The sequence below is a fragment of the Zalophus californianus genome, chromosome 7 (genome assembly GCF_009762305.2).
Source record: "Zalophus californianus isolate mZalCal1 chromosome 7, mZalCal1.pri.v2, whole genome shotgun sequence".
Lineage (NCBI taxonomy): Eukaryota > Metazoa > Chordata > Mammalia > Carnivora > Otariidae > Zalophus > Zalophus californianus.
Window position 1 is genome coordinate 70,034,443 of NC_045601.1, and position 143,646 is coordinate 70,178,088.

Here is a 143,646-nt window from a genome sequence, read left to right on the forward strand (position 1 = left end):
AGAGCTGGCATGCTCAAGAGGTTTAAAAAAATTTTTTTTTTTTTTTTTTTATGTAACAGTTTTAGCCAAAGCCGCTCTGGGACTCAGCGGAAGCAGAATTTCACAGGAGGACAAACTTGTTGACTAATGGCCAATCACTATGCAGCAGGGAGGGCAAAGCCTTGGTGTTTGTGTCACGCCTGGGGCGGGCGCGCGGGCGGGCAGGGTGCGGTGGGAGGTGGGGTGGGACGAGCACCACTATCAAATATTTAATGGGAAAAATCAGTCCGGCCAGTCATGCTCCTGCAGCCCCTTGGAGAAGCGCCGTCACAAAGCGATAGACTGAATCCATGGTGCAGCCCGGGGGGTCCGCCCCGCTGCAGGTTACTGGAGAGCCGCTGTGGCATCGTAGACGTTCACAGAATGACTTATTTCACAAGACTCATTTTGTTTTTGTTTTGTCTGATGGCTCTTGTGGAGAGCAGAAAGCCCAAGAGGAGGAGATGGACAGGGCAGCTGGAAATGCCCAAGCCAAGGTAAGGGCGTAGGTGGGAGGGGGGGAAGGTCACTGGCGGCCGCGCACAGTGGGACAGTCCCCAGGAAGGCTGAGGTTACATTGTCCCGCTGGAATCTGTTTTCCAGCCAGAGGTAGATGGGGCCACCACCTCGCTGAAAACAGTCTCTCTTGGAGCACAAATATTCTCTAGCGTCACGAGAGAGCAAAGCTAGACTGCGTTGAGCATTTTGTTCTGGTATCTGTGTTCTGTCCAAGCATTTTGATTTGAGGCAGGTGGTTGAAGAGTTCGTGAGTAAAACCTCTTGTACTTCTCGGCTTGTGCTGCTTTGTTCCTCAGGATGACATCCTGTAGGGACCATGGGGGGCTTCTGAGTAATTGCACTCAAGAACTTTGGCGGGGGGGGGGGGGGGGCAGGGGGGGTAGATAAGAATTTAGTTTGAACTATTAAGAAAAAATGTAACCGAGAGTTGTCATCTTTAAATGATTGGACTGGGAACAACTTTATAACGGTATTGGGTTTCACTTCACTGTTGCAATCTGAAAAAGGTATTTGAAATTTGCTAGGTTATCAGAAATTCATGTGTGGGCAACAGGAACTGCCGTTGCACCATGTAATGGAAACATTTCCAAGATACTGGTGAGGCCGGAATTTGCATTAAAAATCATGACATTTCCAAATCGAAGTTCCTTAGTAAGTTTGTTTGAACGGATGTACAAAACCCGATACTCCAGGCCTGATGTAGACATGACCGTTGAGCATGCAGAAAGGAGCAAGCCGCTGAGATGGAGACAGCATGTGTGAGATGTCACACATCTGCTCTCCATTCCACTAAGCATTGTGAGAACTCGTGATTGTGAATATAAACTAATATATGGAGGCACATTTTCCGGGTCACTGGCTTTTATTTGTAATCAGGCACTGCTATTGGTGACAATTTTTGGAAATTGTCCCTCCAATATATTTACTTATAAATTATATACATATACTATTATGCATATGTATATTAAAGTAAAACTTGACTGCTTCCTTATTTTTAGATAAAAACTACCAGTAGCAGTTACAATCTCTACTTTCTGCATCCCAGTGGACCATCTTTAGCACCCCAGGTGTATGCCTGCTTTGGAGACTGCCGCTCTGGGGGAGGTAATGCCCTGCAGGGCCTAAGGCTAGTCACACAGAAAGCAAACAGAGAAAACTTGTCCAGGATGACGGGGAGGAGGCACTGCCCTGCAAGTCTCGTCCTGGTGATATTGCCAGAATCAGAGGCTGTTGACCTGGAAGGGACCTTAGGGGTCACGTGATCCAGCAATTCCTCTGAACTCTAAGTGAAATAGGTGTTGTGTGAAAAAAGGGGTTTTGGGGTCAAAGAAACTTGGGAAACCCTGGCTTAGATCATTTTAAACAGCCATCTTGAGAGTACAGCTTCTAGGACCCTTAGTTTGCAAATAGACATTCTGAATCTTTTTTTTTTTTTTTTTAAAGATTTTTTATTTATTTATTCATGAGAGACAGAGAGAGAGAGAGAGAGAGGCAGAGGGAGAAGCAGGCTCCCAAGGAGCAGGGAGCCCGATGCGGGACTCGATCCCAGGACCCTGGGATCATGACCTGAGCCGAAGGCAGACGCTTAACCATCTGAGCCACCCAGGCGCCCGACATTCTGAATCTTGAAGAGGAAAATAAATTACGCAGTTTTTCAAAAAAAAAAACAACAACCCTGCTTTTTTTGGACTATCTTGCGGGATTCGGGATTCGTATTTTACAGAGGACGTACTGGGAAACACAGTTTCAGTTTTATGGATGTTGAGAAGTCATCTGGCAGGCGTGGGTAATTCACACAGCTGGCTAGTGACCCCACGGGCTGGGACGTAGGTTTCCTGATTTCCTCAGCCTGGAGGAAAAGCCTTGTATAGACTTGTCTATTCCCTGAGACCAGCGCTGGGGTTCAGCACGAGCCCCTCAGGGATCCTCAGGGATCCTCACGGATCCTACTTGGCAGCCTGGGCTGTCACACCCGTGTCCCTCCTCATAAGACCCTCAGTCATTCCCAAACACCTGCATGAGCTTGGGGACAGACTGAATCCGACCCTTACGGGTGAGGAGAGTTTCCTGAAATCCATCCCAGGGGGTGTTAAAGTGGAAGAAAAGATGAACCTACACATTCAACAAATAAAAAATAATTATCGAAGGGAGGCTGGGAGAGAGGATACAGAAAAGGTCACATCAGGAAACATGATTCTAGGCCTTTCTAAATCCACCAGGGCAGGTGCACACTCAGAACATCATCAAGCTATGTCTGTCTGAAAAATTTCAGCCAAGTGACTGACTAAAAACTTTCACCATTGACACATAAGAGTTAAGCTGTACGAATAAACAGAAACAAAATGGTGTGGCTTTTAGAGCACTTCATCTCTGCAGGGTAGCTTCTTTTCTTTGAAGTCCTGCCCCCCTCCCACCTCCCACGGTCTTACAAACACATACCCTACACATACATAGGATTTCACCATCTCTCTCTCTCTCTCTCACACACACACACACACAGAGTTGGGATCTCTTCTAACCTATATACCTTCCACATCGCTCTGTCCAAGGCACCCTCGCAAAACAATTATTCTGCCCAGTAGGTGCTTTTTTCCAAAACTGCTTCCAGTTTTCTCGCCCTTCGTGTCACCCTTCGTGGAACTGCCGCCCCCCGAACCTGTTTTCTCCTACCTATTCCCTTTTCCCTTTGCTCTCTTCTCCCTGCCTCCCAGCCTCCAGCTTCAGTACGGCTCCTCCCTGCGAGCTACCTAAGTTGACCTCCTGACCACGTGACTCTCCCCTCCGCCCCCCCGCCGCCGCCGCCGCCGCCGCAAGAGGGGTCCACGTGACACCCCCCTCCCCCTGCCACCGCCGCCGCAAGAGGGGTCCTTTCTCCTTGGAGATCTGAAAATGAACCTAGGTCTGGGCTCTCCCCGGATAACACTCTCTGGTTCCTCCTGGTCCCAGAGCCTGGAGGCCCCTTCCATATTTCCTCTCCCCTTTGCAGCCCCTGTGGCCAGCCTTCTCTTGGTCTGCGTCGTGGCTCACGTTGTGCTGGGCCCAGGAGCAGCTTTGCTTTCCTGCTGCGCAGTGATCCTCACCCTCCCCAGAGGCCTGGGGAAGGACGGGGCGGGGGGGGGGGGGGAGGTGGGCAGGAAGTCAGGGAAACCAGGTTTGGACCCTGGTTCTGTGGCTCCCCTGGCCATGGCTATGTTTCCTGATCTTTCTGAACCTCGTTTCTCCAACTGAAAAGGGATGGTCGTGAGACCTCCCCCACTGGGATGAGGGGTAACTGCAGCTCAGGGCCTGCACAGAGAGAGGGTGATGCATATGGGCATGGTCGTCATGCCTGCTGTTATGGCTACCAAGGAAACCTCAGCACGGTGGCCCCAGCCCTGCCTCTCAAAGGTGTGGTGAGCACGTTTTTCCTCTCTCTCCACCCGAGGCTGGTCTGAGGGCCCCGTGGAGGTTTTGGCTGCCCCGCATTGGGCTGGGACTTGGGGTACGGCCCCTGGAGTCTGGGGTCTTCAGGCCAAGGCATCTGGGTACTGGAAGGAAGAGTTGAGGGCATCTGGCTCACACAAATAGCCCAAGGCTGGGGATTATTAGTGGCCTGAATTATCAAGTAACTGGTTCCTTTATTTCTTTATTTTTAAAGATTTTATTTATTTATTTGACAGAGAGAGACACAGCGAGAGAGGGAACACAAGCAGGTGGAGTGGGAGAGGGAGAAGCAGGCCTCCCGCTGAGCAGGGAGCCTGATGTGGGGCTCGATCCCAGAACCCCAGGCTCATGACCTGAGCCGAAGGCAGGCGCTTAACGACTGAGCCACCCAGGCGCCCCGTAACTGGTTCCTTTAAAAAACAACAACAACAACAACAAAAACCCACCCAGTTCTGGGCCCTCATTAATGGCATAGGCATTTCAATCTCCTCTGTCCTGCAGGGGGGCTGGAATTCTGGGACTTCCACTCTGTAATCCTCCCCTCTAAATGAAGATGGAAACTGCTGGCCAGCAGGGATTTGCTCCCGGAGAGGCAGAGGGGTAGGGCGCCGGCTGCACTCACAATTTAATGTCTGTGATCTGCTAAGCCCTAAGGCCGAGCTCTTCCTCGGGGTGTCTTTGCTGGGATGTTGAATGCGGCCTGTCACGCAGTTGCTGTGCGGGGAACTGGGTCTGGTCCCCCCTGACTTGTGGAGCCAGGCTTGGGGCAGAACTGTGGAAGACAGCTCCGTGGAGGCGCCCTGACAGTGGCCGCCTTGCTTCAAGGGAACTGGACTTGACTTCCATATGCCAGCTAACTGGGAGGAAGACGTTACACTGGACTTGCCTCCAACAAGGTGTTAAGCAACACTCCAAAGTGTTAAGCAGTTGGAGGAGGGGTCCACGTGACACCCGCCCTCCCCCCCACCACCTTGTCTAAAAGCAGCTCTGATCATGGCTTCTTCCTCCAACTGCTTAACACCTTCAGTGTTTTCCCATCGCCTCTGGGTAAAGGCAGAAGCCTTACCATGATCTCCAAGGCTCTGCCTGGCCTGGTCCCCGTGTGCCCCTGGGCCGCTCCAGCGCCTCTTCCTTCCCTTCCCCTTTCATTGAATGCCCTCTCATCCTGCAGCCTAGACCACAAAGTGAGCGTGTCCCAAACCCAGCTAAAGGTGTGTTGTTTAAATGCCTGTGGGATATCTGTCGGGGGATCATCAGTTAGGCAGCTGGATAAAGGATGTAGAGCAGGGGGTACTCATTTAGGAATCGTCCACATGCTAATGACAACTGAAGCCACAGACGTAGGCTGGCCTGCCAAAGAGGGTGTGGAGGGAGAAGAGGGGGTGGCTGGGACAGGGCCCTGGGGGTATTAGTGTTTAAGGGGGGCGCTGAGGGCAGGCGGGCAGCAATGGAGCTTGAGAATGAACTGTCAGGTGATAGGAGGACAGCCCAGTGCCTGGTCCTGAAAGCCCAGGTTTCTAGCAGAGTCGTGGTCCTCCGTGTGGCCGAGAAGCCAGCACTCAGCTGAGTTCCCGCAGGGCCTCAAGGCCAGCACAAGTGGGGCCGGAAGTGCTTGGGAGTGAGGAGGCAGCTGCAGCCTGTGGCGCACAGCTCTCTGGGAGGATTATGGATTTATTAGGAGGGGGGAGACTTCATTTTTTTTAAAGAAAAAGTTTAAAGACAAATATAACTACCACACCTGTAATGCTACCACTTTTCAATAAATTTTGCTTGAGGAGGATGTGCGGTCTAGACAGACTTTCTGCTTTGTTTGGGTTCAAGGGAGGAGAGACTTGAACCCAGTTTGAAGGCTGACGAGAAGGAGCAGTGGGGAAGGGAGATGCTGAGGAAGCTGGGGTGAGGGCGTTTGAGAGCAGAGGTCAAGGGCTCTGCGGGGAGGGTCAGGCACCTCTGCCAAGCCCCCAGTTACCCGCAAGGCTGAAGGAAGTGAAAATACTACCACTGCTCCTGCTTCTGAGGGAGAATGGTTGGGAGGTCTGGAGCTCCAGGTGGCTGTAAGGGAAGCGCTGTAAGGTGGGAAGCCCAGCTTAGAGGGGAATCTGCTTCTTGTGGGGCGGGGGGGGGGGGGGGGGGGGGGGTGGTTGGAGGGCAGACCAACCTTTAGACCAGCACTGTCTAAGAAAACCTTCTGAGACTGTGGAAACGTTATAGATCTCACTATCCAACATAGTAGCCACCAGCCTCGTGTGGCTATTAAGCACATAAGTAAGGTTGGTATAATTAAATTAAATAAAGTAATTTTATCTTATTAATGGACTTTATTGTATTAATTAATTAAATTTTAATTTAATTTAATTTTAATTGGCTTAAACAATCACATGGACCTAGTGGCTACTTTATTGTCAGCACGGCTTTAGACCTCCCAACAAATTACACCATCTGGGCAGAGCTGACAGAGAATGAAAGTTAAGAAGGACATCATAGAAAGATGTCACAGAGAACAGGACCTCGAGACAGGAAACATGTACTTCCCTCTTACAGAGTTTAAACATGAAATATGCCCCTTTCTCTAAAAAGAAAAAAAAAAGCGTGATAAGAACACTGAGAGTAAAATGGGGATGTATATATAAATAAACAACAAATATTCAACCCCAAATCTCTTCATTTACTAGAGTCTTTAAATGTCCTACACATAACAACATTTACAATAACACTGACTTCTGATAAGGTTGTTTCGTTTCTTCTGTCAAGAATTAGATCTCACATCTTGTCAGACACAAATCAATCCTTCCTCCCTCCCTCCCTCCCTCCCTCTCTCCCTTTCCTTCTCCCTTCTCTTGTCTTTCTTTTTGTTTAGTGATGATCACGTCAGTAGAATATTGTTTTAGAATATTTTGGATTTTATTTTATTTTTTTTTTAAAGATTTTATTTATTTGACAGAGAGAGACAGCGAGAGCAGGAACACAAGCAGGTGGAGTGGAAGAGGGAGAAGCAGGCTTCCCGCTGAGCAGGGAGCCCGATGTGGGACTCGATCCCAGGACCCTGGGATCATGACCTGAGCCGAAGGCAGACGCTTAACGACTGAGCCACCCAGGCGCCCAGAATATTTTGGATTTTACTGCTTTAGAATTATGTGTGGTTGTGGTGAGGGAAAAAAAAATAAAGATTTGGAAAGAGGGGCGCCTGGGTGGCTCAGTCGTTAAGCGTCTGCCTTTGGCTCAGGTCATGATCCCAGGGTCCTGGGATGGAGCCCCGCATCGGGCTCCCTGCTCGGCAGAGAGCCTGCTTCTCCCTTTCCCTCTGCCTGCCGCTCTGCCTACTTGTGCTCTCTCTCTTTCCGTCAAATAAAAAAAAAAAAAAAAACTTAAAAAAAAAAAAGAAGATCTGGAAAGAGTGAGTGTGGATGAGAGAGACTAGAGAATGACCCTTGGTCATCTGGGTTGAGGAAAAAGAGTGAACCCGGTCTGCAGTCCTAGGCTGGCTCCAGCTTCCACCACCCCGCTGAGTGGCCAGAGCAACTCTGTCCCCAACGGGGGCCTTGATCCCTACTGCCTGTGCCCTGTCTGTTCCCCTTGGGGTTGAGGCTTTGCTCTGGGGTGGATTCTGCAGACAGCGGCCAGATGGACTGATGGAAGGAGCATCAGGTCTGGCGAGGCTAAAACCAGCATTTTAAAACTTCCACAGTATTTGTGTCAGAACTGTATTGATTACAAAATCAATATTATAGCAACATAAGAGAAACAGTTAAAAAGAAAAATTATAATCCTCCACCATTCAACCCAACTGCTGTCATCCAATCATAACTTACCTTAGGAAGGCTCTGGAAGGGTCTGGTCCTCAGGCCTTTGAGGGAGGACGTGGGGAGACAGGGTGAGTGGGGAGGGTTGTGTGCGCGCGCACGCATGCGTGCGTGCGTGTGTGTGTGTGTGTGTGTGTGTGTGTGTGTGTGTGTGTGTGTAGCCTTCAGCGGATGGAGAAAATGTGCCTAAAGGGAAGATTCTGCAGGGAATATCCTCCCCAAATGCCTTTGTGGGCCACTGAAAATATGTCTCTTGCTTGTCTTTGCAGTCACCTATATAAGAAGAACCTTGACGTGACCAAAATCCACAAGGGAAAACCTCAGCCACTTCTCAGAGTGGAGGACCACGATTTCTCCATGAGGCCCGCCTTTGGAGGTAGAGCTCGAGTGCTTGCCTTGGCTGGGGTGGGGCCTGGTCCCCGGGGGCTCCCTGCTGATGTTCTATCCTGCTCTCTCAGGCACAGCTCTCCCGTGGGACCCTGATTTTCCCACTCACAGTCACAGAAGCCCAATTGGGCTTCCAGAGTCCCTCATTTTCCCAAGGAGAGAAGAGCTGGAAGGAAGTGAGCAGAGAAGGGGGCCGACGGAAATGTTGCCGTCGGCTAAGCTGTTTACATCCGGAGTGGACCTGCCCTGCGGCTGCCAACTCTCTTTTCCTAAAATATGAGCCAGCCTGGAGAGTCTGGACACAGAATGGCTCCCCTGCTCAGCCAACCCTGTGATTAGCTGGGAATTTTGGGTTTTGAAGGCCACCTGCCTTTCAATGCAGCAACAACAACTGAACCCATTATAAGGCCCCTGGCAGACTCGCTCCCAAGGGCGCGTTGCTGCTTTGGACTCAGGGAGATGTGGTGTGAGGCTGGTGGCTGTCCCTTCCAGGAACTGGAGAAATGCCACAGGCAGGCCAGGAAAGGAGTTCACCATCTGTTCTGACCAGGCAGTAGGGAGTGGGGTGAGAAGAGCAGAATGCATGAGATGTGGGGCCAATGCCCCCCAACTTGTGGATTCGGGAAACTGAGGCCCAGAGCATTTCGGCCAATGGGCCCCGGCCAACGCAGACCTGGGCCAGCTGGCTTCCTTTTCCCTTTATCTCCCTTTCCAGATCTTCTCTTAGGTCCCTGGAGAGGTAGAGGTGATCTGTGGGCAAGTCACAGACCCTCTCTGAGCCTCTGTTTGCTGGTTTGTAAAATGGGGATAGTAATCCCTACATCATCGTTGTCATGGGGCAGGGGTTGTCAGAATTAAAGGAGATAATGTATGTCAAGCCCCTGACACATAAGGGTTGGTGGTCCCCTTAGAAAAACACAGCTGTCAGGCCTTCCTCTGGATGACCGTTAAGGGATTAGACATTCATTTATCCCAGAGGCCTTTGCATTTAAAAGGCCTCAAAGCCTCCCACTCAATCCCCCCACCCCCTCCCCGAGCAGGATAAAAGGAGGAGGCAGACTGTGGCCCTGGGCTTCTTCTTCCCGCCCAGGAATGCTGCTCACCACAGGCTCAGGTCAGGAGGCAGCCGTCTCTCCGGTGGTGCTGGTTCCCCCGGCGGCCATAGTAATGCTGACAGGGAATTTTAGGAAAACAAAATTTTCGTGAATAAGCAGCTCTAAAATAGCTGTATCTGCTCCAGAAGGTCTGAGATGTCCCTGTCAGCGCGAAGCTCCATGTTGCCTTTCTCGTAGAGTGTCAGTTAAGACACAGCGGGTCAGCTAAGCGGCTAGAACAATAACACACAGTAGTATTAATGACACCTAATGCTTTTATAGTGATTTTTTCCATGCCAGGCACCATCCTAATCAAGGCATGTACGTACAGGATCTTATTTTAGTCCTCACAACTGCTCCGTGAGGTGGCTACTATTGTTTTCCCTAGATGGGGAAACTGAGGCCCAAGAGGTGAAGGGGCGGGCTCAGGTCACACTCCTGCTGAGGTTAGGCTCTCCCTCCTGGCTGAGGCTCTTTCTTGTCCCTTCTACCTGTATGTCCCTCAACACAGGGCTGACATAGCCATCAGGCGGAGTAGGCATAGTGTCACATGCTCACAATGATACTCTTAGAAGCCTCTGAAAATATTTTATTTTAAAATAATAAAAAAATGCAATGTTACGTAGAAGAAAATGTTTTAAGATATATCTTATATAATTATATATTCACCTCATACCAATTAAAAAACTTTTTTTAAGATTATTTATTTATTTATTTGACAGAGAGAGAGACACAGAGAGAGAGAGGGAACACAAGCAGGGGGAGTGGGAGAGGGAGAAGCAGGCTTCCCACGGAGCAGGGAGCCCGATGCGGGGCTCGATCCCAGGACCCTGGGATCATGACCTGAGCCGAAGACAGACACTTAACGACTGAACCACCCAGGCACCCCCCAGTTTTAAATAAAATATGCTTTTTTAAAGCTTTTTTTTATGGAGGAAGGATCCCATGAAAGCAAAATTGCCCAGGGCCCTCAAAAGTCATAATGTGGCCCTACCTCAGTACACACTTTTGTGGGGCAGGTGTGTGTGTGTGCGGGTGTGGGTAATATCCCGAAGAACTTGTAGTAACTTTCCACTGGAGGCTGTTGCTGTTGGCGGGAGCCGGAGCAGCCACCTGGTCAGTACCCTCAGTTTACCTGGGGGAAAGAAGAAGAGCTGGGGGTCTGGGGGCTTAGGAGGTGGCTCCAGAACATCCAGGAGCAGAACTTTGGTTTCATCTGGGATACAAGCTGCAGAACTGAAAGCCTCATAAAAAGGCCCCTCCTCCAGGAGAAAGCCAGGAAACCAGGAGCTAGCTCTCGGGAATAGCAGGTGAAGTGTCACCATGTTCCCGGAAAACCTGGCTCGGAGCAGAATCATCCAACAGGCGCAGCCCGAGTCTGGGTGCTCCTTCCTCCAGCCGTATCCCAGTAGCAAATCGGAATTCCTGTGCCCTGGTCTCTGCCACCGCTGGGCCCATGAAAGGGGCCCCGCAGAGTGAAGGGTCAGGACAGTCCCCTGCCCCTGCCTGATTAAGCATAAGCGTCTGAGGCTGGGAAGGCCCTGAGGTTGGGGGAAGCTGCAGGGGAAGGTGGGGTCACCTCTGCCGGGTATGATGAGACCTGAGGCTCCTACACATCAGATCTCAGTGCCCAAAGCCCAGGGTGGGGGCAGTTTCTCCCTCTTTCCACCCCCTCCCCCAGGGCATTTGGTCCTCTGGTCACCTTTTATCCTAGGCAGGGCTTTCCTGGGTGTCCAGACATCACTTGGCTGAAGCGGGGGAAAGGAGCAGATAGCAAGGCGTCGGGCTCCACACTCTCACCCCCCCATAGATAAGACGGCTTGTGACTGCAGGGAGTCCAGGCCAAGCAGGTGGGATGGGGTCATCCCAGGAGTGTGGGGTACCTAGAGATGGTTTAGAGCCAAGAAGCCTTCCCCGCAGGTGCTCCCGAGGGTCCCATTCCAGGCAGCACCTCATCCTTGGGTGGGGGACACTGCCCAGGTGGCCGGCAGGTCTCTGAGCAAGGAGGCTGGTGGACAGCACCTAGGTGACTCTGGGCAAGTAACAGAAGGCACTCCTTCCTTGTGGACAAGCTGTGCCAGGCCCCTGGGGAGAAGCAGAGCCTGAGCCCCTCCTGATTCCCTCCCCCACTTCACACCCATGCACACTAAGCAGGTCATTGGAACAAAGATGTCTGTTGCTAGTTATGGGGGATGTCTTATTCCTGTCTTTTCTATTTTATTTCCTTAAGAGGAGCTTCGTTGTGGATTGATGTTTAAAAGCAGTTGATAGAGAAGAATTTATCTAAGGTTAGATACCCCATGGGTGACCTTTTCAGTCTGGAAAGAGAAAAGATAAAAAATCTAGCAGCTTCCTAATAATCCCAGGGATCAGTTGAAACGAAAATACTTTGCCTAAGCTCCCAGCTGCCTGATTCATTATGTGTCCTGGTTAGAGGAAGCTCCAGAGACCTGGGGGGTCTCCTCCATGTGTTAGGAGATAGGTTACAAGGCTGGTGTGGTTTTTTTTTTTTATTTAAATGTACTTTTAAAAAATTATGGTAAAATAAATTTTTAAAGAACATAGAATTTACCATTTTAACCATTTTTAAGGGTACAGGTCCGTGGCATTCTTCCTCAACCCACCACCACCATCTGTCTCCAGAATTTTTTCATCTTCCCAAACTGAAACTCTGTACCCATTAAACACTTAACTCCCATTCTTTCCTCTTTTCCCAGCCCCTGGCAACCACCATTCTACTTTTTGTCTCTATGAATTTGACTACTCTAGGTACCTCATGTAAGTGGAAGCATCCAGTTTTTGACCGATTTTTGTGACTGGCGTATTTCATTTAGCATGATGTCCTCAAGGCTTACCCATGTTGTAGCATGGGTCAGAATGTCCTTTCTTTTTAAAGCCAAATAATATTCCACTGGATGTATAGATCACATTTTGTTTATCCATTCATCCGTTAGCAGACATTGGGTTGTTTCCACCTTTCGGCTATTGTGAATAATGCTGCCATGAACACAGGTGTGCAGATAGCTGTTTGAGACCCTGCTTTGAATTCTTTGGGGTATATTCTGAAGTGGAATTGCTGGGTCATATGGTAGTTCTGTTTACTTTTTTTTTTTATAATTTATTTAAGATTTCCTTGCTTTTGTTCTTTTTGTTGTTGTTTTGTTTTTTTAAAGATTTTATTTATTTGACAGAGAGAGACACAGCGAGAGAGGGAACACAAGCAGGGGGAGTGGGAGAAGGAGAAGCAGGCCTCCCGCAGAGCAGGGAGCCCGATGCGGGGCTCGATCCCAGGACCCTGGGATCATGACCTGAGCCGAAGGCAGATGCCCAACGACTGAGCCACCCTGGTGCCCGTTCTGTTTACTTTTTTGAGGAGCCTCCCCATTTTCTTCTACAGCAGCTGCGCCTTTTACATTCCCACCTGCACAATGCTGATTTTTAATTCAAATTGTATATAGGGGAGGTCCAGGAGTGATGGAGGGTCATCATGGATTATTTTGAATTATACCCAAGGAGTTTGTAAGGCTGATCAAGAATGGGGGCAACCAAGTAGGTTAGGTTCTCCAACTTCTCCTACTTCTGTTCATAAGACAGAGACATACTTGTTGAGCTGTGGGGAGCCTGGCTGGCTCAGTCGGTAGAGCATGCGACTCTTGATCTCAGGGTCATGAGTTCAAGCCTCATGTTGGGTGTGGAGCTTATTAAAAAAAAAAAAAAGGCCCCATACTTTTTGAGCTGTTAGTATGTGTCAGCAGGGTTTATGGTATCTGGGGACCCAGTGGTGAGCAAGATAGCCACAGTCTTTGGAGTTTTTACGCTCTAGTGAGGAAGACCAGCGCTAATGAGATCCTCACATCAGGATGTCAGATTGTGCCGGGAAGGAAAGCATGGGTCTAGTCGTGGGCACCAGAGCACTGCTGCTCTGAGGAGCCAGGGAGGAAGAACACCAAGGAGCCACCCTTGCCTGGGAAGCAGGTGCTGTTGGAGTCCTTTACATTCAGTGACTTTGCCTGACAAGCTAGATTGTTCTCAAGAAGCTAACAGTCTACTGAGAAAACAGAAATGATGAAGAAATGTAGGACGCTGCTTTTGATGGAGTGGCGGAGACTGAGGGAATGGTCAGTTCTGTTCAGAGAGAGAACCAGAGATGCCTTCACTCAGGAGGTGATGCTTGCCATGAATCTGAAAAGATGCTTAGTGGGTGAGCCGAGTGAGCAGAAAAAGGAGAAGGACAAAGGACAAGCCAGGGAGAAAGGTGCTCTTGGAGAAAGATGACGTGTGTCAGGGGAATATGAGCAGCTCCGCATGGCTGGACTCTGACGTATGTTTGTGTGTGTGTGAGGTGGGCACAGAGCGGTCAGGCGGCTGGGCAGGGGCAGCTCTGGGAAGACGTGTGCTTTAGGAAGCTCACTGCGGGCCTGTGGGAGGATGCTGGAGCAGTTAAAGTGGATGCTGGCCCCTGGCTGGCCACTTCTGGTCCAGAACAGAGCCCGTGAGAGATTAAGCTAAGGCCAGAGAGAGAACGGAGGGGTTTGAGAGATGCTGAGAAGGGAGACAGCCTCTGATGCCATCAGGGAACCGGGGACACCTAAGCGTCTGCCCTGGGGAGACCATTCACTGAGCTGCAGCATCAGGGAAAAACACTTGGGAGAAGACCGAGTAACAGCAGAGGAGGAGACAGATGGCTCAGGAGGAGAGGGGAGAGAGTTTTAATGTCCTTCGAGTGGACCTATTACCAGGCTGAGGCCTGCAGGGTAAGAGGAGACAGCAGTTACTGGAATCTGGAAAAAATCTAGAGCTGTGGGCTCTGGGAGAGGGCTGCAGGCTGTAGGCCTTCAGGGAGTCACCCGGGAGAGAAGCAGTTCCTCTCAGTCTCCTCCTTCGCCTCCTGATACCTACTGGCATCTTCAGCGGATGCACCCAGCCAGAGGGCAGGAGCCAGGGACCCGTTGTTGTCGGCAGCAGCCTTAGGTCCAGGCAACGGGGCCGGCTGTGGCCCTGCTCTGGCCACACACCTGCCTCAGGCTGCGCTCTGCGGGGCCGAGAGGCTGTGCCCACGCAGGGTCTCCCTCCTGGCCACATCTGAGTGCAGGAACTTGGACTTACCTGTCCACACTACCTTGAGCCTGTTTCCGGGAGCCGCACAGGCCTCTTCCCTAGGCAAGCCCCCAGGGGGACTGCATTATCCATGTGTGCACCCCTCCTTCTGAGAGGTGGCTGAGACGTAGCTGTTGGAAGGGGGTGGGATGGAGCTTAGATACGTGGGTGGGGGTGTCCACATGCATGTGCAAGAGGCTCTTCTGCATGCAGGGTGCTGCTGGGGGTAGGGAAAGAAAGGTGGCTCGGGGGCTGAGCCCGTTCTCCCTGCCCCGCCATGTGCCAGCCTGAAACTCTGAGGAGTCTGAGTTCTGAAGTTGGACTTGGCCTTTGCGGTTGTTGTGAAGGTGTATTTGCCAAAGAGGTAGGATAGGCTATATGTCATGTAGCAGTACCTTAGCTTGATTTATAACCTTCTGAAATTCAAGTATATGGCCTATGGGTCTCTGGTTGTACTCTTGCCTATTTTGAGTTTGAGACCCTGCAGGTGGGCCTGCAAATGCTGTTGCTGTCCATAGAGGTACGCTCGCCAGCACTGGGCAGGGAGGAGAGTGAGCCTGGAGGGGCAAACCCCCAGGTCAGCGTTGGGTGGGTTGAGATTGAGTGACTCAGAGAGACTGGGGGACTGAACCCAGCCTGTGACCGGGGGCAGGTTGGGGCACTGGCTTGGCCAATAGCTCACCTTTCCCACATCAGCTTCTAGAACACAGGAGAACACCCTTCCAGTGCTAAATTCACACAGCAAAGGACAGAATTCAGGAAAGAAGGCAGGCAGCATTGGCTCATGTGATAACTGTAAACCCCAACGCTTCCAGCCTTCACTTAGTGAACCTGCCGATTTTCCGTCAGCTCCTTCTCAGGTGACTCAGGCTGGAAGGTGTGGAGCCCTTGCTGAGTTTGCCCTCCTCCCCTTCCCAGTCCACCAGCTGGAATCAATTCATCCATCAAATGGTCACTCAGATCTGCCCCTCCTTCCCCTGCCTCACCCCCTCACACCACACGTTCTAACAAGCTCTTGGGGGGTGAAAAAGACTCACACCTTACAGTGGTTTGTGGCCCTCCAGAGCTCAGTCCTCCCCGACAAAGTCTTTTCTCTCAGTATTTCATTTAAATTTAAATTAATTGATAACCTTAAATTCCATCAGAATGTTCTCTTTAGGGGCAATAAAATAAGTTCAGAAGCACTGCCTATAGCAATCTTCTCCCCACCTCCCAACCCCCCACGGCCAGGTTCACCTTCTGGAAACCTTGCTTCCCTGTGCTGTTCCCTCACAAACTGCAGGCTTCTCATATTCTTCAAGAGGAAATGCAGCCCCTGCTTCTCCCTGTTGGCTCCAGAAACCTCCACAGTCCAGCCCAGCTCACTCCCATCTCCCCCTACACCTAACCATGATCCTTCCCTCCTAAAATGTTCTCAGTCCCTGCACATCCATGCATCTATCTGTCCACGTCGCCCCTGCTCCATGATGTCCTGCTTCATCCAACAGCCTGTCCACGTCTAGAACCCTGTTTAATTCCTGTCCTCTAACACAAGGCATCTCTCAGCTATTTTGAATGCTAGGACTTTCCGCCTTTTTTTTTCTTTAAGATTTTATTTATTTACTTAGAGAGAGAGAGAGAGAGAGAGAACATGCACAAGCACAGGGAGCAGCAGAGGGAGAGGGAGACGCAGGCTCCCCACTGAGCAGGGAGCCCGATGCGGGACTTGATCCCAGGACCCTGGGATCATGACCCATGACCGAAGGCAGATGCTTAACCAACTGAGCCACCCAGGCACTCCAGGACTTTCTGCTTTGAAAGAATTGCAGATTCATTCTTTCACTCACAAGACTGCCCCTCCACTTCAGACACCAAATGCAAGTAGTGGGTTCCCAAGTCACCTGTGCAAGTCTGACTTGGCTACAAAATCAGAGGTTTCCACAAGCCCCTCCGCAGGTTCAGTAATTTGCTCTAATGGTTCATAGAACTCAGGGAAATACTTCACTTGTTATTACTGATTTATTATAAAGCATATTATAAAAGACACAGATGAGCAGCCAGGGGAAGAGGTCTGCAGGGCAAGAACTGAAGAGTCCTGAGCACAAGGACTCTGTCACACAGAGCTGGGGTCTGCCACCTTCCCTGCACGTGGATGTGCTTGCTAACCTGGAAGCTCACCAAACCCTGTTGTTTAGGATTTTATAGAGGTTCCATTACAGAAGCATACTTGATGAAATCATTGGCTATTGGTGATCCCCTCAACCTCCAGTACCCCCTCTCCCCGGAGGTTGGGGAGTGGGGCTGCAGCTGGATTTTCCAACCCTCTAATCACATAGTTGGTTCCCCTGATAAGCAGCCCCCATCCTGAACTATCTCCTCATTAGCATAAACTCAGAAATGTTTGGTGGAAGTCTGTTATGAATAAAAAGCTACTCTTCTGACCCCTATCCCTCAGGAAATTACAAAGGTTTTTAAAGCTCTGTGCCAGGAAGCAGGGAAGAAGACCCAAATCTATATTGCTTGTCATATCTCAGTATCACAATTGCTGCATCACTTAGCAAGGTTACTCCCTAGTTATTTCTCTGGTTGGACTGTCTCTAATGTGATGCCTTCCTAAGGAAGTCTCTAAGGTAATTCTGATGCTTTTCACCTGGGATGATACTTTAGAACCACTCCCATATAAGACGCCCTCTGTGTTTGGGGCACCCAGACCTGTGAGTGCCCCAGGGCTCTCCACGTGCTTTACTCTGTGGCCTCCTCCCTAGCAGGGACTCAACCCTGGACTTCTAAGCTGCAGGAGTCTGGCCACAAAGAGTAACACAACTGTTACTCATCTGACCCTGGTGAGGCCCATGGAGCCAGCTTAAGGCAAGGTCATTGCTCTCTTTGAAGCTGAGGCCTCCTTTGAGTGTTTCTTGGATCTCCCTGGCTCTTCCACCTCCTTTCCCACATGGGGTGGCCTAGCACTTCACTGTTACATTTGAGGTTGGGGAGCTGACTAGGGAGAAACCTGGCTTCTGGGGCTCTTGCAGTCTTTTTCCCCCAGGAGCTATCGCCCTTGGAGGAGACCCCTCTGGTCCTTCCTTAGTGCGCTTGGCCCTTCCCTTCTGGGGCACAAACCCTAACTCGCCACCCATGCTGTGCTCCTCCTCACTCCTTCCCCTGAAATGAACCTTTCCTTTCTGGTCTCCCCCCCCAAACAGCCCCTCCCCTGCAATCCGCCTTGGGGCAATCCGACTCCACCCCTCCCCCGACCCCCCCCCCCCCCCCCGAGAGCCCAGGTGAACAACAGGGTCACTGTGCCCCAGAAGGGACAGGATGCTGGGCCCCACTAACGAGTCTGTCGGGGGTATTAAACTTAAGAAACTGTTCGACGTCCAGTGGAGACCCCTTTTAGTCTTTGACAACAATCAGGCTATTGGAGTCTGGGTCAGAGATGGGGCTGGGGGGCGCGCTAAGAGTTGGTGTGGGCTTTCAGGGGAGAGTGGGTTGTGGGAGGAGCTGTACATCTGCAGGGAAGAGCTTTGTCGCAGGGACCGCAGAGGGAGGGGTTTCAACAAGGAGGCCTGGGCCCCAGGAAGACTCCTGGACTCAGTGAGGGTCCGGAGGGGAGGGCAGGGAGGTGGAGGCAGCTGGTGGAGATGGGGAGCGGAAGAGTTTGACAGCAAGAGGAAAGTGGCCAGGAGGGCATGGGAAACTGTAAAATCTCACTTCAGAAGTCTCCTTAGAGGTCAGCCACCCAGACAGAGGCTCTCACACTTGAGTGTGCGCCGGCATCGCTGCAGTGCTTATGAAAACACAGACTCCCGGGCCCCAGCCCAGAGCCTCTGGCTCGAGAGTCCTGGGGTAAGACTCCAGAATCCTACTGCTCACGTGTGGCTGGTGAGGCTGTTGCGGCTGTTGCTGCCAGCGAAGGTAGAGCCCCCAACCTAGTCCAGCCTAGATCCTAAAGTCCTAACACCAAAAATTCTGCTTTAACAAAATACCATAGACTGGGCAGCTTAAACAACAGAAGTTTATTTCTCACCATCCTGGAGGCTGGAAGTCTGAGATCAGGGTGCCATTGATGTGGCTCCTGGTGAGAATCCTCTCCCTGGTTTGCAGATGGCCACCTTCTCACGGAGTCCTCACAGGGTTAAGGGAGAGAGAAGCAAGCTCTCTTGTATTTTCTTACAAGTCCTATTTGTGGAGGTTCTACCCTCATGAATTACTCACCTCCCGAAGGCCCCAACCCCCTAACCCCATCACATGGGAACTAGGCTTCGACGTATGTATTTGGTGTGTGTTGGGGGGAGGTGAGGGGAGAAACATTCAGTCCACAGCAGGCACCTCCTTCCTTGGGGTCTCTGCCCACCCAGCATCGGCACAGGCCCTACTAACCTTTCTCAGTGATGAGTATCTGAGGGGTTTCCCCCAAACAGTTAAGCATAGAGTCCGTGGAAAAGGGCAAGGCTGCTCACAGGCAAACTCATTTTCACAAAAGACAGGGAATCGAGGCTGTTTCCTCGGTGAGTCAGCGGGGGAACACATACCTTGTACTTACTGAGGTATCCCACGAACACACTCTTCACCTTTTACGCAGGGGCAGAGGCACTGATTCCAGATTCTCCCCCATCCACCCAGGACACTCTGTCTCTAAAAAAAACATTTTCTTGAGGTGAGCACTGTATTAGTGCTCTGTAGGTCTTAGAGACTTAGACCAACACAAATCTCTTATGCTTCTGTTGTTCAGAAGTCCAAAATGGGTCTCACTGGGCTAAACTTACGGTGTCAGTGGGGTTGTGCTCTTTTCTGGAGCTTCCAGACAGAATCTGTTTTCTTGACCTTTCTGGCTTCTAGAGGCTGCCCAGATTCCTTGGCTCCTGGCTTTTTTCCTTTCTTTAAAGCCAGCAGCAGCTGGGTAAGTTCTTCAAACATTGCATCACTCTCAACTCTGTCTCTTTCTTCCACATTTTTAAGGACCCTTGTGATTACATTGGGTCCACCTGGATAATCAAGGCTGCTTTTCCTATTTTAAGGTCAGCTGATTAGCATCCTTAGTTCTATCTGCTGCTTTAATTCCCCTTTGCCATATGGTGCCTAACAAATTCACAGGTTCTGCGGGTTGGGATATAAACATCTTTGTCAGGGGCATTATTCTGCCTACCACAAATGTATATAAGGTGAAGTGCATAAATCTTGTATATAGCTCGAATTTTTACATATGTAAATAGTTATCTTTAAAAACACTACCCAGATCAAAATATAGAACATTTCCAGCTCCTCAAGCAGCCCCCTCATATCCCTTCCTAGTTGATGCCTCCCAAGGGTAACTTATGCTGCTGACTTCTATCACATGAATTATTTTGCTCCTTCTTGAGCTCCATATAAAAGGAATCAAACAGCATATGACACTCTGAAGTAACCTGGTCCCTCTTTGGAACGGTACAACAGAGAGTTTTTTCATCATTTGAGCACCAGTCTGTCTTTCTGAGGGAACCCAAGAACTTTGTGGATGTGGTAGGGAAGGGAGGCTGATGGCTCACTGCCTTGGCATAGCATGGGAGAGGCTGTGTGTGTGTGCGCACGCACACGCACTGCCTTAGTGAGTTGATGCAGAGTGCTGAAGTGACCAGCAGACCAGCACAGGCTTCAGGTCTGGACACACAGGCCACTGGGTGGGAGGGTTTTGCTCCTGGAGACAAAAGGCAGGACCATGGTTTTGCCAAAAGACCGTGTGTCTGTTGCATCTCCGCAGACACCAGACCAGGGGTCAGTCCAGGCCACGTACTTAATGGCAGAGGCCAGCCAGTGCGGATGCGACAGCCCTTTCTCCTCTACGCTGCAAGGTCACCCAAGGTGATAGGAAATCTGAAACACCTTAAAAACCAGACTAGACTGAGCTGCTGTTAATTGGTAGTTGAAAATTGTTCACACTTTGAGGCATGATCTTTTGCAAGAAAGATCAAAGAAGCTGCTTTTTTTTTTCCACATCTGAGAAGTGTGGGTTAATTATCCACCTCACTTCCCTGCACCTCCTGACAATGTTCATACAACCAGAAGTGCCCTTCTTCCCTCCACGACTTGTTAGAAGTAACCACTGCTTTGAAGCCCAGCCCGAACACGGTCCCTATGGTGATTCTTTCTCCAGTGCCCACTGCCAGAATTAATCAAAAGTTGTCTCTTCTGTGAAATTCTCTACAGTGCCTTTGGTTAGAATTAATTGAGCTTTCCTCCTGTAGTATCTCCTAGATGCTTCTATTACCACTTTTGTGATGTGTCCTGAAACAGAGCTCATTGTCCCCCTTAATTTTAGTCACCTAGAGAAAGCAATTGTGTCTTCTTGATCTCCGTACTCCCAACCGCACCCCTCAGGGCATGGTCTGATGGACGTGGGCAATGCAGGTGTGAATGAATGAACAGGCAGTTGGTGAAGGTGTGGTGACACTAGGAAGCGCTGCATACATGGAAGGCCATGTTCAGAGTAAGCTGTGATGCCCATCTATGAAAGATTGTGACACCCAAAACATCAAAGTAGGAAGAGTAATAAAGAATTGTTATTAAGGTCTCGTTTTTTGTTTCAATTCATTTTACTACAAGTCTGAGAAAATTTCATTATAAAAAGAGGCCTTGGAAAGACTTTGAAAAGACAGTATCTTTGAAAAGATACTGCTAGATGACAGAAGACATGAACAGATATTTCTCCAGAGAAGACATACAGATGGCCAACGGATACGTGAAAAGATGCTCAAGATTACTCATCAGCAGGGAAATGCAAATCAAAACTCAATGAGTGTTACCTCACACCTGTCAGAATGGCTAAAATCGACAACACAAGAAACAACAAGTGTTGGTGAGGATGTGGGGAAAAAAGAATCCTCTTGCACTGTTGATAGGAATGCAAACTGTGGAAAACACCATGGAGGTTCTTCAAAAAATTAAAAATAGAATTATCATATGATCCAGTAATTCCACTATTGGGTATTTACCCCAAAAAAATGAAAACACTAATTCAAAAAGATATATGCAACCCTATGCTTATTGCAGCATTATTTACAATAGCCAAATAATGGAAGCAGCCCAAATGTCCACTGATAGATGAATGGATAAAGACGGAATAGAATATTACTAAGCCATAAAAAGAATGCAGTCTTGCCATTTGCAACAACATGGGTGGATCTAGAGAGTATAATGCTAAGTGAAATAAATTAGTCAGAGAAAGACAAATACCATATTATTTTATTCATATGTGGAATTTAAAAAAACAAATGAAGAAAGGAAAAAAAGAGAAAAACCCAAAAAACAGACTCTTAATTATAGAGGACAAACGGATGGTTCCCAGAGGGGATGGATGAAATAGGTGGTGGGGATTAAGGAGGGCACTTATCATGATGAGCACTGGGTGTTGTATGGAAGTGTTGAAACCCTATATTGTACACCTGAAACTAATATAACACTGTAAACTATACAGGAATGTTATTTATTTATTTATTAAAAGATTTTATTTTATTTATTTGAGAGAGAGAGTGAAAGAGAGAGCACAAGAGAGGGTAGGATCAGAGGGAGAAGCAGACTCCCCGCTGAGCAGGGAGCCCGATGCGGGGCTCGATCCCGGGACTCCGGGATCATGACCTGAGCCGAAGGCAGTTGCTTAACCAACTGAGCCACCCAGGTGCCCCATTAGTAACTATACAGGATTTTTAAAATTAATTAATTTTTAAAAAGATACTGCCAGATGAGTCTGATTAATTCGCTGACCACAGCATTTCTTTTGACAAACACTTGAGGTGTTCTCTCACTTGAAAGCAGCAAGTTGTAAGTTCTTAGTAACGGGGAGCATGCACGCTAATAATAGCCAGTCATTCTTCAAGTGTGGCCCACAGAGATTTTTCTGTTGTCAGCCCTCCCATTTCATTCTGTGGCATCGTCTGCTCACACTGCAGGAAGTGAGTGAGGCTGCACTTCCCCTACGGCTTGGGCTGGGTGACAGTCCGGGACCCGAGTCTGGCCGTGAATCCAGGGGCAGTGGGCGGTTATGCTGGTGCGGCGGGCAGAACACCCAGGGCACCTGTGATTTCCTTGGGAAGTCGGATCTTACAGCGCAGCCCCTCAGTGATGACATGCATGCTAAGAGCGTGGTGGTCATTCCTGCCCCCGATGTGTATTAAGCCCTCTTCAGGCCAGGCTCTCTGTTCTGTAAGTGCTGAGGGAAATAGCAATGAATAAGTTTCAGGCTCTACCTTCTAGGTAAGTGAGATAGGCCACAGTAATAATGACAGTGATAATATAACTCTTTATAGAACATCTTATATGCCAAACCCTTACATGGGCTTTGCATGGATTAGCATGTTCAATCCTCATGACAACTATATGAGGTTGGTGTATATATACCTATTTTACAGATAAGGAAACTGAGGCACAGAGAACTTATGTATGCCCAAGGTGACACTGCTAGTAAATGATGGAGCCAAAACTCAGATCCTGGCTATCTAACAGAATGGATTTATTTTTTTTACTTTTTGGAATCAGAGAGTCCTTTGAAATCTGTTTGTTTCCCAGAATAGTGATAATCTCTCTGACACTGACACACACACACACACACACACACACACACACACACACACGCGCGCGCGCGCGCGCGCGCACACACACACACACACTTTTATATGCGATGTCAGGAGGTTCACAGAATCCTTGCACCGGTCCCTAGGTGCTCCATGGAGCTCAGGATAACTACCCCAGCCTGCCTTGCACAGATAATCTCCACCTGAGGACATCAGTAGAGAATAACAAAGCACAGACGTGCGCGAAGCAGTTCGGGGTAGCTGGGAGGTGGCATGAAGGATACCTAGGGAGGGCAAAGGAGGAAATGCAAAGCCAGGTGGGGGACCAGAGGGACAGAGAAATGGCCCACTCTCCTGCTCTGGAGCCTGATCTGTCTTCTGGCCCCCATGAGGGCCAGGTGGCTTTCTTGGGCTTATCTTCTACTTTCTGATCTTATCATTCCTACAGCAGAGGTTTCTCAACCCCCTGATGAACTGGTTGGAGAAGATGGGAGAGGGGAACTCAGGGACCTGCTTCCTTAACCCAAGTTGGTAAATGATCACTTTCTTCTCCACCCGTGGGACCAGAGAGCCTGCAACATCCCCCCCTCCTTGCTCTGCTTCCACACTTTGAGAGGAACCCCGTGCCCTTATCCTCAGGTCTTGCTGGCTACTGATATGCTAACTGCCCCATCCTCCTCTAATGTGTGGGGGTGCCGGTGTTTCAGATGCTTTCTCCAGTGCAGATTTTGTAGGCTGACAAAGCAGAAAGACAACCCTCCTCCCCAGTGGTTGACGGGGAAAGCGGATGAGTGTTCTGGTAGGAAAGGAACAGGACGCTGTGGGTTTTGGCAACCTCAATTAGGGGCTCGGGGAAATCCTCCTAGGAGAAAGGCGGGGTTTAAGCTAAGACTCTGGTCAATTTGACTTGATAGAGTAGTAATATCTTGTGTTTCAAATGGAGTTATGCCTATTTTATATGTCTATTGTTTATTCCCTCTTTTTGTGAAATACTTATTCAAGTCTCTTGCCTATTTTTGTATTGGGTTGTCTGACTTTTTCTTAGTGGGACTCTTAGGAATTATTTATATATTCTGCATATGAGCTCTTTGCCGGTGGTGTTTTTGATAAAGAGGAGGTCTTTATTTCTTCAATGGAAAAATTTTTTAAAGATTTTATTTATTTATTTGACAGAGAGAAAGAGCACGAGTACAAGCAGGGGGAGCAGCAGAGGGAGAGGGAGAAGCAGGCTGTCTGGTGAGCAGGGAGCCAGACTCGGGGCTCGGAGCTCGATCCCAGGACCCTGGAATCATGACCCGAGCTGAAGTCAGACACTTAACGGACTGAGCCACCCAGGCGCCCCTCAGTGAAAAATATTTTATTGAATTGTAACACGTATACAGAAAAAATACACAAATCATAAGTGTACAGCATAGTAAATTCTCAAAAAGTGAACACGTTCATTAATGAGCACCTAGATCAAGAACAGTATTTCCAGAAGTCTCCTCTCCCTGTCATTATCCTTCCATCATGGACAACCATTATCCTGACTTCTAACACCAAATATTGGTTTTGCTAGGTAGTCTTAATTTCAATGTAAATCTATCAGTCTTTTCTTATGGTTAGTGCTTTTTGTGTCCCGATACTGCTCTCCTGAGATAAGAATATATTCCCCTAGGGATGCCCAGGTGGCTCAGTCATTAAGAGTCTGCCTTCGGCTCAGGTCATGATCCCAGGGTCCTAGGATTGAGCCCCACATGAGGCTCCCTGCTCAGCGGGCAGCCTGCTTCTCCCTCTCTCACTTCCCCTGCTTGTGTTCCCTCTCTCGCTATGTCTTTCTCTGTAAAAAAAAAAAAAAAAAAAAAAAAGAATATATTCCTCTCTGTTACCTTCCGGAGCTCATTGTTTTGCTTTTCACATTTGGATCTATAATCCACTTGGAGTTATTCTGCATATAGTGTGATTTGCATATGTATTGCCAATTGTCCCAACATTAGTTATTAAAGATACTATTCCTTCTCCAATGACCTGTGGTGATATCTTTATAGTAAGTCAATGTCCTTAAATATGTGTGTCTGTTTCTGGACTCCCTACTCTGTTCCATTTGTCAATGTGTCCATTTTTATGCCAGTCCATCACTTCTTGTTTACTGTAGTTCTATAATAAATCTTGGTATCTAGTAGAGCACATCTTCCCACCTTGTTTTTCTTCAAGATGGACTGCTTTGAATTTCCTAATAATCATTTTGTCAAGTTCCATAAGAAAACCTAATGAGATCTTGATTAGAACTGCATTGCTCTATAGATCAATATGGGATCATTCATATTTTTATAATATTGAATCTTCCAATACAGAAACATGATCTATTTTCCCATTTATTTAGGTCTTTAATTTCTTTCAATACTATTTCATAGTTTACTTCATAAAGGACATCCAGATATTTTGTTAGATTTATTTCAGGTACTTATTCCTAGGTATTTTTAATGCTATCATTAAAGGCATTTTTTGCAAAAATTTCCTTTTCTTTGATTTTTGTGTATTGACTCTGTATTCAACATCCTTATTAAAATCTCTTATTAATTCTAATAGTTTATCTGCTAATTAAAAAATTATATACCCAATCTTATACAAATAATTGCATTTTTGTTTCTTTTTTTCCAGTTGTCATAACTTTTTCTCATTTCCTTCCTTATTGTACTATATAGTCCTTTCAAAACAATATTGAATAGAAGTGGCATTTATAGGCATTCTCAGTATTAAAGGAAATCTTACAACACTTTACCATTAAATATGATATTTACTTGGGAGCCTGGCTCTCAGTTGGTTAGGTGTCTAACTCTTGATTTTGGCTCAGGTCATGATCTCAAGGTAGTGAGATTGAGCCCTGCGTAGGGCTACACACTCAGCGCAGAGTCTGCTTGTCCCTCTCCCTCTGCTCCTCCCCCTGCTTGTGCTCTTTCTATTTCTCTCTAAAATAAATAAATAAGGGACACCTAGGTGGCTTAGTTAAGTGTCCGCCTTCGGCTCAGGTCACGATCCCAGGGTCCTGAGATTGAGGCCTGCATTGGGCTCCCAGCTCAGTAGGGAGACTGCTTCTCCCTCTGCCTGCCGCTCCCCTGCTTGTGGTGTGCTCTCTCTCTGACAAATAAATAAATAAAATCTTTTAAAAAATAAATAAAATCTTTAAAAATAAATAAATATGATATTTACTGTAGCTATTTTTTGGTAGCTATCACTTTTCAAATTAAGTAAGCTCCCTTCTATTCCTCTATTCCTCAGGGTCCTAAATGGACCTGATTTTAGCAAAGGCTTTTTCTGTTAATATGGAAAATTATATTGATTGATTCTATTTTTAAGATTTATTTTTTTTATGGGGCTCCTGGGTGGCTCAGTTGTTGGGCCTTCGGCTCAGGTCATGCTGGGATCGAGCCCCGCATCGGGCTCCCTGCTCGGCGGGAAGCCTGCTTCTCCCTCTCCCACTCCCCCTGCTTGTGTTCCCCTCTCTCGCTGTGTCTCTCTCTCTCTGTCGAATAAATAAATAAAATCTTAAAAAAAAAAGATTTATTTTTTATTTATTTCAGAGAAAGAGAGTGTGGGGGGCAGAGGCTGAGGGACAGGAAGAGAGAAACCTACACAGACTCTGCTGAGCATGAGCCTCATGTGGAGCTCTATCTCATGACCCCTGAGATCATGACCTGAGGGGAAACCAAGAGTCAGCCACTTAACCGACTGTGCCACCCAGGTGCCTGATTCTATTTTTTTTCAAGATTTATTTATTTATTTATCTATTTGAGAGAGAGAGAGAGAGAAAGCACATGAGATGGGGGAGAGTCAGAGGGAGAAACAGACTCTCTGCTGAGCAGGGAGCCTGACGCGGGACTCGATCCAGGGACTCCAGGATCATGGCCTGAGCCGAAGGCAGTCGCTCAACCAACCTGAGCCACCCAGGTGCCCTCCCCTGATTCTATTTTTATAGTTTACAGTTTTATGCAGAAATTCTCAATCTTAATTTTTTAATCTCTTTGCACTTAGTACATTAAGATATTTTAAAGTTCATGCTATTTCAATATCTAAAGCCCCTTGTTCCTATTCTCTATTTTTTTCTGCTGGTTATTGTGTCTTACTTTCTTGCGTGCCTGGTTATTTTTTTATTATGAACTGTGTATTATATTTACAATATTTCTAATTGAAATAATTGGAGACCTCCGATGGTGCTATCTTCCTCCAGAGAGGACTTCTGTTTATTTCTACCAGGTAACCTGGTAGCACTAATACCCCGGTCTGCCTGAGGCTACTCCACTCCAGAGAACTAACCCACTTGTAGAGACTGTGTGCAGATGAGCTGCACACCCTGCAAGGGCCTATCTACCTTCATTGCTAGGGTTTACTTTTGGGGATCCTAATATAGAGCTAGCCTGTTTGGTGAGCCCTGGTCTCTAATCCCAGCCCTGAAGCTTCCCAAAACTATCAAAAGCTTCCCTTCAGCTTCTCAGTTGCCTTCCTGAGTTAGCACATTCCCCCAGGAGAAGTAGATCCAAATTTTGAACACATCTCCTTGGGCCTCTGTTTCTCTCTCACATCCTAATCCAGGTTTAACTTCAAAGTCTTCAGAAAGAAATTTTTATATTTTGTCTAGCTTTTTAGTTTTCAGTAGAAATATTACTGTGAATTACTTAGCTTGCAATTACTCAACGTGGAAGTCCTTGATTGATTTTTCAATGTGAAAACAACCTTGCAAACCTCCCCCCCGCAAAAAAAAACTTGCATTCCTGGGATAAATCTGATTTAGAAGTGATTTACCTTTTTTAAGAAAATATATTGCTGGAGGGACCCAGCTTAATATTTTGTTTAGGATTGTTGATTCTGTGTTCATGAGTGAGATTGACTTGTAATTTTGCTTTCTTGTACAGTCCTCAGGCTAACTTCATAAAATAACTGGTATCTTTTGACATGTATTTTGATTTTTTTAAATATTCTTTTGATATTCTCTGGAAAAACTTATATAAGACTGGTACTATTTCCTCCTAAACCTTTGCTAGAATTTGCTGGTGAAGGCATCTGGACCTATCATTTTCTTTGTGGGAAAATTTAAGTTAAAGATTTTTTTAAATTAAAATTTTTCTAAATAAAAAAACAATTTTAAAAAAATAGTTATAGAACTTTTCAGGTTTTTGTATTTTTCCTCTTATCAGTGTTGATTGATACGTTGTATATCCCTGGTAATTTGTTCATGTCATCTAAATTTTAAAGGTTATTGGCAAAAAGTTGTTCAGAATAATGTCTTTTAATCCTTTTTTATGTTTGTAGCTTATACAGTGATGCCTTTTTCATTCCTGATAGTGGCTATTTTTGCTTTCCTTTTGGCAAGATCAATCTTGTTAGAGTTTTATCGGTTTTTATCAGTCCTTTGAAAGAACCAATATCTGGCTTTAATTATCCTTTCAGTTGTATGTTTGTTTTCTATTTCAATGCCTTCTCTTCTTACCTCTATTATTTCCTTCTATCTACTTTAATTTGCTGTTCTTTTCCTAACTTTTAAAGATGGATGCTTAGCTCATTGAATTTAAGCTCTTCTTCCTTTCTGAGATGATGGTTAAGGTTATAAATTTCCCTGGAAGAAACACTTGGCCTGCATTCCATGCGTTTTGATGTGTAGTATTTTTTAAATCATTTTGTTAACATTTTCTAATTTTCATTATGATGTCTTCACTGACCCATGAGTTTTTCCAGAAGTATATAGCTGAATTCGCAAATGTATAGAGATTTTTCTAGTTATATTTTTGTTGCTAATTTCTAACGTTCATTGAGTTCACAGTTTATATCAATTCCAGTCCTTCAAAGTTTGTCAAAATTGCTCTTTAGCACTGTATATGGTAAATTTTTTGTAGATGTTCAACGAATGCTTGAAATGAATTTTAATTATATAGTTTTTGCATTCATTGTCCTAAACATGTCTGTTATGTCAAGTTTGTTAATTTGTTTTCATCTTATATGTCCTTACTGGGATTTTTTTGCCTACCTGTTTTATAAATTCTGAGAAAGATGTATTAAAATCTCCCACTATGAATGTAAATTTGTCTGTCTCTCCTTCAATTCTGTCCACTTTTGATTTTTGCATTTTGAGGTTATATCAGTAAATGCACACAAATTTATATTTATATTTTATCGGTGAATTGAGTCATTTATTGCTACAAAATGACCCTCTTTATCTCTCTTGGTCTACTTTATTTGATATAACATAACTACACCCATTTTCTTTCGGTTAGGATTTGCATGTGATATCGTTTGCATCCTTTTGTGTTCAACTTTCCTGTATCTTATATTTTCGGTGTGTCTCTTCAAACAGCATAAAGTTGGATATTGTTTCTTGATTCAGTCTGACAAACTTTTAGCATTGCTGAATTATCAAGTTGGACAATATCTGTTTGTTAAATGGGACATTTGGTCCACTTAGATTTAGGAATACTTTACATGTTGGTTTTAAATCTGTCATCCTACTCTTTTTTATTGTCCAACCAATTCTGTGTTCTTCCTTTTTCTCTTTCCTTACTTGTTTTCTTATGGATTGGTCACTTTTGGTTATTCTTATTTAAGCTTTCCTATTTTAGTTTTGAACACACATACTCTTGCTATTTGTCAGTGGCTCCCCAGAAAACAACAGGAACTCTTGGCTTATCATACTAGTGTGTTAATTAGCTACTTTAACTGTTCTCCAAGGCAACGCAAAGACCTTGAACACTGTCACCTCCATTTATAACCCTCCCTCACTTAAATGTTATTTTGCTTGTATTTCTGTTTAGTTTTTTCATCTCCACAATACATTATTAATATTGTTTTATATAGCCAATGTTTACTTAGAATTATGCATATGTTTGCCATTTTTGTTTTCTTTATTCATTCTCGCATCCCCAGCTTTCCCTCTGGGATCACATTCCTTTGGCTTGAAAAAGATCCTCATTTAGGGCGGGACATATTTTGGCCTATTCTCTGTTTCAGTTTGTCTGAAAATTCTGTTTCACATTCATTCTTGGGGTCAGTGGGGAAGAAATGACATATATCTTAATTTTAAAAATGGGTAAATTCCTAACATGTGCTTTTTTAGGGCCACGTGAGGAGAATAATGGTAGAAAGGCTAAGAACCAAGAAAATCCTTGGCTACACATGTATATCCCTTATGCTGCCTTGAATTTTTCACCTCATTGGTTATACTACTTGAAATCCCACCAGTGACTTCTGTTTGGTTTGATCTGGTTTACCAGATCCCTCTCTCAAAGCAGAAAAACCCACAGCGGTGTGAAGAGACCCAGGCATGAATGCCTACGTAATTTAACTAGACTGTTTTCTTTCTAACACCCTATAGGACCCTGTCCCACTCAAAACATAAAATTGTTCAAGGAAGGAGGAGAATGACCAGTAATTTGGAAGAATTTCTCCCAAAATCAGGTTGGGAAGGGCCACAAAATAGAGAGTTCAGGAGAGCCTGGAAGCATTAGCCCTGGGAAGTGGGGTAGGTCAAGGACAAAAGTCAACTCTATTGCACTCAGACCAAGGAGGACAGGGCATTGGTTCTGTTCAGACTTGAGGTGTGAGTCCCCCAGAATGCAGCTTTAGAGTCTCCTGAACACACAGATTGTTTACCTTCAACAACCCAGGTCTCCTGAGAACTTGACCTGTACTCCCACGTGGGCAGGACCTCCAGAGCGCTGACGCCACCCTCACAGGCGTTATCAGAATTTCTCTTAGAAGGGCAGCTGGAGCTGTGGAGAGCAGGGCAGGCCCTGAGAACAGAAAGACATGGTTTCAGACTCGAAGCAAGCTGATATATTTTGTCTTGAATATGTCCTTTGCCAAAACCAGCTCCTATTCAAACACTGTGCCCATTATCTGAAAACCAGGCCCCTGGGAGGTAAGTCCAAAGAAGGTGATGGCTGTATTGTTTTTTCCCCTTGGCTCTTGGAACAACTGGATGTGGCAGATCACTTGGAACTTTAGAGAAAGGAAGCGAGGGGAAAGGAGAGCGGGTCATGTACAGCACACCTCCATGAGAGGCAGTGCTACCAGAGTTAACAGCTCAGACTCTGGGCCATTTTAACATCTCTGGCTAACAAGGGGTCCAGAGGATGAGGAAATTAACCAGCCCCACTTCCCCGATGGCTGTGCTGGGAGCACGTGGCCCCGCGAGGGGAGCAGGGTCTGGGTACTAGGAGAGAACCCTGGCCAGGCTCCCTGCAGATTCCCTTCATGTTGCAAGCCCCACTGGGGAAGAAAGGCAGACTAGTCAGCCCTAAGGAGGGGGCTTCCTCCCCACCTTCAAAGAATCCCTAGAGCCTGGAATAAGAAGAGAACACAGCTATCAGAGCAGGGACTTCCCATGGGCCCTGACCTAAACCATCAGTTGAAAAACATGGGAAAATAAAAAGAGCAGTTTACACCCTGATTTGAGAAGGAAAAAGTAAAAATAAAAAATAAAGCATTATACTCATTTGCTTACATGTTTAAGAATACAGAAAATATCCATTAAATCCCTCTAGTAATCAATAAAATGCTTCCATTCTATTGAGCTCAAAAAACGAATCTTTAATGGTGAGATTGTAAGTATTAGCAGGTATACAGGGGAGTTTGGGGGGAGTTGGTGAGCCCATCCAATGTCCTGGGCCGCCTCCATGAGGACCGCCCGCCTCCCAGTTTGGGCTGGAACTGAGGATTGAGCCTTCTGGTTCCTACTCCATGTCAGGGTCTCTGATCCTCCTTCCCTGCCCATGACCAAAATCTTGGTGCCTTCCAGATCTTCTCATTCCTAAGACCCAGACTCCCTCGGCCACCCTAAGTTTCTCCCTGCTCAGACCACAGTGGGTCAGCATGGCCTGGTCCTGTACTCCCTGGCTGGGGTTCAGAGGTTCAAGGTGCAGCGGGGCTGGCCTCTAGACAATGCCCTCTCCCCAGGAAACCCAGCACAGCTGCCACCTGACTCTCTCAGAGATATATATATATATTTTTTGTCTATGAGTATAATAGCATTTGTTAATATGCTTGACAAACACAGGTTTTTGGTTTTCCCCATTCATTCTAGGTTTAAAAAATATACTAAAATCTAAAAAATAATCTATGGAAGTATAACATACAGAAAGTATACAATTTGTAAGCGGACAGCCCATTAAGTTATCACAGAGTGAATGTAACCAGCATCCAGCCCAAGAAATAGAACAGGAAGCCACAGCTAAATCCACAGCTAAGGACAGTTTTCAAAGTCTTGCCCCCGGCCAGATGGAATTGAGTGTCAAGCTCTTGTGCATGTACTCTCCTACTCCTCTTCTGACACGTCCTGGAAGGATTTAAAAATCTTGTACAGTATTGCCTTTGGCTGTGATCTAACTGCACAGAGATCGTCTCTCGCACCAGACTGAAGGCTTCTGGGGCAGGATCCCAGTTATCTGTTAGGTACTTGGGAGGTATGGTTTGAGTGACGGAATGAATCCAGCCCCAGGCATGCTGGTGTCCCAGGCCCGGGTCCGAGGCTCTTAGGCCTCATCTGCCCTTTATAGATGTCACAGCAGGCAGAACAGTGGACCAGGGTCCCTACTCAAACACTAGAGCATTATTCTCGCTACCCTACAGAGACAGCGCTGGGACGTAGAAAGTAGTAATCCAGCTCGTTGATTCATGCAACAAACATGGATTAAACATCCACGTTGGTCCAGGAAAGACACATAAAGCAGACACAGTCTCCACCCTCAGGAAAGCTCAGGCACCCATCACGTCAGGAAGAAGCAAGAAAACCCTCATAGAATTTGAATTACTGCTTCACCCGGCTCCAGGCAGGCTATCCCCAGGAGCGGGGGTTGGGTTGCTGACCCAGTGGTAGATAGAATGTGCCTTCCCCAGCTGTCTTTGCTCTTCTGCAGGCCCTGCTATCCCGGTGGGCGTGGACGTGCAGGTGGAGAGCCTGGACAGCATCTCGGAGGTGGACATGGTACGCAGTGCCCTCGGCAGGGCAGCCTTGGGTGCGGGGTTCCGAGGTTAAGGTTCTGTGAGCACCTGTGGCTGCATGGGTGCAGGCCGTGCCTGGGTGAGCAGAGCCAGGGCTGCAGGGGATAAAACTGGGACCCGGAAGTTGGCTCAGGTGCAGTGAAGCATAGAGCAGAGGTTCTCAACTGGATGGGTAAAAGTAACTCGGGGAATTGGTTAAATGCAGATTCCTGGGCCCACCGGAGGCTTCCCGAATCAGTCTCTGGGAGTGAGGCCCAGCCCCTTACATTTTGGACACACCCCTCACATGATGGGACCGGTCAGATGAACCCCACTTGGAGGATCACGGGAGGTGGACATTTTCAGACAGAAATTCTGCCGTTCTCCTGCTCTCCAGTGCCCGACTTGAGCGTGGCTCCCCTATGCAATCCTTGGCAGTGCCCACCAAGATCTGGTAGCAAGGGAAGGCTTTTGAAGAAGCCTTGTTTCACTTGAGACCTGAAGGACAGATAAGGAGACAGCATGGGGAGGACCGGAGCAAGAGCAGGGAAAGGGCCCCGGAGGCAGAAGAAGCCGGAGGTTTACAAACACAAACTAAAACAGTGCAGCACAAAGTGAGGAAGGGGTGGGGGTGGAGGGTTGGGTGGGTAGGGGTGCTCCCCTCCACGGGTGACCCTGCAGGACAGCCAGGAGGGGTACAGGTGTGCTGGTAAAGCAGAAGTCGGCCCTACACTTTGAGACCACCACCACCACCAGGCATCTTTCCACCCTCGCTCCCAGAAGAGGATGTTTGGGGTGCTTACTTGTTCACAATTGTAACTCAGCACTGGTATCCTCTGGCTGTGGCAGAGGTACAAGACTCTTGGTTTAAGGCAGGAGACACTGTTTAACGGAACGAGCTTTCCGGCAGAAGTTACAGTAGATATGTAGCCGTCCATGCCTTCATCCATTCATTGCCCACAGCTCTTTAGTTGTGTTTTTTCCATGTTCATTGTTTTCAAGTGTTTTTTCCATCCTGCAAATGTTTATTGATCACCTACTCTGTGCCTTGCCAGGTACCGAGTTAGGGCCTGGGGATTCAACGGCACGCAGGACACAATTCTGCCTTCAAAGATTCTGCAAAACCCATGATAGAAACTCTCTTAAACAGGACACTTGACTGTGCAGGTTTCTCCCAGTGTCCACTCACCTGAGACTGAATGCTTAGCCAACAGGAAAGGAACCCCGCGTGCACAAGTCTGGGTGAGAGAGAGCAGGTCGTCGGGGGAAATCCACCCCGCTGGCCCCCATGCCAGGCTGTCCGCCTCACAGCTGCAGGTTTCATTCGCGACACCTGCAGGAGGGGCTGCTCACTGTCCAGGGCTCCCACCTCACGATGCACGACAAGGAGCCAACCTCTTTCCTACTGTAGCAGCATGGCGGAGGCGGGCAGCCATCGTCCCGCGGCTGAGCCTCAGGTGTCTGTTGCTTTAGTTGCTGACGGTTTGGTTGTAAGAAAGGAAGCTTTCTAAGCACTTCTGTCTGGTGTCACCTCGGGTTCCCACAGGACTTCACCATGACCCTGTACCTGCGGCATTACTGGAAGGACGAGAGGCTGGCCTTTCCCAGCACCAGCAACAAGAGCATGACCTTCGACGGCCGGCTGGTAAAGAAGATCTGGGTCCCCGACGTCTTCTTTGTTCACTCCAAACGGTCCTTCACCCACGACACCACCACTGACAACATCATGCTGAGGGTGTTTCCAGATGGACACGTGCTCTACAGCATGAGGTAACTATCCACAGCCTCACTGTTTCTTGGTCCAACGCCATTCCAATATGTATAGTCAGTCTCTTTGGCCCTGAAGAGTTTGTCATCGTGGTTGGGCCTGTGGGCTATACAGATGGTATGAGCCTCCTGATGTCTGTTAGAACTCTCTGAAGATGGAATGGTCACCCTGGTAGCCAGCAACTTCCCAGTCATTGGGGAACTTAAGCTCGGGTTAGGAGACTAGGTAGGCCTGAGTGAGTTGAGGGAGTCAATGACCTTCTGTGTACCTTCCACCCCCGAGAGCCTAGGATTCTAGTTCATTGGTAATAAAGATCTAAAAAGACAACAAGAGCTACTGTTTATTGAGTGCTATTGCAGATTGGCTTCTGGGCTAATGAGTGATTACGCAGGCTTATTCCCCATCTTCTTGGCCTGCTTGTACAGTTCACCAGAATTCATTGCTAATAGCCTTGGGGTGGCGGGGCGGCGGGGAGGCCATGACTTCCCAGGCATCTCTGGGGGAGGTGGCCCACTGGCTGAGGGCCATGCGCAGAGGAGGGTGCAAGTGTGTGCCCCTGACAGCCAACACCCTCAGTGCCTGGGGCCCCGCAGAGCACTGATAACATGTGCTGCGGAAGACAGGACTCTAAAAGTTGGGGTCCTGCAATGTAGAGACTGGGGTTTCCAAACTTCTGCAGTAGGTGTGAGAAGGCACTGCTCTTGGTCATGTCGGGGTTCTCCTTACTCCGGGCAGGCGTATGAGCCAAGAACTCACTGCACGAGCCAACATGCTTGTTTGGGTTGCCTAGGATTACGGTCACTGCCATGTGCAACATGGACTTCAGCCACTTTCCCCTGGACTCCCAGACCTGCTCTTTGGAGCTGGAAAGCTGTAAGTATCAATGTTCCTAATGACAAATCTCCACCTCGTTCCCGCTCCAATCTCTGTGCCATTTTAGTAACCATTGAGACTAAGTACTGCCTGCCCGTGGTAAGGCCTGTTTACTCTCGAGGCTCGTGTAGGATTTCCCTGTGGCTTCAGCCACCTCAGAAGCAAAGGAGTCGAATTAACTTATTTTCCTTTCCCCAAAGATGCATATACAGATGAAGATCTGATGCTGTATTGGAAGAATGGGGATGAATCCCTGAAAACCGATGAGAAGATCTCCCTGTCCCAGTTTCTGATTCAGAAATTTCACACCACTTCCAGACTGGCCTTCTACAGCAGCACTGGTAGCTAATGTTTGCCACGGTCTGATCCGAATGTGGAAGAAAATACATTAGAATCCTCCAGCCTTGAACCTTTCCCCTGCCAACGAGAATGAATGTGTATTCCTAAGTAATGCAGAGTTTGCAAAACATAAGCAACACTTGGAAGCAGAAATTTAAAAAGTTGCCGCCCTCTGAAATCTGACGGCCAGAGGCAACCACTCCTAACAATTTAGCACACACCCTTGCAAACATCTTGCTTTAATGATATAATTGTTTTACATGCTATTCTGTAGTCTGATTTGTTTGACTTAATGATATGGATGATAGCTTTCCGAGGAAATGTATCTATTACCTATATTTAGAGCTATAGATTTATTTATTTACTTACTTACTTTAGTAGGGGGAGGGGCAGAGGGGGAGGGAGAATCCCAGGCGGACTCCCCGCTGAGCACGGAGCCCGACTCAGGGCTCCATCTAAGGACCCTGAGATCATGACCTGAGCCGAAATCAAGAGTCGGACGCTTCACCAACTGAGCCACCCAGGCGCCCCTATAGCTTTATTTTTAATGTTTAGTGTAACTCATCCTGGACCCCGGGCCGTGTTTGAGGTTTTGAGAGGGTGCCCCTGTCAGTCCTCTAATCTCACTGTTAGCCCTTGTCATCGTTTCTGAGGGCTGTCATAATAAACACAACCTGGGGGCCTGAAGCTACAGGAATGTATTTGCCCACAGTTCTGGAGGCCAGAGGTCTGCGGCCCATGCTCCCCCCTTAGGCTGTAGGGAGGAACCCTTCCTTATCTCTTACTAGTTTCTGGTGGGTTCTGCATTGCTCTAATGCCTGCCTCGGTCGTCACGTGGCATTCTCCGCGTCCCTCTCTGTGTCTTCCCATGCTGCTGTTTCTATGTATCTGTGTCCACGGAATTTCCGTCCTCTGTAAGGCTACCAGCCATTGGATTATGGCCCACCCTAATCCAACGTGCCCTCAGCTCATCTTGCTTCCATGTGCAAAGACCGTATTTCTAAATAAGGTCACATTCACAGAAATGGGAGGTGGGACTTCAACATATCTTTCTGAGGGACACAGATCACCCCATGACAGCCCTGCAGTAGCTACAGGACCCTAAGGGACTTCTCACTTCTTCCCCCCTTGTCCATGTGCCGAGAAGCCCAGGCCCTTCTGTGCGGAGCTTTCGTGCCACCGGCTGCCCCTGCACGGCCCCCATCTATGTCCCTGTTCCCCTGCCTCCACGCACACCCCTCTGCGCCCAACATCAAACACTGAAAAAGACCAAGCCCCAGTCCCAGTGGTCTTAGATCCGGACCGCCCAAGCCGGCTTCCCTTGTGCCCACAGGGCTCGTCGTCACCCCTTTCTCCCCTTCTCCGCGGGTGTGCGTTGCCACACAACCTTCCTTCCTCACCACTTCTTGGCAAGTTCAAACCCACTCTTTCTAAAACCATTTTTAAGACTGTCTTCTATAACTTTACTATGTGTCACTGTTTTGAGAGCTTTATTTGAATTAACTAATTTCTACCCAACAAACCTATGGTGTAGATATTATTATCCCCAATTTACAGATGAGAAAACTGAGACTCAGAAGCATTAAGTTGCTTACTGAAGTTGCACAGCTAGTAAGCGGCCAATCTGCCTTAGTCCCTATGTGCACTCCTCTGAGATGTTTTCTGTATTCAGATAGAAGCTTGTTTGTTTGTCTTGAGCCATTCTAGAGTCCAGATTAAAATGCATCTGCCTCTCCCATTATTTACTATGTACCAACAAGCAGGTTTATCGTCCCCCCTCCCCCCACAGGGGCTGCGATCTCACCACAGGGTGCTGTTTGGAACACAGAGTATCCATTTTTAAAGCTCTTGGTTCCCTCTTAGTGTTTCCAAGGCAACTCTCCCTGGTTTTCTTAAGAGGAAAGGAGAGTGGAATAGTCCTTCACAGAATGAAGGCAACTCTCAGCCCTTCCAGAAAGACCCTGTGCAAACCTAAGGAACGAACTGATTTGCTTCATGGGTGTCAATTTAAGTAGGGAAAATAAAGCTGACGTGATGGGGCAAAGGTTGTGGGATGAATAAATGATTAGGAGTTTCTGTCATATCCGAAGATGTGTCTATTCACCCCACTAAAAGCACCTAGCTCTCGTTCAGACAACTGAGGAACCTACGTAGTAACCGTGTGTCAAGCTTGTCTGGACCCATCTTATTGTTCCAGCCTTTCCCTGGTGATCCAACCCTCCCCTTACCTGATTCAGCGGTAACTTTCCACACCAGCCAGGTGTTCCCTCAGCAGTGTTTTCCTGGGGGCAGCCTGCGGTCCTCCTGCATCCCAAACCACCAGGGAAGTGTGTCTGACAAGCAGATTTCCGGGCCCCGTTGCAAGCTACTGAGTCAGTATCCCGGGCTGGGCTGAAATGGGAGTGGGGTGGGTGTGTGCACACAGTTGCAAAAGTTCCTTTTGACATTTATACTGCCCTTGACGCCATCGTTGGTCCCAGCAATTGGGTATCGATCTTGTGGATCATTCGACACCTTACCATTTTAGTCCTTGTTTACAACCATCCATCCCATGACATACGTGGAGACTGGCTAAGCTGACCAATCTACAACCGAGGGGACAGTGACAAAAGCCCAGCTCTGCTGGCTCCTGCCTCAGTGGTATTGGCCTCAACAAAACAGAACCAGTCCCACTTCTTAGCCTCCTGAGCAGTGAGTCCTCAGGAAACATGGTTGTGGGTTGCAAATAACAAACACCAAACCAGCAACTAAACCTAGATCTCTCGTTCTACCTTTCCCCAAAATGTCAGGGGAAGAGAAGAGAAGTTAGGTACATTGAATAAAACAGTACATGCATTAGATACTGGCAAGACACTTACTAACAGAGGGCTTAGATTTTAGAAAGGAGATGTATTATAGTAAGTCAACTGTTCATTAACTTTTAAGTTAATGAGAGCAATGGGGGTGGGGGTGGGGGAAGGGCTCCCAGGGAAAGAGTTTGTTCTTACCTCTCGAACGGAACCTCACTGGCTTCTTCCTGTGTCCGCCAGGCTGGTACAACCGTCTGTACATTAACTTCACGCTGCGACGCCACATCTTCTTCTTCTTGCTCCAGACCTACTTCCCTGCCACCCTGATGGTCATGTTGTCCTGGGTGTCCTTCTGGATCGATCGCAGAGCGGTGCCCGCCAGAGTTTCACTGGGTAAAAGCATGTGTTAAGGTGGGGGGGGGCTATATTTTTCAGCAGGTCCGTATAAAGAGAAAAGGTAAAATCATCATTCAGAGTTAACTGATGGGCTGTCAGAGCCCAAAGGAGCAAACTTTCCTCCCGCTCGCAGCCTTCACCATTCTCGCGCTGCTCTCCGTTTCCTAGGCTACTTCACGGAAACCACAGGGAGCTAAAACTACGTCAACTTTGCTCCAATCACTTCAGAAAAAAAAGCCTGTTTGGGGGATAGACTTCCCCCACCGGCAGTCTTAGAGCTCAGTACTTCGATAAATAAGACAATTCTGCAAATGCCAAAAGCTTGTTCTGTAAATACAAAAATTGTGTTTGTTGGCCTTGGTTGGCCAGACTGAGAGTTTGAAGGCAGGGCGGGGATCCGGGGGAGGGAGAGAGCTGTACTCCCCGAAGTTGCGGTTTTAGTCCTCGCAGACCCGAAATTCCAGAGGGAACGTTAACAGCTCATCGTTGTCAATTTGGAGGAAATCAGCTTGGGCTCCAAGAAATGTGAGGGTTTAACCAGCCAGGCACAATGAAGAAGCTAGCGTGACAGGTCTCCAGGAATTTCCACAGTCTTCGGAGACTTAATCAGTGTGGCTCAGATGAGAGGGAATGAGGCCATTTCTTGCGGTGGGGCCAGATTCCTTTAGAGGGGGCCTTCACTCACTGTTTCGAATTCCCCATCCGGACGGGGTCCTTCGCGAAGCGCTGCTGATCCGGTGAGTCACATCGCCCACACCCAGGCCCCCGAGGGGCTGACAGGCAAAGGGGACCAGCAGCAGCGAGCTGGCCCGGGGAGGTGGGGGCGGGGGGGGGGGGAATGCGTGGAGCCGCCGGCTGTTTGCGGAGCAGATCCACGGCGTGGATGTTTCCATGGCCCGGGGGATTTCTCGTTGGGTTTCCGACAGGGAGAATGTAAAACGGTGACTCGGTGACATGTGGGGGGGGCAGTTCCGTACCCTCGTCAGCGGCTGACCTATCGCTGCATGTTGCAGGTATCACCACCGTGCTGACCATGTCCACCATCATCACGGGCGTGAACGCCTCCATGCCCCGCGTCTCCTACATCAAGGCGGTGGACATCTACCTCTGGGTCAGCTTCGTGTTCGTGTTCCTGTCGGTGCTGGAGTACGCAGCCGTCAACTACCTGACCACCGTGCAGGAGCGCAAGGAGCGGAAGCTGCGCGAGAAGGCGAGACGAGTTTCGTTCACCTCCTGGCGGGAGCCCAGGCGCCTGGTTGCACGAGAATGGCGGGGACGGAGGGTGGCATGTAGAGGAGGGCGATGTTTGCGCAAAATGGAGGGGGGTCTATTTTAGAATAGGTTCTAGCTTCTACCACCAAGGATCCCAGAAAGGAGAAAGTCTTTGGACTAAGACTAGGAACAGGGAGACTTGGGGGTCTTAGGTCCAACTCTGCCACTTGGGCTGGGCCTTTGTTTCCTCATCTCTAAGGAAGGTAGAGCGCAATCCTCACCTCGCCTTGGTCCCAGAGTTGTTGTAAGGCTTACGCGAGGTAATGCATGCAAAAGTTGTTTTGAAACTGCGGGGTTCTGGACAGACTTAGTATCGCTATTACTATTGGACTTGTTTAGGGATGGTGCCTCCAGGTCCTTTGACTGAACAAGGGGAGAGTTCTAGAATTAAAAAACTCTTGTATTTATCTGTGCTCTGACCCATAAACTTCAGTCACACACAACTTTAGCCTTTGGCCTCATTGGAAATAACTATGCCATCTACATGGGACTGCACTATCCTATACTAACCTTCGTTGGTTATGAGATAGGATACAAATGGGGAATTCAGGCAATGGGCGTGGGCCTTTGACACAGGGAGGGGAAGTCCATTCCATTCATATTCAGACTCTTATTAATCACAGTAGGAACTAAAATGCCAACTTGTTACCAAATCATTCGTCATCATTGCACTAATCAAAATGGGTGTTCAGCTAGAAGGTATAAAGATCAGGGGATATGAAAATCCCACATTTATGCACATCTAGGTGGCTTAATATAAGGGAGCTTTAAATTTTAGGAAAAGAGGATGTGTTGCCTTTTCAAAAATAGTCTTTCAATGCCCACATTATACCTAAATATATTATATTAAATATATGTATTTTAAAATATATTCTAAACATTCTACATATATTCTAAATATTTCTACACTGTCTCCAAATAGGCTAGATTGTTTAAGAATTTATTTTTAAAAATTCTATTCAAACCTTTTTTACTTTAGCATTTAAGTATCCATTCAAATTTTCAATAATCTGCACATTGGTCATTGTCAAGTGCTTTTGGATTATATTTAAACATTTTTGATTTATAACCCAGTGAACTTTCCTGTATAGAGCTGTTGGAAAAATAGCAAGCCTTCACCTGACAAGTATGGGCCCATGAATTGTTAGCCGGTGCCAACTGGAAGCCCACTCTTTGCTGACTCAAATTGTAGGGAGAAGTGAAACTATTTCCTTCCTTCCAACTTATAATTTCTTATAAACATTTTCATACTTGCAGAAACAGTTGAAAAATAGAATAATGTTCCTCCATAGACTCTGTACCTACACCCAACATTGTTTATGTTTTGCCATTATTGTGTGAGCTCTTTCTCCACATAAATGTACTTTTGTCGGTGCAGTTGAACCATTTAAAAATGCATTGCAGGCACCGTGACCTTTTATGCTTAAATGTAACTCTTTAGCATAAGGATACTCTCCTAACTAATCATCTTTTGATTCATGCACAAAGACGTGGAGACCCACGACTGGAATCAGAATGTATGGGTTTATTATTTTTTTAAATATATTTTTAAAAGACTTTATTTATTTGAGAGAGAGAGCAGGGGGAGGAGCAGAGGGAGAGGAAGAGAGAGAATCTCAAGCAGACTCTGAGCTGAGTGCTGAGCCCGAAGCAGGGTTCAATCCCACGACTCTGAGATCATGACCTGAGCCAAAATCTAGAGCCAGAGGCTTAACTGACTGAACCACCCAGGGGCCCCCAGAATGTGTGCATTTAAAGCCCTGACTGTGACACTAGCTGTGTGATCTCGGGAGAATTGTATAGCCTCACTGGGTCTTAGTTTTTGCCTCTGCAAATGGGGACGTTTAGACTAAATCAGTGATTCTGGACCCTCACTGCATTGTAGAATCACCTAGGGATCTTCAAATTAATTAGGTTTTTTTTTTCATCTTTTTAAAATTTAAATTCAGTTAGTTAACATATAATGTATTTCGGTTTCAGAGGTAGAGGTCAATGATTCATCATATAACACCCAGTGCTCCTTACATCACGTGCCCTCCTCAATGTCCATCACCCAGTTACCTCATCCCTCCCACCCCCCCCCTCCAGCAACCCTCAGTTTGTTTCCTATGATTAAGAGTCTCTTATGGTTTGTCTCCCTCTCTGGTTTTGTCTTGTTTTATTTTTTCCTCTCTTCCCCTATGATCCTATGTTTTGTTTCTTGAATTCCACATATAAATGAGATCATATGATAGTTTCAAATTAATTAGTTGAGAGTGAAGCCTGGATGTGGCCATTTTAAAGAGCTCCCTGGGTGATTCTAATATGCAGAGAGTTCTAATATGTAGAGAATCGTTGGACTGAGTGATCTCTGGAGGTCCTTTTAGTTCTGCCTTTCTGTGGCTCTGAGTAGCCATGGGGCTTTGCTCCAGGTCCAGGCCACCGCTTCTGCCCCTCCACAAGGCCTAAACATGGCTGACACCTTCCTTGTGTTTGCTGCCCGCAGTTCCCGTGCATGTGTGGAATGCTTCACTCAAGAACCATGATGCTGGATGGAAGCTACAGTGAGTCTGAGGCCAACAGCCTGGCCGGGTACCCAAGAAGCCATATTCTGACGGAAGAAGAAAGACAAGACAAAATAGTGGTCCACCTGGCTCTGAGCAGTGAATCCAGCTCCTCTAGGAAGAAAGGGCTTCTGAAGGGCCACATGGGTCTTCGCATCTTCCAGAACACCCACGCCATTGACAAATACTCCAGGTTGATATTTCCTGCCTCTTACATATTTTTCAACTTAATTTATTGGTCAGTGTTTTCCTAGGGGCCCCGAGGCTGTGCCTGGGAAAGGACATAGATATCTATGGGGCCTGGCCAGCCGTCTGCACATGGAAGTGCTGACCATGCTCCCCTCACCAGATGGAGTGGTAGCTCCTAGATCACCATGGCAGCACTCCCTCCCAGAGGGGGCCCTCCAGCTGCCCTTCCCCTGACCTCATGGATTTGCTCCTCGTTAATGCTGTGTTCTGTGTCCTACTTCATACCTCTTTCAGACTTCTTCTGTTCTTGTGTGTAAACAGGTTCACAAGAGCCCCCTCCTATAAAAAATGACTCAAATGCCTCCTAGATAGTCTGAGACCCTAATGAAGCCTAGGATTCAGTTGTGAAGGGACAGGAAAGAATAAAAGGCAAGCTTAGGGGCTTTCTGGATAGGAGATGGGAAATAGGATTCAAAATAGGAATAAAAAAAATCTGTAAACCCATACAACTAGATTAAGTGCCTACCTAGGAAGGAAAAAAATCTCAGATCCCAGATAGGAAACGAGACCTGGGTGAGTCTGGCAACTCTCATGATTTTGCAATCCATTCAACCATTCGTTAAATATTGAGTACCCACCCTGTTCCAGGTCCTGTGGAAATGAACAAATAGAAGTCTCTTTTCTTAGAGAACTTCTCTAAGCCTGCACTCATTCTATGTATGGCAGAGGGTACTTCTGCCCTTCCTCAACCCCCACTGACCCCACAGATCCGTTCTGTTTGCTGGTGCTTTTACTTCTAGGTCTGTCTGGAAAAGCACTTCCAGTCTCCTATGAGACCCTCACGAAGCCAGCTTAATACTACTCTCCTGGAATCTCCATGCAAGACAAGTCTAGTGGTGGGGAGAGGGCCAAGGACTTGAGAATTGGTGATGACAGAACTCGGTCTTGGAGAGGAAGGAGCCATGGGTCTGCTGTGGCAATGTGTTCCATATTCCATCCTACCTCGCTTTCTGGGCTTCTCTCCCAGCAGACAGGTGTCCTTAATAGTCCCTGTGTCCGAGCGCTGCCCCCCCCCCGGAACTCTACCTAACCAGATATGCCCTGCACCCTCGAATGATTTCTCCCTTCCACAAGGTAATGACTTTCCTCTAATGTAGCTAAGCTCAGATTAGGAAAGCAATCTGATTAATTGAATCTGCAGTAAGTCGTGAATGACCATTTCTCTTAACCCTAATTTAGGTGCTTGCTAGTTAACTCAAGTGAACCCCTCATTGGTAGTATTTATAGAAATATAAAGAACATGATTTTGAGAAGGGGACCTTCTCTTTAAATTACAGCACTTGGAATCAGAGGGCTGTTCTGGGATAGAGAAGGAATGCCCAGTTCAGATTTCTTGCTTAATAAAAGAAGTTTTTCTGCTCTTTCCCTCTACCTACTGCCCCTTCCACCTTCCTGCTCAGGGTCTGGGTATCTGGTCTTTTGGTCACGAGTGTACAAATGGTACAGCTAAAGACAGGATAACCCTGCCCTAAGTCAGGTGAGCTCTGGCCTGTGGAGTCTCCTCCACAGCTTCTGCCTTGCAGGGGCAGGGATTTATAGTTCCTGAGGATTAGAGCCAGGTGGGTACCAGAGCCTCCTGAAGTTTCAAGTCAGGGGCCCGTAGATCCCTGATCCTCTCCCCCCCACCCCCCACCCCCGCCACCACAACTGCCACCCAGTTGCGCTATGCATGCCAGCTTTTCCACTCCTTCCACTCGGAAGCCCCCCACCCACTTCCTCTGTTACCATACCTAGTCCTTGTGTGGTCCTGGTCCCAGACACACCCTTGCCACCACTCCATTGCCCATGTGGAGGACCAGACTCCCATCCCTGGCTATCAGCCCTGATATGAACTGGGGCCTGCAGCCCACCAGTCCAGAGGTGGTGTGATCAGGGCAGGGATTTGAGGAGATACACTCTCAACAGGACAGGCTCTAGGCAACAATATGACATAGGTTATCTTGGGCAACTGCAAGTTTGGGAGGTTCCCAAGACCACTCTCAGGTTTAATAATTAGCTAGGAGGACTCCCAGAACACAGAAAAGCCATTATACTCACAGTGATGGTTTAATGTGGCAAAAGGATACAGATTAAAATCAGCAAAGGAAAGCAGCATTTACAGCAGGGTGCAGGAGAAACCAGGCATAGAACTTCCAACTGTTCTCTCGCAGTAGAACTGTGCAGTTAGTGCTTCTTTCTCCCAGCAGTGGTGCGTGACAATATGCACCAAGTATTGTCAACCAGGGAAACATAGCCAAGTCCATCAAGGTGTGCAGAGTTTTTACTAGGGGTCGGCCATGTTCATACAGCTAACTGCTTGCCTGGCTGACCTTAGTTTCTAGCCTTTCCAGAGGTTGAGCTGACAACTCTTAGCCTAAGGCCTCCATCATAAATCACATCGTTAGTATAGACTATCTGGTATGGCCCAAGGCTTCCAGGCAAACAAACACCCTCCTATTAGAGTCTCCTATAAGGGCTTAGAAATGATCTCCCAGGAGCTGAGGCCAAGGCCCAAACCTTTTCTTTTGTCAAGGTTGATCGTTTATTGCACAGCAATCTTTGCCAGTTTATAGTTAATGTTTATAGTTAATGTTGATTGCTGTACTGCTATTATAGATTCATGCAACTAACATTTTAAAGCATCCCTGCACTAGGATGTCCAGATTAAGAATAAGAGATAGTTCCAGCTGTCTGAGAGGGGTGGTAGAGGACAAGGTATACAAATATCTACAAGGTAAAAAGTGTTAAGTGCTACAGTAGTGGTTCAAAGTGTAATGGGAATTCTGAGGAAGGAAAGAATGATTTCCACTGGGAAGACCGAATCTCATGGAGAAAACGGCCCCTGAGGTGCCCCGTGAAGATTGGAGATTTGGGGCAGATGTACATGCTCGATGCCCATGTGGAAAAGTACATGCTATCCGACTCTTCATTTTAGCTCAGGTCATGATCTCAGGGTCGTGAGATGGAGCCCTGCTCAGCGGGGAGTCTGCTTGAGAGTCTTTCTCTCCCTTACCCTCTGCCTCTCCCCCACTCCTCATCCCCCACCCCTGCTCTCTCTCCACACCTCTCTAAAAAAAAAAAAAGAAAGAAAGAAAAGAAAAATACATGCTAGATCTGTGCTGTCCAATGTGGTAGCCACTAGCCATGTATCTTTTTAAATTTAAGTAAAATAAAATTGAAAGTGCAGTTCTTGCCACTGCACTAGCAACATTTCAAGTGCTCTGTTCGATAGCCACATGTGGCTAGTGGCTATTGTATTGGATAGTGCAGACCTGTAGACTATTTCCACAATCACAGAAAGTCCTAATTAGATAGTGCTGTTGTAGATGAAACGGTCAGCCTAGGCAAAGACATGAGAAAGACAGGAAAGTTTGGGGCTGCAGAGAATAGGGTTTGTGGGATAAGTCATCCCCATTTTGACTGGATCCTAGGCCACAGGAAGGGGAGGTGAAAGACTAGCACTTTCTACAACATTAGGGGTCATGGCAGGTTCCCCCACGCCAGTGCCAATGAAGACAGCTTCCTCTCCACGGAGTTGTCTGACCCCAAACTGCTGGATTTCCCAGCCTTGTGGACAGATGAAGAATGAAACTATGTAAACAAGGATTATTGGATGGTACAGGGCATCTGGACTTGTTTAGAAATTTTTACTCTCTATAGACTCTCCCAGGCCACAATGCTGCTCAAAGAATAATTATGTTGTCATTAAATATATTGTATTGCTATAGTTGTCTTATTCAATTTCAACACTACTCTGCTTCCGACTACATTGTCTTCATAAACTGAGGCTTATGTAATATGGTGGCCCGTTCACACTTAAAAAAAATAAAGATGTATTTTAACTAGTTTATACAATTAACTGGAGTTAATTGTATAGAAAACATATTCAGGATTGTAAACAGCATTTTATCACGTGGGACCATGATGCAGTGACACCACTGTATTTAGCACTATCTTATTGCAGTGTAAAATAGTCTGACTCTACTTGAGAAGAGGAGAAAATTAAAGGAGGTAAAGAAGAGACAACAGTAGGAGTAGAAAACAGGAACTAAGGAAATATTGAGAACATGGAATGATTCACCCTAGAGGCAGGAAGACAGGAGTAAACATAACTATTAGCAGGAAGCCTCGAATGATACTTTATTTCACTGAATCTAAGGTACCATCTGTGTAAGATGCACCCATATTTTGTGTACCACTAAGAAAAAATGCTACTAAGTAAATTATAGCATGCCAGTGATTATAAGATGAATTCTGATTTCACCAATGTTAAATTGTGAAAGATTATGCATGTTAGAATAAAAGAAATAGGTATTATACAAAAGTTGGTGATTGGACATACTTCTTAGACACCATGGAACCAACAGTTACTAGGCTCTTGTCTTTGGGGTCTTGTGCCTGGGCCAGGGATGGGGTGATGGCAGATAAAGAAATAAATGGGAGGGGCACCTGGGTGGCTCAGTCGGTTAAGCGTCTGCCTTTGGCTCAGGTCATGATCTCGGGGTCCTGGGATCGAGCCCCGTGTCAGTCCCCCTGCTCACTGGGGAACCTGCTTCTCCCTCTCCTCTGCTCCTCCCCCTATCTGTGCTCTCTCGATCTTAAATAAATAAATAAAATCCAAAAAAAAAAAAGAAAGAAATGGGAAACACCATTCAATGATTAAGAAGGTTACATTGCAGTGAGTGTGTTTCAAAAGAGGAAGAGATCATAGGATTTGAGGAATAGATGCTATTTGTGGTCAATTTTGAGCAATGGATAGATATAATTTCAACTAGTGGAAAAGGTGGGGAGGGGATGGTAACATGGAAGAAGAAAGGCTGAGGTGTATTCAGGAGACAGTGGGCAGATACCCTACCAAATGTACAAAAGTCTCAGGTTCTCATCTTCCTAGTTCCATGACCCTGGTATCAATGGTTCTTTTAGGTTCATTCCACTTAGAATAAACCTCAGGAAGATGGGGTGCCTGGGTGATGAAGTTGGTTGAGCGTCCAACTCTTGGTTTCAGCTCAGGTTGTGATCTCGGGGTTGTGGGATTGAGCCCTGCTTTAGGCTCTGTGCTCAGCGCGGTGTCGGCTTGAGATTCTTTCCCTCTCTCCCTGCCCCCCTCTTTTAAATAAATCTTAAAAAAAAAAAAAAAAAAAAAAAGAATAAACCCAGGGAAGAAATTTGTCTGGTCCGGTCTGGGCCACACATGTTGAAGATGATGAGAGCTCTGTGTTATGTGTAAGTTTAGAAAGTTAAAACTAACTTGGAACTCCTGGGTGGCTCAGTCGGTTAAGGGTCTGCCTTTGGCTCAGGTCATGATCCCAGATAGCTGGGATCAAGCCCTGCATCAGGCTCCCTGCTCAGTGGGGAGCCTGCTTCTTCCTCTGCTTCGGCCTGCTGCTCCCCCTGCTTGTGCTCTCTCTCTGACAAATAAATAAATAAAATCTTTAAAAAAGTTAGAACTTTTCAAAGACATTTGATTTTGGTTCCATCTCTTTGTAAACATCTGCAGAAGGGAGAACCAGGAATTCAAAAAAATGGAAAGCTGCATAGTTTAAGGAAACCAATGAGACAGAAAAGAATGGTAATAACCGTGGAGAAGGTTCAAGTCAGGTTCAGTTATGTGTGAGAGCCACGGCCCATGTGCTGACATAACAGAGACTGGGGAGCCAGGGGAAAGAGCTGTTCTATGAGGAGGGTGAGGAGTTTGGGCCTTGCAGACAAGTGGAGATGTGAATGAAAGTTATAGATGTTGGTCTGGGGCTGAAGGGAGGTAAGAATTTGGGACTGCCTTCCTAGATGTGCTCAACAAAGCTATCCAAGTGGATGGAACTCCAGGAGCAAAGCAGAAGAGAGGAGGTCCGCAGACAAAAGCTTAGGAGTATATGGTTAGGTGGGGAGAGAGGGACTGATCAGAGAAGTAGAAGGAGAAACAGAAGACCGTTGTGTCATGGAAACTGGAAGAAGGGTGACTCTCAAATGGGGGAGGGTACAGCTGGGGGCAATAATAACCATAACAATTGAGAAGGGTAAAGATTGTGAACAGACATGGCAAGATGGAGGCCAGAAGCTCAGTGCGATCAAGCACACAGGTAGATATTAAAGAAGAGGGACACTTATTCTTAACTGTAAGTGATTTCAGTAGGTAGAAGGGAACACACTCCGAGGATTACTACTATTTATTATGGAAAGAATATTTTAGACTTGTTTTCTTGAAGGATTTAAAAATAACATGGTGATTGGATGAGGGTTGTGGTCTCAGTGGTTGGTTCCCCAAACTATTCTATTGGAATTTAGGGGACTGGTCTGAAAACAGTGTTTATGACCTGGTCGCCAGGTCTGTGGACAAGCAACAGTACTGAGGACTTGTGCCATCCTCTGTCCCCACATGCATGGGGTGGGCACCACCAGGAGATAGCGCGGCCACTGCCTCTATCACAAAAGATAGAGCAGATGTTAAAGCAACCTCGTTGTATAAAGGACCAAGTATTGAGTGCATTCTCTGTGCTTGACACCATGGTGAGGATGGGATATATGGTTCCCAACTCGATTCTCATGTAAACCCTGCTGAGGTGGGAAGGATTGCCCCTACTACATACCCACTAAAGTGTGCCTTCCATAACTGTATTCAACACATCTAGGTTGGTGGACTTCATGTGAAACAATTATTTCCCATAGTATTTTCAGGAAAAAGACAATTTATTCCCTTACTTAGATGGACAGAGATGGGGTTGGAAAGAGTAGGAAAAAAACCCAAATCGGTCTGGGTTGTGCTGAAACATGTGGGCATGGAGTCATCCCTACATCCAGGTAGAAACTGGGAGTCAACTAGGACACGCGGCTAGCTCTTGAGGCTGGAGGCTGGCCCATGAGACACGCAGCTATTCAGGGCGGCCAGGACAAAGCATTATAGGTTTCCACCACCTGTGCTGTTGTAGGGAAGGAAAAAGTTTTCCTCGACCCTCTTAGAGTTCTGGCTGAGTCTGAAAATGAAACTGAAGAAGACAGATTAACAGGAGGAATGTATACATATTTATCTAATACAAGTTTCATGTGACACCGAACTTTGTAAAGACGTGAAGACCCAAAGAAATGGTTAGACCTGAGTGTTTTTATGCTGGACTTGATGATGAGTGAAGAGTCATGGAAAGATGTCATAGGACCAAGGGTATGAGGTAAGTGTAGTAAGTTGGGGGGTGTGGGGGAGTTAACAAGGACTGTTTCTTCAGATTCCTCTCTGTGTCCCTTCATCTTTGGAGATAAGGGTGCTCCTTTCCTCTGGGTGTGGAGAAGGTACCTATCTCATAAAGGTTATGACCTGCTTCAGGCGATGGTGGAAAGTCCTTCCCGCACAAACTGTTTCTCAAATTCCTTAATCTTGAAATAGTCAATAGGCTATACTTGGGGTGTTGTGTGTCCTGTTTAAAAGGTACAGACCAGCAGGATTCATATCCCCACCACCACTCTTGGAGACTTCTTCCCCCTTTCCTTTCATTGCAAAAGAGCAGACAGCTGTGGTTGTGGGATTAACACTGGATTGGAAGCAGCTGACACCCCCACAAAACGTGACACGAGTCAAAATGGTGCCCACAAGGAAGGCTGCACGTGCAACCCATCTGAGGGTGGATGTGCTGGCTTGTTTGCACAGAGACCTAAATCCCATGCCAGGAGGGCCCTATGTCCCAACCTGTCCAACCCCCAGAGCCACGGGTGAGCATCTGTACCAGTAGTATAAAAACATTCCCCATTAGCAGATTGGATAAAGCACTCAATCCTCACCCTCAAACCTTCAGATGTCATTACGAAATGACATTTGGGTCAACCATTGAGAACATTAGGTTTGGGATTTATTTTAAAAGAGAAAATGAAAAATAAACCTCGGTTATAGTAAACCATCGTTTAATCTAAACTGGCCGGGTTTATGGTGGCAATGTTCTTCTCCACCTTGTCCATTTAGCCCAAGGCCTCTCAAACTCTGCGGTGCATATGAATAACCCGGGGGTCTTATTAACAAGCACATTGCGATTCAGTAGGTGTGGGAAGGGACTCAGAATTATGCATTCCTAACAAGCACCTGGCAGATGTTTGCGCTGTTGGTCTGCAGGCCACGCTTCAAACGGCAAGGCCCTAGAAACCCCTGCTCATCGTTTAAAGTTGAGCTTAAATGTCACCTCCCCCCTGTTGATTTCCTGACATCCTCTTCGTTCCCAAAGCAGAATTGATTACTACTTCACTGGTGCTCCCAAAGCATCTCATTTTATGCATTTGAGCATTAATAAATTTCCTTTACATTGAGAATATCTTCCTTAATCCATGCTTTCCTAGCTCTGGCCAAGCAGTGGTCAACTGGGGAGTTAAAAAAAAAAAAATCTCAGTGCCTGAGCCCCGCCACCACCAGAGTGTCTGATTTTATTATAGTCCTCGCTCTTGTAGCTGGGGCACAGAGGTACAAGAGCACCTGGCTCCGGGGATCCCACACAGACCAGGTTCGGCCACTCGTCGCTGACAACATCCCAAGGCAGAGAAATGAGTGGTAGTGAAACAAGAAAGGAATTATTTCCGTGAGGCCAACAGCAGGAAGACAGCCAACTAGTGTCTCAGACGGTCTCCAAAGTGGTGAAAATACTTGCAGGGGGACAAAGGTGTGTGGGTACATGCAGGGGGCCATAAAGGTCACATTGATCCTTGTGTTGGGGTCAGTCATGTGGGGTCTTGCTGGCTCAGGGTGGTCCTTATTGCTTCAGGGGGTAGTTTTGGTTCCCATCTGGGGAAGCTTTGCTCGCTGGGTCTCTCGCCTGAGTTAAGAAATAAGCTGGAAAGAACTTAATCACTTAGAAAGTACAGAGAGGTCAAAACGGAGGTAGAGTTGAAGTCCTCATTCACTCTCCAACTTTTAAATAACATTAACTCTTTTTTGAAGGCTGATACTAAAATCTGAAATAAATTTCTTTGGAAGAGTATTGTCTTGGCTTGGTTTGATGGTTCACAAACTGTGTTCCCTGGGACCCAGTGGGTGTTCTGGGGGTGCTTCAGGAACTACTCCAGGAGTGGGAGATGGGAGAATAGGAATGAGTAGAGGGCATGGGAACAAGGCAATGGACCCAGCCAGAATGGGGGGACAGTGAGGAAGGAAGAGAAGCTCACCCTTCCTCTTTTCCCAACAACTTTTTCAACCTGCTTTTGGATAAACCAACCAGCCCAACAAAGACTACTTAACCTACTATGAGCAAGTGCCCAGTCTTTTAATCCTTCCAAGAACCCCATGAAGTAGGGTTCACAGAGGAGATAAAAGGGGGAAAGACGGCAAGATACAGGGCCAGGACAGGAACAAGACTTCTGCCCCCACGTCCTCTCACTTTTCATGGTTCCCCGCAGGAAAGCTGTGGGGTCCGAGACACAAAGGCCCCCAGGGAAGCCTCAGTCTTCTCCCATCAGCACTGCTCGGATCCATCCAGAAGGTACCCGGCTTCCTGGTAGCCCAGGTGGAACGAGGTTAGAGGTGGGAGGGAGAGGCAGGCACCAACCGCCCATAGAACTTTGGGTTTCTGAACTGACTTCAGATTTGCCCAAACTATTGGAAGAAGCGCCCAGCCCTGGGGCCTGGTCTTCTGGCTTCCAGCCTTCCTCCCCTTCTCCCTGTCCCCAGTACCTGCCCTCTTCCTTAAGAGAGCACCACTGCTCCACCTTTGGTAGGAAGCTGGCAGTTACCAGCACGATAGCCCCCTTTCTCCCCTGATGCCGGCTCTGCCATTGTAGGGCCAGAGAGTGGAACGTGGCCACAACCTTTTTTCATCCCTCCTGTGAGCAGAAAGAGTGCGTGTGGGTGAAAGCTGAAGCAGAGGATGGAATCACACATGTAATAAGCCCTAGAATGTAAGCTCCACGGGACAGGGATTTCCATCTGTATTCTTAACTGCTGTGTTTCAGGGCATATAACAGTGCTTGGCACATGGTCGATGCTCAGAAAATATTTATGGAAGGAAGGAATGAATAACTACTCTTTGTTAAGTACCCATTATGTGCCAGATACCGTGCCGGGTGCTTTACTTATACCATGTCATTTCCTGTTAGCTACTGAAATGTCTTATTCATGTTCCGTATGGGGGCAGGAGTCTGGAGATTCAGCGAACGCATTTTGGGAGCTGTGTGACATTGAGCAATGTACTTAATCTCTCTGAGCTTTCGTTTCTCCACCTGGGGGAAAAAAAAAGAAGATGGTAATTCTGGCCTCTTTGGGTGGATTTGAGGAGTAAGTTAATGGGTCTAAGGTACTCAGCCTAGGGCCCCCCAGAAACAAACAATGTAGACAAGGAGAGGAGCAGGAAAGGGCATGAGGAGGGGGGAGGTGAAGAAGGCAAAGGAGAGGAAGGAAGAAAACATTGAAAATCACCCTACAACCCAAACTATCCCTTCCAACTCTAACTGCAATCATTTCTAAAACAACAAAAATTTTAATATTGACCTGATCTCAGAGTATATAAAATTCTTCGCAAGAGAACCCAGTTTGCATTTTACCCAGACATTTTCATCACAAGGACAGATGAAAACTTTGTCATGGACCAGTCGGTGCTCTTGGGGACCACCTTTCTAAGAGGGGGACTTGTTCTTCATTTTGCAGAGGTGAGAACAGACCCAGGGAGGTTGAGTAACTTGCATAATGGCAGACAGCTAGTTTTTAGAGGAAAAGTGCTTACCCAGACACTCTCTTCTGCCAGTTATAAAGTTCAAATTAGTTAATATTCATCAAATGACATGAATTTGTGACAGCATGTGACCTGAGTTAAGACATCTCCTTTCAGCCAGAGATTCCAACCTCTCAGCCCTCTGACCCATGGGACACGTATGAATGCCCAGACTATGGTACTTCATGTATTTTCTCTGAATTTGGAATGATAAGGTGGGTCACCTCTCAGGATTCTTCACTTGATCATGCTTTCCACTGAGTTTCCTAGAGCATAGCTCTGGCCTCAGGAAAACTCCTTTGAAAAAAACTGCTTGATGTTGGGACGCCTGGGTGGCTCAGTCGATTAAGCATCTGCCTTTTGCTCGGGTCATGATCCCAGGTCCTGGGATCGAGCCCCACATTGAGCCCCATATCGGGCTCCTTGCTCAGTAGGGAGCCTGCTTCTTCCTCTGCCTGCTGCTCTCCCTGCTTGGGCTCTCTCTCTCTCTCTCTCTATTTGACAAATAAATCAAATAAAATCTTTAAAAAAATTGCTTGATGTCATTAAATACTATCCAGGTTTACACATCTGCTTTTAGCAAGACCCTCTGGCCCTTGACCTCATGGTCCAAGATGGTGGTAGGAATCCTAGCAGTCATTTCTGCAACTGAAGAAGCAGGATGCTTAAGGGGAGGTAGAAGGAAAAATGGAGCATCCTTTCAAGGAAAGCTATCTTTCAGTGAAAGTTCCAGGAGGCTGTCACACACTTCCCCATTGGCTAGAACTTGGTCCCATGGCCACATCTAGCTGCAAAGAATGCTGGGAGGGGCGCCTGGGTGGCTCAGTTGTTAAGGGTCTGCATTTGGCTCAGGTCATGATCCCAGGGTCCTGGGATCGAGCCCCGCATCAGGCTCCCTGCTCCGCGGGAAGCCTGTTTCTCCCTCCCACCCCCCCTGCTTGCGTTCCCTCTCTCACTGTGTCTCTCTCTGTCAAATAAATAAATAAAATCTTAAAAAACAAAAGAATGCTGGGAAATGTATTTACTCTGAATAGGCATATACCTAGCTAAAAACAGGGAATTCTGGAAGAAAAGGAAAAACATATACTGTAGGAAATAGTTCCTGCCATACCACCCAAGAACACAGCCACTTGCTTCCATGAAGCTCCAGCTGAAAAGAGGAAGGTCATAAGTAAGGACAAAATGTTCAGCGATTGCCCCCCTCTCTCCCTCCCCCTCACCCAGATACCTCTTGTTACTATCTCAAGTGTGAAGCAGGGCAGAGATACATGGGACTTCCTAAAGCATCGTGTTAATGACAGAAGCTTCTGTTACTACTGAGCTCAGAGACTTGGAATGTTTCTATGCCCAGAAATAGGACCTGGGTACTGAGTCCCTGCCATCATTTATTTTGAAAGAGGGCAGGAGTTTTCCTTTCCCTCAGCTCTGCCAATTTTAGGGACAAGCAAATGGGGTCAGCAAATCCAAGGTAATTCTCTTTGGGAAAGACTGTGAAGGCTTCAATCCCCTGCTCCCACCCACTGCCCCCACCCCTGTTTATGTGCCTTCTCTCTCCAGAGGCTGCGCTGGGCTGTTCTCCTCACACTCTAAGGGGGCCTTGATTACTAGGGGCAGGAGAGCAAAACAAGCCTCTGAGGTGATTCTCAGTCTGGGGTTGTTTTCCCAGGAATAATGAAGGGTTTGCCCTGAGTCACCCCTACCCTCTCAGTTAACTGTAGTACATTGTTTGGAGATCTCCTGCTGGTGTAAAGGATGTAAAGGGGACACAGAGGAGAGCTTCTTCTGAGTTAGAATAGCTTTAGACATTGAATCCATAAACAAATATGACATACGTGTATTAAAAATAAGAATAATGCCAGAGTGAGGTGAGTAGCGGGAGCTTATTGTTCAGGAGGCTCGTTCTTAGTAAAAGAAACAAGACTACATTTAAAAATAACATACTGTGAATAACAATGTGTTTGTTCATGGGTTAGTAATCTGGACCATTTGCGTGCCTGTGATTCAAGTTACTGCCTATCTTGAGGTCATAATGTCCAAAAACAAAGGCATCTTTCCTTTTCTACAATACTCTTCTGTTCTTGTCTCCTTCGTGTTAATCATAGTCCACGTGGATATGGGCATCTAAATGGTTGGCATGGCTAGTCATATCTGTATTTCTGGAAAAGCTACCTTTTATTTATTTATTTATTTTTGTTTGTTTAATTTTTATTTTAATTCAAAAAGCCACCTTTTAATAAACCATTTATTATTGGATAACCGTATAAACTACTTACAGCCCACAGCTTTTATTGAGGTATGCTTTACATGCAGTGAAATGTATAGATCTTAATGATGAGAACAGTTCAGTGAGTTTTAACAGGCATGTATACCCAGTAACCTGCCTTCCTATCAAGAGACGGAGCATTTCGGACACCTCACAAAATTCTCTAATGCCTTATTTCCAGTCAGTCCCTCATGTCCACCTCCCCACAACCTCACAGCCAGTGTTCTGGATTCTATCACCGTTAGATTTGTTTTGTCAGTTCTAAAACTTTGTATAAATGGAATCATAAGGCATGTAGTCTTTTGGGTCTGGCTTTTTTCACTCAGCGGACATTTTTGAGATTCCTTCATGGTGTTGCAAGTATCTATAGCTCAATCCTATTTGCTGCTGAGTAGTATCCCATGGTATGAATAAACCGTGATTTCGTGATCCATTCTCCTTCATTTTCAGTTCACTTCATTTTCAGTTTGGATAAGTAAAGCTTTTTATAATAGTTATAATAAATAATTTAAATAAATATAAATAATAAATGTAAAACTTATAAATAAAGGAGCTGACAGGTATGTGTGAGTATGTGCCTGACTTATCACAGAAACATGTGCACCAAAGATACTCAACTAAAGCTCAGAGTTGGCAAAGCTGCAACCAGAACTATGCCTTGCGTAAATCCTGGGGTGAGTGAGGAATTGTGGAAGGTGGTGGGACAAAGCAAAACATTATCAACTCATGAACTTAAAAAAAAGTTGTTATTTGGGGCGCCTGAGTAGCTCAGTTGGTTAAGCATCTGCCCCTGCTCAGGTCAGGATCCCAGTGTTCTGGGATCGAGCCCCGAGTCGGGCTCCCTGCTCAACGGGGAGCCTGCTTCTCCCCTCCCTCTGCTCCCATGCTCCTGCTCTCTTGCTTGTTCTCTCTCTATCTCAAATAAATAAATAAAATCTTAAAAAAAAAAGTTGTTACCTACCAGTTGCCATCAAATGAAGAAAGTAGGCTTGGTTTTAAAATGCATATTTACAATTTAGAGACGAGTTACTCCTGATGGGCTATTAATTGCTCCATTTTACAGTGGAGAAAATTCTTGGACTCTTAATTTTCTTATTTGTAAAATGGAGATACTAGTTCCTAACTTGCAGGGTGGCCGTATTTTTTTTTTTTTTGAGAAGCAAATGAGAGAATGATCTAAATGCCTATCAAAGTTATCTGTCAGCTTAAAGCTCCGTGTAAGTGCAAAGTGGTAGTGTTTGTGACAAATTCACACAGGCTTCCCTTGAAAGACTAGAGTGGAATATTTCACATGTGTCATGCATTTTTTTGTTTATTAACACATTTACCTTCCTAAGAATAAATATTATTTTTATCATTCCCATTTTTACAGATGAAGAGCTTGAGGCCCAGAGGCCACACAGGTTTAAACGGCATAAGTGGGATTTTAATCCATGGAACCGGCTCGAATCTGAGCTGTTACTATTGTGCCATCTGCCTTTCTAAAAAGATGTCATCATACCTCCTCCCAACAGCTCACTTTACAATAATTGTCTTCATCCACAGCCTTTATTTCCTTGTGGGAGGGTTGCTATATTCAGATTTGTTGGCCTGCTGTCTACAAGATACAAGAGAAGGAAGCTGCAAGCTTGCCTAAAATCTCAGTGATTTCCCATTTTGGTCTTCCTGGAGGTTTGCAGTGAGATTGCCAGGTCAGCCATGCTCTCAGCAAATACTCTGTATTTATGAGACAATCAGAACCACCCACAGGATAGAACAGATCCTAGGAGCTCCTACTTGAGGCCATCTTTCCCATGACGCACAGTTTGGTGTCCAGCTGAGGTGGGAAACACTGTAGCACTGAATGCTAAGAAGGAAACATCCCCATATCCAAGGCCATTTGGTCATTTACTGGAATGTCTCTGTTCTCACCTGGACATTTGGGCTTGCTTCTCTTGGACCACTCTTGCACCTTCGGTTGTACCCCCTTTTGTCTGAGCTGTGGATAACTGAGTTGAAAGGCACCTTGCATGACTGGGTGGGGATGCGGGGGTGGGCAGCATAGCATTTCTTTTTTCTTTTAAAATTACTAGGGACCACTCTTTAAAAAGGGGGGGCGCCTAGGTGGCTCAGTCTGAAGAGCATGCGACTCTTGATCTCAAGGTCATGAGTTTGAGCCCTGTGTTGGGTGTCTAGAGATTACTTAAATGAATGAATAAATAAAAACTTTAAAAATAAAATAAATAAATAAATAAAATACAATAAAATTACTGGGAACCACTAATTAATACCTTCAAATTGATCTGAAAGTGAAGTTCAGTTTTTAAGCAAAATAAGCATGGTTGTCTAAAATATTACATGTCTCGAACACTGAGGTTTCAGAGAGAGTGAGCTGTGGAACTTCTAAAGTTGGGTGAAACTTAACTCGGCAACTGCTGAGACGGAATATTCAACTCTGGAAGAACCAGCTGAGAAAACCACCTGTGTTGCTTTCTTTAGCTTTTTCTACAGAAGCAGGAGTTGTGGCCTCCAAAACCACATCACCAGGGATTGGCTGGCTGTATCTTCAGCATTGACTAAAGCAGGAAATTACCAGATGTATCTAAATGGAGCTAAAGAACCTCCTACAACTTTGTAACCACTTGGGAAACATGACCCAAACCAAATTACCCACCTGCACCTGTTTTCTGTTCATAAAGTACATTAACTTGGAGAGCACCAACACCCCCTCTGGCTGGGATAGTCATGGTTCTAGGAGGTGCCTAACAGTCAGGGCCTGCAATCCTCTACAAGCCTGTCATTATGTTCATGTTGGAGCTGTCCTGGAGGTTCTCCTGGTGGGATAGCAGGGTACAGAGCAAGATTCCGGGTGATTTCAGGAACCCCTAACACGGGGCGCCTGGGTGGCTCAGTCGGTTAAGCGTCTGCCTTCGGCTCAGGTCATGGTCCCAGGGTCCTGGGATTGAGTCCTGCATCGGGCTCCCTGCTCAGTGAGGAGCCTGCTTCTCCTTCTCCCTCTCCCCTCTCTGCCTGCTGCTCCCCCTGCTTCTGCATGCGCTCTCTCTCTGCCAAATAAATAAATAAAATCTTTAAAAAAAAAAAGAAGCCCCTAAAAAAAGCCCAACCCTGACAGTCAGAGGGCAGAAAGTGGATACAAATCTACAAAAAGCTTTCATTTCACTGACTTTTAAGGATCCCCAGTGTTTTCTCTCTCCTTAAAGCAAAGAACCAAGTCCTTTGAAAAAGTGAATACATGGTGAGGGTAGCTATTTTGTTTTTATTTTTCCCCAGATTCAAAGAGAGTAGAATTTTTGTTAGCTTATTTTAAGGAATTATATGCAACCAAAGTTAATCTGTGAATCAAGACAGTCCCATGCTAAAAAGAGTCAAACAGTCATACATTAATTTGCACAACTATTATGTCCTTTTCTGCTGCTGAGTTCAGCTAAAGCCTGTTGTTTATTTTACAGTAAGATTAAATTGCATTCTTTCTTTTCTTCAAGAGTTGAACAGCTCCAAATGTGGCTTCTCATTAAAAAAATTCATTCTTACTGGGGCCAAAAAGCCTTCTTTCATTCAAATGAATCATTTCCCCTAATTAGCGGGGAATAATCTGGAACTAATGAACTAAAAGATCTAAGGTGTCTTCAAAATGCCTTGGGCAACATGTTAGATAAGAAGACTGTGTGATAAATAAAATCATTTGCACACCAGCCATTTCAGGAAGGGGGTGGAGTTGGAGTCAATGGAAAAGCACAGGCCCTGGGATCAAAAGCCGAAGTTTTCCTGTTTATTAACCACATGTCCTGCGGAAAATAACTGAATGTCTCGGAGCCTCAGCTTCCTCATCCATGAAGTAGATGTAGTAATCTGCTGTGCCTACTTACAGGGCTGGTTCTTGGGGCCAAATGGAACCACGGCTGTAAAAATGTTTCGTAAATGCCACAGGACCATTCAGTTGCAAACTGGAGTTACTCCGCAGCTGGGTTGCTTCGGGGATGATGAAAGAACTCCTTGTGTTTTGCATTCAGCCCTCAGACCACATAATGCTACTGAGGGGACCCCACATCACCACCCCTCTCTCTCATCCTAAGCACACCCCAGGAAGGGCTCCAAACGGTCACTGTGGCTTTAGGCATAGACTGATCTCACAGCATTTCCTTTTTTCTCCACGATGACTCCTCTGGAGCTGGGATGAGCATATCAAACTCCATCAACAAGAAATTAGGGGACTTTTTGCGAAGTTATACTTGAACCTAGAAGCCTGTGTGTTTCAGTTAAAGACAGGCTTGGAAAGGATAAAAAGTTGCCTTAACAATTTGATCATAATTCCAGCAGAGGGAGACAGGGCTGCACTGACCCCCCACAGGACCAGCGGTGTAATTCACAGGTTTACATCACCAACAGCCCGTCTTCCTTCTTTCCTTTCTAATTGGAGGACTGTAGTTATCATTTTAATATCTCTGGGTGGAGGAAATATATGGCTAAAGGCCCTTATGAATTCAGCTGCACTTCCAAAACACTTCCAAAATGGGTTTGCATTTTATTGATCCCAGGAGCCACTAGGACAACAGTGGCAAAGGTGGGTCGTACGTTCAGCCTACAGAGGCTTCGCACCTGTGGTGGGCACCCCTGGAGGCTGAGCCCGCTGTCATGCTGTTTTCTTCCTTCCTGAATCACAGCCCGTTTTGTTCAAGCACCTGCCCCTTCCCTGTCCAGAAGGGGATCCTGACTCGTCTAACAGATCACATTTTCCTCTGATGAAGGTAACTGATCTAAGGGTGGACTTACGACCTTATGTGGTGGACCCAGTCAAACGGTAGGGAAGGGCTTATCTTCCATACTCCGGGAAGAGGTTGTCTCTCTTTCTCTTCCATTGGATATGAGTGAGGAAATGTGTTGCTGTTGGCAGCCATATGCAACCACAGGGAAGAAAATAGAAGAAATATAAAAGAATGAGGGAAGGAAAGAACCTGAGTTATTGTTGTTGCTGTTCTTTAAGAACCTGAGTTTTTGATGATACCACTAAATCAAATAACCCTGCAGCCTGGGTTTCTTGTTATTGTGAGATAATGCATTTCTTTTCAAGCCTGCTTGAGTCAAGCCTCTATTTTTTGCAGATACGGTACCTGTATATATAGATTGATGGACTCCCTTTGCTTTCCCCGAGGGCACCCAGTGGTCTTCAGTCCACTGGGTGGGCTGAAATAGTGATTGAGAGCCACTACTTTTGTTTGTTTGTTTGTTTGTTTTTCTTTAGAATTCCAGTATAGTTAATACTAGTTTCAGGTGCACAATAGAGTGACTCAACACTTCTATATATTATTGAGTGTTCATCATGATAAGTGCACTCTTTAATCCCCTTCACTTATTTCACCCATCCCTCACCCTCTTCCCTCTGATAACCATCAGTTTGTTCTCTATAGTTAAAAGTCTGTTTCTTGAAGAGCCACTATTTTTTTTAAGATTTTATTTATTTATTTGAGAGAGAGAGAGCACAAGCAGGGGGAGTGGTAGGCAGAGGGAGAAGCAGCCTCCCCACTGAGCAGGGAGCCTGATGAGGGGTTCGATCTCAGGTTCCTGAGATCATGACCTGAGCCGAAGGCAGATGCTTAACCGACTGAGCCACCCGGGCGCCCTGTCCTTTGACTACTTTTTATTTTAAACTATCTATTGGTTTTCCATGGGTCACTTATTGAGGAGATTGTTGCAAATTATTTCTGCGATATTATTCTTTCCATTGACATAGCACTTTACAGATCCTTATTATTTATTGCCAGTCCTAGATGGATCTATAACTTAGAGGGATTATTCCAAATGAGAGATTGCAGTACAACAAGTCAAAAAAATATCCAAAGTTACCCAAGATGTCCATTACTGTGCTGAAAATACTCTATATGTTGTAAGTCCTCCTCTCATTACTAGTTCTCACTGGATGGAGGGAAAAATTCAAGTCATCTAAAATAACAAACCATGGTAGTTTTTAAAAAACAGGAATCTTTAGTGCTGCCTTCCTTCATTCTCCTTTTCAAGGGTGGGGGATTATATATGTGTTTTTCTTACTGCCCTTTGTTGCTGGTTTATGTTCATAACCTCAAATCAATTTAAACTAAAAAAATCACATTTTAAAGACCCACTTGTGGCTCCTATTGGAAAGAACTTGCCAAAGCAGGAAGTAGGGCTTGCCTCCTAGGAAGGAGACCAAACACCCAACGTCCCAAAGATTTTGGCCAAGTGTTTGAGGGATTGTTCAGAGAATCACCAGGTAATTTGGCTAAGCATTCATGAAACATTTATTATTTTACCATAATTATAAGAAATAAAGAATCAAAAAGGAATGTAATTTTTCAACCAACAGTGTACAGTCTTGTGCTGGGTGCTGGTGTGATAAAAAGAAATAAGATACAGTTGATGACATTTTATACTGTCCTTAGAAAAGGAAGGTTAACAGTGTATGTGAAACAAGTAGCCAACCATTTTAGGCAGCAGATAATTAGATGCTAAAGTTTGCATTACAGACTAAATGCTATCAGCACAAAAAAAAGAGAGCTCAAGATGAGCTATTGCGGTTTTGAGAGGTTATTTTATAAAAAAGATGAGCTACACAGAGTGGTTTGGATTTGGATGAACTTTCAAGGTGAGAAAATTGGGGCAATTATGGTATTGTGTTTAAAAAATTAAATCAATGCTAATCAAAAATAATTTTCATTTCAAACGTTGTTGAACGTTTTCCTAAAAGGTGTCACTACATGAGCATCTGAAATTGTTTTCTATTTTTTGGAAGACTTCAAAATTAAACTTAGAAAACAATGTCAATGTATTTATGTACTTTGTTCTTTAGGAAACAAGAGCACTGGGCATTGAATAGGTTCCTTATTCATTCACTAAATATTTATTGAGCACCTACTGTGAGCCAGTGAGGATTCTAAGTGATGAGCAAAAGAGATATGCCTCACAGATGACTGAAATCTTGTTCAGAGTAGTTAGAAAAGAAGGAAGAGACACAAAATCTAATTAGGTAGGGTGGTTGGGGGCCTTCTCCGAAAAGGCAAATTTCAGTTAAGATTTAAAGAATGAAAAGAGCCAGCCAACCCTGCCAAGAGGGCAGCAGAGGTCCACGCAGTCCCTGAGGTGAGTTTGAGGTGTCCATGTGTATCAGCCAGGGTTCTCGAGAAACAGAATCTATAGGATACAGATCTATGCTTCTATGTATCTATGTATTTATCTATCTATCTCCTGCTTTATTATTTCAAGGAATTGGCTTATGTGATTGTTGGAGCAGGAAGCGCAGAATTTATAGGGCAGGCTGGTAAGCTGGAACTCTCAGGAAGGAGATGATGTTGTAGTCTCAAGGCAGAATGTCTTCTTCTGGGAAACTTCAGGTTTACTCTTTAAGTTCTTTGATATGATTGGATTAGGCCCACCCACATTATCAAAGGTAATCTCCTTTACTTAAAGTCAACTGATAGTAGATGTGAAAACACATCTACAGAATGCCTTCCCAGCAAGACCTAGATTAATGTGTGATTAAATAACTGGGTAGTAATGGCCTTGCAAGAAGACACATGAAACATCATAGCGGGAAACTGTCACATCTAACACAATGTCTGGAGTCTGATGAGATGAGGGAAGGTAACCTGATAAACTTGGGGATCTGGGACAGGAGTATCAAAGGCCAGGATACAGAGTTTAGCTTTTATTCAAGTGCATCAGGAAACCATAGAAGGAAAGTGATTCTAAAGTTTATATGGAAAGGCAAAAGATCCTGAATAGCCATTAAAATATTGAAGAAGAACAAAGTTAGAGGACTGATACTACCCAACTTCAAGATCTACTTTACAGCTGTAAATAATCATGACAGTGTGATATTTGTGAAAGAGTAGACAGTAGATCGATGGAACAGAATAGAGAGACCAGAAATAGACCCATACAATATAGTCATCTAACTTCTGACAAAGGAGCAAAGACCGTTTGATGGGAGAAAGGATAGTCTTTTCAACAGATGGTGCTGGAACAGCTGTATATCCACGTGCACACACAGACACAGACACACACACACACACAAAGAGAGAGAGAATAAAGAAAAGAAAAAGTGAATCTAGACGAAGACATTTACTCAAGCAACAAATATTTATTGATTTCTACCAAGTGTCCAGGCACCAAGCTTGAAAGGATTCTCATGATGACAAAATATGTGTGGATAAAATTCAGACTCTATCAAAGGATTATATTCTGATGGTCTCTTGATCCTTGGCACTGTAGTTGTGGCTGGAACAGTTGTGGAACTCTTGGCTGGGTTTGTTCAGACCCAAAGATTTAGACAGTGGAAAGCTCAATCCAGCTGAGGCTTCTTATTAATCTAGATATCCCATCAATCATAAAAATTGTAAAATAGATGGTGGGCAGTCTCCAAATAGCCTCTTGTCACCACCATATTAAATAATTAAGTAATTTAAGTGGTTTCGGTGTGACATCAGCACAGCTGGTTTATGGATTAGTAATTCAACAGGAAAATGACACATTACATTACAAATGGGCTTAAAAAGACCTAGAGATCAGGGAATCACACTGAACTAAAATAGCAGATGCAGAACAGGGGTGATGTCTGTCAATGCCTGCTGTAAATACCACAGCCTTCTTGGCATGCCTGATATTAATGGTCTGATGGACATTTTGTCCCCTCTTTTTTTTGTTCGGGTGCTCTGACTGATCTGGAGTGGTTAGCTCCAGAGGTGAAGGGGCAAAGGCGAAAAGAGCCCAACAAAGTGGGTTTATAGGAATAAAAGTAGGGATTCAAGTCACTGCTACCTGACTCCTGGGATGGAGAGAATAACTAGAGTCTGGCAGACTGCTGATTGTTCCCCCCCAATGTATTCTCCTGCTTTTACATAATGAAGGAGTTTTAGCTAGGTATAAGGTGACTCATCAAGAAACTGCCTGTCTCAGACTCCTCATAGTTGGGAAATGGCCTACTTCTTGCCAGGAAATGTGAATAGAAGTGATGAGTTCAGCTCTTGTATCACTTTCTTAAAAGGAACTTGCTTGCCTTTTGTTTCTTCTCTTTGCCTATCCCCATGACCTGTGTAGCCCAACTTTAACCATGCATATAAGGACTGTACCCTAAGACGGGGCAATAAGATGGAACATTGTATGCAGCAGACTTCCCCATCAACCTGGACTGCTCACCTCTAAACTGTTATATGAGAAAGGAACAATATTCTATCTTACTGTTGGTCTTTGAGTGTCTCAATTATACAACAGTTTAAATTGTAGGTTGAGCAGTACAGGTGAGTAAATAAGTACCTGCATCAGGAACTGAAAAATGACTCTTCTGGTCAATGTTTCATCCAATTCATTTTCTTTGCTTTCTATTATCCCTAATTCCCTAGCTGGCAAGTTTCAGCCCCATGCAGGAAACCACATTTAGGCACTGTGTTCAGAGCCAGAGCAAAACTGATGTGACAGAATATTCTAGAGTGAGTTACTTGAAAATAAATTGATGAAGGGCGCCTGGGTGGCTCAGTTGGTTTAAGCGACTGCCTTCGGCTCAGGTCATGATCCTGGAGTCCCTGGATCGAGTCCCGCATCGGGCTCCCTGCTCAGCAGGGAGTCTGCTTCTCCCTCTGACCCTCCCCCCATCTCATGTGCTTTCTCTCTCATTCTCTCTGTCTCTCAAATAAATAAATAAAATCTTTAAAAAAAAAGAAAATAAATTGATGAAGACCTAGGGCCATTGTCTTGGAGCTGCCAGGAGTGTGGTGTCTAAAGTTGACCTTCTTGGTCAGTGAGTGTTGGGTTTATTCTGAGGGCTGGAAGCAAGGGGACTCTTGAAGAGCCTAGAAGTGGCAATGAGAAAGCAAGCTAGCCTCAACTACTACCTGGTCCTTTCTCCACTGAAGGAATACTACCCTGGAGGTCCTGCATTGGTGTAGAGAAGGCCATGATGAGTGAGGAATTAAAAAAAAAGAAGTTAGAGGGGCACCTGGGTGGCTCAGTTGGTTGAGTGTCTGACTCTTGATCTCGGCTCAGGTCATGATCTTAGGATCGTGAGATTGAGCCCCACATCGGGCTCCTCGCTCAGCAGGGAGTCTGCTTGAGTTTCTCTCATTCCCTCTGCCTCTCCACCACCCACCCCCCTCCCCCGCCCCGCCGCTGCATGCACACTCTCTCTTTCTCAAATAAATAAGTAAATCTAAAAAAAAAAAAAAAAAGGAAGAAGTTAGAAGAGAGGAGAAACTGGTGTGCTGAATAAAGGAAAAGGAGGATTTGGGCAAGAACAGTGGGTTTTTTTTAATTTAATTTTTTTTTTAGATTTTATTTATTTGAGAGAGAGAATGAGATAGAGAGAGCATGAGAGGGGGGAGGGTCAGAGGGAGAAGCAGACTCCCTGCTGAGCAGGGAGCCCGATGCGGGACTCGATCCTGAGACTCCAGCATCATGACCTGAGCCGAAGGCAGTTGCCCAACCAACTGAGCCTCCCAGGTACCCAAGAACAGTGGTTTTTAAAGTTGGTCTGGAAATACCATACTTGAATAAGTCAGTCTGTGTCCTCATAAGCTTTGGATCTTGATTTCTAACTCTTCTGCCTTCCTGAATCCGTATGCTAGCCCCAACTGGTTCTCTCAAGCCACATGTCATCTCTACAAAGCCCTCCTATGTTTTTATCTTGCAAAAATGGCATGGATATTCTCCTTAGTAGAGTTACATGATGTTAATGGGGCGGGGGGGGACATTTAGTAAGAGCACTTATAAGTCGGGAAGTTGCAAAGTGCACATGGCTTTCTGAGCCCTCATGACCCACCCCACACCCCCCTGAGAAGGGTACTTGGGCTGGGTATGATTGCCACGGCCAAATGCAGAAAGGGCTCCAAGACAGGGCCCCTTCCTATAGGGTTATGCCATTGGAGTTTCCTGGTGGGACAAGTGCCTTGTTGGGAAGGCTGGGCATCTAGCATCAGCCTGTCCTTGCTTTGAGCTAACTCAGACTAGTTGAGCTGGGTCTCTGCTAAACTACTGAGAGAAGGTAGGAAATGCGTTATTTTAGGCCATCTGGATTTGCTCTCTTGGTTATGTGCAGGGCCCTCCAAGCGAGAAAGAAATGCATTTTCCAATATTCCAACATGAGCCTCAAAGAGCCATTTAATGGCCCCCTCAATGCCTTCTTGGCTTAGAGATTTTTGTGTACTCAGCCCCAGGGTCTTTCCAAACCTTTGCCACTTTGATTCTTCAGGTCAGCAAGTCACTATCAATTGAGTATCTAATCAATTGGCTTGCGTTGACTTCTGGAGACATCACATATTTTGTCTTTATTTCTATATGTTGCATTCTTTTCATCATCTGTTTATTGACTGCTGTTAAAGGATAATTTATATAAGAAGATCTAATCATAACTCTCATCTAACTATAAAAATGAACCCATGTCAAAGTTTTTATTAACTCATTAATTAGCAAGAGGACTAGTAAGATGTTACAAGTAGTTCATATGAGGATTTGATTTACAGAGATTTATATTCTGTACTGAACAAAAAGAATAGTTTGCATAGCTATGGACAGAAAAGATATATTACTATCAGCTTTCTACATGTTGATGTCTACTTGTACAAAGTAGTAAAATAGCCTGGTCAAAGACAATGAAAGGCCACATCCCTAGAGGATGAGATAATCCCTGGAGGGTCCACTGGACAAGGCTTAGCATTCTATTGCAAGGACACCCAATAATCTCTTTTGTCCATTTCAGTATCTGACAGTTTCTCCTGGCAGACTTCCCTCCCCCTTGTGATCATACATAATTTAAAGATTATTCTTGGTCATCAAAAAAAGCTGGTCTCATTAGGTTTGGCTGACTACTTAGATAGGTGCATCAAAATTATTGATTGATCAGAGAGGCTTCCTTTCAGCCTGCTTTGAGAAATCTAGAGTCATACAGTATTGAATGGTCCCAAATTAACTTCTGTCTGTAAGTGTTCATAAGGAATCTTAGACTAGACTTTGAAAAGCACATCTTATGTGTTGTCCCAAGCTACTCACCCGACTTTAGCTGCAGTACCTTTACATCTGGGCAAATTCCTCTCGTCTTGAGGTTTCAAAAAAATATCCCAAAGGCTTGCCTTTGAAGTGACCTTCCTTATTACCTATCACGCTGGACCTTATAAACTCATTCAGGTCAATTTTCCCGGGAGGACTTTGTAAGCATTGACTCCATAATTATAGCCAAACTTTGTACTTTATTCTTTTAAAAAAAATTTTATGATCTTATTTTTAAGTAATCTCTACACCCAACGTGGGGCTCATATTTACAAACCCTAGATCGAGAGTTGCATGCTCTATCTCCTGAGCCAGCCAGGGACCCCCAAACTTTGTTCTTTAAAAGGGCTTGTCACATCTATTCAACTGAGCATCGTTCTCAACTATAATATTCCAGGCACTGCATTGATCACCTAATGGAGTCTTCCAATTATGTCTTGGCAAAAAGGAGGACAGATTCTTACTGAACATATGTAAGCAATTATATTGAAAAGTAAAGAGACTAAGTAAGTTTCTGAATTCTGAGGAGGGTAATTAATTATGTCATTGAAAACCATAGATCATTTTTAAATGTTTCATTTTAGTTTACAACAGTAGAATTTACAAAATTATTGTGAATTACATATAGCATAAGAAGAAAAAGGAGGGGCACCTGGGTGTCTCAGATGGTTAAGCGACTGCCTTCGGCTCAGGTCATGATCCCAGGTTCCTGGGATCGAGCCCAGCATCAGGCTCCCTGCTCAGCAGGAAGCCTGCTTCTCCCTCTCCCACTCCCCTTGCTTGTGTTCCCTCTCTCGCTGTGTATCTCTCTGTCAAATAAATAAATAAAATCTTTAAAACAAAACAAAAACAACAACTATGACCTTTAAAAAAAAAGAAGAAAAAGGAAAAGCTTCCTTACACATCCAATAAATAGGACATTAAAACAAGTCAACAGTATTCCAAAGAACCTCAATAAAATTTCCTGCACCAATTTGTTCAATCTTATGTAATTAATTCTCATTCTGATGAATGTTGGGTTAGCAGTTTCATGAAACTGCTTTTCAACTATAAAGAGTCCTGGAAATCCTGACTAAGTTCCACTGATAATGCCCTGAAAGTTATAAAGTTCTCTAAGCCATGTCTGCTGAGATTTGAAGAGTCAGTGGTTTGAAAGACCTTGTACTATCTTCTTCCACAAGGTTCTGGGAGTGCCCTTCTTGGTTGAAGACACAAACTCTGGCCTATAGATTATAGCAGTCTTTGAATAAGCATCAAAGAAAAAGATAAACTATCTACGGTGTTTAAAAAATTCAACCGAGTAAATTCTGAAGATCTTACTGGCTTAATTCAACGATTCACCAGTCAGGCAACATCTAATCTAGCAGATAGAAAGGAGCTCTGAGGAGCTATATAAAATGAAAGATTTGTATAAGCAGAAGGGATGGGACAAGGAAGTTACACTAGACGAAAAAGTAGACTGGTTACTGCAAGGTTACTTTCCTTTAGGGGATGGCAGGGGTCTATCAGGTAGATTACTAACTAATGCTAATTAGGTGACTTCTGATTGACTGGTTTAAGATTCCATTTCTGGGGGGGCTGAAACTACGTCTTGTTTTGGTGACATGGAGCTGAGCATAAGTGACTCCATTTTGGGCCCATTCTTTCAACAATAGATAGCATAGACTTAACGGCTGTTGCTAATTTATTACTGATATTTTTTAAATGTGAAATGTCTGATAAATTTCATAATACAAATAATACAGCTGACAAGGAAATTTGGTTCTTTCTGTTCAAAACAAAGACAAAAAATCCTCTTCCCCACTAGACCTCCCAATCTCAGCCATATAGTCAACCTGCCCAGGTAGGAAGCCCTGAGCTTCTGTGGATTCAGCATAGAAGGGAGTGGGGGCAGGGAGCTGTGCAAATCCAGCCCTCAGCTAAAGCAAATAATAATGGCTGGAAGCTTAAAATAGATCCAGGGAGGAGCTCATTAACTTGGCACGGGAAGCAGTTCAGTACCTCTGGCATTTCTCATTTTGGAAATTGCTTTGGTCCGTTTTCCTTCTATTCATTGGACCAGAAAATACAGACCTTTACCAATACATTCACCACAGACGATGATGAACTAATTTAGACCAGCCGAAATAATTGTTCGACAGGAACAGAGGACTTCAACCTCAGTTCAGAAAATCCCTGCCATCTGACGTAGGAGGATTTATAGGTTTAGTGGAAATTGCTTTCTCCTGCTCTCCAGATTACATACTGTGGGTTGATTTTTTTTTTTTTTTTTTTTTTGGCATGAGTAAACATCCTTGGAATAAGGAACAGACCAATAATGTCTTAGGAGAGAAAAAGAACATCCTTTTCCTTTTTGATATTTCTTGAGAGAACCACTCACACTTGGAAACCCATGTTGGCTGTCCAGAATATGAAAGTTGGCGTCTTCCTTTTGTGGTGGGGATGGGTTTGGGCCACTGAAAGCAGAGTGCACTGGCGAGGAAGAGAAGTACAAGAGATGTCTAAGAAAGGCAGGTGAGTGGACTTCTGGGGATAAAGCTTAAGGTATTGCTCCGGAGGCATTTCCAGCATATCATGTTTTATGTGTATGCCTTTCCGCACCTTTTCCCTTGGTTCTCCTGCTCCTTCTCTTTTAGGAAGTTAGAATTACGTTGTTGTCTTTTAATGATGCTAGATCTGATACAGTGCTATCATTGTATATTCCTAAATCTCTTATGAATTGTCCTAGGCGAAAGATAGACTCTGGAAAAAAATAAAAATTTTTATTTTTAACAAAGCACCTTGTTTTAAAAAATTAAGGGCAATTATTTGATGTCCACATCCTAGGTTGGGACAAATCTGCAAATTCTCAAATAGCCAATGGGGTCTCTGATTAGTGAGAATGATTTTGTTAGTTCTAATTATTTCTGCTAGATTTGTGGGTCCCTTACAATGTCAATGAGGCAGCTTTCTTCAAGCTGTATGGCCAGACAGATCATTAGATTGTCCCCTCCTAGTAAGCGCAGGCCAGCTGCTTGCCCGTTGCCCACGGTGTGTGCCGCCCTGGCCGTGCCAGTGTCCGAGGTGGCAGCTGGGGCACAGGCGGACGGCCCCTCGGCACCTGGACTCACTCAGGCGGCTCTGAGCGCAGCACCGGTCATTAACTGATGGCAGTCACAGCCTCACTCCTACTTGCCCCACGTTCATCAGTGAAACAGAGGAAACCTGATCCAGCTCTCTCTCTTTACTGACGAGGAGAGACAGTAAGGGCATTCCTGACTCTCAGTTCTTTATCAGTGTTAAAGATCCAAATTAAGGTCCAAATTAAGCTTCAGGTCTCGTTATCTCTGGATGTAAATATGAACAGATGTCAGAAATATCCAGTAGTGCGAACGAAAATGCAGCTTTTTGCAGATCGGGGCTAGTGACAAGGCTGGGGGTCTGACTCTTCAGTGTCCCCCTCCTGGGTTTTGAGGGGCCTCCACACATGGGCTCCCAGACAGCCCAGTGACGGCTCACAGCACTCGTTCTAGGATGTTTTAACAACATCACAAAACCAGGAGCTGAGATATCTGGGGATCGTGGGAAGTCCTGGGCACGGAGAGAGACTGCCATGTATGAACCACATGCCCTGGTTCTGTCAGAGTCAGAAGTTGCTTGGGCAAACAGGGGAATTTGTACAGCCATAGAGATTATCTGAACCAAATGTGCTCATGAGGATTAAAAGCAACCACAGCGACAAACCCTATTGGTTGTCATCAGAAACTTCTCAGCCTCTCCCCTAAACTGGAGTTGAATTGGCGACCTATTGGTGAATACCAATGATGAAGAGCAGTCCCAGAGAATGAAACAGATTTTCTTTAAAAACATCATTTGGGGCACTTGAGTGGGGCGGTCGGTTAAGCATCTGACTCTTGGTTTTGGCTCAGGTCGTGATCTCAGGGTCATGGGATCAGCCCGGGGGAATCGATCTCCATGTTGGGCTCCACACTCAGAGAGGAGTCTGCTTAAAGATTCTCTCCCTCTCCCTCTGCCCCTCCCCCCAGCTCTCTCTCTCAAATAAATAAATAAGTAAATCTTAAAAAAATTAAATTAAAAAATTACTTAAAAGTACTTTCATTTTTTTATTATGAAAGTCATATATGACTATTATTTAACATTTTTAAAAATGGGAAAAATGTTTTAAAAACACTAAAAACATCCCCAAACCCAGAAATTTATGGGTGTTAACATTGTTAACGTTGTTGTGTATTCTTCCACTCCTTTTTTTTCTAAGCACATACTAAGTATTAACTAGTTTGGGATTATTCTATACATATAGTTATATTTGTAGCTTTAATTTATTTAATATGATTTTGTCTGCATGTTTACTTATTTATAGTCTACATAATTATCATCTGAATGGCTGCATTATAATGCATAATAATGCATAATTTACCACCATTTAAGCAGTTTCCTCTGTATTATGGACATTTAGTTGCTTCCTTTGTTATAAATGTTACACAAGAATATCTTTGTGCATGAGAATAGTTGTCTAGGTACAGGATTTTCTTTTTTTAAATAAGCTTTACGCCCAACGTGGGGCTTGAACTCACAACCCTGAGGTCAAGAGTTACATGCTCTACTAATGGAGCCATCCAGGCACCCCTACATATGTGATTTCTTAATTAGGATAGACTCCTGGAAGTGTACTGGGTCAAATGGCACAAGAACTTTAAAGCTCCATATATATTTTGCTAAATGGCTTTCCATAATGGTGGACCCAACTTATACTTCCACCAGCCAGGTTACGTTTTATTTTTATGTAGCCTACATTTTTAAAGGGCTCACTTAATTTCATCCAGATCCTCAACTCATAAACTGCGGGTAATTTGTATCCAGGCTTCTCTTCATAGTTTCTACTAATGAAATGCAAAGCAAGGTGAACACATGCACATGACAGGGTGAGGAAAGTGAGGTACCTACGGTGCAGAATCTAAGGAGGCACTTGCCTCCTTAGGTTTTGTTCCCCACTTGCCTCACTCCAGTCTCCACCCCGGCAAATAACTCAAGTATTGTTTCCCAAGATCTCCATAGGAGGCACATCCAAATTCTCCTCACAAATCATGCTACTGGTAAATATCAGCATGCCAGGGCATTGGGCAATGTTTCTAGAATGGATCAGTAGTTATTGTCTCTCCCTCCTCCCTGGAAGAATGGAAGCATAACCTGTCTACACCACAGGCCTGGGGACCAAGCCCCGCTCCAGCTCTGGGAGGGCAAACTGATCTACCAGAAGCCCAAGTACTGTTCTCATACTTGCTTTGGCATGCTAGAGAATTCCAGTTTATTCTGAAGGTAAAGTGGGTCTGAATAGCTTCAGCTGATTTCTATTTTGGAGGGATCACACTGGTGGCAGTAGGGTAGAAGGATGGGACAGTGCTAGAGGGGAGACAGAGAAAGTCATCCGGATCTATGCCTTATCCCAGGTGAGAGACAGTGAAAGCCTGAGGTAGGATATCCGTGGAAAGAATAGGGCTGGGGGAGATGGATCTAAGAGCTTTAAGAAGATAGAATTGGCAGAATTCGATCGGGTGGAAGCCTAGCAGGCATTTGGATTGTGTGACCTCGTAGAAGGTGGTGCCAGGGAAGGCACAGCCGGATGAGGAGCAGATTTGGGGGGAAAGAAGCATTCATTATGAACACGTGGACCAGGATGTGCTTTCACAAGATGCTAAGAGATAGCTGTCCAGTCAGAGGCTTATAGGTGTGCAGCTCAGGAGGGAAATCGGGCTTGGAGATGTGGATTTAATCGGAGTCCTCATAAGTGGTGGTGGATGAGGTGGCCCAAAGACGGCCTGTCCACGTGAAAGAAGAACAGGATCAAGGACAGAACCTTAGGGAAGAGCAACATTTGAGGAGAGGATGGAAGAAGAAGCCTTCCTTGGTGAAGGACGCTGGAAAAGAAAGACCAGAGAAATAGGTGTATGACTGGAATAGAGAGGTGTCAAAGATGCCAAGAGAGTCATTTATTCAAAAGTTGTCAAACGCTTGTTAGAGGGCCGGCACCACACCCGGCAGTGGGTACTTCATCAATGACTAAATCAAATACAGGTCGTGCTCTCAAGAGGCTTACAGACCAGAGAGGCATTCCAGCAAAGTGTCAAGGGTTTCCAGAGGGAGGGAGTGAATAATAGGGTCAGATTACACAAAGGTACAGGGGCTAAGAGCCACTGAGGACCTCAGAGAAGAGAAGAGTGGCAGTGGGTTGAAGAGCGGGGAGGAGATGGGGTGAGTATAGGTAACTCATACGAGAAACTCAGCTGTGAACGGAAAGGCAGTGACCGGTGAGGGTGAGAGAGAGCTGGGCAAGAGCTCTCAGGCCGGCAGAGACCCAGCGGTTCACAGGTTAAAGGGGGAAGGCGGGAGAAAGGCGATGATGATGATGATGATGATGATGCGTGAGACACTTGCTGTCAAACCCCTGTCCTGACAAAGCACGCACCGTTGGATTGTGGACTGGGTCTCCGGCTGCCCTAAGGGTCTTGGAAGCTGATTCTCTCCTAAGTGAGTAAGTCATGTTCTCGCCTCATCTTGTTCCTTCATTCTCCAGATGGTTTGCTTGAACTTTTGACCCTCTTCTTTGGGATGCTGGTTCTTGTCCAGTTATGACCTGCCGCTCAACCTGACGGTTTCCCGAGGCCTGTACTTGGGCTGCTCCCCATGCTCCTGACACCCTTCCCTTTCCTCTTTCTCCTGCTCCTTTTTTTTTGCTGCTCCAGTGCTTGCCAGAGACATCACCTTCTCTGAGGAGCCTTCCTTGGCCCCCCGCCACCCCTGCCTCTCAGTCTCAACTGGGCAACTTACTTCTGAGGCTCCACAGCCCCAATCCATCCCATCTCAGAGGACCAATGTCTCAGCATTAGCGCTCACGCCTCACCTGCCGCAGCTTCTAGACTATGAGCTCCTTGAGGGCTGTTATTAGTCTGTTTGGGATGCCATAACAAATCACCACTGACTGGGTGGCTTAAGCAACAGACAGTGATTCTCTCACAGGTCTGGAGGCTAGAAGTCCACGATCAAGGTGCTGGCAAATTTGGTTTCTGGTGAAGTCTCTCTTCCTGACTTGTAGACAGCCCCCTTCTTGCTGTGCCCTCACATGACCTTTCCTAGGTGCTTGCCGAGAGGGATGGAGGGGGCATCTCTGGTGTCTCTTCCTCTTCTGGTAAGGACACCAGTCTTATTGGATCAGAGCCCCATTCTTAGGATCTCATTTAACCTTAATTACCTCCTTAACAACTGATCACCAAAAACAGTCTCACTGGGAGTTAGGGCTTTAACATATGAATCAGGGGGGCACAGTCCAGTCCATAACAGGGGCTCAACTTGTACCTTTGTCTTTGTCACCCCAAGTTCAAGTACAATATCTGATACATGGCAGATACTCAAGAAATGTTAAGCATAAATAAATGAGTGAGTCCTAACTGTTGCTATTCCTGTACTTCATTCATCCAACAAATATGGCTTCACGACATGATTTTCCAGGCACTGTGCCCAGGGCTTGGGAGACAATGGGGAGCCCTTAAGATACTGACAGTTTAGTGGGGGTGACAGACATTCATCAAATAATTTTTACAGAATGTCAGAATTGCAAGGACCTTAGAAATCCCTTCATTTAAAGATGAGACTCAAAGGCCCCAAAATATACAATACTTATGCCAAGGTCATGCAACCTCCCCTCAGAATTCCACACCTCTCATTTCTTCATGTCCAGGGCCCACCCCTCACCATCACAAAGGGAAAACAGGACATTATATTGATGGGTGTGAGATTCAGGTTGAACCACATGAAAATGTTTTTCTAGGTCAAAACCAGTTGAATGTCAGCCATTTTATGTGGTTCAAACATTTTCTTGCTTAATCCTTACAGCAGTCTTATAAAGTTAGCATCATTTCCCCATTTTATAGAAAGCTGAGGCACAGGAAGCTCAAGTAACCTGCCCAAGGTTTACGGCTAGTTTGGGGCCACCCTGAGAATCACACTGAAGTCTGACTTGTGCCAAATGTGAGACCCTCCCCATACTGTAAGCTGCCTCCTTGAGAAAACCTAACTTCAAATAAGTGATTGTGACTTGTGATTACTGTGACATCAGGTCTCCCTGTAGGTTTTTACTACCCACTCTTCTGGGCCTGGTCCTGTTCCATTTCCAGGTGAGAGGGCAGGAGGTGGGGGAAGGTAGAGAAGTTCATTCAGTAACTTCACTTACCAAAATATGTTGCGGGCTGTCTCCTTGACAAACATACTCTTTGTTTGCTTGTTTTTTTGGTTTTGGTTTTTTAACAGCTGGTGTATTTAGTTAGTGATGGGAGCTCAAAAGACATTTACTGAGAGTCTAAAGTGTTCAAAGGCACATAGGCATATAGTGAATAGAATATGATCAGTAAACCAAGGTTACTCATAAAGGGGGTTGCATTGGAATTAGAGACAGATTTCTACATGTGAGAAAATAGTGTATAGAAAATAGTTAAAGAGCTATAATAAATGAGAAAAATACAAAGTGAGAATTCTGATAAAGAGAATAGGTGGGAAAAAAATCAGAGCTTTAAATTAAAAGAAAGCAATCCAGTGTCTTCAAATGGGAAGGCACAGGGAATTTACGTTGGGGCATATGTACAAGATAAAAGACATGATCTAGGCTGAGATTTTACCTGAGAAGTAAGGGGACAAACATGCTCTTGCTGTGCCTATTTGCCTCCACCAAGGGTGATAGCATCCTAGGTCTTTGTGCTACGGACCCAACCAGGTTGGTGGGAACAGGGCTCAGTCGTGGTGGCAAGAAGAAAGCTTGATCAAATGAGCCTGAGATAGGACTTGGAGATAAGATCAGAAGCCACATTAAAGTTGGACTGGTCCCACCCACACCACACACATCTTTTCATTCCAGGCAGCTCGGGTGTCCCACAGGTGCACTGACATCTGGTGTCAAGGAGTGTTCACACTCTGTGTTAATCAGGGTTCTACAGAGAAACAGAACCACTAGGATGCATGTAATATGTATCTATCTATCTGTAAATGCGGTATTACATAGATACATTGTGTGACACAGATGTAGTGTAATATACATGTATGGAGAGAGAGGAGGGAAGAAGATTTATTATTCAGCAACAGGAGTTGAGGCTGTGGCTCAAGTCTGAAGGCAGTCTGGTGGCAGAATTCCCTCTTCCTCAGAGGATCTCAGCTTTTTCTCTTAAGGCCTTCAACTGATTGGAGGAGACCCACCCACACCATGAAGAGCAATCTGCTTTGCTTAAAGTCTACTGATGTAAATGGTTTTTTGTGTGTGTTTTTTTAAGATTTTATTTATTTATCTGACAGAGAGAGACACAGCGAGAGAGGGGACACAAGCAGGGGCAGAGGGCGAGGGAGAACCGGACTCCCCGCTGAGCAAGGAGCCTGATGTGGGACTCGATCCTAGGACCCTGGGATCATGACCTGAGCCGAAGGCAGATACTTAATGACTGAGCCACCCAGGTGCCCTACTGATGTGAATGTTAATCACATCCTTAAAAACACCTCACTTCGGGGCACATGGGTGGCTTGGGGGTTAAGCATCCGACTCTTGATTTTGGCTCTGGTCATGATCTCAGTGTCGTGAGATTGAGCCCACATTGGGCTCCATGTTGGGCATGGAGCCTGCTTAAGATTCTCCCTCTCTCTCTCCCTATGCCCCTCCCCCTGCTGCTCCCTCTCTCTCTCAATAAAAGCAAAAACAAACGAACAAACAAAACAAAACAAAAAAACCCTCGCAGCAACATCTTGTTTAAACAGGCTGGTGTTTAACCAAAAACTGGGTACCATGGCCTAGTGAAGTTGACACATAAAATTACCCATTACATACCCATTACATACAAACCAAACCCAGCGCTGTGGTTTGAAAAGCAGATTATTGGTTACTTATTCAAAAATCCAACTTAGTAAGAAATCAAAAGAAATGAACTATTTACACCCAAGGGAAAATACAGAATACTTATTCACTATGTGGAAAAATGCACAACCTCTATAGCAATTCAATAAATATAATATAAGTATAATATAAATAACATTATGGTAACATCCTTATTAGATAAATAAAAATTAAATGCACACATGTGCATACACTCACTCACACACACCCTGTGCTGGTGGGTCTGGAGGAAACCAAAACCATATTTGTGGGGCTCTGCCAGTGGACTGACCCTTCCCACACCGCCATCCACCCATAGGGCCAGAGCTATAAGGTACCTCTAGTACCTTAGGGGTGATGCCTTCTGTAATCCACTTGAAAGGTCTCCAAGCTCCCCTGCAGCCCAACCCCTTATTTCACAGCAGAGTAATTAGAAACAGACAGAAAGCAGAAATGTGTTGGGGTGCCTGGATGGCTCAGACAGTTAAGCGTCTGCCTTCAGCTCAGATCATGATCCCAGAGTCCTGGGATCGAGCCCCGCATCAGGCTCCCTGCTCATCAGGGAGCCTGCTTTGCTGTCTCCCTCTGCCTGCCGCTCCTCGTCCTTATGCTCTCTCTCTGTCAAATAAATAAACAAAATCTTAAAAAAAAATAAAAGAAAGAAAGCAGAAATGTGTTGTGTTCTCTCATCAGCCAGGAAAGCTGGGGCTTGAGACAGTGTGCCGGCTTCCTCACTGGCTGGTGTCCTTCCTGCTCTACCAGGTCATTGCCTCGAAGAGCAATGTGTACAAAGTATCACAGCGGCCTGACTCAGGGTGCACACTGGAGAGTAGCCCCGTGCTCAGTCTTAGGTGAGCAGCAGAGCAAGCTCAGCTGGTCTGGCCTATGTCTCCCCGCTGACCTCCCTCCCACTGCCACACAGGCCTGCTCGCCGCTCCTGCCGCACCCTGAGCGGCCCCACCTCCTGGCCCCTGGCCCTGCTGGCCTCTGCGGCCTCTGCCAGGAGCACTCTTTTCCTAGCCTCAGCAGGGGGTTCCCTCATCTTCTCAGGCCTCTGCCTGATTGTCACTTCCAGGGAAGTGTTCCCCGGCCACCCATGTAAAACAGCCAGCTAAGCACCCACTCCCAAACCCTTACTCGGCTTGCCATCATTGCCCTAAATGTACGTTCCCATAAGGTGGGAGCCCTGGATGTGTGTCCATGAGAATTTCCTTTGATGTTCTGGCTTCAGCAGGAACAGTGATAGGCAACCCCAAGAATCCACCACCGAAGCTCCTAAGCTCGATGGGATGGTGGCGGGAAGACTGGCTCCAGACAGTAAGGAGGCCTGGCTTTTGGACCTGGAGTTGCCACATACTCCGTGACTTGTGAGAAGTCACTGGACATCCTCAAGTCTATTTCTTCCATAGAGTGGAGTCAGTTAGCTCTGTTACCTCAGGGTTATTTTAAGGACTGTGTGAGCCAAAGTATGGGAAAGTGCTTTGACTACCGTAAAGCTCAATAAACCCCTGAAGACCCTGGGCCTCACCTATGCCATCTTGTGATGGGCATGGCTAAGAAAGCCCCGTGCACACCCTCATCCCACCAGGCGCTCCTTAGGGCTCATCTCTGCTTGGGGGACAGTGACACCATGCACACCATCCGGGGACACTCCCCGGATCTGCCAACTAGAGGCCCGCCCCAGGGAAAGGCGATCAGTGTAGGATGTCTTGCTCTGTCTGAGCTCTCACTGGTTTCATGCTATCGACATGATGAGACACAGTAAGTTCCTAAGTTGTCTTTGTAATCAAAGTTCTAGCGCATGGCCAGAAATCATCCTGGAGCTTAATTCAGCAGCTTTCATGATACCCTTTTTTCTTCTTTGTCAATCTCAAGAAAGCATTTTCTCGACCCCAGTTCTCTGGCCTCTCTCTTATTTTCCAGATTTTCTCTGTTTCAGAATCCTTAAGTTTCCTGAGGTGTGATTCATCTGGATCTGTAGGCTTGAATTCCATTTAACTAAAAATTAGAACAGTGGTTTTCAACATTGGCCAAGAAGGTTTGAAAGCTCTTGATGGCTGGGTCCCACCCTTGGTGTGGGCGTGGCTTGGGAGGTTTTAAGCATCTCGGGTGACCCCAAAGTGCAGTCGGTCTGAGAAACCCTGAGTTAGGTGATCTCATGCCAACATATTCACTATGCTGAGCAGCAACTCATTCTTTTCACTGCTCCCTTCCCAATGCAGAGGCCAGTCTCTTTGACAGAGACTGGATTCTGGTAACAGAGTCTCAGCCTTATCTTAATCGTTGGCTAACATTGCCCCTCTCCTCCCAGCAGCATATTTCTGTCTGCACACTCTCCTGGCTCAGAATACAACTTTAAGGAAAGCTGCTTGTCTTTAGCAGCTTCCTTGAGTATCACCTCATTTAAGCCTTGACCTCCTTGGCACACTTCTCGCAGGACCATTCGCCTCTTTGGAATGTACCTTTGGGTTTGTGCTTCTCCTTCCATATTTTGTACGTATTTTTGTGAAATCTGAGTTCTGCACACAGTGAGGAGCTGGGGCTACAGAAGTATATGAGATAGAGTCCCTCCCTGATAGAGTTCACAGTGAAGTGCATGAAGTGGTCAGAAAGCCCTCCGCCACATGGGCTGGTGCACGTGGAGAGGAGAGGAGAAATTCTGACTTTGGTAGGAAGGGGGGAAACCTGGGAATTCTTCTAGGAGGAGGTGATACTTGATCTGGGAGCGCAAGGCATTGCCTAGGTAAGAAGAAGTATGAAGAATGGTGGCAAAGATTTCCAGACAAATGGGGCAGCAGGAGCAAAAGCATAGAGGTGTAATGGGCAACTGCAACAAGTGGGGGACCGAGTGGGAGCTGAAGCTGGGAAGGAACCTTTATGTATACATGACTATTACAAATGCCATGAAAACAAGACTGTTTTCGTTAACTGGTTGAAAAAATTCCTTCATCATCAAAATTAAGTTCTCTATCTTCTCAGAGATGACAAAATCAGCAAAGTGAAGTAGAACTTATCAGGTGCTCTGCTATCGGCTAAAAGAGGGAGACTTCCAGCAGAACCCTTGCTCATCACAGGTTCCCATCCCTGCTCTATCCAACCTCTGAGAGAGTTCTGAGATGTACTTCAGGAAAACATCACCCACTGACAAGTTGACCAAGAACTATAACAAGAAAACATCAAGATGTACTATAGGTCAGAACTTTTTATTCTGTCCAAGATGATAGGATGGACGTGGGTGGTTCAAAAAATGTACACCCTCTGTTCAGTCCAAAAAGGTGTCTCAAATGTCATCCTATATTATCATAACTTGGGACATGTCTATATTTTCTTCATAACTTCTCAGGGGCTCATTCAATAAATAAGTGGCCATCAGTTTTGTATAGGGTCCATGCTAGCTCCTATGTGAGGGGAAAGATCAGCTTGGGCCTTCTACATCTAACCCAAATTCCAAGCAATGGGAGCCAGATCTTCCAGCGAGGCACCGTGGCCAACCCTGCTTCCAACTGTGGAGCCAGACCATCTGGATTTGACTCCCAAATCCATCATATTTACAAGTTATTCAGACCCCCTTTGTCTTAGTTTCCTCACGTATAAAATGGGGATAATGACAAAGCCTACCACATAGGGTTGTTATGAGGACTAAGCCAAGTTAGTACGTGTAATATAAGTTAGCATAGTACCTGGCGGATAGTAAGGACTCAAGCAGTGTTTGTTATTCCTACCATTTGCTGTGTGTCATACTTCATTTCAAGATTAACAATCAGGGGCGCCTGCCTGGCTCAGTCAGTAGAGCATTCAACCCTTGATCTGGGGGGTTCTGAGTTCGAGCCCCACACTGAGTAGGGCCTGCTTAAAAAACTTAATAATCATACTCCTGGCTGGTAAAAAGATGCCAATGCCATGTAAAATATATCACGATATACTGTAACTTGAGTTTAAAAGCAAGTTACAGTGTCTCCTCTCTCTCTCTCAGAGGATAAGGGTATATGCAACTGGCAGAGATTATTTCTGAGTGGTTTTTATTTTCTCCTTTATGTTTAAATCTATTTTACAAATTTAACATGGGGGTATAAGCAAAAAAAAAGTTATTTAAAAATATTAAACAACATCAGTGAGAAAGACTTTAAGGATCCTATTTATCACTCTTTTCTAGGCTAGAATCTAAGCTTCACGATGGGAGAGGCAATGGCATCTCAGAGCCCATATCTGTTTCAGGCGGGCCCAAAGCCAAAGCAAGAACTGGGTCAAGCTCAATTCCCATCCCGAGCCCTTCTTTCGATTCCTCCTGCTTTCCTTTTCAGATGCCGATCAAGGGGGCTGATCGCTTCCTTCATTCCACTAACATGTGTTGAGAGCCCACAGGGGCCCAGCACTGTACAGGGTGCTAAAGATAAAGAAGACTCTGCCCTTGGTGGCCTGTGATCTCATCCTACCCCTGCTGACCATCAGTTGCCATGGCCTGTAGCCCAAAGACAGCGCTTTCTGCAATCTTAGCTCTTCCCCACTCCTGCCGAGCTCCTGCTTCTGCCCCACTTTGCTACAGATGACATAATCCCTACGCATCAGTCGAGTTCTGGCAGAAAACAGGATTGCACTCAAAAGGGCTTACCCAATAACTGAATAAAGGGACTACTCGTAGAGCTGTGGGCAAGGTTCAGGGAACAAAGCAGGCATGCCAATGTCCTCAAGGACGAGGACCAGCAGGAAGCCATGACTACCCACAGTCCTGGAGGGGAAATAGTATTATTGGAGCCTATTGAAGATACAGTGATTATCTGTAATCACAGAGCAACACAACTGCTAGTTCCTGGCATTGAAGCAGTGAGAGAATGAGGAATAAATGCCCTGCTCTGTCATCTCCTCCCAGTGCCCATTCGGCTGAATCCACAAGCCAGAGAGCAAGGATGCCCAAGCCATACAGTCCACCTGGCAATGTGTTACTATCCGTAGTAACAGTTTCATGGTAGATCCAAGTGAAAAATGGCATCAGTTTCTGGTCTGGGTGAACTAATGGGGCAGATATTTTAAGGCAGACCTCCTCAGACCAGTTGTTCTAAGTAATTAATTCTCCAAATCCCTGCTCCTGTGGGTACTGGGAAAACGCTCATCAAAAGGCTAAATCAACGCATTGAAGCTTCATAGTTTTGTTTTTTTTTTCTTTCACATTTTATTCTGACTATATTGGAAGTAGATCTGAAGGGTGAGGGGTGCTCTGTTGATTTGAGTACCTAGGCTGTCTCTAGCACGCCTTTGTTTTTAATGTTCATCGTAGACAGATGACGACCAGAAGTACACAAAGATGCCAACAGGTAAGCCGGGCATGGCCACAAACACACGCGCACCATTCTAAAGATGTCTCTTCCCCACACCTCAACTGTGGTGACTTTCAGCAGCAATGCCCACTCCCCCAGCCAAGGGGCATGAGGCAGAAGGTGGGAGACCAGAGGAAGGGAGAACTGGAAAGGAAAAGATGATGGGGCTCCCAGCTCCAGCTGGGTGGGAGAGGATGAGGGAGGCTACCGGGGACCGGTTTTCCTCCTCTCCAGGTCCCCCGCGTCTTCCTCCCTTACACCCATAAGCAGCATAGCAGGGTCCTGGTTCACAGTTCTGATTCTTCCCCTGGACTGCTTCCTTTGCAGTCACTTCCTTACCTCAGAAGGAAACTTCCTTGTCAGATCAGTAATGACAGTGGCTCCTTCCGTTTGTGTACCCTTTAGAGTCTGAAGAGTACTTCCACACACATTATCTCATTTACTCCTCACACCCCTTGTCAGGTCACAGAACTTTACCTTCTAGTGGTTGAGGAAACCGAGTCTCAGGGAACACGTTGCCTAAACGCACTGAGTAGGCAGTGTCAGAGTTTCTCTGTCTCTCAGCCACTGTTTCCCTGCACAATGATGAAAGGTTTCTTCAAGAAAGAAGATAGCAAAGGACTTAAAGGTGGACTGAGGTCATTATAAAGGAGGAAACCATGCGTAGTGAGGATAACATGAACCAGGGCAATGACTCTCATAGTGTTGTCTCCAGACCAGTGGCATTGGTAGCATCTGGGAATGTCTTAGAGGTGCAGATAATTGAGCCTCAGCCCAGACCTACTGAATCAGAAACATCAGAGGAAAGGGGAGGTTTGGGAACCTAGGTTTGAACAAACCCACCAGGAGATGCTGATGCATGCCAAAGTTTGGGAACCACTGCCTCCAGGGGAGAGGAGGTGGGTGTGGTGGTAGCCTGAAGAGAACACACGGCTCGTGTTAGCATAAGGAGGAGCTGGGAAGGTAGTCACTGATTTCTGTGGATTCTAGAGATGGTGCTGATGGGTGAATAAAGACCGTTCAAGGCCATTGAAGCCTTGTTTGTAATAGCAGGAGACTAGAAACAACCCAAATATCCACCAATAGAGGATGGTCACATGAATTATGGTGCATCCATGTACTGGAACACTACACAGTGTAAAGCAGAATAAGAGGCTTGAGATATTTAGATATGGAAAAAATCCAAAGTACGTTTAAATAAAAGAAGAAAAAGCAGGAGAGTTTATATAATATGTTAACTTTGATTTTAAAAAGGGGAGAACTAAGAACATATATTTGTATTTCCTTGTACCTATAAGAAACTCCGGACAGAGACAAGAAATCATTCAGAGAGGAACCTGTGGATGGGAGAATGGGAAAGATGGAAACATATAGGATGTCAACTTTTCACTGCATTTCCTTTTCTAAAATTGTCCAACGTTGTAAATAGATTACCTATTCAGAAAAAATAAAAAATAAATAAAAACGGCCATTGGTGTAATTCAGCAAGGGAAGAACAAGAGGCTGCCTCCTATGGAACAAGGATGGTGGGCATTTCCAAGGGCAGAATGAGCCAATGGAGGTCAAGGGTACCAAGTTCTGCCCACACCCACTGCCTCTCCCCTCCAGCTCAAACTCTCCCAGAATGGCCAAAATGCTTTGGGGGAGTTTAAACTTCTTAATAAGACCAGGACCAGCAGTTCTCGGCCTCAGCTACACATTAAAATCATCCGGGAAGGAACACCTGCGTGGTTCAGTCGGTTAATTGTCTGCCTTCAGCTCAGGTCATGATCCCAGGGTCCTGGAATCGAGTCCTGCATCGGGGTCCCTGCTCAGTGGGGAGTCTGCTTCTCCCTCTACCTGCCGCTCCCCCTGCTTGTGCTCTCTCTCTCTCTCTGACAAATAAATGAATAAAATCTTTAAAATTAATAAAATAAAATCATCCGGGAAGTTTTTGGGCACGCGGGTGGCTCAGTTGGTTAAACATCTGCCTTTGGCTCAGGTTATGATCCCAGGATCCTGGGATCGAGTCCCACAGCAGGCTCCCTGCTTGTCGGGGAGCCTGCTTCTCCATCTCCCCCGACCCCCGGCTCATACTCTCTCTCGCTACCTCTTTCTCTCTCAAATAAATAAATAAAAATCCTTAAAAAAATAAATAAAAAATAAAATCATCTGGGAAGCTTTTAAAAATACCAATTGCCAGGCCCCATTCCCAGAGCACCCAAATCCAAATCTCTGAGGAGGGGCCTAGGCATTGGTATTTTTAAAGTTCCTCAGTTATGATTCTAAACCACAGTCTTGGACCTTCTGGGTCAGCTCATTTATCCAGAAAGCTGGAGAGAGGAAGAGAGAGTATCCAATAGCTTAAAAGAAGAAATAACACATCCCATCGAACCTGTCATGATCAAATCTGACTGCAAAAATTTTTTTATCTGTCTTGATTGGAATCTGTGATGAACCTGTTTCTCCCCCCTTGGCAGCCCAATTCTGAAGCGAAGCCCTGATATCACCAAATCGCCACTGACCAAGTCAGAGCAGCTTCTGAGGATAGACGACCATGATTTCAGTATGAGGCCTGGCTTCGGAGGTATGAGACATGCGCTCATGGTGGGGTCTGTCCACCTGTCCACGGGTAGAAGTCAAACCAAGGGACCACCCTGCTTTGCTCTCCCCCAATCAGGTCTGCCTCCGTTGTGCTTGGGGGCCAAGACGGAGCCCACAGCATCTTCTGAGCATCCCCGCTGCCCAGCCCTACCGTGGGCTCTGCTAAGCACATTCCCAGTCTAGCTAGCTGAGCTGTCCTCCGGCCGCTGCTCTGTCAGGAAGGCTGGGGACCGGTGAGGCCAGCTGGCTGTGGGCCAGGCCAGGGGAAGACCAGGCAGCTGCAGCCCAAAGCTGCCTCCTGAAAATGCTCAGAAATAACAATCTTTGACTAAATTCGTGCTCATCTGGGAGCGGGCAGATGGGACTGTGGTGTCAATCCAAGGGCAGAGTGTGGTCTGCTGGATTTAATTAAATGAAAATAGCTTGAGAAAATAATGATCTAGTGCAGAGGGCTGTCACAGCCCTTTGAAGCTTAGCCTGCAGCTGGTGGATTTCAACCCCTTCAGTGTCAAATAGGGTTTTCATCCATATAGGTTTCTTCCTGGAATAAAATATTTATTTCAGAAATCGTTCTCATTTTTTTATTTCTCCCAGCCACCTTCACCCAAAGAATAAACAGGTTCTAGAAGGGGGTCTCTATCCAATCCATAACCTGCCGCTGTTGGATCTAAACCTACCTCCATCCATGATAATCCAAGTGTGCTCCAAGCCTGCCCCAGTCCAGGGAGGGAAAGGGGCAGCAATCTATTCCCTTTATATGCTTTCCTTCTCTTGATGAATATTACGTTTTCATGGCCTAGAAATGCAAAAAAAAAAAAAAATTCTAATGTTCCAAGGCCACCCTGGTGCATCATGTCCACCTTGGAAGCGACTCCATCATGTGGCAAAGATGCAGATCGGTGGGCTTGGCAAACGACCTGAATGTGGCTTTGGTTCTGGGTGCTTATTTACCAAGCGGTGCCTTTCTCATGGCCAGACAGAGACATTGGCTTCCATGACAAAATCAGGAGGCAAATATAAAGAATAAAGTAGACGACCTCATGCTAGGGAGTAACTCCTTAGATTAGACCCAGCTTTGAGCTAGGTTTTCACTGTACCTTTCAATGAACATGTGTAACCAAAGAAGAAAGCTTCATGGAACCTCATCGTTTCAGAATCACCTGAATGATTCAGACAAAAGCTTAAAAAAAAAAACAAAAAAAACCAATAGCAACCTTTGTTGGAATATTCCAGGGAGCCAGCCCATGATTCAACCCTTTGATTTCTGGCTTCACTTCAGCTTGACATGTGGGGATGCCAAACCTTCAAATCTGGCAGGAAGCTGAGGAAACGGGTTCCAGGGGGAATGCTCCTCATGCCTGTAGTAAAAATTCAAGTAAAAAGAATAAATGTTCTTGCCACGCCCCATTTGCAGGTCCGGCCATTCCTGTCGGTGTGGATGTACAGGTGGAGAGCTTGGACAGTATCTCAGAGGTCGACATGGTAAGCGCTTCTGTTGCTGGGGCTGTGGGCAGGTGGATTCACACGGGGCCTGTGTTGGGCCAGGATGTCCACACACCCGAATTCACTAGGTCTCACAACTCCCTGGGCCATGGCAATGCCCATACTCATTTTATAGGTGGCTCAGGAAGGTTAAGACACTTGCCAAAAGCCACCCAACTGGTATGAGACAGAGCTGGATGGCAAAGTTGATCTCCCTCCAGTGCCTAGGCTCTTGCCACGGGCATGTGCTCTCTAGGCAAAGGCTCTCCAACAGAAACAGTAGGGTTGAAGGTTGCAGCTGTCAACGACCAGATGTTCTACAGCTGGAGATCCTGTATCTGGCTGTGGAAATGCCGAACTGCTGAAAGGGGTCCCTTTTTCCCCTTTTCAGTGGGTTTAGGTGGGAAAATGGAAAGTTCTACAACTCCTCAACTTACAGGACTTGTTTACAGCCTTATCTTAGTTTGGGTTCTCCAAAAAGCAGACTTGAGAGAAACATTCTAGCACAAGAAGTTTATTTGGGAGGTGATCCCTGGAAACATGAGAAGAGTGGGGGGAGGTGAGACAGGGATGGGGAGAAAGCGAAAAGGCCCGTGCCTTCAAACCAGTTACTACTGTGAATCTCAGTCCCATTGGGGGAACTCCGAGAGTCAGCAAAGAACACACTCGGGGTTATCCCAGCTGAGGGGCCAAGGAGCCGGGGTGCTTATCTAGCCCTTCCCACCCACCCCGTCCCCCCAGCTCGTTGAGGTTCAGCAGTGCTGGCAGCAGCACCTTGTCAGTGTGGGGGCAGATGCCGGGGGATGGGCCGCGGAAACGGGGTTCTGCTAGAAGTCTCTGGCTGAGTCCCTCCCCTGCAGTCCTCCTCCTACTGCAGCAAACCCCAGGGACCATGTGAAGACCTCGACTCTGCGGTTTCATTCCCAGCCGGGTGATGGCTCCACAGGGCGCCCCGCGTCCTGCAGACACCCAGTAGGTTCAGTGTGTGGGGTTCCCCTCTCTCGCCCTCCCCTCCAGGACTTCACGATGACCCTCTACCTGAGGCACTACTGGAAGGACGAGAGGCTGTCCTTCCCGAGCACCAACAACCTCAGCATGACGTTTGACGGCCGGCTAGTGAAGAAGATCTGGGTCCCTGACATGTTTTTTGTGCACTCCAAGCGCTCCTTCATCCACGACACCACCACGGACAACGTCATGCTGCGGGTCCAGCCCGACGGGAAGGTGCTCTACAGCCTCCGGTGAGGCCCTGGCAGCCCCCCTGCGCCCGCACTCTGCCTCTTAACCTGGAGGTCCTCCGACTCCTGAAGCAGGGGCGGAAACGCAGATCATTAACCACAACTGCAGTTTTGCTTTTTGGCTTTCAATAGCCAGCTTCTAACCTCTCAGGAGGCGCCACCTTTTCAACGTCAAGGGAGACCAATTTTACACACGAGAAAAAAATTGTAAGGAATTATTTAGTCTCAAAAACACATTTGTGGGAAGTTCTCCAGCTGATACTTTTGATTTAGGCCTTATCCTGTAGGTTATGTTTTAATTTAAAAACTTTAATCCAAGTTTTATTTGGTTTTCTTTGTGTAGACTCTAGTGGGATTCAGCGAAATAGATAATGTATTCTTCTGAAAGACTTGCCTCCTTAGATGTCTCAATTCCCATCTTTCAGGTATATTTTAGAACTTGGGCTAAAAGAAGTTCTCTTAGCTGACCTGACCAGCCACAGGCATGTTTGGTATCCTTTCTCACCACAGTGTCCTACCGAAAAACTGGAAATCCCGGGTTGCTTTGTGACTTTCAATGGTATTCTGAGCATCACTTTTAAATATGAAGAACACAATCCTTTTTTCTTATGAGCGCAGATGCCTTAGAAATGTTCAAGCGCTCATTAATCACTGACCTGGAGAAGCTTTCCTTAAACACAGGCGCCACAGCCTGGTTTTCACTGCTCAGCCAGCTTTAGAAACTCATGGTGCCCCACCTTCCCCTGGGAGGGTGGGGCACGGACGTGTGCAGATGAGCCGCAGGCCTTCATGGAGAAGGGGCTCTGCTTGCTGATTTACTCCTCCTGTGCTGGGCTCATGGTGCATTTCAGTTGTTTTTTCTTTTTTTAAGATTTTATTTATTTATTCAAGGAAGAGAGAGAGGGAGATGGCGAGAGAGAGCTCAGGTGGAGGGCAGGGAGAGGGAGAAGCAGACTCCCCCCCCTGAGCAGGGAGCCCGATGCAGGCTCAATCCCAGGACCCTGGGATCATGACCTGAGCTGAAGGCAGACGCTTAACCAACTGAGCCACCCAGGCGCCCTGGTTCATTTCAGTTTTAAAGACTTTGTTTCGGTAAAGACGAATCCATACACCAGTGTCTAAGTACAGGATGCCTGGACAGTGGCACAGTGTATCTTTTGGGTCAAAGATGGCAATGTCGAAGCTGAATTTCTGCCCCCACCCTCCAAAGGAATATTTATGATGATCCCTCAATACACACCCTGGCTTGGGACCTAAAGCAATTAGTTGCTAGGCTCAGAGTTGAGGTATGGGGTTTTCCTTTCCACAGCTTGAAATGCCTCCCCCCCATAGAAGTGCTCAGGAGGGTCAAGGAGGTGCAGTCCCTTCCCCTAGCCATGTTGGGTTGGTTTTCCCTGGAGTCCTCACATCTGAGGCAGGCTGTCAAGGCATCCTAAAGCTCAAAAACCACCCACAAAACAGCACAACCTGATGGCACCACCAGGGACACACAAGACCAGACCGTAATGCATGTGACCACTGGTATGCTGGTAAATATTTAACTACTGGTTGTCTGGGGTGAACGTATGCATACATATGTGTATGTAAGCTTATTATAAACATGGCTGATACAAAGGATGTAGAGTACATGACTTATAAGTGAAACAATATATGTAATACTTTTTGTTATAAATCCATACACTTACAACTTCAGTACAATTTCCTATTTCTTATAAAATCCCATTTTTCCCAGTTTTATTGAGATATAATTGACATATAACCTATTGTTTTTTATAATTCTATCACCAACAATAATTCTATAAAATCACACTATGAATAAGTGTTTGTAAACATTTTTGTGATTATGTGATTTACAAATGAGTGTAGATCTGATAAATGATTGTTGATATTTTTGTTTGCTTTATTATTTTTTTAAAGTAATCTTTACACCCAACATGGGGCTCTAACTCACAACCCCGAGATCAAGAGTTGAATGCTGTACCAACTGAGCCAGCCAGGTGCCCCTATTTTTGTTTATTTTAGTAAGACAAAAATGAAACAGCCAAGGACTATGTAGGAACTTCATTCATTCATCAAAGACATAGCAGCTTCCTTGCTGAATTGGATAATAGCTTTTAAATGTTGGAAGACTGTATCCTTAATTTTTTATGCTATTTATATATAATGGCAAAAAGATATAACACACTTTTAGGTTTAATGTGCTTTCTTAATTCTAGACAATCTACAAAACAATAAATCAAGCCCATATTTGTAGCATTTGCTGATTTCTGTAGTGTAAATACTCTCATCACAGCTGACTTCAAACTACCAACCTGTTGTCACTCGATGCAGAGTTGGGAAGAATGCATAGTAGCACACTGTTAGTATTTTCCACCAAGTAAACATTATAGATGTAACCTCAGGCGTATCAATAATAGAAAAATAAGAAGTGATGAGTTTTGAGTTTTACTAGCTTGTTTTAAATATAAGTTACTTGAGTTTATATAATTTAATTTTTAATAATGGCTATATTTAGGGGCGCCTGGCTGGTTCCGTCAGTAAAGCATATGACTCTTGATCACGGGATTGTGGGTTCAAGCCCCATGCTGGGTGTAGACATTGCTAAAAATAAACTCTTTTTAAAAAAAATAATGGCTCTGTTGAACAGCCAGCTTATAGACTTCCTGAAAATCTAGCAGGCAGCTTTCCTGAGCCAGATGTAGTCCAGCACACTGCTGGATGTGATCACAGAGGCACTACATCAAAAACAAGGAAGAGGAAAACCTCCTGTGTGTTCAGAATCAAAGTTGTCGATGAGCCTCCTTGTGGCTAGAAACAGATGCTTTGATTTTTCATTGCAAATGAAATCATAGGTTTGTTTGATTTAAGTGAAAAAAAAGACGCCTTGATTGTGGGCAGAGGAAAAGATTTGTCAAGTTTATGGCATGCCCACAACTCTCTCCCAAGGCTCTTAACCAGGCTCCATACACAGCGCAGAGCCCAATGTGGGGCTTGATCTCACTACCCTGAGATCATGACCTAAGCCAAAATCACGAGTCGGACGCTTAACCGACTGAGCCATCCAGATGCACCCCAATAAATCAATTTAAAGAGACATGGGGAAACAAAAATAAACATAGTACGGATTAAACCACAAACTGTGCTTGTTTAATGTGTGGTGTGTGAGTTACATGTTGGAAAAACATCAAGTCAGTGTGCAAAGAACCAGTCTGATATCTGTGATTCTAAAAATATCTGTTTCTGAGACAAAGAGAAGAGATACTCAGTCCTTTTGCTGATAGCATAAACTTCCTGCATTTGAGATTTCATTAGCTCTAAGTCACCAAACTTCGGTTCTAGTTTCTTTCTTGCTGGGGGTGCCATTAGGCATAGTAGAAACGGAGGCCCACCTATTAGGGGTCCAGCTGCCATCCTGAATCCTCCCCACTCAATCCACCCTGTTTATCAGGATTTCCAGGGGAGACAAGGCTACCCAGCTGCCAGCAATAAACAAGCCTTTTCAGAATACAACTATGCCAGACTCAACTGGAATGGGGAAAATAAAGCAGATATTTGGATAATTCAGTTTCAAGAAAGCTCTTTCCCTTGAAATTTCCGTTTCAATTAAAAGTGATTTTTTTTTTCCTTTTGGCCATGAATCATCCAGACAGTTTCTACAACTTACACATCGCAATTTTTTTTTTTTTTGTGGTTGAAGGAAAAATAGTTTGCTCAGTATCAGCCAATAACTGTTATTCGTGTCCTGCCATGAGATTCCCCGGGAGATCTTTCGTCTGTGACTCATGATCTGTGTTTGTTTATTCTTTGATGCAGAAGCCCATTTTCCTGTGTAAACTCTGCAACAAAACCATCAGAGGCCAGCAAGTGCTTGCATGCTGGTACAAAAAAGTTTTCAGTGTCTTTTCATTATCCTATGATCTCCATGGAATTATCCACTAAAAACACCGATGCCCACTAGGAGATATTATTATCAATATAAATATCTCAATATCGTTTAAAAAAAGTGCCCAATTTGGCCACTGGCAGAAGGGTTTCATTAATATTATTTCTGATATGTTGTATACAAATATTGAATATGGGTAAAATCAATAAAAGAACAGAAAAAAATTGAATTTATCTAAAACCAGAGAACAATATATGGTCCTATGGTCTCTTTTAAGAAATAATATCATACGAGTTTTTATTTCCCATTTTTATATCGATTGAGACCATTGCTTCGTTAATATGCTTGAATCTGATAGAACTTGGTAGAGACACTCTGGAGTTAAACATCAAACCCAGGGTACTACAACGACTATCATCCATAAGCTACTTATCTAAATCTTGACACTTGGCTTATTAATTATAAGGAGGCAGTTATATTGGAAGGAAGCAGAGCCTTTTTCTGTTTATCATTTTGCACTTGTATTTTGCAGCCTCTGAAAATTTTTATTTTGTTTTTTTGTTTCTAGGGTTACAGTGACTGCAATGTGCAACATGGACTTCAGCCGATTTCCCCTGGACACACAAACGTGCTCCCTTGAAATTGAAAGCTGTGAGTAGACTGTCCGGGACATCATCAGCACACAGATGGCGAGTAATTCCCAACACCGCTAACTCTCAGTAGCAGGAACAGCATGTGCTCCTTATTCATGGCTAGTGATTTTTTCAAGTGATTTCAAGTGATTTTTTCTTTTTTTTTTTTAGATTAAAGCCAAGTGCAGGGTAATTTTGAAAATTAGGAACAAATTTGAAACTAAAACCTCTGTTCCCATAATTGACCCTTTTAAATGCGCTATGGCAATGGTTTTCAACTTGGTTCTGCAGGAACTCGGGCAACTGCTGGGGAGGGGGGTAGAGGGCTCAGCAAACGTGGGTCTCCTTGTGCAGCTATTTCTACCCGCTGTCCAATGTGTGAGCTCATTTTTGATCTGTTTTATTGTTCCTCTGAATAAGATTTCTGTTGAAGAAAAGATTGCTTGGCAAAAACAAGTTTGGTAACAATTGCCCGAGGGAACTGCCAAGGTAAGAACACAGGTGGTGCTTGAGAGCCTCAGGCACAACTGAGGGGCCTCAGGACACTTGCACACATGGACGCCCTGCACAGGTTAAGAGCCAGCCCCAGGAAGAGCAAGACTGAGGCAGCATCAAGGACTACTCACTTGCATCTCCAGCTCTCTACACAACTGCTCTCTTTTTCAATCTTTGCCCAAATGCTTCCTCTGGTGGGCACAGTCCGGACTCCCCCATAACTCCTGCTGGTCCACTCCTCCGAGTGAATACCAGCACACACCCACTGGCCCTTCCTGGCTGGTGACCAGGCCCTAGTGAAGAATCTCTTTGACACAGTGCACCTTTGTAAGCCTGCCTGCATTTGTGGCAATGAGTCAGGGATCCCCTGGCCCCAGCCATCTGGGGCCGAGGAGGGCAGGGATGTTGACACAAGGGTCAAATGGACAGCTCCATAGGGCACTGATTGTGGGAAAAGGGAGTAACAAATCCCAGGACCAACAGCATAGTAGCTTTCCACCTGCTGTCATTTATTTCATCCTCACCAGATCCTGGAAGAAGGTTACTGTTATCTCCATTATACATGGAAGGATGTAACTTGCCTGAGGACATAGCACTAAGGACTTAACTCATTGGCTCCAGTACCCTACTTTCCCTCGTACACCCAGGCAGCTCCATTGGGAATGGAGCGTCTTCCAGGTTGCATCAGGTAGGATGCACAGAGAAGCAGAATATTGGAGACACATAGTAAGAGATAATGAGTGCAAGGAATTGGCTTGCATGAGCGTGGGGGCTGGTGAGGTAAGTCTGCCATCTGCAGGGCAGGCTGGTGGGAAGAGCAGCTGGGAACCCCCAGGTGGGACCTGAGCCTGCCCTCCACGGGCAGAATTTCTTCTTCTTGGGGAAACCTCAGGTCTGTTCTTAAGGCTTTTCAACTGATTGGATCAGGCCTACCCACGTTATCCTGGATCATCTCCTTTACTTCAAGTGAACTGGTTGTAGGCATCCCGTCCACCAAGCATCTTCAGAGCAACACCTGATTTAGTGTTTGATTGATTAACTGGGTACTCCAGCCTAGCCAAGTGGATACATGAAACCAACCATCACGCAGGTCAAGGTTAAGACATAGAATAAAACAGAGGCATGAAATAGGGCATCAGGGAGCTCCAGAAAGAACTGTTTAACACGTGAGCAGACTGGACTGGCCACTGTTAGGTTTTACCTCAGTTCTGTCCAGGCTGTAGGTAGGTTTGCTCAACTGGAGTCAATGTGTGTGCTCACCTAAAGTAGGCGAGGGTCAGGATGTGGCAGTGCCAGAGGGCGTGGTCCTTCTGGGGGACTCACTGTGATTTTACCCTGGGTAGGAACAACCGGAAGCCTGCAGAGAAGGGACTTGTGGTCTGCGGCCATCACTTTATGGGTCCTTTCTCGCTCGAATGCAGCCCTTATTACCTTGCGAGTATTTAAAGATATTCGGCATCAATGGATGCATTACTACACTTTGGAAGGAGAAAAGAAAGGGCTAAATCAGCCTAGGCTTGTAAGGCAGTTTTGCCACAATTTCACCATTTCTGCTCTACAAGTATAGCAATTTCATTTGTGTGAACCTAATAAATGGCAGGCTGAATTGTGGGGTGAACGCTTTTGCAGGAATTAGGAGCATTTAGGCTTGAGAGCTTTGCTCTGATGACTTCTGGAAGACTGGGGAGAATTAAGTTGTCTTTTTTAAATGTTGTTTTGCTTTGTTTAGACTGTGGCTTGTTTATTCAAACTCTCTTACCACCATCCCAATAGTTTGTGTGGGAGATCTGGAGCTGCTCCCACGGAGCCCCACAGACAGGCTCATCTTCCCACTGCCGCATGCCTGTGCCTGACACTGTCTCCCATCTTTTCAGATGCCTACACGGAGGACGACCTCATGCTGTACTGGAAAAAAGGCAATGACTCCTTAAAGACAGATGAACGGATCTCGCTCTCCCAGTTCCTCATTCAAGAATTCCACACCACCACTAAACTGGCTTTCTACAGCAGCACAGGTGGGGGTTAGCGTGGCTGGGTGGGTCATCCTCTGTCTTAGGGAAGGTGTGAATTGGTTGTCAAGCAGAGCTTGTGCCACCTGGATTTGAAGCCAAAGGTGGAAATCCTAAATCGGGTCTAGGGGGTGGCATGCACCGGGGGAGAGGTGATTTTTGCATACCACCAAAGCATCCGAAGTGATAAGCTAGAAAATATTAATAAGGACTCAAACATAAGCTAGGTGAGGAGGTTTGTTTGAGCCAATCATTTTGCCAGTTTAGCAGCTAACATCTTTCCCCCAGTAGGATTCCCAGAACCCCGTCCTCTGTAGGCAAGAAACAGTTCAGTTTTAGCTCTGTTGATTTCCATTCTCTCTGTTCTACTCAACTAACCTCTCCCTCTCTTTTTCTTTTTCCTGGAACAAATTCTCTCTTAACTACTGCTTGCACAGGCCCTCTTTATGATCTTGTGAGCTTCCGGGCTCAGGTGGGAATGGGCTTGCCATCCCTCCTTGCCTGGAGGCCTGCCTGCGCTCCTCCTTCTGGTAGCTGCGGTGACAGCTCTCTCCACCCCCTACCTCAGTCTTCACTAATCACCCTTCAGGGTGATATTATTCAAATCTTTATGTAGTTTCTTCCTTCTTTCTTTCCTTCCTTCCTTCCATCCTTCTGTAGCTCCATGCCCAGCATGGAGCCCAACACAGGGCTTGAACTCACGACCCTGAGATCAAGACCTGAGCTGAGATCAAGAGTCAGATGCTTGGCCAACTGAGCCACCCAGGCGCCCCTCTTTATGTAGTTTCTATTGCCAAAACACTGCATGACTGCACAGGAAGTGCAACCTTTTAAGTCTTCTAATCTGTAGCAGCGCGTACTCTTTTACTCCCAGCCTACCATGGCAATCCAGCATATCTCATCTTCTATACACATCACAGGAGTCTTGGTTTTCGGGGGACCCCCACTTCATCCTTAGCATTCTGATACTTCCTCTTGTCTTAGTCTGTTTGGGCTGCTATCACAAAATACCATAGACCAGGTGGCTTCTAAACAACAGAAATTTACTTCTCACAGTCCTGGAGGCTGGGAAGTCCAAGATCAAGGTGCTGGCAGAGTCAGTGTCCGATGAGAGCCTGCTTCCTAGCTCATAGACAGCCACCTTCTCACTGTGTCCTCACATGGGGGAAGGCGCAAGGGAGCGATCTGAGGTCTCTTTTAGAGGGGCACTAATCCCACTCATGATGTAATCACTTCTGAAGGCCCCACTTCCAAATACCATCACATAGAGGATTACGTTTCAGCATACAGATTTGGGGGCAGAACACATTCAGTCTATAGCACTTGCACAGTCTCTCTCTGTGACTGCTTTACAATGATAACCACTGCATTATAATTGTCCAGGATGCCAGGTTTTCAAGTTAGTGTTGCCAAGTCTCCATTTCATGTTCAGTCCTCGTCATACCTGGTTTATCCTGCTTTTTCCTTTTCCTTCCATTTTCTCCTGTTCCTTTGAATGCCTCCATGCGTATTTGCTCCTTGTAGAGAATGCAAGGGCAGAGCTAAAGCATAGCTGAATCTGTGATGGTTCGCTGTTCCTAAATGCAGTTTGGGTTAGCTTGGTATTTTAACTTTAAATCACTGTCCTCCATAAAGAAATCCAAAGGGGCTTGTTTAAATAAGTGTTTCTCAAACTTTTTTTTTTAAAGATTTTATTTATTTATTTGAGAGAGAGAGAGAGAATGAGATAGAAAGCACGAGAGGGAAGAGGGTCAGAGGGAGAAGCAGACTCCCCGCTGAGCAGGGAGCCCGATGTGGGACTCGATCCTGGGACTCCAGGATCATGACCCGAGCAGAAGGCAGTCGCTTAACCAACTGAGCCACACAGACGCCCCTCTCAAACTTTATCATGCATATAAATCATGTGGAGAGTATTGTTAAAAAAGGAGATTATGATGCAGTAGATCTGGGGTGGGGCTGAGAGTCCGCATTTCCAACAAGCAGCCAAGTGATGGTGACATTGCTGGGCTCTGCCCCAAACGATGAGTAACGAGAGTCTTAAATAAACCTGTCAAGGGGCTTCCTTTACGTACAGGACAGGGGCCAAAGATGTCGTGAGAGGGACTCACCCATGTGGTGTAGGTTATCATATAATCACTCTATCCCGTGGTTTTTCTCACTTCCACTCTGTAAAGGTATGGCAAGTTTCCAGTGAAGTGTCTAAGGCGTTTATGAGTCCCTGCATAGAATGGGTTGTGTGCAAGAGCTGAGTAGCTACGGTGTGTGTGATCTTTTCTTCCTGTGTCCGCCAGGCTGGTACAACCGTCTGTACATTAACTTCACGCTGCGACGCCACATCTTCTTCTTCTTGCTCCAGACCTACTTCCCTGCCACCCTGATGGTCATGTTGTCCTGGGTGTCCTTCTGGATCGATCGCAGAGCGGTGCCCGCCAGAGTCCCTCTAGGTAAGGAACATCTCAAGTTTGTCCTTCGGACACCCGAAAATACAAGTAATTTCTACCAGATGAAACCATTCATTTCAAATTGGTTCTAACCCCCCGGTGGCATGATAACTTGGAAACACCAGGTTATTGATTCACAGGTAAAATGCCATTATTAAGACCCTATGTGGCAAAACTGTTTCCAGGGCCCCACGAGTGCCCATGCAAACAACCTACCTTCAGTTTTGTTAGAACCATGTTCTGGGGTGGATGGTCCTGGTGTGTGGGTGCTTTTTCTGCCTACCTACATAGGGAAACCACGTTCTATAACAGGGTTTCTCTAAAGGAGGCCCAAGGGATCTTTGCAATGGAATCTCTGGGGGAAATTGTTAAAAATGAAGACTCCTGTGTCTCGTCTACATGTATAGAATCAGAATCTCTGAGAAAGGACCGGAACCTACATTTTGAACAAGGTCTCCCAGTAATTCTTCTACATACTCAGGTCTGACAATCCCTACTCCGTAAGCATTTGATGAATAGCTATTTGCCATCAACTCTCTCCCCTACCTTAATGTCACACCCACTCAGTCACATGACCATTGCTCAGATGGTTCTGAGGCTTCAAGAGGGAGGGTGACCCCCCCCAGGTTTTAGTGACACTAAGTTGGAGCTGGCCCTTAAGGTGACCCCAGTCCCCTGTGATTTGGTATTTGCCAAGCAAATGTTCTGAGCTTAATTTGAAATCCCAGGCAAACACCCCTGACAAATGCCCTGTCCTTTAACAGTTGTTCTATAGCTTGAACAGTTACTGTGCTAAATAAACAAACATTCTAGTTTTAAAAATCTAACACCCCTAAATGAGGTTAACATCATTCTTGGTAAAATTGACCCCTGCATCCTCAAGTCAACATTGCTGACTGGGCAGCCAGGTCCAACATGGGGATGGTTGTCAGAATTGCTCTCACAGCTGATAATACAGGCCCAGGACTGCAAGATTCTACACCAGCAGCAAGGACACAAGTACTGAAATATACCTGGTGCACTTTTTCCCCTTTTTGGAGAAGTAGTTACAAGAAACACATATATACCTGCTCATATATATAATCTCTGTTTTTTAATTTATTTATTTAAGATTTTATTTTTTAAAGTAATTTCTGTGTAGGGGGTTGAACTCACAACCCCGAGATCGAGAGTCACATGCTCTACTGACTGAGCCAGCCAGGTGCCCCTATAAATCTCTGTTTTAACCAATTGAATGGAAATAAATATCTTGCCGCCAAAAATATCTAGGGTGGGCTCTCTACAGAAGGACAAGGTGAGACAGGTGTCATGAGTATGTGGAGGGGGTAAGTATGAGAGGTGGAGGAACAGGAGAAGCTTCATAAAAGCTAAATGTTTAGGGGCACCTGGGTGGCTCAGTCAGTTAAGTGTCTGCCTTCAGCTCAGGTCGTGATCTCAGGGTCCTGGGATCCAGCCCCCTGACAAGCTCTCTGCTCAGCGGGGAGTCTGCTTCTCCCTCTCCCTCGGTTCTCTCTCTCTCTTGCTCTCGCTCTCTCAAATAAATAAATAAATCTTTAAAAAAAAAGCTAAATCTTGAAAGATGATTTGGTGTTTGCTAGACAGAGGGGCAGAGATGGAGATTTCTAGGCGGAAGGAGCAGAAGGGACAAAGAACAGAGGTGTGAAGCCCCCCCCAGGGGTTCGGTGAAAGGCAAACGCTTGCTTATTTCTCACTCTGTTTGCAGGTATCACCACCGTGCTGACCATGTCCACCATCATCACGGGCGTGAACGCCTCCATGCCCCGCGTCTCCTACATCAAGGCGGTGGACATCTACCTCTGGGTCAGCTTCGTGTTCGTGTTCCTGTCGGTGCTGGAGTACGCAGCCGTCAACTACCTGACCACCGTGCAGGAGCGCAAGGAGCGGAAGCTGCGCGAGAAGGTGACCTTACCACAAGCGAGGTGTCTGCTCAGGGATAGAGCCTGGTCCGGCTCAGGACCGTGGGCAGGTCAAACCTTCTCTGTAAATTGGGGTGGTGACATGCCCTCCTCCACCTACTTCACCAGTTGGTGTGAAAAGCAAACAAAATAATACGTTAAAACAGTGGGAAATTTACCCTGGGCTACATCTTTTAGTCATTCAAATATTTATTTAGCACCTACCACATACCAGCAACTAAGCCAAGTTAATTAAGACAAAGTCCCTTTAATCGTGGTGGTGTTCATTGTTTAGACCTAAAAATAGATGACAGTTCATCATGCTGAAACAATTATTTGTGAGCCCAGAGGTGTAATTAAAAACAAACAAACAAACAAATAAACAAAACTTCCAGGGAAGCACATTCTCCATTCTAGGAACTCTCCTTTCATATGTGACCCCTGGGATCATCTTCCCTCCCACCCGGCTTTTCTTTCTTCCTCCTGTCTGCAGTCAAATGGTGCTCGCTTGGCAGCACATATACTGTCTGCAGTCAAATGGTTATTTCCTCCAGAAAACTAGAACTAAGTAGGAGTAAACTATCTCCACAATGCTACACCTTTCAATCCCCACCCGATCACACCACACACACACACACACACACACACACACACAGACACACACACACACACACACACACGTAATGTTATCTGAAAACAGTCTTATCAGGGCTCCTATCAGTTTATGACCTCAGGGAGAACAGGACAATTATCTGATCATGAACCTTCAGGGGTTGGTCTCTGAGACATGTGATGCTCCCTCGGAGTTGCTTCTTAGACTTGGAACAAAACAGGACACCTGCTCTTTTGGCATGTTTGCAGTGCCAACACCGTTATTTTCCCATGCCCTGCCCCTAACTGGGAATAAAAGAAACTAGAAAAGGCAACCCCCCGCCGGCATGTGGTTTCTTCTGAGAGCTGGAGCTAAGCTCGCATCCCAGTGTGTGTTTGCTGTGTTCTCAGCTTCCTTGCACCTGTGGAATACCCCAGCCACGCGGGGTCATGCTGGATGGCAGCTACAGTGACGGGGAGGTTAATGACCTGGGCAACTACATACCGGAGAATGGAGAGAAGCCAGACAAGATGATGGTGCAGCTGACCTTGGCCTCGGAGAGGAGCTCCCCCCAGAGGAAAAGCCAGAGGAGCAGCTATGTGAGCATGAGGATCGACACCCATGCCATTGATAAATACTCCAGGATAATTTTTCCAGCGGCATATATTTTATTCAATTTAATATACTGGTCTATTTTCTCATAAATGCCTGTTAACTCTATAAATTTCACATTCTTCTGTATGTACCACAGAAATACCTGTATGATGAAAGTAATTTAAGGTTATGATGCAACTAAAGTTCCCACTACCCGCCCTTCACCAGCTTTCCAAAACTACATGGACAAGACACCCCCTGGTTTAATTTGCACTTGGTAACCACCTATTGTATCCACAGCATTATACTCCGTGCTGCCAGGAATAGGACACCCGTAGCAACTGGTGATACTTGTTACCAGGATCCCCTGGAAGAGCACACTGCCCATGTTGTGGACACACTGTAGCTCAACCTTTTAGACCCTAGGTGCTTATTCACATGAATGATGCCCTCCATGTGCATGTCGTTATATTCTCCGGACTAGATGGAATTGGGAAGCACCTAAAACTCCCATGGAACGTACATGTCCCCACTTTGACCAAAATTAATGTTTCACTTCATAGTCTATTCCCTATTTTTCAATGTGTCTCCTCATGTTTATTTTAATACAAGGCAATAATAATTTTCTTATTTTTATTTACATCTTATGGTTCATGAGGTTTCACTTCTTCAGAAGCAAAGCTCTTTAGATCGGTGCAATGGCTTCTGATTTGGGGTGGAGGGGGCAGTTTCCCTGGTAGGGAAACTATGAAGAAGAGGGTCTGCATTCTGTCAGTTCTGTCGTAGAGATAACTAGCCTAGAAAACTTGTGTTTCAGTGTTTCCTGTTTCATAATCACTGTTTCATGTAGCTCTGCCGTAGAGCATGTCCTAGTTCAAAGTGAAGTCCTTTCTCAGTAGTGTGATACCTTCACTGAGGAACTTGGAAATAGACAGTTTTCTGCACATACATTTCAAGAAAATGCATCATTTGGGACTACTACCTGTTACTCATTAGGATGAGAAATACTCACATGGTTTCTGAAGAAAAAAAGAACACTGGAAAGAAGAAGAAATGGAAAGACATCACTGAACATCTCCAGTTACACTTAGTAAATGCCACCATTTTCTGTGAACCAGAAAACAATGTCCACCTCTCGCCAGGGCATGGGATAAGAGAAAGGGTTCTAATTTGACGTATTCTTTAAAAATATAAATAAGTTATTCATACTATATATCTACAGGATCAACCGCCACAAAACTTATCCAAATAGCATTTGTTTGAAACTCACTTTAATAAAGTGAATTCTATACACAATGATGTCATTTTCTTTCCACAGTTAATTGAACTTCATATGAGAACCATACTTCATTCTAATATGAAAATAAAACCATATTTGCCCAAATCCTAATTACAAGGTAGTCTCCCATTTCTCCCAATAAAAACTCATGAAAACAAAGTTTTTTGGCAAACTCAAGAAGAGGGATATAGTTGAAATAAACATTAGCTTTTGATATTTAAAGACATTTTTATTTTATTTTTTTTTAAATGGATCAGTTATTTAATTACGTTCTTTGTAAGAAATTTAGAACACCAATTTGTGAGGGTAAACTCCATTTGTGAGAGAAAACACAGAGCGGAGGTAGCCCTGAAGCTGAGGAACAGCTTTGATTTTTGGCAGAATTTGCAAGTCCACAGCTTTCTGATCAACCTTGCGCTGCTCTGTAATCTCGTATTTCTCTTTCTCGGTGTCGAAGATCTCACCTTCCTGGTGTCTGGGCTTACGCAGCTTCTTCTTCTTGAAGTAAGCATCAGTGAGATGTTTGGGGATTTTCACACTGCTGATATCAATTTTGGTAGAAGTAGCAATGACAAATTTCTGGTGTGTTCTACGCAGAGGAACTCGATTGAGGGACAGAGGTCCAGTCACAAGTAGCAAGCCACTGCTCAGTTGCTTCAGGAAAACTACCCTCTTGCCTCTGTGGCGCCCAGTGAGGATGATCAAAATGGTCCCAGGGGTGATACTAGCTCGCAGCTTTCTCACGTGCTGACTGAAAGGTTTTTTGCCGTGGCTCAACAGCTTTCGAGGCACATCTTCAGTAGGGTAATACCTAGGCATTTTGCGAAGTTTAACCACTCGGGTACCACCATTCTTGTCACCACCAACTGGTTTTGTGACAGTAGCAAGAACTTTCTCCTTCTTTTTCTTTTCAACCCTAGACTTAGCTGCCGAATACTTCCTCTTGTACATGGCCTTTCTGGGATACATAGCCGATCGGGAATATCTGCCAATTCCTCTGACAAGTACAGGGTTTCGGCTGCAGGGGGGCTTCCCCTTCTTTGGCGTTTTAGCCTTGGGGTTACCCTTCTTAGCCTTGCCACCGGCATCAGCCTTCTTAGCTTCAGGTTTCTTCTCCTTAGTATCCGGCTTCTCAGCTTTTTCGCCCGCCATCTTGCAAGATGGGAAAGAGTAAAGACATTTTTAAACATTACTTTTTTCATGCTTATTTTAGGAAACAATTTCAATCAAACTCTTCACAAACTTCCTTGCCACTCACTTCTTCCTCATGACCAGAGCCACTCTGAGTCATATAACAAGGTTTCCAGGGCACATCATCTGAATTTCCATCTACTTTGTTTGGAAAACTCATATAGGATGCTGCATTAGTCTGCTCAGGCTGCCATAGCAGGTGGCTTAAACAACACAAATTTATTTTCCCTTAGTTCTGGAGGCTGAAGTCCAAGATCAAGGTGTTGGCAGGTTGGTTTCTCCTGAGGTCTCCCTCCTTGACTTGCAGATGCCCACCTTCTTGCTATGTCCTCGCATGGCCTTTTTCTCTGAGCCCATGCATCCCTGGTGTCTCTTTCTTTTCTATAAGGACACTAGACATACTGGATTAGAGCTCCACCCTTATGATCTCATTTACCTTAATTGCCTCTTTAAAAGCCCTATCTCCAAATAAGTGACAGTGGGAGTGAAGACTTCAACATATAAATTGGGGACAGAGTGGGGCAAAATCCAGTCCAGAACAGATGTCCATGGGAATTATTCATTTGCATAATAGTACATCTTATAGGTGTTTACTCTTGATCTTTATAATGTAATCACATACAGTATTGTTTTTTAAAGTTTATAGTGATATCCACACTGGTAGTTAGGAAGAAAAAGCGATTAAATTCATGCTAAATTTCTTTGCTGTCTTAAAGCAATTCTCTCAGGGGACCTCTTCAAGCATTTCAATGCTAATGTTTTCTCAAGGCTGTACTTTGCTGTCAAAGCTCTGTGTTTGAGAGAATTCTAATATGACTTTGTAAAGACCCAAATATAAAGCAACTGTTTCTGAGGGATAATTTTGGAGAGAACCTCACCATTTATGTGGGCATCTATAGTACTTAATAAATTTTTGCTGGCGTGACTGGAGAACAGGAAGATATGGGGTTAATAATATTATCTGGTTAAGAGGCAGGTACCATCATATGCCCATACTGAATAATTTTTCAAGAGTCAAAATACTGGGGGCCCCTGGGTGGCTAAGATGGTTAAGCATCTGCCTTCGGCTCAGGTCATGATCCCAGGGTCCTGGGATGGAGCCCTGCATCGGGCTCCCTGCTCAGTGGGGAGTCTGCTTCTCCCTCTCCCTCTACCTGCCCTCCCCTTGCTTGTGCTCACTCTCTGTCAAATAAATAAAAAAATCTAAAAAAAAAAGAGAAAGTCAAAATACTGTAAAATACAGTTGATTTGAACTATATCAAACATAGTTTATTCTCTGGTAGTTCAGAGGGTAGTTCAAGATTTTGAGGGTTTATCGTCATTGTTGTGCTATAATGTGGACATCATAAAGATGTTAAAAAAAAGTGTTAGCCAGGAAGGAACTGGAGTCAGTCAGACCAGCTTTTACTTAATGGCAATATTCTCTTTCTGTGTCATATATCCCTAACCAATATTCATTAGTTTTTTCATAATTCATATTTTTTAAATGATTTTTTTTTTAGATTTTATTGATTTGACAGCAAGAGAGAGAGCACAAGCAGGGGGAGTGGCAGAGGGAGAGGGAGAAGCAGACTCCCCACTGAGCAGGGAGCCCGATGTAGGGCTCAATCTCAGGACCCTGAGATCATGACCTGAGCTGAAGTCACATGCTTAACAACTGAGCCACCCAGGGGCCCTCATAATTCATATTTTAGAGAAGAGTGGTGATGCTAGATATTAGGAAGAATAAAAAATGGCTTGTTAGTAACAGTGAAACCTCACATTTGTAAAACCCAGTTATAAACAAGTACTTTTTTTTTTTAAGTAGGGTGGAGCCCAGTGCAGGGCTTGAACTCACAATCCTGAGATCAAGACCTGAACTGAAATCGAGAGTTGGATGCTTAACCTACTGAGCCACCCAGGTGCCCCAGAAACAAGTACTTTTTTTAAAAAAGATTTTATTTATTTATTTGTCAGAGACAGAGAGGGAGAGAGCGAAAGTGCACAAGCAGGGGGAGTGGCAGGCAGAGGGAGAAGCAGGCTCCCCGCTGAGCAGGAAGCCCGATGCGGGACTTGATCCCCTGGGATCATGACCTGAGCTGAAGGCTGACGCTTAACCATCTGAGCCACTCAGGCGCCCCACAAACAAGTACTTTTGATGTGGCACTTTGGGGTCTGGGAGCAAATGGTCAAGAAGGAATTCTTGAAATGTCTTTGGTGCAGAAAAAGGTGTGTGTGTGCTTTAAGAGTGCAAAAAGAGGTGGGTTTATTAAATGGACAGGACCCGTGGGCAGAAAGCTGCACTGGGCTTGTGAGGAGTGACTGATTACATACTTTCAAGTGGGGAGGAGGTTAGGGATAGCATTAAGTCTCTAAAGAATTTGGAAGCAAGGTTTCCAGGACCTTGGGGGCCAGCTGTTGTTCGAATAAGGTCATTTACTTCGGTCTGGTAAACCCTTAGTCAGGAAACCCTTCAAATGTGTTATCAGTGGGCCATCCATTTGGATGGTTGCTAACATATCTTGGAGAGGTAGAGATAAAGTAAGTTTCCAAAGGGATTTTCATATGTTAAAGAAGACTTACAGGATCCTGGAGGTAGGGCTAATGTCAAGCTAAAGTTGCCTTTTGCCTCTAGCAGAGTACTAATACTGAAGCAGTTGAGTTCTTGGAGGAAGGAAGGTCACTCTGCCTGTCCTAAGTACTTGTCAATGGGCTGGAAGTTGTAAGGAAGTTTAATTTTTTCTACATTTCTTTCACCTTTGTTCTCCACATCACTTTCACATAGTGTATTTGTATTAAAGATTCCTAAGTTTCAAGTACAAAAAACTTTCATTTTGTGGTAACTCACTAAAGAACTCATACGAAGAGACATAGACTAAGAAGTCAGTGAAGGGGGCACCTGGGTGGCTCAGTTGGTTAAGCGTCTGCCTTCGGCTCAGGTCGTGATCTTCTATCCTGGGATAGAGCCCCACATTGGGCTCCCTGCTTCTCCCTCTTCCTATACCCCTCTCCCGGCTTGTACTTGCTCTTTTTCTCTCTCTCATATAAATAAATAAAATCTTCAAAAAAAAGTCGGTGAAAGAAAAGAATAAGATGAACTCTTGATGAAAATTTAATATCTAATTAGCAGGGAAAAAAACAAACAACACGTCCATTTCAGGCCAAATGATAGTTGAACACAACCCTAATGACTGCAAGATAAAATTCAAACTCTTTTTGGTCTATACAGCATTCCACAGTTTGATTTGTCTGATGAATGTGACAGCATCTTTGGCATTTTGTAACTTGAACCCTCCTATACCTGATTCTCCAATATATAAAAGCCCTTTCAACTTTTTATAGCTCTCATCTATTCTGAAAACTGAAAATAAGACAGGGAAACACAATGTATAAAGAAATGCAAAAAGTAAATACTCCCCAAATCCCCACCATTTCCTTGGCTTAAAAACTGGGAGCAGCAGAGAGAGGGAGAGGGAGAAGCAGGCTCCCTGCTGAGCAAGGAGCCCGATGTGGGACTCGATCCCAGGACTCTGGGATCGTGACCTGAGCTGAAAGCAGATGCTTAACCAACTGAGCCACCCAGGTGTCCCTTGACATTTCTAAGAGTAGTATTAACACTGGAGAAAACTGACCGGAGCAAGAAAAAAGGTTCTGGCAGCAAATATTAAATATAATCTTAATGTTTGGGGCTTGCAACATAGAATCTAGACGAATTCTAAAACATTGTCCCTAAAAATGATGGATTCCAAGGAAATGAAAATTCTTGTAGGCTGAGAGGTCAATAGAATTATTTGATAAGGATTAAATAAAGAGGCACAGAAGTTGCTTTAGGAAATTTTCCTGGTTACAATAGCAAGGTTTCTTCTATGCAAAGGCCAAGTTTTAAATCTCATTCAGGCATGTTTTAACAGGATTCCACTTGTAACTTTCCAGTAGGTTTGTTCCTCTTAGATCTTCTATTGGAAAGCAATCAACTTTAGTATTGCCCAATTTAATGATATGCCTAGAAAAATCATTCAAGCATGATGAGAAAAGAAAAAATGATCTCTGCAAATTTCTCAATATTCACTGAAAATTGGCACCATTTTCTCAAGTGGTACATCTGCACACAACTATCCTTATACGAAAATCAATTTTAGTGTTCTGGCTTCTCCCCAAAATACCATGACTACAACTTAATATGAACCTGGCTACATAGTTACTGACTTTGCCATTTTTTTTTCTTTAAGATTTTATTTATTTATTTGAGAGAATGAGAGAGAGAGAGAGCATGAGGTGGGGTAGGGTCAGAGGGAGAAGCAGACTCCCCACTGAGCAGGGAGCCCGCTGTGGGACTCAATCCCGGGACTCCAGGATCATTACCTGAGCCAAAGGCAGTCGCCCAACCAACTGAGCCACCCAGGCGCCCTGGTTTTGCCATTTCAACTAGTTAACAATCTTTGCAAAATTGTCTTTAGTTATGAAATATGGCATAATTGTACTCACATATGTCTGGTGGATTTACCTAAAAACTAAAGATTTAAGGTTCAGCTTCACAACTATTTTCCCATTTTGTAATACCGTTCCGTAACACAATTATCACGGCATTCCTCAAGTTGGATTTCCGTATTGGGGTATTTGCTGCATCTATTTTTAATTGGGATAAAAATACAATTTGATTCTTGCAACTCGGATATCCCCAGGGCAGTGTTGGCATTATCTAGTAATGTGTTAAGAAAGCAGAATCGCAGGGGTGCCTGGGTGGCTCAGTTGGTTAAGGGTCTGCCTTCAGCTCAGGTCATGATCCCGGGGTCCTGGGATTGAGCCCCGCATCGGGCTCCCTGCTCAGCCGTAAGCCTGCTTCTCCCTCTCCCACTCCCCCGCTTGTGTTCCCTCTCACACTGTCTCTCTCTCTCTCTCTCTCTCTATTAAATAAATAAATAAAATGTTTAAAAAAAAAGAAAGCAAAATCTCAGTACCCGCCTTCCACCTTCTCAATTACAACCCATATTTTAACAAGATCCCTTAGGTGATTCATTTGGGGCTGCCACTCAGCCCAGGCAGTGAGAGGATGCACCCAAGGCAGAACAAAAGAGAAGTTTATTGATCACACTGCGGTGGGCAAGACAGTAAAGGAGAGACTGTCAGGAGGTAGTGGTGAGGGGCCACAGTTATAGGGCGGCATAAGGGAGTCTGGGGATATATGGAATTTTCGAAACCTTTTTTTGGTAATTTTAGGAACTGCGCCTGGTTGTGAGTAGCCCATTGGTCAGTTAGGGCCTATGGCTATTTCGAGGTGGGTCACTTAAAGAGCCTCTTTGTATTCAGCTCAGTGGTCGCTGTGGGTCCTTTTGCCTTGCTCAAGATTCCATCGCTCAAGCGTTGTGTAAAACAGCCTCCACAATTCATTTGTACATTCAAATTAGCCAAAGCTCGGAACTAGGCTCACATAACCATACATCTTTGAGTATCATTCTCAAGTGATTTAAGAGCTACATTCATACATTCAACAACTCAATACTGAAGTCTTACTATATGTGCTAAGCACTGTGTTAAGAGCCAAAGCTGATCTGTTGATCTCAAACAAGTTGGTCAAGAACACTGCTCCTCTCCGCCCCCCACAAACCCCTCAGCAGGAAGCTGCCCGCCCGTCCATTAAGTCTACAGCCCTCAAGCATCAGCTTAAAAACGCAGCTTAAAAAACACAAACGCGTCTACAAAATAGGAAGAAATGTTTGTCCTGGAAACTGCAAAAATATTTCTCCACCACAAAGCTCAACTGAGTTAATTTTTTTTTTTTAATTCTAAGGGCATATGAATCTTAGTTACCTTAGTTACCTTAGTAACTAACTACCTCAGTTACCTTAGTTACCAAATCTAAGTACAGCTTTGGGAGGTAAATTTACAAAAAGCAGAAAAAACTCATAATCCTATTAAGCAGAGGCAACTAGTACTGCTTATCTTTTTTTTCTGTACATTTTTTTTTTTTTTTAAAGATTTTATTTATTTATTTGAGAGAGAGAGAGAATGAGAGATAGAAAGCACGAAGGGAAGAGGGTCAGAGGGAGAAGCAGACTCCCTGCCGAGCAGGAAGCCCGATGCGGGACTCGATCCCGGGACTCCAGGATCATGACCTGAGCCGAAGGCAGTCGCTTAACCAACTGAGCCACCCAGGCGCCCTTTTCTGTACATTTTTATATAGTTGCCACCATATTTTATATACAAATTGATTTTGGTTCTTTTCTGTAACACAGCGTGACCATTTTCCTACTAAGAGCTCCTTATATTCTGCAGCCATTAAAATCATTCCATATTTTAGGGCGCCTGGGTGGCTCAGATGGTTAAGCGTCTGCCTTCGGCTCAGGTCATGATCCCAGGGTCCTGGGATTGAGTCCCGCATCGGCCTTGGGAGCCTGCTTCTCCCTCTGCTTCTCTCTCTCTCTCTGTCTCTCATGAATAAATAAATAAATAAAATCTTTAAAAAAAAAATAAAACCATTCCATATTTTAAACATACAAGGCAATCTTCCCCTTAATATTGGACAAAAAATAATACTGTGATGCATACCCTTAAATATATATTCTTGTCACACTCTGTTTCCTTACACTAACAATGAATGTCTGGAATGGATGTTCATTTGAGATCAATATTCTTTATTATGTTATAGTAGTGTGATTCTAGGCTCCTGGTTTTCTAGGACCTTTTTAATCACAAATGGGATTAAACTATACCTTAGTAGTATCTGACAATATGGAACAGCAACCCACTCATACTAGCTTAAGAAATAGAAGGGGGAGGCACCTCAGTGGCTCAGTTGTTAAGCGTCTGCCTTTGGCTCAGGTCATGATGGTCCTCGGATTGAGCCCCGCATCGGGCTCTCTGCTCGACAGGAAGCCTGCTTCTCCCTCTTCTACTCCCCCTGCTTGTGTTCCCTCTCTGTGTCTCTGTCAGATGAATAAATAAAATCTTTAAAAAAACATAAAGTGCCTTCACCTCAGGTCATGATCCTGGGGTCCTGGGATCGAGCCTCGCGTCAGGACTCCCTGCTCAGTGGGGAGCCTGCTTCTCCCTCTCCTCCCTGCATATGCTCTCTTGCTATCTCTGTTGCTATCTTTGTCGCTCTCTCTCTCTCAAATAAATAAATAAAATCTTAAAAAAAAGAAAGAAAAAGAAAGAAAGAAAGAAAAAAGAAAAAGAAAGAAAGAAAGAAAGAAGAGAAAGAAAGAAAGAAAGAAAGAAAGAAAGAAAGAAAGAAAGAAAGAAAGAAAGAAAGAAAGAAAGAAAGAAAGAAAAGAAAGAAAAAGAAAGAAAAAGAAAGAAACAGAATACAGGGAAATCTCATCTTTAAAAAGTAAATAGAAGTCCAGCCGGGCCTGATGAACACTGGAAAGATTTCAGACAGCTTTCTTTTTTAGGCAGTATGGCACCTTTCTTACATTTCTGGGTGATTGCTGTATTGGCTACTGAGCTTGTCCTCTGCGCATACATGACATTCAGCTCCAGATTTGTTTTTAAACTTCTAGGGCTCATCGTCATCTAAAAGACACCCCCACCCCAGGAGAGCTAATTCGAGTGCCTCCCCACCCACATCAGAATTCCAGGTCAGTTTGTATAGGTCTTCTAGAGAGCTGAAAGAAGGTAAACTAGCTCTTCAAGAGACAGTAAAGGATTTAGCAACCAGAACCAGATTAAGACTTTTTCCTCCTCTGCCTACCCTGAGCTCAGTGATGGCTGTCAGCAAATGAGCCAAAACGAGAGGGATCCTTCAGACTTTTAAAAACAAGAAACAAAACAAATAAATACAAAAACAAAAATTTCAGCAACTGGTTCAACATGTAGGACATGCTTTTGAGTATGCAGAAAGTTGATTTCCCTGGCAGTGGGAAGGCACAGATCTAAGGCCATATATTAAAAGATAATAAATATAGCTGTGACAAATCAAGGTGAGGACAGAAAACAAATCTTGTTAGTGAAATTATGTTCTTGTCATCTTAGAATAAGAAATCTGTGGGTGTGTGGGTGGCTCAGTCAGCTAAGCGTCTGCCTTCTGCTCAAGTAATGATCTCAGGGCCCTGGGATCGAGAGGCTCCGCAGGGAGCCTCTTCTCCCTCTACCTCTGCCTCCCCCCTTTCTGTCTCTCATGAATAAATAAAATCTTAAAAAAATAAGAAATTTGTGCTTTGTGAATTCATTTCTAAGCTTTTGTTATTTTTTTCTCTTTGATTTCCTAAATTCATTTTGTCCAATCTTAGATCCATGGAGAAAAGAAATCATATTTAGGCCAGGAGAACTTAGTAAGTGGCAGAGGATGGAAGGGTGTAGAGAGCAAGATGGAGTCACTCAGGTCAAGCAGGAGCCTGTTTTCAAATAGGGACCTGTGTTAAGCAATGATGCAGAGTTAAGGGTACTGCAGAGGGGCACCTGGGTGGCTCAGCAGGTTAACTGTCTGGCTCTTGATCTCAGCTCAGGCCCTGATCTCAGGGTCCTGAGCTCAAGATTCATGTTGGGCTCCACACTAGGTGTGGAGCCTACTTAGAAAAAAAGGGGGGGGGGTATTGCAGCCACAAGGTATCGCAGGGATCAGCATCAGGTGACACCTCAGAACTGGTAACAACCACAAGCGGAAGGTGCCCAAGACCGATTAAAATCCCTTTGAAATGAAGAGGATTTTTGCAGCAAACTGTCACTTTTCAGACATGACCCCTCTATGTCTGACCACTTAAGAAAGACAGCTGCCAGACTGATCTCTGAAAAGAACTGAGATCCTTTACTGCAGGAGCATAATAAGCAGCGTATGTCGAGCTGACCCGACCTAGGCCTTATCTCAACCTCAATCGCACCCACAGATTGACTTGTTTCCTACACCCTTCTGTTATCTTGTTTATTGTGTGGCTTGTCTTATGTTCTGCTCCGTGGGCTGGGTAAGAAGTCAAGTTAATCACATGGTGAAATGTCATTGAGTTTGGAATCCTGAACCTGCTTTTAAACTATGATAACTTTGCCTTATGATTAGATAAAGCGGACATTGTGGAAAGACACAATTCATGTGTGCGCCTTCATAGCATGCTCACGACAAAGGGGTCGTGGCAACAGCAGAGGATGGAACAGGGGCTAAAATCTGATTGGAGATGCCTAGAGATAAAAACCCAAGAGAACCAAGGTTGCAATCTCTTTCTGCCTGGGATTTTCTATCACAAGCTCTTCTTATATATATATATTTTTTTTTACATGGGACCTTCTCTTAAAGAACACACAACACACCTAAGTGGGTTTTGTGACTTGGGATGAATGGTTCCCCTACCACAACACATAATCGTCCTGTGAGGAATGGGTCGGGTCAGATGACAAGGCACGCATGAGGTGATTGATCATTAATCCTGAATCCATATCATTTACAGGCGGTTAACAATGCTTGGATTTAGGTTTAGTATTCCTTGAGTAAATTAAGCTCAAACGGGAAAACATGAAGTTTCTGAACTGCTTTCCAATCTCCTGAGCTAAACAAAAGACTGCATCAGATGGTGACACAACAAATTGATAGAAGTTCAAACTCTAATGTAATTTATTGTTCACTCAGTGGGGCAAGGTCTGACTTAGTCTTTGACCTAAACAAGGTTCTTATCTAAGACCCTGACCTTATATTTCTATTTTATATTTCTGAGGTTTATTTTTTAAGGTGATTGGATACTTTGATCCACTGAACTAACAAAAACTAATCTTACATTTCCATCCCTGGAAAGAAGGATTGGACTCTATTTTGAAAGCCCGTCTAAATTTTTCTCATATGAAGACACTTGTAATTTTTTTCATATGAGGCACTTATTCTTCAGCCATTGATAAGAATCTAAAGACCTAGTCTATTGCATTTTAGTTATTATGTGGAATTATTTTGTATTAAGGTTGAAAATTCTTTTTAGAGAAAATTCAATACTATAATTATGTATTCTCTTACCATGTACAATTTACACTGGCATTTTTCAGCTTCTGAGACTAGTAAAAAATTCATTTTTTAAACACAATTTTAAAAATTCTCCATTATATGAGTAATATGACATTTATTTTTTTTCTTTAGTTTTTTATTTTAAGTAAACTCCACACCACATGTGGGGCTTGAACTCACAACCCTAAGATTAAGAGTCACATGCTCTACTGACTGAGCCCACCAGGTGCCCCGACATTTACAGTTTAAAAGCAAATCATTATCTGTAAAACTGATGAATTAATAAGAGTAATATATCACAAGGTATTTGAGAAATTGTACTTTAGCTTCATATATTTTCTTATCTCCATGTATGTTGAAAACAACCACAAGACAACTGCTATGAAACATACTTATTACCATTTCAGGTTTTCATACACACTTTAATATGTACGTATTAAAATATTACAGGAACTACTATCACCTGATAGTGGTAGAGACTGCTTACTTGAAAATATTAACTTCATACATATCAAAACGCATCATCCTCAAATGAACTGCAAAATGCCTGAAGTATGTTAAAGAGATAAAGACGGAGTTTTCATACTTTACAGCCTTATAAAGAGTTGCTAGCCAGCACAAAGATAACAGATTTATTTTACAATGAAAATGTGTTTTGAGAGTTTGGAAGGCTAGTACGCTATGTAGGGCACTTTCCAAAAGACTGAAGAGATGCTTTGGGTAAAAAGTAAGAAATGTATAAAACACAACTATCAGAAAGATTTTTTAAAAAAAGAGTATTAGACAATCATCCTTTAAAAAAAAGACTTTTAATATCAATTTCTTCTACCCAACCAAACTGACATGACTCAGGTATTTTTAAATATTTTAGAAACACTTCCTCAAAAATTTCCAAGACAGTAGCTTTCAGATGTTCCCTCAATACCTGGGTTGCTCAGATGAAGTAAATCTTATGAGAACTCACCACCAACCACAAGCATTTTCACACATACGTTTACTCTTCTTACCACCTTGAGCTTAGAAGTAGGCAGTCCTCCACAAATGTTCACTGAACTCAGCTACTGAAATTGTAACAGCTAAAATATCAACATATCAATAACTCAACAGGCCTTTGGAAGGCTGTGGGAAATCAAAACACTGTCAGTTTATACAAGTATTCATAAACACATGAAAATGTTCTAGTTTATCCTAAATGCCTCAGCCCTTTTGAATGCTATACAAAGAAGTAATTAAAAGGATAAACTTCCTGAGTAGTTCCATAAAATATGAATAATATTTAAAAATGAAAAGCAGTCTGAAAAGAGGCAAGCTAAACATTAGCTATACTGTCTTATTATATGGCATAGAGTAATTTAGTAATTAATAGTCCCACATAACTGTTTTATTCAGGTTCTGTTGTCAGGCCTGCTTTTAAAATTAAGTCACTAAGGAGAAAACGTTTTCAGTTTGTAGTTATATTTAAATCATCAATTGGACTTCTACCTTTTAAAGTCTATTAATTTAACAAAGATAGCCAAAAGTTGATATTTGAGGAAAAGATTTTCGGTGCAGGGTATGAACAATGAAAGATCATTAAAAAAGGCGTGTAACAAAAGCATTTTCCATAAAAACAAAGACACCTCAAGCAGGTCCACTTATACCTCTAGTTTAGGTGAGAAACGAGGTCAATCTTAAAAAAAAATCATATAATTTTAAACTTTGCACTAAGTCAGTTTGGCCTTTTTTCTCCCCAAGAATCAGGTTTTAGTGTACCTGAAGGAAATTAACTATATTGAAAAGATACTGGCTTCCAACAATATACAGGCATATTGATATATGGTATCAATATATTGACATATAATCTAGTAGAGGAGTAACAACGGCCACTGATGCTAAGTGATAATTAAGTGTCATTACTCAAACTATTTCTAGGAGAAAAGCTTGGTTGCCCCTTTCCTTAAACGAGGATACAATTTTCTTCGAAAATAAGATACAAAATTATAAATTCTGAAAGGTCCTATTTGTTAACCTCCTAAAAATAAGCAGTCACCTTTTAAGTATAAAGAGCTAAATATAACCCTTCCTTGTCTAAAAGTCACACTGTTCACCTGTAATCTAGTGCTTCCTTTATCTTCCAGAATCTCTGGAGATTTAACGTATCCTGAGAGGACCAACCAACAATGGTAATTTAAGCCAAGTAGAAACGTTTATGAAAATTCAGCACTGTTACCGAGGAAACATGCCGCTGAAGTATGGGGGTATGAAAAGAGCTTAGTTCCAAAAGGAAAATCTATCATTACAAAAGCAGCAGTCTCTTACGTTCACATGGCATCATGCGGATTAGTGATCATTGGTTCCTCTGAAATGAGATTTTTGACTCCAGCACTTACATATGTGTTTATTTATACTTTATAGTGTAATGTGGCTCAATTAACTCACCGGTGGATGAAAAATCTGAATTGTATTAAATACATTTAAAGCAAAATAATGCGAAGTGTCAAGGTAAGCTCTAGTACTAAAAAAAATGTACCTCTACATAGACTCTAGAGCATCAGTTCTCAACCTCTTTTCTAACATGATAAATCCATGCCATACTCCAATGAATAAACCCGTAGTCTGACCTAGTCTTTCAAAAACTGGAAGGGAAATAAAGTATCACAGAAACCGAGACGGGACATAAACCTTAGGGGCAGATTCGGATTGTTCCGCATGCTGGGTTTATGGCAGAGGGTGCTGGTGCAGATGACACCTGCCCACCAGTTCCAGCTCCACACCTCATTCTCTCACGCAAGAATACTTACCAGCGCCCAAGTGAGTCAGTAACAATGGAATGGTAACCTGAAATTTTCTCGAATTCGTCTTTAAAAAGTAAATCAACCGCAAACAAAACACACATGCTTTGTATGAATAACAATGAGTTTGTGACACTTCACAAAAAAACAGGAAAGTATTACTGTGTGTCAGTTACCTGTTAACAATCACTGTTCTATAGAATGTTATTGAGGCTTTAGAAAATAGAACCGTGTTCCCTAGAGCGTGGGACTTCTATAAGGAATTTAAAACCTGCAGTTGAGACATTTATTAAGTTGATAATGAGGAAACTAATTCCGTTTATAGAAACTGGCGATCTTGGACATACTCCAATTCTCCGCCAGAAGCCTCTGCTGATCCCTCCCTGGTTTGTAAAATATATACCAACCATGGCTCTTTGAGATTACAAATAATCAGACAAGGTGTGTCACCGAAGAGCCAGATCTCACGGCTGATGTGGAGAGTTGGAAGATTGGCTTGCATAGAGGACAGACTGAAGGCATCAGGAGAGCTGTAGCTCACAGTGAAGTAAATGCTGATAGAAACAAACTGCTGAAGGTACCAGAACGCCAGACGAGGACAAACCGCCAATGCACTACAACGGTCAACACCAGGGCCCTGCCAGCTAAACCCCTTTCTCTGAGTTTTCAATTGGCTTGCAGGTTTATCCTAGGAGATTATATGATTATATGATGTAAGTCAAAGAGGAACCAATTTTATTTTACTGTTATATAACAGAGACTGGCAAATTTTTTTTAAATAAAGGGCTGGACTGTAAATATTTTAAGTTTTGCTAGTCACATGACCTGATCTTGGTCTCTGATATATTTTTTTATGACTAAAAACGTAAAGATTATTATTTTTTTAAAGATTTTATTTATTTATTTGACAGAGAGAGACACAGCGAGAGAGGGAACACAAGCAGGGGGAGTGGGAGAGGGAGAAGCAGGCTTCCTGCTGAGCAGGGAGCCCGATGCGGGGCTCGATCCCAGGACCTTGGGATCATGACCTGAGCCGAAGGCAGACGCTTAACGACTGAGCCACCCAGGCGCCCCGTAAAAACGTAAAGATTATTTTTCGCATGCTAGCCATGTAAAATCGGGTACTTGCCGAATGAGGCCATAGCTTGTAGTCCCCCTTGATATAGAAGAAAAGCAATGCTCAACTACTAACTCTCCTCTTTTTTTCAACTTTAAATAATTTCAGATAGAATAGGAATTAGAGGTTCAAAGGACTGTAAGGATGAGGGATCTAACTTTCCAAATGGGGAGCTCAAGGCTCAGGGGCCTCGAGTGACCTGCTTGTAGCAGAGAGACCAAACACTTGTCTCTCTTTTACCTTCCATTTTCGGAATACACTCAAATTTGAGGACTCCCTTTAAAATGAAGTATACTAGAGGTTTCCTATATTCACAGCTTAAAGTATTTGCTTTACCAGATACTTTTTTTCACATTCTTTTATCATGTTCAAGAAATTCACACTCAGAACCAAGAAAAACTTACAATACTTGTTAAAACTAGTATTGAGATAGCATGGGGCTTGAGGAGGCTTAAAATTCTGTCCCCTAAACTCAGTAAACTGGACAGGATGGCTTCTGAGGCGAAGCCTGAATAGGGCTGCTGGGTAGAGGTGACCAGTTATATGACATTAATATTCAAAACAAATAGACTTTGCTCCTTTCTCATTAAGTCCCTCTAGAACACACTGGGCTACCAAGCAAACACTTCACAGAAATGAGTCTAACCCATCTATATTTTTTCCTCTTACAGAAATATGGAATTAGGAATAGCACTTTAATGCCACTTCTCAGAGTTAATTAAAAAAATTTTTTTTTCTTATTCTTTGTACCGGAGTTTCTAGTTGTTTCCCACAGCATTTCCGATTAAAACCTGCTTTTATTATCAATGAAAAGATGCTCTAAACCAAAACAGATATAGTCAGATATTCAAAATGAACCTTCCCTAAATTTAGCACTTGAATTTTAAACTATTTCACCACCCTATATCAAAAAAGAAAAAAATCTTTCATGGGTCAATTCTCAATATAAAGTTTGAAATCCCTTGAATCTTTTAAAATACACTTATACAACAATTAAATTAATATTTAATTAATATTAGCCAATAATATTAATTAAAAATAATTAACATTTATAAAATATTATCACTGATAAACCATGTATCATCCAGGTTGTTTAAGAAATGCCATCACAGGGGCGCCTGGCTGGCTCAGTCGGTGGAGTGCGCGACTCTTGATCTTGCGGGGTTGAGTTCAAGCCCCATGTTGAGTGCAGAGATAACTTAAAAATAAAATCTTAAAAAAAAAAAAAAAAAGAAATGCCATCACATATCAGCTCCTAAAAGATCACAACTGCATCAAACATCAATTTGTGAAAATTTTCATTTTGTTTATTAAATTAATTTTTTTAAAGTAAACTCTACGCCCAACGTGGGGTTCAAACTCATGACCCCAAGATCAAGAGTCATGTGCTCTACTGAATGAGCCAGCCAGATGCCCCTGAAAATTTCCATTTTAGATATGAGGTCATGTGTTTTTGCCACATCATGTCCTCACTTTTCAGTTAAGAGGAACTTGACTCCCTTAAGACTAAAAATTAAGGATGCCCTTCTCCATCATTAAAAAAGATTAAAGAAAAAAATCATTACTTCTTAATGATCCATAAATGGCTCCTAGATCTTCCTTTTATTCTACTGTATTTAAAAACTCTTCTTCTTGAAGTTTCAATTTAAAGTCCTCTCTGATTCTCTGTAGCAACTCTGGTTTAAAAATAACATCCAATGCAGTCATTGCCAGAGCTTTGGCGGTACGTAAAGTGTAGAACTGAGCTTCCTGTGATCCTAAAAGGTGGGGAAAATAAATGAAGAAACCTCCATATTTATTATAAATTACTGTACTGTTTTCAGGTTAGCACTCGATACTAAACTGCCTCTCCAAATGCCCACCACAATACACTATTTTCTGAGGTCATGTTAGATAATGAAATAACAATAGGCTAAACTACATGGGCAGCTATTACCACAAAAAGAGAGCATATGCCAACACGTTCACTTCTAAGAACACTTACCTGCAGCTTCCGTATATTGTTCTGTATGATTCAAGGCATCAGATCCAATGTAAAAATATGGATGAATCCCAGGAACCACAAAAGTAACATTTCCAAAATCAGTAGATCCTTGGAAAGGCACAACAATCCATGAATTTCTAATTGCTAGTCCAATGAACACCAGACCATACTTATCCAATCTCTATAGCACCTGACATGATTTACCACTCCTTTCCTTCTAGAAATTCTCTACTCCTTTGGCTTCCATGACTTGACTCCTGATTGTCTGGCTTTCTGTCTCCTCTAAATGGCTTCCTTTGCCCGTCTCCTAAGTGCTGGTAATCCCTAGGGAGTCATCTTTGGGCTTCTTCTCTGTGTACTTGAGCGACCTCAAAAACTACTGTGTTTTCAATCACCTTTCAGATATTGACATCTTCTGTATCTCCAACCTAGACATCTTTGGGGGGTTCTGGATTCAATAGGCTACTGAATAGCTCCCCTTAAAAGTCCTATAAGCACCTTAAACTTAACATACTAATAATATATACCAACATACCATACCCCAACCTGCTTTCTCCTGAACTCCTTATCTCAATAAATGACATTAACATCCCATTTCTATGGCCAAGTCCTTTTGAGTCCACCTTGTCAACATCTATTATTATATTTTAGGAGAACACTCTAACATGCAAACATATTAGTAATGATGCTTTTAAAAGGAACAAACTCTAAAATAACCCTCAATACACTTATAACTATTTAAATTCTAATAGTTGCTTACTAAACAACTACTAGTAAACAACCATAACAGTCACACCTCAAAAACTGGAATGCCCCCTTATAACTTGCTAGCCTGTCTACTGATGACTGAGAAGGAATTAAAATTCTAGTTCTCCTTTAAGTAGCTTACTTAAAGATTAGAACTAAGCAAATTTAAACACTAGAAATATTTAGAATACAAAGGAAAAAGTATGCTGGCTATTTCTAAAAACAAATCTGCTCACTTAACAGTTTACATTCACTGAAGAGTTCATTAGTTTCTTTCCCCTAACCATTAAGTCTGTGAAAAATATTATCAAAAACAAGAGCAATACCCCCACCTCCAAAGCTGCTAAACAAAACCATTTAACCAAAGATGATATTTTCCTTCCCCAAACAGCACAATATAGTATATATGAAGGAACCTAATTACCTGAAGAGCCATTCAACATTGCATCTTCTGAAATAAATTCTATTCCAAGTTTTTTTCCATTTTCAATATAAGCTTTCCAGAGGCTCTTATTGGGAAGAACATTGTAATAATCATGTGCTCCACCTTTAATTTCTACCTAATAAGAAATTATAAAACAAATTTTGAAATAAAAAACTCATTCACTATCTAATTTTTAAACCAGCAAGAGGTTTAAGGGCACACTTTCCCTTCCAGATATAAACTCTCTCAAATATTTTACCTTTAAAAAATATGTATTTTTTATAATGAAACTTCCCTAGGACCCTATCTCCTAATGTGATATATGTACCAAACCACACAATGTCACCTTGCTCTACTGGCCAGTGAGTCTCAACTTTAATAACTTCAATAGGGTACAGGGGGAGCCCAGGAATCTCCATTTAAACCAGCACCCCCAAGTAATTCTGATGCAGGTGGTCCAAAAACCAGACACTGAGGAACACTGCCCTAGGCTGTAGCCTCTAAAAGAAAAAATTAAGCTTTACTCATACCCAAAATATAAGCCAACACTGACACCACCACCTGGTCGGAAAGGTTTAAAGGTACCCTGAGAGAAAGATAGAAGGTTCACAATGAAGAAGGGTTGACTACGGTCCTCACTTATTATTTATTTATTTATATTTTAAAAGTAATCTCTACATCCAACGTGGGGCTCGAACTCACAACCCCGAGATCAAGAGTTGCATGCTCTACTGACTGAGCCAGCCAGGCGCCCCTGGGTCCTCACTTATTAATTTCAGTATTTCAGTGTATGAAGACTTACAAGCAGTTTATAGGTGGCCAGTTAAGAGGATTTACAGATTTCATTATGATTAAATCCAAATGGGTAACAGTTCCTCAAACTAAAGGTAATGCCAATAACACTAGTAAAAGCCAGTTAGAAAATGGCAGGGTGGACATTTCTTCTATTCTTAGCAACAGCTAAGTTAGAAATAATGACCACCTGGTCATATATTACAAATCAGCCAATATATAAAAAAACATTATAAAATATAAATAATTATATTTAATATAATTTAAATATTAATTTATTATAATATATTAAATATAATTTATTATTTTATAATACCTTGATTTAAATATTTAAAATATAACTTTTATATTATTACATAGAATTAAAAATAATTTTTTCCTCTCTGGACATTTATACTGCCTGAGAATCACTGCTACTGTGAGACACCATTCACTCTCTGAATAAGTCCTACATCTCCAGTCTAATGGGAGCAGAAACAAGTAAGGGAGTAAGGATGAGAGCAAGGCCCTAACTCTTAACAAATACCTCATTTAATTCTCACAAGAACCCAAAGATAGATTATCTCCATTTTTCAAGAGAAAATGGAGGCCTAAACATCTAAGTTTAGGTAAATGTTTTTTAGTAATAATGTTTCCAAAAGTTACAAAATCAGTACCAATCCAGATCTTGACTCTCCAACTGGACTACGAGCTCCTCCCAGGGCAAGAATATGTAATTCTGAAGCTTCTCATTCTACTGTATGCCCTATATGATTGCTACATAGATGTCACTGATTTTATAGTTCAAATGAACAAACTTTCCAGCAAGCCATAAGTATTTATATCATTACTGCACGTACCTATAACTTCACCAAAAATAGCTTTTGTTGATTTTGCCATAAAGTTCCCTTTATCAGAACTATACTGAGTAATTCTGAAAATATAACTGCCAATAAGGAAGGTCATAACTTGCAAAAAAGCAGGGATTCTAGTTCAGTCCTATGAAGAGTTATTCCAAGAACAGTGTAGTAAGAGGACTGTAGTCCTTCCTATGTGGGCACTGAGTAAAATGAGTAAGAATTAAAGACCTTCGCATCACCTATTCAGTCGACTGATTTTACATATTCAAAACACTGCCAAATGATAAAGGGGCAAGGTAGGTTCTAATCTAACTTAAAAAAAAAAAGATTTATTTATTCATTTTAGAGAGAGAGAGCTCATGTGTGGGTGCACCTACTGGGTGGGGGAGGGGCAGAGAGAATCTCAAGCAGATGCTGTGCTGAATGCAGAGCCCCATGGAGCTCAACCTTACTCACGACCCCGAGATTATGAACTGAGCTGAAATCAAGAGTCTGCCGCTTAACCAACTGAGCCACCCAGGCACCCCAGGTTCTAATCTAACTTGATAATATTGTAACTAAACAACCCAGCCCACATATATACTTCTGATTATAACTTAGATTAACTCTTAAAAGTTCTTACTGTACACCCAGTAGCCAAAGCTGCAGCTCTGAAGCAATCTTCTGCCTTTTGGGTCAAAACTGGAAGTTCTTTCATTGAGGGTGCACGGAAGTAATAGATTAATTCAGAATAAGAGGGAATGATATTGGGTTTTACACCACCACTTTTTATTATGCCTATAAAAAGAACCAAATTACTGAAATTGAGCTTGGAGACCATTTCTTTAGGTTAAAATACACCTATAAAGTTTTCAGCCGGTATGTACACGAAGAAAAACAATTTAAATTTACTAGCTTCACAGATATACCAATCAAAGATTTTGATGTGTTGTACAAAAGTTTCTACACATAGGGTAATATTTTCTAGCTAACAGGAAAAAAAATTGTCTATATGTACTTTATTCTAAGGAATTTATATAATGTTCAGAAATTATGTTGCATGACTATAAAAAAAACTGTTAAAAACTTTTATAATTATCCAGCCTTCTGAAAGAGACGTTTATTTCAGTAGGCTTCCTACAGTTGTACATTCTGAAAAACTTTTGACCTAAGTGGGAAAAAATGGCGTAAGGTTCTGTAATTACCCTCATACTTCTGGAATCCGATGAATATTTTAAATGGCATTTAAATTACGGGAACATAATTTTTATACCAGCAAGAAACCAATGCAGGTCAAAGATCACTAAGCACTATTAACTGTCAAAACAAATGCGTTTATTTGGAACTACACTGAGAAGGAAGATTTAGCCATTCAAAGTAATAACTAAAATAGATATACAAAATCTAAATTTATATGACTTGCTTTCAGAAATATTATTTCTACATATTTCTCTTTAAAAAAAACTAAGAAAATTGGTAAACATGTCATTATAAACTAATTTCAGCCTGTAACAAAATCGGGTAAAGAACAGATATTAAAGTATAACAATATGCCATATCAGGAGAAAATAAACTAAAAAATAAATTCGTACCTTTAAGATACTGTCGTTACATTAAGGTAACACACATAATTTATCGTTACATTAAGGTGATACTGTCATTACATTAAGGTGATACGCTTAACTTAAAAAGATGTTACTCGGGATTAACAGCCCTTGAAAAAAATAAAACCAGTAACCCTGTTTTTAAATTGAGGAAATGATTTGCTACCATTAAAAGACAGTGAGGATAACTGGAAAATGAAGATTCAACTTTCAAATACCCACAGAAACATGTATGTCCTTACATAAAACCATTATTTCTAATACTCAAAATGACCATTCCATTTACGCATAAATTCTCTTAACTGTCTTCTTACCCAACATATACAAACATCCTAGTATTCTGTCACATGAATTTCTGAAAATGTTTAAAAAGTTTGGAATATTCACATGAGGTACATAAAATGTTTCCAATTTTTAAAACTCAAACACTAATTATCTTGCACTGAAATATATTAAGCACCGTCTATTACACAAAATATCTGACATTCGTACCATGAACTCTCCAGGTTGGTTTCATTTGCTGTCTCAACACGGACAGATTGTTGTAAGCCAGGACAGCAGCATCTAATGCATTTACTCCTTCCCAGGGATATGCAGCAGCATGAGATGCTTTTCCGTAGTATTTCACAGTCACGCTAGGAAATCAAACATCATTTGGAATTACTCTTTTCAAAATCACTAACGAAAATCCAGGTACTGTAATTAGAATTACCGAACAAGTACTCAGAATTAATTCAGACTGCTGGAATTTTTATTCGCAAATCATTTGTAGAAATAACGTAACGATTTATGTACCTTAGTTATAGTTTACTGTTATGTAACACAGTGACTGACACAAAGAAGGCATTCCCCAAAAGAGAGAGAAAAAGACAACTTTGCTCAATCGACCTCCTGTATGAATTAAATCTGTATACAACTCAGGTCAAACAAACATGCAGTTCTGTGTTAGGTGCTGGAATTACAGAACAGTTGGCTCCTCTCTCCTTCTACTCTGCATTGTGATAACTTCGTATCAAAGGTCTGCAAAACTCAGATGATTCTGTCTTAAGGGTGGGAGAAGGTAAAGGAAAACCAAAATAGGTGACAATTTGAAATGAGTTAAAACAACCTCTGAATAGCAGGTTATAATCACAATTTTATAAGATACTCTAGCATTGTCAGTTGTTCCTAATATTTTATTAGTGTCCCAAAACACCTGTGTCACTAGTATCTCAAAATTTTATCAATTATTGTTGTTCTACTTCCAAACAGTTCTCATATGAATCTAACTACTCAGATACAATAAAAAAATAAGGAAAGGATTGCATATGAAATAGTTTATTTATAAACACGACTTGCTTGGACAACACTTTTTAAGCCTAACTAATAGTATCCACATTTAAATTATTAAAAAGCTACTCTAGACTTATTTTTTTTTAATGGACTAGATTCAACAGTCCTTGGTATGCTCATATTTCTTGACAAATTCAAAACACTCTGTTAGCAAAAGACAAACAAGTAAAAGCATCCAAACACATTTTTTTTAAGATTTTGTTGGATACTTGTTATTTCCTTGATATATATCTTATCACCGTTATATTGAAACTGGAATTTTAACAAAACTGGTGATAAATATAAAATGGAAAAGAATAGTCTTTATGAAAATGGCTCTAGCACCATTTCTCCCAGGGCTCAAATCTATGTATAATTAAAGCAAAATAAACTACAGGAAAAGAAATGTTAATGGTCATTTTATACCAACGTTAGTATTTTAGCATATTTTAAAACGTATTTTAAAAAACATATTTCACGATGAGCACCGGGTGTTATATGCAACTAATGAATCATCGAACACTACATCAAAAACTAATGATGTACTGTATGTTGGCTAACTGAATTTAAATAAAAATATAAAAAATAAAAATTAAAAAAAACAAAAACAAAACATATTTTAAATAAACTGACATGGAGTAATTTTTAAGACATATTCTTTCATCTTCAAAAGCAAAAGCCAGACCAACAATATATTTAGCAGAATATTTAAGGGGGGAAACCTTTAAAAGTCAATTTATGAGGCACCTGGGTAGCGGCTCAGTGGGTTAAGCATCCTTTGGCTCAGGTCTCTCAAGGTCCTGGCACAGGGTGGAGTCAGGCTCAGCAGGGAGTCTGCTTGTCTTTCTGCCCCTCCCCCACTCAGGTGTGGGCACTCTCTCTCTCAAAATCTTTTTAAAAAAATAAAATAAGGGGTGCCTGGGTGGCTCAGTCGTTAAGCGTCTGCCTTTGGCTCAGGTCAGGATCCCAGGGTCCTAGGATCGAGCCCCGCATCGGGTTCCCTGCTCAGTGGGAAGCCTGCTTCTCCCTCTCCCACTCTCTCCGCTTGTGTTCCCTCTCTGCTGTCTCTGTCAAATAAATAAAATCTTAAAAAAATAAAATTTATATGTGTATCTATTTATGTTTATAAATATACTCAAAAAGTCTTAGAAGGATATTTGCCTCTGGAGAAGGGACAGGATGTGGGAAAGGTGGTCAATACGGACATAGCGCTTTATCTTACTTATTGTTAGAGATTTTTAGGATGAACAGATTAGTAACTTTTTTAAAAATTTTAGTTCTTGTTCTCTTTTCTGTCTTAAAAGATGGCCAATGAAAAACAAGAAGCCAGACACTAAGAAAAGGCCGGAGGCCAACTGGACTGCTATCAGGATCAGGACCCAGAAGCCGAACTCGTAAGTCCTAGAAGGCTAATGGGCTGGGAAGCCTGCCTGCAGTTGCACGCCCCTTCCAGCCAGAGGCTTTGGCAGAGATTTCTAACCTCTAAGGTTCTCCAGACATATACTAGTATACACTACACCCCTAAACCCAAAGTGGGAAGATTCTTCCTACTGCACAGCACTAACTCCTGGGGATAAGAAAGAAGATACCAGAACAGTTAAAATGGTCATCCTCTGAAAACAAGGCCTCATGGGATGCTGGGATGTAAGATAATGGAGTACAATCTAGAAGCTCCACTGGAATGGTTCTGCTATTAATCCCTAGCTCCACAGAGGAGAATATGTGGTTTTCCGGAAGAAGCTGAGCAGTGGCTCCTTGAGACAGGCCCACGAACTGGACCAGTAACTACTATGACTGAAAGTTCTGGTGTACAAAATTCAAACCACTTCAATGATCCATGCTCCTAAGTATCAAAGAAGTGAGCTCTTCAATGTAGAGAAAAAGAAGTAAAATGTCAGCATAAAACAAATCAGAGAAGTATATACTGACAAATTCCACTGAAATCCACAGCTAGTTAGTTTCTGTATCCTCTCTCAGAAATATAATTTACCGTCTTTGCAAAGAACTCAAATTACAATCAAGTAGAGAAGTGTGTTTTCTTCCCAAGTCTAATAAAGCTGCCTCTTACAAATCTATTCAGTTGCAAGGACAACCCCATATTAAAGGATAGATATTTTCCAGGGTACCTGGGTGGCTCAGTCGTTAAGCGTCTGCCTTCGGCTCAGGTCATGATCCCAGGGTCCTGGGATCAAGCCCCACATCGGGCTCCCTCCTCGGCGGGAAGCCTGCTTTCCCTCTCCCACTCCCCCTGCTTGTGTTCCTGCTCTCGCTGTGTCTCTGTCAAATAAATAAAATCTTTTAAAAAAAAAAGATATTTTCCAGAAAACAGCTTGCTCAATTTAGAGTAGAGTATGTGGGGGTGCCTGGGTGGCTCAGATGGTTAAGCATCTGCCTTTGGCTCGGGTCATGATCTCCAGGTCCTGGGATGGAGCCCCGCATCAGCTCCCTGATCAGTGGAGAGTCTGCTTCTCTCTCTCTCTCTCTCTCTCCCTCTGTCCCTCCCCACCGCTCATTCTCTCTCTCTCTCTCTCAAATAAATAAATAAAATCCTTTAAAAAAAAAAAAAGTAGAATATGTGTTAGGACGCCTGGGTGGCTTGGTCTGTTAAATGTCAGACTCTTGGTTTTGGCTCCAGTCTGATCTCACGGTTGCAGGATTGAGCCCCACCGCAGGCTTTCTGCTCAGTGTGGAGTCCGCTTCGGATTCTTTCTCCCTCTCCCTCTGCCCCTTTCTGCTTGTGCGTGCTCTCTCTCTCTCTCTCTCTCTCTCTAATAAATAAATAAATAAATAAATAAATAAATAATCTTTTTTAAAAAGTAGCATATGTGTCAACATTTCTGTTTGCTATTCTAAAGGCACTGTTTTAATAGTCTAATTATGAATACCATATTAAATCTCAACTAGAAGAGGTTTACCAAATGTTATTCAAAGGAAATCAAGTAAGGCATCACATCATCATTTTTCAATTTATTTTTTAAATGTATAAATATGGAGTTTTAGTCTCCAGTTAGGACATGTAAGTATTTTAATAGTCTGTTTTCCACAAAGGGCCTTATTTCAACTTGATTACTCACTCATGTTCAGCCACATCAGGTAGATAAGCAGCATTCTCTTGGGATGGGTGGGCCATAAAAACAACATCAAGATTTTTAAAAGCCCCTGCTTCAATTAAATCAATTTTGCCACCACCATCTTCTTCTGCAGGGGTTCCCAAGACAATTACCTAGAAGGAGATACCTGTGTCAGAGCAAAACAACAACAAAAAATCCTCGGAGGAAAATATCAAACAGGTTCCCTTGCATATGTATTCACAACCTACATTAAAGTCCTTAAACTATGTGGAGAGAGGTTTTGTTCTCTGACACTTCAATAATGCAGGGGGCATAAACCTATGGTGCTAAATTAACCACAAATTTTAATTACATTATTATACCAATTCGGTCACACATATGCACTAAAGCTACAACAGGAAACTTCATTTTGTAACTCAATTTTATATAATTAATGGCAGAGATGAAAAAAAGATAAATTCTATCTACTGAGCTCCTCCAAATTCCTTAGGACTTGTTTCTTAAAGCTTCTTCTTGACTAAGGCTTTTAGTAATGTATATAACTACTCATAAGCACTTTACTGGTCAAGAACTTTCCAGTTACGTACTAGTTATCCCCACAACAACCCTGTGAGGTAGGTGAGCCATGTGTGTCATCATTTCAGAGATGGTGGTTTGGAGGCAAGGAGTGAAGTCACAGGACACAGAGCAAGTCTCTAGGCAGAGCAGGATCAGATGTCCTGATCCTCAGGCCTGAACTCTGGTTCCTTACTGAGATACCTCATTAGAAGGTCTTAACTCATTAAACTTTTAGGAAGAGCATTAAATAAACCTTAACGCCACAGTTAGAAACAGCCAACTATTACACAAACTTACTAATTCGATTCCATCAGTTCAACCAGGCAGACTTACTGGTCACCAAACACCTAATTAAACAAGAGAGAACTTTACAGAATATACATTTTACTTTGATATTTAAGCTTAACTTCTTCAAACAATTTTTAAAAACAAAGAAAAATGATCTATAAACAACCAATACACTTTCAAGATCATGTATAGGAATACAATGAAACAGGTTGGGAAAAGGCTTGGCTCGTTAAGGGAATCAACATAAATTCCATTTTCAGAGAGGAAAGATAACCTTGCTAAAACTATGCAGTACCCTTCAAAAGTGTACATTTCCCGAAGTGGAACCTTCTTTGGAAGTCTAGAAACCACTCAAACTCTTAAATTAACCTACTTTTTACTGGGAGCCCTTGCCTCCTTAAATCTGATGACTTCTCAAGTTAAATTTTGCTGACTTCCCTGAATCTTTCATAAACTTGGCTAAAGTTAAATATCTCCAGTGTTTCGTGCAATGGCAAAGGACACCACCCCCCAACAAAACAAAAACCTACCCAGATGCAAAATCAAGCCCCCAGAGCAGAAAAGAGAAGGCAGCTAAAAGAGACTAAGCCACAAAAGATGTAACTGTTAAAAGAAAAGTTACTGACATTGGGAAAAAATGGGCTACAGAACATGAAAAGAAAACCTCGGTCTTGCCCTTAAGCCGAACGGAGACGAATGTATCTTAGTTCACAGAACGAAGGATATACCATCTGAAAAAACACAGCAACACGAGATTACACTTGCCCTATAACAAACATAAACGGCATTTCCCCCACTTAAAGAAGGAGAAATTTCTTAAAATCATGAAATATTAAAATTTAAGGATGAACTCACCTATGCAGTAAATGTTCATTCACTTCCCCACTTTTTGTGGGGAGGTTTGGTAGTTCTAATGACTGAAAATTTCCTATCCAAATACCAATGATTCGAATCACAACAGCTCCTATGACTGCCACAAACAAAAGAGGTTTTGGAGCCTAGTAACGAAAGACTATAGGTTTCCCTACAATAACTACTTCTCCCAGAGATTGCACAACCTTGTCAGCAAATTGCGGTTACCTCTGTTACCAAAAATAAATCACAGCGAAAACCAGGCTCGGTTCTAAGTTCTTTGCTTAGGGAGAGTCTACTCAATCGTTTACAACTACGTAAGAGAAAACAAAAAATCTGAAAAATGTCGCTGGGCCGGCAACTCGTGAACTACAGACTTTTATCCAGGGGTTCTGCCTTCTGGCAAAAGCGAGGCCGGGACCCCGAGGGGGCGGACGCGCACGGGAAGCGTCGGGTCCTGCGATCCCCGGGTGCGGCCCGGCCTGGGCAGGCGATGGAAGTCCCGAGCCAGGGCCCCACCTCACCTTCACCGGCGGAGGCGGCCCGGGGAGGCTCTCCAGGGCCCCCTTCACGCCCAGCGCGGCCGCCGCCCCGACCTCGGCGATCAGGTTGTGGCCGCAGGCGTGCCCGATGCCCGGCAGCGCGTCGTACTCGCAGAGGAAGCCCAGCTGCAGGGGGCGCGGCGCCGCGCCGACCCCCGGCGGCCCCCACTCGGCGCGAAAGGCCGTGTCCAGGTGATAGTGCGGCTGCACCGACCACGAGGCGGCCGGAGGCTCGCACTCGAAGAAGCGTGTCAGCACGCCGTGGGCCCGGTGCTCCTCGTAGGCCAGCTCGGGCTCGCTCCAGATCGCGCGGCTCAGGGCCCCCAGGCGCTCGGCCGCCTTGTCAATGCGCTCCGCGGCGCGCAGCTTCCGCAGCTCCAGCTCGGAGACGCCGGCACAGGCGCCCCCCTCCACGGGCCGCTCCTCTCCGGGTCTCATCGTGCCCACAGCGGGTGACCTGCCAGCACTCCGCTAGACTGCCCGCTCGGCTGCTCCCTCCTAGCTGCCGACCGCTTCCGTTCACGCTCCGGCGTTCGCGAGCACCCGCCCGGCGCCCAGAGGTTGGCTCCGCGGCTCCCGGGAGCACCGCCCCGAGCCCCGGGGCCCCGCCTCCAGCTCCTCGCCCGGTACAGGGTTCGCCCCTTCTGCTCCCGGCTAGTGCTCCGGTCCGCGGGAGGAGGGGGCGTGGGGGAGGGGAAGCTGGCAAGCGCCCCCAGGGGAGAGCGCTGGGAAGTAGAGGTGTTGAGGGACTCGTCTCTCTTCCGTCTCCTTGGCTGTGCTTACTACAACTGAATTATGCTTTAAAGTCATTATTACTTTTCTGCTGTTGCTTATTTCCCACAGCAGCAGAATGAGGACGGTTTTATTGGTTAATTGGCATCAGACACAGACCAAGTGGAACATAGGCCTTGAAAAACGCCACTCTCCTTTCTAGAATAGTAATAAAAAAATTATACAAGGTTTTTAGTTCATAAAACTAGATGTCAGTATAAAAATGCTATACAAAGAACAGTGGTCTATAGACTCCATATTCTTTTTTTAAATTTTATTACGTTATGTTAATCACCATACATCATTAGTTTTTGATGTAGTGTTCCATGATTCATTGTTTGCGTATAACACCCAGTGCTCCATGCAGAACGTGCCCTCTTTAATACCCATCACCAGGCTAACCCATCCTCCCAACCCCCTCCCCTCTAGAACCCTCAGTTTGTTTCTCAGAGTCCATAGTCTCTCATGGTTCGTCTCCCCCTCCGATTTCCCCCTCTTCATTTTTCCCTTCCTGCTATCTTCTTTTTTTTTTTAAACATATAATGTATTATTTGTTTCAGTACTGCCCTCACTGTCTTCTCCTTGAGGTTGCTGTATAATCTAAAAGCTGCAACTACTCTATATTTCTCTTTAGAGTGACACTAATGTCTAGAACAGCACCTGGAATATAGTAAGGACTGGATATATATTAGCTATTAGCTATTATAGTCTATTTGAGTAGAGTAGAACTAAGAATTTAAAATGAGGGTTTTTTTGGGGGGCCCCTGGGTGGCTCAGATTGTTAAGCGTCTGCCTTCGGTTTAGGTCATGGTCCCAGGGTCCTGGGATCGAGCCCCGCATCGGGCTCCCTGCTCTGCGGGAAGCCCGCCTCTCTCTCTCCCACTCCCCCTGCTTGGGTTCCCTCTCTTGCTGTGTCTCTCTCTGTCAAACAAATAAATTAAATAAATAAATAAAATGAGGGGTCTTTTTTAAAGCCTAAACTAAAGAGTAATAAAAAGATTTATGGTTGGGAATATTCATACCATTTTGTTGACTTGGGTGTTTGATTTGAATAGTAACAGCTATGAAAGAACATATGACCAGTTTCATTTGTAACTAATTGATGCTGAACTCAAGTAACATGATGTGTGCAGCTGCTGTGCACAATATAACTGGGTTTTAAATTACCCAGTGAAGAAATTCAAGATGCCATACTCTTGTTTTCCTCCAGAATGAAGCACAAAGTCTGAAGAAAAAAAAAAAAAACTTTTGTAGATGATATTCTAAGGTGTTTCACATAGTGAAAGCTTCCCTCAGCTCAGCTTCCTTCCCTTAATTTGTCACAGTTAGGTTAAATGGGACATAATATATTCAAATAATTAGAGAAATTATTTTAAAAAATTTAATCTATTTATTTTAGAGAAATGTACTTTTCAAAAATAAGTCTAAGGGAAGCTGCATATATGAAGACTCTCTACTACTGTTGTAACTATTTCATATGCCAACAATACCAGAGTAAATGTCATATTTGAACTCGGAAAATACTGTCATTCTCCTTAACACCCTAACTAAATCTCAACCCTGAAGGTAACAAATGTGGTATTAAATTCCTGGACCCCCTTATCTATACTTAGCAAATCAGACCCTGGTATACTTCTGACAAAAATCCCACCTTTATCTATGAAATACAATATTATTGCTTTAATGTGAGCAAAACCAATAGGGGACATTTGTAGAACACTTATCCCGTGGTATGCACTTAACATGTGCCGAGTGCTTTCCATGTATTAACTTTTTTTTTTAAGGTTTTATTTATTTATTCATGAGAGACAGAGAGAGAAGCAGAGGGAGAATCAGGCTCCCCACTGAGCAGGGAGCCCGATGCGGGACTCGATCCCAGGACTCTGGGATCATGACCTGAGCCGATGGCAGACGCTTAACCATCTGAGCCACCCAGGCGCCCGATGTATTAACTTATTTAATCCTCATGACAACCTACGAGGTTGCTAATGTCATTATTTATCTTTATAGATGCAGTGTCCAAGATGACTGCATCTATAAAGCTAGTAAATAGTGGACCCAGGATGGTACAGAAGCCAGTCTGGCTCCCAGTGATCTGCTTTCAGCCACCATGCTTTATTGTTTATGTAAGCAGACATCCAAATTCATAAATACATCTGTAGCTTGTCTATTTACATCAGAACCCATTAAAAATCACTTATTTTGAATAAATATACTGTAGCAACTCTGCCTGTTGACATAAGTAGAACCCATGTTTGCCCGTTCTTACCAGACAGCTATAAACAGCAATAGAAGAGGCATACATATAAATTCTAAATAGAAGCTATTTATATGGCTTGTCATGAATTAACAAAGCTGTCACTTGAGGCAGAGGAAAGATAGATTCATTTCCAGTTCTGTTCTGTTTGTGTGCACGCACATGCTGTATATGTTGGATTTCTTTTGTGGGCACCCTATATTTCTTGCTCATGGTGCTTTGTACCCTTTTGTTGAATAAATGATGATAATTTATTGAATGTGTATCTTCCCCAGTAGTGCTGGAGGGAAAAGGAATAGAAGGTGCTAAAATGATTTCATCCATAGAGAGAGTGCAGATATTTTACCAGAAAATAAATAAAACTTAGAGTAAAAACTTAAAAAATATTTTTAAAAAAGGAATTAGTTCCAAAAGTGCATAGGATTCTTGCCGACTATCTTTTCATTTTAACAATATTTGGAATCTGAACATTCTTCTCCGGAACCAAACTGTGGCCCTGGGTGATTTGGGGCTACCACTAGCAGCATGCCGAGTAAGCAAACTACAGTGCTGCTCTAGGATGTTCGTTGTTCACAACATTGCCCTAACCCCCTCTCCATGCTCCCCCACCCAAATACTTATAATCATCTCCAGAGGACTCTCTAGTTGATATAAACATGCAACTCGAACTAGACAGCATATTAAGAAATCACTTCTGGGCTAAGATGTTGGAAAAACTGGCTGTCATTTTGGCAGAAAGCAGTGAGCTAAGAATTCCACAGAAAGGTGAATTTTGATTGAAGGTGAAGGAACCCAGAGGAATCGTGTACACGTTGTTAAAGAAATAAACCTTTATCCAGACAATGGGTAACTACTGGATGTTATGAAGCAGGGGGGAGTTAAAACCGGATTTTTGTTCTGGAAGAATAATTGATGACCACATGGAAGGTAAATTGGAAACCGACTTTGGTCTGAGACAAGCTAACCAGTTCCTGCGAAGTCCCAGGATTCCAGAAACATTCCACAGGCAGCAGTGACAGTACTTGGGGCCTGATTGAATGTGTTTGGGGGAAGGGGGGCATGATAGAGAGAAGGAAGAAAGATGACTGAGGTCTGTAGTGTGAACAGTCATTAAACAAAATAGGGGCAATGTGAGCATGAGGGGCGAGCTGATGGATGTGGGTTAGACAAGTCAAGAGGAGGTAGAAGCCCCCACTCAAGGGACCAGCAATAGCACTAAGGAAAGTGCATTTCTGCCTATCTACTATGTGTAATAGTTATATCCAGAGGAGAATTAAACTATCCAGGGAGTGAGTGACTAAGGAGGGAAAAAAATGAAGCTGAGGAAGAAACTCTGGAAAACAAAAACAAAGGGAAGAAGCAAAAATGTCTTGCAGAATCTTGCTTCTGTTGGGTAAGGCTCTATTACAACTTGTTTTTAAGTTCTGTATAGATTTCTTCAAATGGCCCATGAGGTGAGGCAGCTATTTCAGAGCCCAGAATGTCCTGGTACACAGTTATTTGAGGCTCCCTTTGGCTTCCATCTCTCCTGGCAGGGGGATTAGCTGCTCTGCTGACCATGACTGCTCCTGGAAATGAGAACAGTGAGGTTCTCGGAGGAGGCTTCTCCTTCGCCCCCGATTCCCTAGGCCTTATGTATTCCAACACTGGGAGACATGGCCTGGCTTGTGCTGGATAAGAAGACTTCTTTCCTAAGGTTATGGTGCAGAAAAAGGGAGAGAATTTTTTTTTAAAGATTTTATTTATTTATTTGAGAGAGAGAGAGAGAGAGAGCATAAGAGGGGGGAGGCTCAGAGGGAGAAGCAGACTCCCTAGTGATGCAGGACTCGATCCTGGGACTCCGGGATCATGACCTGAGCCAACAGCGGTTGCTTAACCAACTGAGCCATCCAGGCACCCCAAATTTTTATTGCTCCCCTACCCTTATTGGTGAAACATTTAGAGCTTGGACCCAACCCAGTGCTTGAGGGTCCTTCTCGAGATTCCTCTCTCAAGCCATGTGTGTAGCTTGGCCATGTTAATAATTACTTATGTTAAAGGTTCACTTCTCAAACTTCTTGGTCATTTTGGTGTTCATTATTTTAAAGTCGCTAGCAGGAATGGATGGTAAGATGGTCATAGGGTGCTTAAAATACTCAAGATGTTTTATAAAAGATGGGGTAATGAAGAGTCATTAATAAATAAAAAAATGTGTGGTCTAATATTAATAAATAACATCTAGCAATTAGAGGCATGCTGGTAGATGAAGCAGGAAGCAAACTAAACATTTCCAATAAAACCGATTAAGAAAAAACAATTACAATGTTCCCAAAGGTCTTCCCCTTCTGTTTTGCTGCAAGGTGTGAGACCAAAATAAGGAAAGAATGAGACCCTGGTGGAAAACTTTGGCTGACCAGAAAAGATAGGAAAGCCAAATTAAGTCTTTCTTACTAGTTAATATTTCAAAATATTTACTGTTTGTTAACATGACACAAAATAAGCCTCTGACAATTGGTTAAATTGAAACTAGAGCAAAACTAGAAGATTCAATAGCTGGCCAGAAGTGGTCAAAGGTACAAAGTTATGCAAAGGGTAGTTTCGATCATGTAAGATGACTAAATCCGAGAGATCCATTGTACATCATAGTGCCAATATATTAAATATTAAAACTTTGCTAAAAGAACAGATCTCATGTTGGGGCGCCTGGGTGGCTCAGTCATTAAGCGTCTGCCTTCAGCTCGGGTCACGATCCCAGGGTCCTGGATCAAGCCCCGCATCAGGCTCCCTGCTCAGGGAGAAGCCTGCTTCTCCCTCTCCCACTCCCCCTGCTTGTGTTCCTTCTCTCGCTGTGTCTCTCCCTGTCAAATGAATAAATAAAATCTTAAAAAAAAAAAAGAATATAGAGACCCAAGAGTGGTACATTTATAAAATGTATACATTTACATTTATAAAAAATTGATCTCATGTTAAGTGTTCTTATCACACACACACACACACACACACACACACACACCACACACAAAATAAAGAGGGCAGGAGGAAACTTCTGGAGGTGATGGATATGTTTATGCCATAGACTGTGTTGATGGTTTCATGGGTATATACTTATATCCAAAATCATCAAGTTATATACATTAAATATATACAGCATTTTGTCAACCATTCCTCAATAAAGTGGTTTATTAAAAAGAAAAAAAAAAGAAGTGCTTGCAAGAACGTGAAAACCTTCAAAAAGTTGTACAGATTTCTCCCATAGCCTCCCATAGTGATTTCTAAGTTAAAGGGTTTTGGGGGACTCTAATTAACTCTAGGAATAGTTCCTGGCTTAGCTTAAGTAATGGCTGAGAACATTTAAATATTAGTGGTTATGGTAATTATTGTTAATTTTACAGTTTTAAAACATGCCCCTAAATTGTGTCTCCTGGGTTAATGTAGCGACATGGGACAGGAATCTCATCCCGGCCCTGACACTTTATCTGTGTCTCCTCGGACAACCCAGGTTCTCATCTATGAAATGAAATTGGACTCAGTTATGTCTAAGACCCATTCTAGAATAAAGATACCCCCACTCCCCCCACCCAAGGATCCCATCTTTTAATTATCCTGCTTAACTGCTTCAATAAAATACTTTATTTTTAAAGCATGGTTTGGTAGTAAAACATGCTTTCCACTTTGATTTAGTTGATCACAGAGGGTGAGAAGAAAGGACATAGTACACTCTAGATTCTGATTGTTTCTTCCCAGCCCCATTTTCCTTTTGCTCTTTTATTTTCTTTTTAAATGTCATTTTCCTTATTTCTGATTTTTAAATGTAATACATCATAAAAGTTTACTCATCTGTGAAATGGAAACAATGGTACCTCTACAGCCGTCGCACAGGTAAGGTTGTGTGCAAATTAAATGAACTCAGTATAATGTAAACACTGGAACAGTGCCTGGCATGTAGTCCTGTACGTACTCAGAAACATTAGCTGATATCATTGGGATTATTAGCATTTTTTTACATGTCACCCTAAAAATCAAGAAAGTCAGCAAAACACAAAAATAATAAAAATTATTTATAGTTTCTGATCTCATCGCTATGATTATTGCTATGGAATAGTAAGAATATGGCGGTGTGTGTGCTTCCAGACTCCTGTCTGTCTCTCTCTCCCTGGATGTAGGTATGTTCATGTGTGTGCTACAAATGTAATCTGTTTGTGGCCAGGCCCCCTTTGTGGCTCCCATGAGTGTTCTTTTTTCATCTTTAGGCCAGACCAATCATAAAATTCCAGTGCAAACCAGTGATGATGATTACAGTTTTTACTGAATGCTTTGAAGGGAGATAAAGACAGCATTGCATCCTACCCTACAGTGTAACAGTTCCTTCAAGTGTTTCAGCATTTCTCTTTCTCTCCAAGTCCCTCACCGTCTAGCAGGGCCTCGTGTCTCCCCTCCTGCACGCCACTTCCTCCACAGCCACCCCAGCTGCCTCTGGACCCTGCTCACTATGTTCCTCAAAGCATGCAGACTTGGCTCAGCAGAACCCTCCAATCAGGCCTCTTTTGGACAAACCTCAACCATCTGTTGACTGTACCAGGGTGAGTCAGTTCTTCTGTGTACATGTACTTTGACACATACCAGTAGGAGAGGAGAGAGAAAAGAAAAAGAACCTGGCAAATCCAACCGGTTGGGCATCCATGCACTGATTCTCTGACCCCCAAAGTGGTCTGCTTGGTCGCCATCAGCTCAGCAAAGCATACCCCAAGAGTTCTGGGATGAAGGTCCCAGGATGACCTTGATAGCACCCTGGTCCCTTCAACGTGTCCTTTGGATCTCTTAACCCAGGGAAAGCCCTCTGCTCACCTCTCTTCATTTACAAAAGTCTGGGGCTATGATGTGCTTTAAATGAAAATAATAGACATTACAAGTCCCCAGTCTCTTCTGTGGTTCTTGAAATACTGTGAGCATCTGTAGTTTTGTGATGAGCTAAACAAAGCAGGTGCATCACCACCATCAAATTACTTGGGTTGTGATGTTTTAACTGGAAATATCGCCTCTATTCAAAAGTGATATTGTGATGATGCTTCCCAAGGTGAACCTGGTGCCACAACCTGGTGCCACATCAGCCCTTGCCAATCTGCTGGCCCAGAATTTTATATAATGGGCTGTCTTTCTATATCGATGTTGTGCAGATATCTACTATTTTAGTCTGCTCAAGCTGCCATAACAAAATACTGGAGACTAGGTAGCTTGAACAATAGAAATTTATTGTCACACAGTTCTGGAGACTAGAAGTCCAAGATCAAATTGCCATCAGGGTTGCTATAGTGAGGCCTCTCTTCCTGGCTTGCAGACAGCCATTTTCTTACTGTGTCTTCAAATGGACTTCCCCCGCCCCTCGTGACAAGGGGGCGGGGGGTGGGGGGGAGAACTGCTGGTTATAAGGACACCAATCCTATTAGATTAGGGCCTCATTCTTATGACCTCATTTAAACTTAATTATTCTCTAAAGGCCCCATCTCCAAATACAGTCACATTGGGGGTTAGGGTTTCAACCTATTAAATTTTTTGTGGGGGGGGGGAAAGCACAATTTATAGTTCATAACATCTACCAAACACCAGTAGTCCAAGATAACTATATAGCAGCAAAGCAGAGGATTTGTTTTGAATCAAGATCTCATTACGAGCTATAATGTTAAATATTTCTAAAAAGAGACATCTAAGGGACGCCTGGGTGGCTCAGTCGGTTAAGTGTCTGCCTTCGGCTCAGGTCATGATCCCCGGGTCCTGGGATTGAGTCCTGCATCGGGCTCCCTGCTCAGCAGGGAATCTGCTTCTCCCTCTATCCCTCCCCCCTGCTCATGCGGGCCCACGCTCTCTCTCTCTCAAATAAATAAATAAAATCTTTAAAAAAATAAAAAGAGACATCTATAGTAAACACATACACAGAATTAGACAAATTCTTCATAAAAGCTTTCCAAGTATTTTCCTTGAGAAATTAAAAATATACACTTATGATAACATTAGAATTTAAAGTGTTCATTTCCTTTCAAGAGAGCATTCCTTAAAAATTCTGTCTTTTCTTAGTGATAAATGTGAATCAGATTAAAGTGTTCCTCAAAAGTTGCATTTTACAGTCCTATTTGCTCTAATAAGTTTTTTATGCCAAGTAACTAAAATTTAATTATTGTCATTATAAGCTGCTTGACTTCACTAAAACTAGCTTCCTTTGTTATAAATGAATTTGGCTTATGAGAAAAGTTCATTCAAATTGAATTATGGGAGAAGAGATATTTAATTCAATATTTTAATTTTTTCAGGCAAATATGATAGCTGGCCAATTTTTAAAAAATCTAGAATGTCACCATTTTAGAAAAGCAAACATTTTATTCATTGCCTAATTTATACCAAATGACAACAAGGATGCTCTCGTGTTTTTTCTTATCAAATATCAGTTTATAATTGTACTGAAGTGTTGTTGTTACCCCAATGTTAGTTTCTTTCTCTGGTAATACATGACCATTCAGAGATCTGCAATTATGAGGACCCGCAATGTAGATCTATCATGTTGCTTTGAAAACTTTAAAACCCAGATTTGACTATAATACTCAACCTCAGAATTTAACACAGAACCGGGTCGCCTGGGTGGCTCAGTTGGTTGAGCGACCCACTCTTGATTTCAGCTCAGGGCCATGATCTCAGGGTCATGGGATCAAGCTGTGTGTTAGGCTCCATTCTAGGCATGGAGCCTATTTGACATTCTCTCTCTCTCTCCCTCTCCCCCTCTGCCCACCCTCTCTGCAGCATGCACTCTCTCTTTCTCAAAAAAAAATTAAAAATAAAAAAAGAATTTAGCGCAGAACGAAATTAATTGTGTAACAGTGTATACCACTATATTTGAGATGGGAATAAAAGGCTTAAAGTTATTACACTGGAATGTCCAATGATTTACAGTCATCACTAAAAGAGACAGATCCTATGCCACATAATTTTAGAATACTAGAGAAACTATGAGAAAAATACAATGAATAATGCAATGTGTTTGAAGCAAAGGGAGGGGAGGAAAATAAACTATGCAGCAGTAAAATTTTTTACATTGTTGTAGTCTTATTTAAATTTTTTAAAAATTCTGTGATAAATAAAATACACACCAAAAAAAAAAAAAACATGCATTTTTAGCCTGTGGATCACACACTGAAGGTGAAGTTAAAGAAAACAAACTATAAACTATATAAATAAATAGAATGACCACAGTTACCAATTCATGACCTAACCAGTCCATTCATCTGCTTTCAATTAATGACTAAATAAGTTTCATGCAAGATCATATTAAACCTGAGTTTCTACATTGCACAATAGGATCATCTATCATAGCTGCTAATCTAAGAGAATTTGATCTTCAAATACCCAAGGCTGTGAAATAAACAAACTCCACACACTTTAACCTGGATTCCAGTTTCAAACCCAAAATTCTACGAAGTGCATCAGATGTCCCCTTTTGACTTTTGAGCACTAATATTCCCATTAGCTTCATTGTATATTTTTAAATCAATAGAGAAACTCAGCAAGTGTTTGTTAGTCACCTTTGGTTGACTTGGTATCTGAAACAGTAATAATAAGTAAAGCTTCAGTAGTATTAAGGCTGGTGCATGCAAGGAAATTACATTGCTCTACAGATAATCAGCTTAACCAGTCCACCATTCTGACCAGACAGCAAGCCTGTGGAAGTGGAAAAACCTTGAAAGCTAACAGAAACATCTTATGAAAGTATCAATTGGTCTGTAAGGTAAAAATATTATAGCAATGGATTCCACTTTTATTTTTTTAAAGATTTTATTTATTTATTTGAGAGAGAAAGAGGGAGAGCACAGAGGGAGAAGCAGACTCCCCACTGAGCAGAGAGCCCAATGCGGGGTCCATCCCAGGACCCCGAGATCATGACCTGAGCCACCCAGGCACCCCTCAATGGACTCCACTTTTAGCCTCTGCTACTCATACCAGAGAAATTGGCCACCATCCCTTGCTATATGGCCACTTTTTTTAAAACTTATGATGAAATATAGAATTGATCAAAAGAGAAATCTGTTCTGAAGAAATTTATAAGATTAACAAAGTATATAATATTATATTTTATTTATTTATTATAAGTATATAAAACACCGAATTTTTCTGAGTATAGAAGTATATATCTGGTTAGATAAGTATATCTGGTAGAAATGATATAAAAGATTAAAGCATCATGTGGCTATATATGTTTGAAAAATACTTTGTGTATTAATATGTTAGAAATAAATTGCACTGAATTAGCAGAGTTAGGTGAACATGACTCATTTGGTAAGGATGTGTCTTGATCAGCAAGATTCTTGGAAACACAGGTCTAACAAAAAGGATGAGACTCCACAGTTTGAAATTCCTGTAACCACAAAAAAAGAAGTGAAATTTGGGAGGAATTTATGCAAAAAACAGTGATTAAGATCAAGGAGAAGGGTCAGATTTGTGGATAAAAGGATGTTCCTGAATCTCAAGAACATTTGGGACATAGTGGGTGTTGTTTTTCCTGGTGCTGTGGTTACAACAGCATAAATAAACTAAATGTTCCTGGATAAGCATTATTCTACCCGTCCTACCCACAGGCAGATATACCGCACAGCTTAATGAAGCTTAAGCTTCAAGGCCCAAAAAGGACTTAGAAATGGTTTCACATGATCATATATTTGAGTAAAATTTGAAGAAGATATTTTAATCATAGTCAGTTAAGACTACTATCTCTTTCCATTCTGACTTTCCCTCGGTCATGTCACATTGGAATGGCCATAAGCATGTTGGGATCCATTTAACGGGAAGTTGAACTAAGCATACATTTGGTTTGGGTTTAGCAGAATATAATTATGTGTATTGCAGTCCTTCTGTGTAGAGGAAAGTATTGCTAGCTGTCCAGGTGTAGAAATGGCTTACAGGAATATCCCTACTGTCTGCTACATCAATTCTCCTGGCATCCCGTCACATGAAGGTGCGGGGACAGAGGTCATATTGCAATGTGACCTTATCCTCCAAAGCACAGCACCGTAAGTATGTGGGTAGAGCGGAAGAAACAAGGTTTGAAATTAATGGAGTTTATTGGAAGTCAGTTTATTGGAAATTCTTCCAAACACTAGATACGCAAAATTGTTAAGAAGGCAAGAGTCTGTTTTCATCTTCCTAGTCAAAAAAGAAGTTCTATCCTGTCAGTGATATACTCAAAAATGCAATGTATATGATCACAAATGTATCATCGTTTCTCCCCCCTCTTTTGTTGGAGATTGTACATAATAGAATTTATCAGAATTTCTGTGTCTGTCGCGTACAAACTTAGCAGGACTCTACACAATGAGTACATCTGCCTATGAAGCCATATGTTATATATGCATTGCAAAGTTATTGGATTGTGTCTTAGCATGCCTGATGCATCTGTTCTTCACAAAGGCTGATGACAAGTCACTCAATGGGAGAAGATTTAATTGGCTCTTGATTTAATGCAAAATACTGGCATCAATAAGGATAATATAAAGTTCACTATAGTCCACTGAGACAGGACATGGCAGACAAACTTGTTGGTGACTGTGTCCTATTCAAAAAGATTTAAGGTTTATCACTGCCCAAGAAAACTTGAAATGTCTTTAAATCTTACAGCTCATATGTGACAGAGGCTTTACTATATTTGACAAGAATTTTAAAAATATACATGACATTACTAGTCATGAATTATGAAGCTCAAAAAACTTTTCCAAATTATCAATAATAAAAAAACAAGTTTAAACAATCATGCTAAACTAAATCATCCTTATACAATCATCCAATATTACAAACCATTGTCATATGAAGAAGAGATCAAGGGTGCCTGGCTGGCTTAGTCAATAGAGCATGTGACTCTTCATCTCAGGGTTGTGAGTTTAAGCCCCATGTTGGTCACAGAGATTATTTAAAAAAAGAAAGAGAGAGAGGTGTGTGCCTGGGTAGCTCAGTGGATTAAGCATCTGACTCTTTAGCCCAGGTTTTGATCTTAGGGTTGTGAGTTCAAGCCTCACCCCATGTTGGGCTCCATACCCATCAAAAAAAAAAAAGAAAGATCAAAGTCTGTGGAGTAAAACAAAAAAGAACTAGTATTATAGAGAGATCCCAGGTACCTGTAATATATACTTTTTTCTGGATTTTCTGATATTTATAATATTTATCAACTTTTAAAAATTAAAATTTTTCTTTTATTAATAATCTCTATGCCCCACATGGGGTTCAAACTTACAACTTGAGATCAAGAGTCACATGCTCTATCAACTAAGCCAGCAAGACACCCCAACTTTAAACAATTTTAAATGACTATTTCTATTCTTTACTTTTGTACCTGTAGTA

General features: G+C 43.9%; 4 protein-coding genes and 1 non-coding gene across 6 annotated transcripts; 3 read left to right on the forward strand and 2 right to left on the reverse strand.

The window, feature by feature from the left end:
- The first annotated feature begins 260 nt into the window (after positions 1-260).
- Positions 261-46,067, forward strand: LOC113927286 (gamma-aminobutyric acid receptor subunit rho-2). Its single transcript, XM_027603018.2, has 9 exons — positions 261-515; positions 8,030-8,136; positions 32,742-32,809; positions 34,352-34,575; positions 35,364-35,446; positions 35,647-35,787; positions 38,815-38,967; positions 39,984-40,180; positions 42,728-46,067. The coding sequence occupies exons 1-9, from the start codon at positions 277-279 to the stop codon at positions 43,037-43,039; spliced, it is 1,524 nt and encodes a 507-aa protein (XP_027458819.1). The 5' UTR covers positions 261-276; the 3' UTR covers positions 43,040-46,067.
- Positions 12,861-12,933, forward strand: TRNAK-CUU. The gene has a single exon. It is a non-coding gene; the product is annotated as a tRNA-Lys (tRNA).
- A 23,938-nt stretch (positions 46,068-70,005) lies between the features above and the next one.
- GABRR1 (gamma-aminobutyric acid type A receptor subunit rho1) lies at positions 70,006-102,398 on the forward strand. The gene is made up of 9 exons (XM_027603019.2): positions 70,006-70,460; positions 85,619-85,725; positions 87,157-87,224; positions 88,242-88,465; positions 92,914-92,996; positions 95,347-95,487; positions 97,773-97,925; positions 99,646-99,842; positions 100,841-102,398. The coding sequence occupies exons 1-9, from the start codon at positions 70,339-70,341 to the stop codon at positions 101,132-101,134; spliced, it is 1,389 nt and encodes a 462-aa protein (XP_027458820.1). The 5' UTR covers positions 70,006-70,338; the 3' UTR covers positions 101,135-102,398.
- Positions 102,399-102,549: 151 nt separating this feature from the next.
- Positions 102,550-104,470, reverse strand: LOC113927290 (60S ribosomal protein L6-like). Its single transcript, XM_035728473.1, has one exon. It carries the CDS (start codon positions 103,453-103,455, stop codon positions 102,589-102,591), a length of 867 nt encoding a protein of 288 aa, XP_035584366.1. The 5' UTR covers positions 103,456-104,470; the 3' UTR covers positions 102,550-102,588.
- A 13,798-nt stretch (positions 104,471-118,268) lies between these two features.
- Positions 118,269-130,789, reverse strand: PM20D2 (peptidase M20 domain containing 2). Of its 2 annotated transcripts, XM_027603020.1 has the most exons (8): positions 130,254-130,789; positions 128,035-128,183; positions 124,142-124,284; positions 122,689-122,843; positions 120,436-120,571; positions 119,265-119,372; positions 118,846-119,037; positions 118,269-118,492 (listed from the first exon to the last, which is right to left on the reverse strand). In XM_027603020.1, the coding sequence occupies exons 1-7, from the start codon at positions 130,707-130,709 to the stop codon at positions 118,883-118,885; spliced, it is 1,302 nt and encodes a 433-aa protein (XP_027458821.1). In that variant the 5' UTR covers positions 130,710-130,789; the 3' UTR covers positions 118,269-118,492; positions 118,846-118,882. The 2 variants fall into 2 exon arrangements, with proteins under 2 accessions (XP_027458821.1, XP_035584516.1); XM_035728623.1 differs by lacking the exon at positions 122,689-122,843 and having other exon boundaries at positions 120,436-120,567.
- Positions 130,790-143,646: the final 12,857 nt, after the last annotated feature.

Coding starts and splice junctions, on each gene's coding strand:
- LOC113927290 (XM_035728473.1), bottom strand. CDS start 103,455: ATGGCGGGCGAAAAAGCTGAGAAGCCGGATACTAAGGAGAAGAAACCT.
- GABRR1 (XM_027603019.2), top strand. CDS start 70,339: ATGTTGGCTGTCCAGAATATGAAAGTTGGCGTCTTCCTTTTGTGGTGG. Junction 97,926..99,645: donor GCCCGCCAGAGTCCCTCTAG/GTAAGGAACATC, acceptor CTCTGTTTGCAG/GTATCACCACCGTGCTGACC. Junction 99,843..100,840: donor AGCGGAAGCTGCGCGAGAAG/GTGACCTTACCA, acceptor CTGTGTTCTCAG/CTTCCTTGCACCTGTGGAAT.
- PM20D2 (XM_027603020.1), bottom strand. CDS start 130,709: ATGAGACCCGGAGAGGAGCGGCCCGTGGAGGGGGGCGCCTGTGCCGGC. Junction 122,844..124,141: donor ACCAACCTGGAGAGTTCATG/GTACGAATGTCA, acceptor TTCTTTTTATAG/GCATAATAAAAAGTGGTGGT. Junction 120,572..122,688: donor CTTTGGCTACTGGGTGTACA/GTAAGAACTTTT, acceptor ATTTCTTATTAG/GTAGAAATTAAAGGTGGAGC.
- LOC113927286 (XM_027603018.2), top strand. CDS start 277: ATGCTCCTGCAGCCCCTTGGAGAAGCGCCGTCACAAAGCGATAGACTG. Junction 8,137..32,741: donor CATGAGGCCCGCCTTTGGAG/GTAGAGCTCGAG, acceptor GCTCTTCTGCAG/GCCCTGCTATCCCGGTGGGC. Junction 35,788..38,814: donor GGCCTTCTACAGCAGCACTG/GTAGCTAATGTT, acceptor TGTGTCCGCCAG/GCTGGTACAACCGTCTGTAC.